We start from the raw sequence: 144,179 nt of genomic DNA, 5'->3' as shown, positions 1-144,179 counted from the left end.
CTTAGAGACACCAAATAGCCTTCTTGCCTCCATAAAGGTATCATGCCTGACTTTATTTAGGAATTCAGATATAGTTATACCCGAACCCTTCAGTTTAGTTTTACTGTACCATATGCTATCTCTCAAGTGAACATCCCGGAACTTCACCAATATAGGCCTAGGGGTACCTTTCTTAACCTGACCCAAACGATGGCAGCGACTAATTTTAACATCCTCAACAGTGACACCAAGGTGTTCGGTGATAACTTTGGAGAATGTAGCAGTAGTATCCTCCTTGTTATCCTCAGCAACCCCATGAACCAACAGCATCTTCCTGCGGCTTCGCATCTCTTCTTGGTCATGACACTTAGACAAAAGTTCGACCTGAGACTGGAGATTCTGTAGAGAAGACAACATAAAGCTACGAAAACTGTCAAACTCCACAACGAGTCGTGAAGTAGGGTTGGCCGAAGAGGAAAGAGCAGTAGCATCCTGCAGATCCTTACGGAATTCCGCCATACCGGATTTGAGGACGACCGCAAGATCTTCAATGGTCTTCTGAACTGCTTCCATGGTGTCAAATAAAAGTGAAAACTAGCACTTAAGGAAAAAAAAAAGAGCCAGAGGATATCAGGCACTCAAATGCACATCAGAAACTTCAAATAAACACTTAAATTAAAAAATAAATACAGAGCAATATAAATACGTGCTACTGGAATGACAACTACCCGCAAAAAAAAAGCTGAAAAGGTTAATAGTTTTTTAAATTCCATTTGTATACGAAGGACATTTTATGCTTATCACCATGTTTAAATAAGGTATAGGTATTAAAACAAGCATATAAAAGCTATGTAAGAATATTCTGAACCCTTCTATAACAATTAAACGGAAAACCAGTTGTCGAAGTTAATCTCAACATTTACATATTTCAATCTCAATTCGCTCGGGGCAGGCTGACAGGCACTCCTGTTACCAACTTTTATGAACCTGTAAACACTTTACGCAAAAAATAGTTCTGTTGTATGTTTTGGTTTGTAAATAATAATAAAAAATTAATTTGATACAAAATGATTACTTTACTGTAGGCGTAACCTCTTCAAATGTCTCTTCATTATCTTTAGTGAGGTGGAAATATCAACATCCTCATAATTGTCATAGTTAGATAAAATCCGAAACATTGCAGTTAAATCTAAATTATGCAGGTAGACATAAAGGTTGTAAACATAAATTCAAATTCATTCATGTAGGTAACATAATGTACACTTATGAACGTCAAAAACTAATTTTTTTTGACGTTCATACAAAAGGCAACGAATCGTTCAGATATATACTATTAATTTTGATTAAACTTGGTACATAATGTAATTATATGAGCACTAGCATCTAAACTAGGTCTAGCCTGTATCTTAAACGCTTGTTTCTTCCAGTGTCCTTGTATAAAATAACGACAGAAGCTAATAGCACTCAATTTGAGGCTTCAACGTGTTTAATCAAAAGATTACAAGTTTAAATTACTAAGACAGGCATTACAGTTTATAATAATAACCTTAAAAAGCATTATATATAATGTATAATGGGAGCCGGCGCGTCTTGGGCCTAAAAACCGACCTTGTATGACAAGCACCCTGGATCACATCTTTCACATCTTGCCCAAAGTAAAATAAGACTATAAACGCCACTGGTTTTTAATATTAAATATGCAATTGTCCCTATTTATTCAAATAATAACATAAATTAATATAACAATAAAATAAAAACAATAACTTACCTTAAAATATATTATTAAAAGGAGTCCCTTTAGGCAAGCTTCCAAGATACTGGCAGAGTTTCTTCTTTGAATAGCTAGACTAATTCTTTGTCCGAGGTAGCTGCCAGATCTTCGGTCTCCTGTGACTAACCTTTTTGCTATTTCCTTAAACCTTATAGCACTAGGACCCAACGTGCCATGGGCCTATTTAAATTAAGACATACAAAACTCGGTCAGACATTTTGTAATAGTTAAACTTTGGCTTTATAAATAATTAAATCATGAAAAATACATATTAAAATTTCAATAAAGCTATCAGTCAAATGGAAATGAATTAAACATGGCGAATATAATGAAAAGTAAAACTGATCTAAACGCCGTTTCCGTCTGGACGCGCTCTGAATCATATTTCATTATGTAATGAAATGCGCTCTTACAATACATTGTTAACGCACTGTGCGTAAAACTGCGACGTTTTTCGTTCAAAACTGTAGTGTAAGTTTTACCTAACATTTATAAATTAAAATTGACTATAATAAAGCTGATAGCTGCAGTGTAGGCTGAGCGGGTTCAGCGTGAGACCTTCATCCCTCAGGTCATAGGTTCGATCACAGGCACTAATAGACTTTCTTTCTGTATACGCATTTAATATTCGCTGTACAAACCGATTGCCAATTTTGCAGACCCAAAAAGTAATTAATGATAGTGAAGAATAATTTAAATACAATCTGAAAGATTTTTTTTAGAACAGGGCTAAACTGGCTTACCTGATGTTAAGTGATACTTTCTTAGAATACAACTGGTACGCTCTTTTCTTGAATGACCGTAAGTTGAATTGGTTCGGAAATATTTCAGTGGGCAGCTGGTTCCACAAGATGGAGGTGCTCGGCAGCAACTCCTTAAAAAAAACACTCACTTACGGACGAAGAAGAACACGAAGGACGACGAGGTGATGCGGGTGGAATTTCGTATTTTGCCTCGACTTCCGATGATGATATTCAACTGCATTTTGCAACTGCAACTCCCCATAGTCAAACTAGACCATCAGACATATGTCCAGTTCATGGCGTTTATTTACAAGTGCGTAAAACGGTGCCATTAGCGGACGATAGTCAAACCGCATCAATCATAGCCCAGCCAATTCATTACCACCACTCGGCGCAGATTGCACCCCAGAAACTCCTGACGTCACAATATCACTCTATTGATTGTCAAGAGCCTCACACTATTGTCACAAAGATCAATAATAATAATAACGTATTTCTACTTTGACTTACAACGTGATTCTAAATTCAAAATTCTTGTGATATTAACTTATAATATATTATACTTTCTCATGTACGACAAAATTATGCTTGTAGTCTTGTTATGGGTACATAACTGCGTCTATTTTATTGATAAATCTTAAAGTGCTCAGCTTTGTTGGCGGACGAATAAAAAAATCTTTGTTTATTTATATATTAAAAAGACCGCTCTCGCTCCATCCACTTTCATGAAATTCACTATGCATGCTTCTCGGTTATGTGTACTTAAAACTATCTCTCCTCAGGATTTGGTCCAGGTATCTATGACAAGGCCTATCCAACCCGACAACTCCATGGTTGTCTACCTTACCTACTTTTTAAGTATCTATTTATTAAATAGGCACACAACAAAAACTAATTTAAAAAAGTAAAACAGACATATGTACTTTTTTCTAATAGATGTTTAGATGTTTGAATTGAATTGTAAAATATATTGTTTTAAACCATATAATACCCAACTAAAGCAAATACACAGTTTCTTTACTGTAAATAGTAAGATGTAAGCATCATTGACTCGATCTTAATAACCAATCAGGCCCATCCTTGATTCAAGGGGTAAATAAAGAATTACTATAAGGTCAATAAGAGAGGTTATAACTAAATACTTTGCCTCACTTAACAATAAACGATTGTTGGCGTAATTAAATAAGTTATATTGGTAAATTCTAAACAATTTCAAATGCATCTGAACTAGCGTTTTATCAAAAGCACAGTAAAAATCAAAGTAATGTAAAATATAGCGATCGGCCGTGTTATATCGTGTTTTCCAATATGTATTAAATAAGTAAGTTATTCACTATAATATGTATAGGTAAATATTTCTCGTTGAAATATATATCGATTTCCTTTCAGGACATCTTTACTTAGAACTTGTATAATAAGAAGGTTTCTTGGCAAAGTCATGCTGTCCTAATATTTTCTGGATGTCACCCGTCCGGTCTGTCAGCATATGTGACAGCTCGACTATGGCAATCTAACAAATTGTTACATTGCATTACGAAACTTGTTTAAAACTAATTATTTCTATTTTTATTAAGTAAAATAAGTCTCGTAAGTAATCTAGTTTCATTAGAATTGTTTGTGCTTTGAGCTCTTGGAAAAATGATTTCCATTTTTAATTAACACTGGGGAAATCATATATAATAGACCTACAGTTATATTGTTACAGTATATATAATAGACCTACAGTTATACACAAAATGAAACTAAAGTGTCAATAACTTGGCAAATATTTTCCATTTACTATTAAATAACTCGTTGAGTATACCATATATGTGTATTTATATATTATATTTATATTATTATATTATTAGTATTTATATATATGAGCTACCTTTTAACTAGACACTAAGGGAATATGCTTATCAAACATTAAACAAAGAAGCACTGTTAAAAAATATATATTTTCCCTCCTCCATACTTTAGTACATTGTAATCGAACCGGACAGCTCAATAGAGAAATTTAATCATATTAACTCTCAGCATTTTTAATATCAAACATTATTTTTACCCTAAATTACGTTTGTCACGCTTCTTACGCTAAATCGAATTCAGTAAATTATCGTAAAGTAAGAAATATTTTGTATATTTAAAACAATATGTTCTTGATAATTTGTAACGCATTTTCTTTATTTATTTAAACTCAATGCGATGAGATAATGAAATTAGTGCAATATAAAGAGAGAGAACATTTAATCACTAAAGTGATATTATATCAGCGCGCCCTCTGTTGCACAATAAGATGTAAATCACAATCAAAATGCTCGGAACGGCCGGACGCAGCAACGGCCTTATTCTAGACAATATTTTATAAGTATTATCTGTCCCTTGCCTCCTTTGTGAAGATGACTTGGGTATGGTATAGCGTGAATTCCAAGAGGCTTATATAACAGCATATGGTAGACCACAGCGGCGTTCTTTGCTGTGTTAACATTTTATACCATATTCTTGCAATACCTAAATATATAAATTATTATTATTATAAAGACTTTGTTCTTAGAGAGTAAATATCAAATGCTCGCAATAATAAAATATTAAAATTATACCATGGACTCACATTGGTTAAACATCATTAATGAATATAAACATAAATATATCAAATGTATAGTAACCTAACATAACACCGCATACGGATTCGACTGCTTCCATATGCCGACAACGAATTACATATATATTTCGGCCATACGGCAATGAGAACTTCGAGAAATGTATCGTGGTTGGTAACACAAAAGGCAAAAGATAACGTAGCCGGTCACCAACTAGATGGACCAATCAAGTGAAAGACTCATCGTCCTTAAACTATAAACTGTCATAAGAGAGGTTGGATAGGTTGGTTTTTATATTAGTGAAACCAATACAAAAGTGGACATACAATGTGTTTATTTTGTTATATTTTTAACTTTATTTTTATTATAAAGATGTATCTGTTTTGTTTCCGTTTCAGAGATATCTATTATCAACTTTGTTGTTACTGATATAAAAACATTATATTCATCAAAAACCGTTACATTATCTATTTGTCACATAGATTGTGTTAATTTCATGAAAATATGTTTGATACACAAAACCAACACGTAATATACACGCAGACAACAGTAATAAACTGTATAATAATAAGAAATAAACAAATTACACAAAATAAATCTGACACTAGAATGTTTTTTTTTAACAATTGAATCTACGCCTGATATTTAGATTGTGTCACAGATCGTGCAAATATAATACATAAATGTCTGTATTAAATAGGATCAGAATAACACCGTGGCCGACTGTGGACGGGTAGTATGAAATATGTGAACTGTTGCTAACAGAGTTTACATGACAGGACACTTTAAAATATTATCCAGTTTCGCTGTTAATGTGGATAATATATATTTTGTAATATCCCGTATATTATATAACTCACTAATGTGGTAGTAGTTTGCGGAAACCTTCATGAATTAAATTGTATAAATATTGTCTTTCCAGCGATTTAACTTAACAAATTTCGGCTAGAGTTCCAAGGCATAGTAAAATCACTCATCATTCCGGACCCCGGATAAAATAGAATGATAAAACCTATGTCAGAAGATATTTAACAATAATGTTGATTGCCTCAGCCTTATAACTAAATTTAAATTTCGTGCTCCCTTTAGATACATCCCATAGTCACTCCTTTTAGAAGGACGCGTTTTGGCTAAAACTCACCGCTGCCCACACACACAAATCAAATTTCCTTTACTCTTATAATTTTGTTTAATCTCGTGAATTTTTGTGTGCCGAGCGTTTGCAAGTTTTTATAAATAAATAAATTACATTTAAGTTTAGTATATTAAGTTCACTAAAAGGAGGAAGTAATTTTAATTCAATAAATTAATACGTATAATGGCCCATTATACCTATTTCTATCCATGTGCGCATTACTTCAATTCAATACCCATACGCTTAGTGATGAATATGTTAAAGTTGTCCAATAAATATTGCCTTAAGTGATTACACTCAACAATATTTGTGAGAGCATATTCTTGTATTGTCATTCAGACGGACGAAAACACTTTGATAATAGACAATATATGCAAATTCATATAAAATTATCTAGCAGACCTATTAGGTATTATTTAAAACATTTATAGGTGGGAGGCAAAACGTCTATCAGTCTATTTTTTCTTAAAATTTTAAGTTATTAATATACATCATTGTTGAACGACTAGTATTTGTTTACACAGGTGTAATTAGAAATTCAAAGAGACAATTATTGTTGATATGTTTGATGAATTTAGCGCGTTGTATAAAAATAAAATAAATACTTCAGTTATTAAAAAATGAACAACCAAACCAGTGGCACTACAACTTTTTAAGGTCTAGGTCTCACATTTCTCTATCTGTTTCGTAATAATTTGTCAAGGCAAGTAGGAATGTTAAATGTGCACATAGATAGAAAGTCCAATGCACTGATAGGCACAGCCGGGGATCGAACTTACGACCTCAGGAATTAGAGTTACACGCTGACTGGGACAACACAGCTCTACTAAAGTAATTATAGCTTTGAAAATACTTTATTCTTATGTTTAATATCTTTATCGAGAGTTGTTTTTAGAACCAAATATGCTATTACCATATTCCCGAACGAAATGAGATGTTGGAATAACGGTGTCCCGCCTACCTATTACCTAGACGCTCCGGGCTAGCTAAAAACAAAATTACACTGATATTATAGATTATAGAAGAGGCCTCTTATAAACATTTCTATGTAAAAATGTATTGTTATAATTTGCAAATATAAATTATTTCTAACACATGAATACATAGTATTTACAATATTCTTAACATGCAAGAATTCTTAATACAGCATTCCCTTGTTATATTTATTGGTGGAGCACTTCAACCTCCACAATTTTCCCAAATTAAATTATTATGACATATTTTGATATTGAAAGCCAGTTTATATAGCTATGATTTCGGCAGCAATATATGAATAGATACCATGCACCCGTAAGTATGACGTTGCAGGTCTCCTGTCACTCAACTGGAAGAAATTTGTTCCCCTGTTCTAAAAAAATTAATAACTCGACAAACGGTCTCGATTCAAGTTGGTACCATTACTCTTACCGAGGTGGCGATGATTCTACTAAAGAATTAGGTAACCATTGTCTAATTTACTAATGTCTAGCCGAATATCTTTCTTATCAAAAGGATATGTATGATATGTGCCATGCTTATAAAAAATAAGTCGAATTCTAAAACACCTGAAATTTTATGTTAGCTTCCAGTATTTAAATATGAAAACACTGTCCTATTCAGTAAATAATAATCTATGTATACACAGGAGATGTAAATGGAAGGCCGTGAATGAAATATGTAATATCCATATTGGCTTGAAGGTGCTTCTTTTGGCATATTGAAGGGCGCTCCACTTTCCCGACCGAGATTGAAAATGTATAAAGGACAAATATTATATATGTAAAAATTATAGAAGGACTATTACTTATTATGTAAAGTATTAAGAATATAAGGAAAATTGAATACTTCTTGCCTGGCCTACAAAAAATATTTAAAAAATTAAAGTAAAAATAACATTTGTGTGGACACGTTAGAGACAAAGCAAAAAAGCAGGAAAATAATAAACCGCTCAAATCTAAGAGTTTTCCTCCACTTTGAGGGAAAGGAAAGATAGGGATTTTCCAAGGGAAATTTTGTTCCCTTGGGAGTAGAGACTCTTGTTACATGGGGTTCAAGTGTACAGGCGCTAATTAAAGATTGAAGTTCACGCCCGGTAGACGGTGCCGGTGGCCGGTGACCCAAGAGCTGGTGATAAGAGATCACCAGGTCTGGGGTCAGGGGTGGCACCGGCAGGTGATCAACCTCCTGTGCCTGACATACGGCGTCGACTTTTAGGGTCTAACATAAGTTGGATTTCTTATGAATGTTAAATGCGCGCGCAGTAAGTCCATTGGTGCACAGCCGGGTATCGAACCTACGACTTCTAGTATGAGAGCACGCTGATGCCAGTATGCCAACACTGATCTTTAGCTTATACAAAAACATGCCTCAAATATAATGAACATCATATCTCCAATTCATAAAAGTAAACTTACATTTCTCTCCTATAACTTTACCTGCACAAAGGTTACATAGGTCTGTCTGTATGTACATATATACTGCATGTACATACAGACAAACAGTTGTTGTACCGAGAGCTCTTATGTTCAAACGACTGGATATAATATAGGTACATAGCGTATGCAGTTTTTGGATGTGGTATTAATAAGTTAACAGTTAAGTTTTTACAATATATATTAAAAAAAAATTGACTTTCATCACAAAATAATAAAAATATACAAAAAATGGCGGTTACAGTAGTTTTTGCGCTAAACTAAATTTTTATTCAAAAACTATGAAAAATATTATCAATGGTAAACCTTTTTATGTCTGGATCTCAGATTTCTATATCTGTTTCATGATCATTTGTGAAGCTAATAGGCAACTAGGTGATCAGCCTCCTGTGCTCGACACGTGCCGTCGGCTTTTACCTAAAAACCTTGCTAAACCTTTAAGCAAGCCGCTTTCGTTGTTTACCCTAAGAACTCACGGATGACAGTTGTATGGTGATATAATGATATATAACACAACATAACCAATCATTAAAAAAGGTGCTCTGACTAATTCACAACAAAATCTTTTTCTTTTTTTTTATAGAACAGTGGCCAAACGGGCCGGAGGCTCACCTGATGTTAAGTGATACCGCCGATGTTTAATCACAATGGTTTAAATCTTACGCAATTTCTCTTGTGTTGTACTTTGTACTATATATTTGTATATATTCATGATAACTATTAAAACGTGATTGGTTTTATCTTTATTTCTTTCTGTCGATTATATATGTAAAATAAAATTATGCTACTTAAGAGTACCACATCCAAGAGTTAATACATCAACATCCGGTATCTTCCAAAAAGGTAGCGCGGTGCGGGAGTTATGCAGATTCCCCGTATTTATTGGCAAACTTCAGCAGATAGGAGGCGACGTTACGAATCTGATTCCGTTTGCGATATCACCACGATTTATAGATATAACTTGTGACGTCACGCTCCGTGTACCACTGTTTTACATACGCGTTACATATAAGTTTTCTGTAACGAAATTCACAGACTTTTGAAGATATTTCATCATATTTAAGTCTCTGTTTATAATGACAACTGACATATTATAAGCAATTAGACTTAGAGTCCTTCAAGAAAAGAGCGTAAAAGACACGCATTGCACTCGCGAGCCCTCTGGCATTGAGAGTGTCCATGGGCGGCGGTATCACTTAACATCAGGTGAGCCTCCTGCCCGTTTGTCCCCTGTTCTATAAAAAAAAATAACATCGGATGAGTCACTTGCCTGGTTGCTTCCTATTACATAAATAATGAATTCAATATAGTCGATATACATATTATGTTTTAATCAGGCTCTTAGAAACTCAATTTTCAAATAACCAATATTAATATGGACATGGATTAGAATGGCGAATGCGAATGAATGAAGGCGATTTTAAAACAGTCAAAATATAAAGACAAGCGGTTTCTTGTTATCTTAGAGTCGTTAAATTAAAGAGTTTATCAGTACTCTTGTATTCAGAAGGTGTTCTCAGTCGTTACTCGACAACATAGATGTTTCATACTTTGTACTTTAAGAGATTCGCTAGGGTTGAGGCCCTAATTAACTTGGATATGCAATATTTTTGGCTGCATTTGACACAGAACGAGAAATAACATTATTGCATATACGTTCACAAATGTTTATGTACTTTTCTTGTTTATCATCGTATAATAATAGTTTTTCGAAAAACGCTGCTTCCGTTTCCATAGAGAGGTTCTTTAATCGTTTGAAATAAGATTTGTTGGGCTTTGAGTAATAAAGACAAATATAAAAATGGACTGCTCACACTCATATTGCGGTCTCAAAGATGCGCTGAAGGTTTTGTGTTATTTGTGGCCTGCTGCATTCATAAGGGATCACAAGTGTCAATGGGCGTTGCACTGGGATCTATACTCGGGCCTTTCTTTTTTCTGTATTACATGAGTGACCTCCCGTTTCTTGTTAATAAGATGTTGTTTGCTAATTGGTGATTGGCTTATTCCCTTTAATTGAAGTTGTTAGTGTATCATTGTGTTACAATTTTATTTTTGTGAAATTTTTGTGTGGCAGCCCTAACGCGATATCTCTATCACGTAACGTCGCTAGCGCTCGCGACTTGCATATTCCGCGGAACCTTATCGTTTTGTATTAATTAATTATCATTAAAACCGCTCTCTTATTACCATTCTAAGATTAGGTTGCACATTGTCTTAGTTATAATTATTTTAACCCTAATTTTCCAGTAACTTTAAATAGCTCAAATTTGTATCTTTGTGTCTTTTTGTGTCTAAAAAAGTACTGTCAAACTTCTTTTTGTAAGTATGTTTCTATATATTATTTGTTTTGCATTACTAAAGAAATGATAAGCTAAAAGTTTTTATAATATTTTTGAGGGTGGTATCGAGAGCGATCTCGTTTATAGTTAGCAGTCCCCCTCCCCCCTCCGTGACCCCGGGGATGTTATAAGTAGCCAATGATTATTTTGCTATGGGACCCTATTCTCATTACTAGACGAATTTTTACAACGTTTGACAGTGGTGATTTTTTATTATAATTTTTTGCACAAATCTAATACTAAACAATTAATAATGGTGTTATCCTGAGCTATACATAAAATAATAATAATAATAATAGCCTTTATTCAGATACACATAAAATAATAATTGAAAATTAATCAATGAAATAAGCGCTAATAATTAGCTTTAGTTCCAGCGCTTAATAATTAGCTTTAGTTCCAGCGGCAGTGTACCTTTATTGCTGGCAACATTTTCTCGCTATATAGCGTTATACTTATTCGTTGAGAAAAGTAAGCACGAGGTCATGGGAAATGTCTCCCACGCACCACTCGAGGTAACTATTTTAATTAATTTATTTAAAACGCAAAAAATTTTATTTTGTTTGATAAATTTATATTAATATTATCTTTCTGTTTCATATAATATCTTTCTTTCTTTCCTTATTAGTTAGACCAAAAAAAGCATGAACCTTCAAGAGTAACGATTATTAAGCGATAAAATTCCGCACGCTATGAGAATAGCGCGCCGCCCCGCCCTAAATTCGCCCCTCTTAAGATGCCCATAAACATGTTTTTCTCGCAATAAAAATGATAAATCACCATTTTTTATTTGGTCAATCATGAGATACGATGTTTTTTCATTGACGGATAGAATCTAAAGTCTATATCGCTATTGGGAGTCATAAGTATGATTATATTTTGATTGATCACCGGACTTTAGATCGTATCAGTTTTATTGGGAGCTAATAATGTAATATACCCTTTTATTCAGAAAAATCTAGTATCCAGTAATATTTTGTCTCTTTCCGTCAAATTAAAAACGCTGTGACTTTTTTATTTTTATTGGACCACAAAATTAGGACAAACACATGTCAACATCAACTTAATACGAAAATATAAAAAGCGGTGTCGTCCCTAAAACATGTGGACACGACCAGCGAAACCAGGTAATTTATAGTTTCTATGAAAATTTTGCGTATTTAGAAACTACATACCTATGCAATTTTTCTGAAGTTTTATCCACCGTAACGCAAAAATTAACGTCAAAATTAACGTAAAAATTAACGTGAAAATCGACGGCGTGTGACAGAGAAGACTGACATTACGTAAAGAAATAAAAACTTAATCGATTTATACTTATATATTGCCTACATGACGCTTAACATACAATATAATCGTAGCCCAAGTTATTATTATTATTTATTTCAGAAATACACACATTATCTTTATATAGTTGATAATTACTATTATAAATAAAATAAATATAAAACGTTTTGTCTATAACCACAACTTTTAAAAAATATCCATTAAGTTCAATCTCAATTTAAATTAATGAAAAAGTCTCAATAGTATAATTTATAAATTAAATCAAAAAATGATATTTACAATGGCTGCAACATATTTATGTTACTACAACAAGCTTAATTAACTGTTGGATTGGAAAAACTAGGCTATTAAGCCTAGTTTTTTTATCTAAACAGCGCCATTTAACTAGCATCCTGAAACATATTCCACTAGTTGATCAAATCAGGCAAATGACTTGGATCGATGATTTTTCAATACTTGCCTAGCCCGATGACTGTATACTGACTATACGATGCAATATAAATATAAAAGTAATAAAAATACTCTAGAAATAAGGTGAACAGTGTTACGAATGATATAATATATAATATTCATACCAACGCCATAACTCACGGATTGTTTGCCTAGCATATTTAATAGCGCGGAACTTGTGCTTTGTAAGCGATATTCTGTGGCCTTATTTTCCGAATTTCCCTTTTATATGATTAAGATCTTTTTCTTTATTATTGAAACTCAAAAATAAGTATAATAACGACTATAAGTGAAGTTCGGTATGATTTAGTAAAATAAACTGCAATAAAGTGATATTTTTATATAAAACAAGTAACATTGAATGTGAACTAAAGTATTCCTGTCTCTTTTCATCACGAATCAGAGATAGAGGAAACAGGTTAACTTTAGAAATAGATTTCATTTATATAACTAGAGAAAAGATAAGCAAAACAAATACAAATTTAGTAAGAAACTGCCTTCTTTCCGCATCATAATTTTTAACTAGAAAACTTGAAGGGATAAAAAATATAAGTCTTAATTTCAAAGAAAACTTGTTAATAAAACGATACAATAAGTCACATATAAACGATCCACCATAAACAAATATTAACAATGAAAACACAAGTACGATCAGCAAATACAACATTGATTGAATACTTAATCTAATTATTTTTCGAGTGCGATAAAATAAATAAGTGGCATCAGATTTCTGTATCTGTAGCATTTGTCTAACTTATAGGTAAGTACTTCTGTGACTGACGAATTGTAATTGTTATTGTTTATGAACGGACATGAAAACCCGCAACACCAGCAAGGTTTCAAGTGCGTTGCCGGCCTTAATTCAATACCCCTAAATTCTACCTAGCTAGATCCATTTTGCGTCGCGCATAAAGCGTCTTGAAAAGCGCTTTGTCGTGGAACATCTGACGTCAAGATGGAACGGGTGGAATTTCGGATTCAGTCTTAACGTACAAGATGAAATAACCCGTATTACTAATTTGAAGAGTTCTTCGGAACAGCTCCATAATATATGCGAAAATAACACAAATACTATGAAACAAGGGTAACGATGGTGTGTAAGTTTTGCTGATGGTACAACACTGTTTATTTTGCGAAATAATTTAAAGTTTTCCTCAGTCAGATTGCGGGTACAATGAAAAAGTGTCAGGCGACGCCAAGTTTTGATGATTATTACTTTATTAACCAATATTGAGCGAGATTATAGCCAGTTTCACTCACACTTTATAACCTCTGATTAAATATGTATTGATTAATTTTCCATTCCATTAAAACTACCTAAAAAGTAAGCAATACTTCCAAATATAATTCACATAAGTACGTACAGAGTGTTGTATATTTGTTAATTTATTTTGTAACCCTAAAGTTAATAAAATATATAAAAAAACAATAACTAAAGATATAGCCAAATATTAACATAGAAAGATATTGACATAATGTTTACAAAAAATGTTGAAACATTTATAAAAGGAAAAATCTATTAAAAAATGTGTGTGTACTCGTGTACATACGTAAGAAGTGTTCTTTACGACCATGTTTTTCAAAACTGATCTACTATTTGCAACTTTACAGAAATTGGTTAAATAAAGTTACATTAAACAAAGTATAACTTTTATTATCATAGACATGAATAGAAATAATACAATCATTAATTGTAATTGGATTATTAGTATCATTGTAAGAACTTTAAATTTCTTCGAATCAACCGTGGTAAGGGACAAGAAAAAGATGCCGCGTAACGTAACAATGTGACACGTAACCGAAAAATGAGACGGTAATTTTTTTCCAACGCCGATAAATAAGCTCCACTTCAATTATTCAATTATGTAATATATAATTTAGTTGTGTTGTCTGATAGCGTAAACAGTAAAAGCAAGGGTTTGTACTTGAGAAGTCGTTTGACGGCTGAGGGCTTCAAAACTGAGTTGTTTTATAGTTCGAGAGAGAAGTGACAATGGGAGAAAGCAGAAAAAGTGCTTGTAATGAAATACAATCAAAAACATGGTCGTAGCGGAACTGGTGCATTATGTTCAAGGTTTATTAACGGCGATTACTAGACCTTCAAAGAAACTTAATATATTGCCAGGTACTGCCAGATCGGCAAAACTTTTAATGGTGCATTTTAGGGGATATTTATGTAAACTGATAAATAAAAACAGTGTTCAATAATACAAAAGTTTACTTGAATAATTGACACAAAACATAATAAATTGCCGCATCAGCAGCGTACCTACACAATCAACGGTGATTAAAATCGAAGTTGAACACGGTTTAAATGTACAGAGCACTTGGCCCCAGCAACTCCCGCGGGAGCCACAGTTAGCCGCCGCGACGCCGCTTGATTGGGATGCTCGTAAACCAATCCTCACCGACTGTTATCAATAGTGATGTGCATTTTAACACACTATGATAATAATAATACATTTTATTCGAGTCTTCGCGTGTATGTGTCGTATTCATTACATACTGCAGGTGTTGATCTTCGTGAGAGACTGGTGCCTATAATAGCATAAAAGAAAGTCCTGTGGTTACACGCCTCACAGGCAGAAAATATACAAAAACTTGCTTACATACTATGTCTTAACTAAAATAATTAACAATATAATAAAAAACTAGCGTAAAATTTATCAACTGCAACTGTATTTCATTTTATCGATAACCTTGAACTTCACTAAATTAATTGCTTTATTTTTACAAGACGACGATTTTAATTAAACTAGAAATGAACAGTTGTCCTGTCTTTATGTGATAAGTTAAACATTTCTGTATTTCTGTTAGGTGATCGTAACTTGAACCATGCAAAGTGAAATATACATTATGCAAGGATGGTTCACCTCAAAAGAACAAAAAACGTATTGAAAACATATCTATATATTGTAAGTCATGTTTAATCGTTTTTATAAATCAGAAAATCAACATATATATTTATATATCTGTTCAGATGGCTGGCAGAGCATTTAAAAATTAGAAGAAAAATTTACTGGACTAAAATTAAACCCAAAAAAGTAATAGAAAATATAGATTTGCTTGTACTAAAACAACACCTCCATTTACATAAAACTGTCGGTTAAGATTTTGGTTTATCTCATTTAACTAGGACATACACTATGTTTCAGCGTGTTTTTATAATAATAATCCCAGAGTAAAATTGTGCGAGTTGAAAATTGTCGTTAAATATTAAAAGCTCCAAACAAAAGTGTTGTACCATAAAATGTGTTTTGTTTGACAACTAGCTGGCGTTCAATGTTGCCAGTATTTAATGTTTATGTGTGTTTTCCAACATTTTCTTATTCAAAAAGTTTCTCGTTTAGATTGTAAAAATCTTTTCACATCTGAATATTTTTATAATATTATAAAATAATTGCGTCTCTATTGGTGGCATTGTAATAAATATATTATTAATATAACCTACGTACTGTTGTAGTGTTATTTTATGTGATTTTGTCCTTATTCATTACCTCAATACCAGTAGACTAAATAATTTTTTATTTAAAAAATGTCCTTAACCTGCCTGATTTTCGTAATTATGTATTTGTTTTTTCGTACGTTGTTATATATATTATGCGAGAATTTGTGTTAATTTGAGATAATTTATTTAGGTTTAGATAATTTTATAAATTACACTCAAACAGCGTAGGTTTTTTTATGGTATATGGGGCAACGTAGTCTCGACTGATACTATGGCATACCGCCTATGAACACTCTCAATTCAAGAGGAATCGCGAGTGCAATATCGGCCTTTAAGAATTGGTGCGGTCTTTTTTTTAAAGACCTTAAGTCTTTACTTCAGTGGGCAGCTGTTTCCACATAGTAGTGCGCACCAAAAACTACCTTAAAAACGCTCAATCGCCTATTTAAATTTGTAACTGATCAGCCTTCTCTGACAGCTACTTATAATGGTGAAAATAGTCCGTTTGATTTTAATATTTGGACAATCATGATAAAAAAAAGTTAATGAATGACACTTAGGACACAAGTTTAGATGTAATCGTACAAAAATTTTCGTATATTTTTTAAGAATCGTTTTCACACTTCAGAGAAGATTGGGGTTGAGTGTACTTGCGATTAATAAACTACCGACGTTAACAAAGGTTAATGATTTATAATAAAATTTCTTTGATCAAACAATAATAGCAAGCTATAACACTACATATCGAGATAAAGCTGGATTAGAGGGTAAATTTTACGAAACTCAGGCATCACCAAAATCTTAATTTGGTAGCATAAAAATACAGTAAATGTGTGCAGTTCAAACTCAATTCATCCATGAACGTCTCAAATTATAAACAAAAAATTCGAGACACAATTTTTAAATATCATGGTATGTCTGACACATACTGCGCCATCTAGTATAAGAATCGTAAAATTAGTCAGTTGTCACTTGTTGACCTTTACCGCTGTGGCGTACAAACAGGTTCTAAAAGTTGTTATATTGTCTACGTAGATGGCGTTGTACTTCAGAATAATTTACTCCTGTTTTACCTACCGGTTCAATCCATCTATGTTTAGCGCCATCTACTTCTATATTACGGAAAATTCTTTCTTGTAATGTTTAAAGATTTCGACGCAGCAAAAAATTGCAAGAAGTTTTATTGTATAACCGCTAGTTAGCGTGATTATAAATATTGAAAATATGATATTGAGTTACTTAATGGCATTAGTTTAATCGGTAACATAATTTCTTTTAAAAAATGTAACATTATGTCTTCTAAATTTGAAATTAGTTTAATTTAGGGAAATTTCAAACTAAATCAAGAAGAACAACTGTGAGTTCTCGATTTCCTCCATTCTTGCCTCTTTATATAACTGTTAATTATACATCTAATATTATAACCTTTACCTAATAATCGTCAAAACAAAGGGGATCCTCGGGGTCACTTACAAATTACATCTGGCTTCGAGCTGTGAAGTCCTGTTACGCATTTACCAATAAACACATCTGTGTTGTTTATGTAATAAAATATGCTCTTATACGGTATTCAGCATTAAGTGGTTTTAATATCAAATTTTAAGCCTTGGAATTGGCAAGTATGATGCCGAATATTTATATTAGCTATATTTTTGTTAAAAATGTAATGTGTATTTTTTATATTTATGTAAGAGAATTTGGGGAAAAAAATATTTTCGTATATTTTAAATTAATATACTGAATTTATAAAAGTACGTTAAATTTTAAAGGTACAAGGTATTCTACATAGTCCGTTAAAGGAATTTGAACGTCGTCAGGCCTCATCATGGTTTCTTGCCTATTAACTGGTTGAAAAATTCTGATTTTCTTTTTCTTCTGTGGCTATTTGCTATTAGCCGTAGAGCTGTGAGCGTTTATGTGGTGCTGTCATGTGGAGAGGCTTTACATTGGAAGCATCTCGTCATCTGCTACATACTGACGGTCTTCTAGCTCTAGAATATGGTAGTGTTTTAGTCGTTTCACAAACAGTTAGTTTGGGTGACAGATTGATCGCTCTCTGTATTTCGCTGCCAGTCTCCCTCCTCTTTAATACTTCTCATTTCAAGGTGTGTTCCTGTATATTGTGTATATTGTGTCTTGGGATATTGTTGTTGTTGCTGAAACTGATCTTGAGTATGTAAGTAGATATGTTACTTTATTTGCTATTTTTAAACGCAAATAGATATTTTGTGTACGAAAACAATGATTAATCCCGTGGGTTTCTAAATAACTCCCAATTAAACCAGACATTAATTAAGTCAATATTTCACACAGTGTGGCCATGCCCCAACAGTGTAGAATCGATAAAGCTCGCGCAACACTTCCGTATTAGCCTATATCGTCTTTTGATCGCTAAAATTAGCTCACGTGTCCTACATTTTAGAACTAGACGCAGCTTAGGTGTTACAAGAATTAGTAGAATTTATCTATTCCACTTAATTTGAATAATTGACCGCTTTTTCCTGACTGAATGTTAAGGTATTATTTTATTTCTAGAAAGATTGTCCTTCAGAGTCACTGCCCTTATCTTTTTTTCATTAATTAGCACTAACTCACAGGTAAGTGTCAAAATTCAAAAATAATAAAAAAGTTTTATTTTTGGAAATATAACAAAATAATAATAAAATAACTATTGATAGTTACAAAACTAGATTATACAGCATACTTTGTTGTGTAAATTTTTTTGTTGTCCCGTCCAAACTTCCTTTAATACCGTCGATCGGATCCCCTTCACGGGTAAAAGCCTCATCAAGATTTTTACCAAAATCTATTCTTCTCTATCTTCTATCTATCTTTTTGTAGGGCTTCCCCTTCTCCTTCATCTTGCTCCATTCCATATATAAATCAAATTCCAAGTTTATTATTTAATTAACTAAAGAAGTAATAAAAAAAATATCACCGTACGAGCGATTTAAATGCGCACATAGAAAGTCGATTGATGCACAGGCGTCCAAACTACGACCTGAATTTGAGACGAAATGCCGATTCTTAAATATCCATTTAAAATTGTAAGTTTTATAATTATAAATATTTAATACCGAGTTCTAAGTAAATTTCTTTTTGGATTTTATTACGTATAGTATAAAACTGTCAAGAAAGCGATGACACACAGTTTCCCGCGTGTTTATCGCGGTATCGGCGACCTATATTCTTCACTACAATTACTATGGAGTGGGCGCGGGCCGAAATAGACTGTAGCCAATGTCTGAATGAACGTTCTGAGTCACTAAACATAAGTTTTCGAAGAATATGACATTTCTGAGGTGAGAATATTCTAATAATCCCTTTTACATTTCTAAATGGGGTTTGTTGATACTTTTCTAAATGGGTTATCATCCTACTGTTGTTCAGTCAACGTTAAATTTGTTATTCGTGAAGGCTTAATTATAAATGAGTGACCAAATGGATTGTGGGGCATATAGACGCGATGTTTAGAGAACAGGGGTAATGGGGCAGGAGTCTCACTGGATGTTTAGTGATACCACCGCCCATGGACACTCGCAATGCCAGAGGGCGCGCGGGTGCGTTGCTGGCATTTTAAAAATTAGTACGCTCTTGCCTTGATCCGAAGTCAAATTGGTTTCGAAATACTCCAGGAGGCAGCTGGTTCCAAATGTCGGTGGTCTACGGCATTGCAAACGCAGTGGTGGGGTAAACCTTTATTATAGTGTAGTTATATATTTTCTTAGAATAGTTTGAACCAAAGCCTAAATCCAAAATAAAATTTAAACAATTTCTCATAAATGAGAAATATATGACCGCGTACGTCTATCTAAACGTCATTGATGATACAAACTTCTTTAAATCTTTGAAGAGTAATTTTAACGTTTGATTGACGTTGTAATGAAAATGTTTATTATTCGGATGTCGAGATTAGATAAAACATATCAATTTTGTATTTTTCCTCATTATTGGTTCCATACGAAATTAAAACGTCAGGTGTATTAAAAGAATGAGGAGAAATCAGCCTCGGTACCTCAGTTTTAATCAAAATAATTAAGTACTTGATTTATTACCTATACAAGAGTGACGGGACTCGAATGCCACACGCAAAGTGTCCGACAGACACTGGTTTTTAAAGGACCACCCTGACTCAGACAGGGTTAGGTCTTAAATCTCTACTCATAGTTTAGCGCTTACAGATTATTTCTTAACGTGAGCATATATTAATAGGCTATTTGGTATTAATAATAATAATAAGCCTTTATTCTTCCACATCTTATTTATTCTTTTTTCAAATCAAATTCAAATTTCAATTCAAAAATCATTTATTCATGTAGGTACCTAACATAATGTACACTTATGAATATACATTAAATTAATGAAATATACATTAAATGCTTCTAATTTTACATATACTGCCAGTTCTCAAATCAAGGGCGTAGAACGGAAGAGAAGATCCAGAAATAAACTCTCCGCCACTCTTTTTAATCGCCAAGTTTTTTCTTTTACACAACTAGACGACAAAATGAAATGAGATGCGACCCCTGTCCGGGAGATGTCCTCTCCCAACTTTGGTCCACCCTAATTTATTTTGTGCCATCGTCTTCCAATTTCTTCCAACTACACTCTCAATTCCGTCGGCCCATCGCTCTATTGGTCTTCCTTTGTTTCTTATTCCTCTTGGACCAGTCCATTCGGTTACTCCTTTAGACCAGCTGTCATCTGTATAACCATTTCATCGCACGCTGGCAAAAACGTATTCTGGCTTTTGTTTTATTTTTGAAAATCCAACTTTGTGCCCCGTATGTAAGGCAAGACAGCTAACAGGAATCCACAAACTTCTTCTTTAGCTTAAGTAGGAGCTTACCTTTATTTTGTATTATTGGAGTCAATTTTTACGGATGAAACGTCACGAAGATGTGCAGCGTTTCTGTCGAAGTGAAGGGAGAGAGCGATTGAGAGAGAGTGAGAAAGCGAGATCGATGGTTGATGTTTTTGATTCGTTTAGTAGTTTTGATGTCAATTCTGTCGCATAACGTCTTAACGCGTTTTTTAAATTTATATCATCATTAGCACGTATACAGTGTGAATATAATACAAATACATGGAATGATCATAATATTATACTGGTACATAATCATCGATTGGAACTTTTTCTTTAGTAATAGTTAATTTACAAAGTAGTTTCATTTCTGACTTCTGTACTTGTACGCACACACTTCTTTTTAAGATTAAGATAATTCTATAATTTGCAGTGGTACTTGTGATTTTTAGTATTTTTCCTTCCTATTGCTATCTGGAAGATTTCGATGTTAGCGTTGCATCCCTAATAGTTATTGTTATTTGTTTGTCTAATAATGTAACGAAGTTTACATCAATAAATATATAATTCATTTCAGTAATTTAGTTTAAATCATAAAGATGCTTTTTGTAAAGCATAATAGCGAGATAGTTTACTATAGTTATATTATATATGTAATTTAAAATAATAGTTGAGAAGATGACACACTTTCCAGAATAGTTATTATGTTTTATACATTTATTTATCAAATAATTTATTTATTCTTAGCTTACATAGTAATTAAAAAAAGTATAAATAGCAAATTAAAACCAGTGTAAAATGTTCATTTGTTGCAATGAAAAAATCACACCTCAATATTTTGCTTTGTTTTATTGACATTAATCATTGATGCGACAATTAGCATATGTATATTTAAACCTTACAAATGTCACGTCACAACACATCATACCCCTTTACACAAGTCGGATAATAAATAAACAAACATCAGTTAGCGGTTACTGGACCGCCGCCGGCGCATTACAAAAAGTCACCGAAATCCGTACAACTCAATTTTGGCACAACAACGCGGGAAATAAGGCGGAAAAAAATACATGAGAGCCTTTGTTCCTGTGTTACAACGGTATAATTTTACTAAAATTAATTATCATATCGCGAATATTAAATTCATCAGTTATAAAGGCAATTAATAATTAGGCTAATTCGATCTAGTGCCGTATTCACCGTTAAGCCCGTGGAGATAGTATTATAACCATGTTCATGTTGCACAAAAGTTCTGCGAACATTTCGCACACACAGAATACTCTAGTGTTTGAAGTTTTCAGTTCTACCTACGAAAGCAGACAAGTTTTTAACACAAGGAATGATCAAGGCGAGAGGATACGAGGAAATATTAACAGTATAAAAACTATCCAAATAATAACGCGAATTGTAGATTTATCCCTAGCTTAAAAGTTAACAGACCTAGATACGGTCCCATTGTGCTATTTTAAGTGCTCTAAACTGTTGTACAATTACTGAATGAATTTCCTAATAGGTACAAGTGTGTCAAAAAAAAGTTTAATCTCAACCACCTACATGCACAGTAATAAAGTTCCCTCATCGAATCGCGCGCCCCCAGATTACAGAGCACCGCCGCGGCCATGCGCCCGCGCAGCGGTGGTCCTCCCCCCTCCCACCACCCGGGAGATACCCCCCTAACGACTGCTTCATTTGCACATGCTTTAGGACCTAATTTTTTCTTTAGCCATACAGTCTTTATCAAGTAAATACATAAATTAATCAATACGTGATCAAATTATTTAAGAAACTAAAATTTTAGAACTAATCTTAACAGTGCGGGAACGTTCTTGGTTTTATATACTGTATGTATTACAATATCTTCTATCCTCTACTACCTACCTAACCTAACATTTTTAAGTCTGGGCCTCAGATTTCTCTTTCATGAGCATTTGCTTGGCATTGACGCCGTCGATTTTTTTGGGTGTAACACACGTCGGTGTCTTCACGGTGTATCTCTTCACCGTTCGAGCGAATGTTATATGCGCTTATAGAAAGAATGTCCATTGTTTCGCAGCCGGGAATCAAACGTATGAACTCAGGATTGGTTGCACGCTGCAGCCACTAGGCCAACACTGCTCATTGATTTCAATTAAAGACTATTTAAATGTAGGAAAATAGTTTGAATTGACACTCACATACCTATTTCATTTAAGTATATTGTCTTTTGGGAAATAATTTTTGGTACAAGTGATTTATTCCCGGAAATTGAATCTCGTTCCACCAGCCGGATAGACAAACCTATATTGTTTCGTAAACTTCCCAAACATTGTTGTACAAACCTGTCAAAATTGCCGTCGACTAGCCGATTCCCACAGCGCATTCGTGACTCCCGACAAACGGTTGAGCGGCCAAAAAACATCAAAGAGACTACGTGTCGTTTACGGGATTAAACACCTTTTGTCGTTAAAGTGATACCAAGTAAGCCGGTACATGGGTGTAGAGACACGGACGAATTTATTGGGGAAAATATTTACTTGGAATGGACTTATACAGTCACCAGTGTAAAAGGTACATCTGTCTGTCTGTACGGCTGTGGAGCTTCGATGAATACGCGGCTCTTAAAGCATTTGAGATGTGATGCTAACATCATAAGATACATTCAGTTCTCCAACGAGGACTTAATTGAGTTGGAATGTTAAAAATGCAGAACATTAAACAACGGAATATTGCGTACCTGGGCCACGTGTTGTGCCATGACCGCTACCATCTACCAATGAAAGAAAGGGTAAAATCCAGGATAATAAATCGCGCTTGGACGATTATTACGACTGCAGAAGAGTTGAGTATTTAGAACAGGACAAGAGGATTCACCAGACTCACGGCCAACCCTCTGTACTGGAGAAGGACTTATAGAAGTAGAAAAGGTATCTTTTGTCTGCATAATAAATAATGCAACAAGTAGTAGTGCTACAATAGTTTTTAAATTTCGCTTCCTTAAACAGTAAGAAAACTGACTACCAAATCGAGCTACTGCATATGACTCATTAAGCAGAGCAAATATTGTATGTAAGAATCGTATAAGACTATACATGACTATATGTACAAAATAGCGTGTGCCCCAGTCCTAGCTTCGTCTAACTTCCATTCGATGCAAATTCTCACATCGAAGCCTTTGACGCGTGGTCTTGGTTACGGGAATTGGCGATTGAAAAGAGTGGTAAAGAGTTTATTACTAGTTTTTCTCTTTTGTTCTACGCCCTTGATTTGAGAACTGGCAGTAAATGTAAAATTAGAAGCATTTCATGTATATTTATTTTTTGACTTTCATAAGTGTACATTTGGTTACCATTTGGTTACCAAGAAGGGATGAAATGGTTTTCTACCTATTCATACTTTGTAAAATACCTTTAGGAATCAAATTAACTGTTTTTATTTTTATTTTGCTTATATTTGCTCTTATATTACAAGCAGGACAATAACATACTTATGAATATTATAGAAAGGATATACATGTGTGAAAATGACATAAGAACGTCAATAAAAGACATGCAACTTTCTTAACAGTGCTCCTTGTATTGAAAGTGTCGCATGGGTTGTCATGCATTCGCGAATATACACGATAGCTATTATGTAAGAATAAAAAAGGCAAATAATTAACACATCAAGGTTTCTAAAACGACTGGACAAAAGTTCCTTATGGAGTTGCCGAGTTTAATTGTACATCCGACACAACCTGTAAACATAACTTACAAACGATGAGAACAATTTTTTTACGCATATTAAGTCTTGACATAATGCCTTAATGACACATTGTATAGCAACACGTGAATTTTGAGTCTCACCAAATTCAATAATTAATGAAAAAATCAATCAAACAAATATATGATAAAAGCGCAATGTATGTACCCGCTGCCTTTTTGTGGATTAGACCATTGTCTGTGTTATGTGTGGAATGTAATATTCACCTCTATAGCGTAATAAATAGCTTAGAATGGGTATTAAAAGATAGATGCAAGCCATAATGATTAGTTTAATGTGCATGTTTGAACAAACAATTCATTGATTTTCGATGTCTATAGATTTGCTATTTATCATTAGACGCACTTAGAATGACTCAGTGTTGGTGTCAATCAGATGCTAGTTTTAAATATAATTTGTAGAAATTGCCTAGGTATAGATTGAAATAAATATGGTTAAGTAAATATGGTATATTCACATTTAACTTGTGCGCCAAATATACATTTGTTAAGTCCATGGAGTTTTAAAGCAACAACAAACTTAACTAAATTACATATTAGAAAGACTGTACTTTGCTCTGTGAAAATCAACGAAAAGATTTCGGATATGGTAAAGTCCTTTCGGCAGTTGCTGAAGAAATTAAAATAAATAATTATTTATTACACAAATTATTACTGAGACAGACTATGAGATATATGAGCCAAGGTTATACACTTTGCTCAAGGCTTTCTTAGTTTTAAGTGTGGCGATTTCCTAAATCGTCGGAATTACGTCCTGAGAGTATAACCAGTTGTAACTTTGCTTTAATTCGTTTTATAGCAATTAACATTTCATCTTTCACTTATATTCTAGTGTATTTACACGAGTGGTAAATATAATGAAAAAATAAAATCCTTTATTATTGATAGCATGATGAGCGTACAAACATAATACTTAAAACAAATGCTAGAAAATGGTGACAATTCTTTTTTTTTCAATGTCTTTATAATTTAAATAATATTGATAAAAATATTTATAAATATAGAAAAGATTAAGTGTATAATTAAATAATAAATGAAAGTGTCGATATTCTTACGACATCAATTAAGTATGTATGTCAAAATTGTTTATTTGATATAACAACACACATTTATATAAAATTTCTTTAAAGGGAATTAATTACTTGACCGCGATCGCTCAAAAGCACCGGAAACGGAAAAAATGTGATAAACAAAATATTCGCTTTAAAAAGGTATATGTATATATAGGTGTCATGTTTGTTTATTTGCAAGTGGCTTATTAGGGTTTTAAATTGGATTAAATAATATTACGATTTTATTTTTATATTATTAAGTTAATGTCCAATGCTAGTAAAAGGCTCTAGTCATTTCAAGCACACTGTAAAATCACCAGCGATGCACTTACAACATTTTCGATTTGTGAATATAATGCCGAGAGAGGAATTTAATGCAAATTACCTTTGGGTCGAGTTCAGACTTGTATTTGAACTAAATTAACGCCATCCCAGATTAGATAAGATAACTTGATTGCATTTTTTCAATTCCGAATATGTTAAGGAATTTTAATGATTCACAATTGAAAAAATGTTTGTGGAATTGGGCGTGAAGGTTTTCTTGAATTATAATAGTATTCTTAACTTAATTCGTATTAATAATTCGTCTTTATGATTCACGCCAATTATGCAAATAAGGAAATAATATTATCGCACTCGCGAGCCCGGTGGCATTGAGAGTGTCCATGGGCGGCGGTATCACTTAACATCAGGTGAGACTCCTGTCCGTTTGCCCCCTGTTCTTTAAAAAACCATAAAATAACAGCGCCTATGGATGCTCTCAAAGCCAGAGGGCTTGCGGATGCGTTGCCGGCCTCTTAAGGTCAGCTGCTCTTCACACATCATCCTTCCCGTGCTTCATATACATTTCTATATAAATGGTTTTCGTAATATACAAGTAGGTGATCTGCCTTCTGTGCCTGTTGTTATTTCTGAGCCAAAGGCTCACGATATTTTCATCACTGTAAGCGAAATTTAAAAAAGAAAATTCCATTGATGCGGTCATGATTCGACACGACCACAGAGTTGAGAGTCGCACACCGAAGCCACTAGGCCAACACTACAACTAAAGTATTGTTGAACTTTTTAAACAACTTAAAATATAGTATATTATAACGACGTGAATTTGAAAGAATATTGTACCTCAGATGTTAGACAGTGTTTAAAAATATATTTTAATTTGATTTCGAAACATCCTTAATTGTTACGAAGGTTTGACGAGCGTCTCCTTGAAAAGTCGAAATTCAGCCTGATTTAGTTTTAATGCATTATGTTATCAATCCGTAACACAGTTTATCCTCGACACTGCACTTTAATTTCACATGCCCGCATACAAAACGTCGCCTGCATTAATATATTTTTAAATGATAATTTAAATGTTAATTCGTGAAATGTTCCATGTGTCGCACAACAGTCGTGACCATTTGTTAATATTCAATGGAATCAGTGGCATTAACACTTAGGGTAAACGATATTTCACACAGCCGTCAATAAAAAAAACAATTTGTTTTACGATGTATAGGAAAAATACGTCACACCAAACCTCACCGATTCAAGTACGCTTTCTTTTAATCACAGTGTAAACACAGTTTGACAGAGATCAAAAACCTTCGTCTAAAACAGAGTAAATCAATGAATACTATTATTAATGTATGTGCCAACAGCCCGTGGAACCCGCAACGTCGGCTTATATGTGTTAACTACCTTTAAGAAGATGGCCCTCAGTAAAGTCTACGTCACAAAAATAACCCTCGAATTTGAGATCAGGTTTTACCGTAATATGCTGGATCAGCTTGGTTCAAGTTGGCAATTCGGCAAGGGTTGGCAAGCCAGCAATTCAAGTCGGTAATCCAACTTTTAGTAATAAAGTGGCACCTGAAGAAGAAATAATAAGTAGGAAATGGTAGGCTCGTAAAAATTAAACCTATTGTATTTGATTTACAATTTACATGTTTTTTTAAGAGCACGAGTCTTACGCGTTTACGCGCTCTTGGAGCATGTTGTCAAATACAAAGATGAGAAAAAACATTATTTGCCTTTTGCTGTGATCGTGTCATACCAGTGATCCGAGGTTCGATTCTCAGCAAAATAAAAACATATTGATGCTAAGGCTAGATGGCTTATCTCTGCTTAGCTAACCAATCAAACAGTGTAAATGTGTTCCAGGTTTCGTTAGAGATACGGAACTTCAAACGAACCTAAGCCATAAAATAATAATACGTAGTATACAATCAAAGCAAGTAAGTACATCAGTATTATTTTTATGGTTTAAGAAATCTACCAAAGACTTTAATGTAAAATAATATATGTAGAGATGTAAAATAAAGACTACCAATATAGACAGTTTTTCCAATTTATAAAACATATACAACATCGTAGAAAAATGTCGTTAGCATTCCAAAAGAATTCAAAGTCTGTGAATAACTGCTCTAGGCCACCTATATTACATAATCCTAGTTAGTAAATTGGAAAACATGATCCTTTACTGTCGACAAAAGCAAGAAACATCGTCGAGAACATTTGACAGAGTCGGTGTCATACAAGTACAAGTTCTACTCTACATTACAGGTATTGCGAGTAACAAAGCGCTCTGGCGACATAAATAAACATAAAATAAACTATGCAAAACGGGAGAAGCGTCCTCCGATGGATTAAGCTTGCGGAATCTGAGTTCCCACGCCGAGCTGTTAGTGGACACCGTTTAAGTTATAAGTTTACGCGAGTAAGTTAACGTATTAAAAAACATTACACTCTTGACCAATTATTCTTCTTCAGTCGCACTCTTCATCTTCAAGGTGGTTTATTGGCGCCCACAACTTCCTCCACTGCAACTGCTGCAAGCGCCTTGGTGATGGTAAGACCTATAAAGGCCTTAATTTAATCGGTCCAGCGAAAAGGTATTGGCTCCGAGGTCTGGTGCCTTGGAAGGCCAGTCACAATGACTGTTTCAGAAAGTGTATTTCTGGATCTCTCTATATTATTTGTTAAAAAAAAAGAATGTCAGGATGCGTTGGTTACGAAGTATTGAAAGACTGTTGAAAGATTTTTTAACTCTAACCTTCTTTATATAGACACGGTTGTTACAGGCCTCCTACATATTTCCAGAGAATCTATTTTTCTCCTTCAAGATGACTGTTTTGTCAGCGCTATAGAGGAAAATCGAATACCTCTGTGTAAATAATTTTTCTCTTCGATTTTAAAATTGATATTCCGATTCGTCCGAAACATTTCTGTTTAGTCAATTATAAAACAGTATTTTCTTGGGTAGAGCTAATCCCTAACGTGAGTTCGAATCTCGGAACAAATTTAGAGAACTATTGTCAAGATCAAACAAACAAGTGTTAATATACATATGTTCCATGTATTTACATTTTGTAAATTAAACATAAATCGATCACGTGATACATTAGACAACTGGTTCAACTCATGCTTTACACCATTAAATCGCTGTCAGCGAGGCCACACTGGCTGCGTACGCACACAAGTGTAAATTGTCCGGGCGAGCGACACCGCACAATAGCGCTGGGTGGTCGCGCTGATTCCAAGTTTGCCCAATTTGACGACTTTACGAGCATTCGCTTATCGTGGGAAACGCAATAACGTATCGGATACTAGTACTCACTGTAAACCTTAACAGTACATAAGCCTGGTTCACACTGCACTATAAACCTACTGTTGAAACAAAATAAATAAATCATTAGCACTACAACTTTTCTCCTGTCTGGGCCTCGGATATCTTTATCTCTTTTATCATATGTCTATCTAATAGGCAAGTAGGTGATCAGCTTCCCGTGCCTGACACACGCCAAGTTTTTGAGTATAGGTAAGGCAAGCCGGTGTCCATTCGATGTTTTCCTTCACCGTTCGAGAGAATGTACGTACGAATATACGTACATGAAAGAAAGTGCACGGGGATCGAACTTTTGACCTCAGGGATGTAAATCGAACGCTGAATCCTTTAAGCCAATACAGCTTTTCATTTTATTCACCAATTTTATTTCAGTTTAAATAAATACATACATACTTTAAAATCGAGTAAGCATTTTAAGAGAAGGGTTTGCCACCACTGTAAGGAACCAGTTGCCACTAAATTTTTGAACCAATTTTACTTAAGAACCTTCAAAAAAAGAACGTACCAATTCTTTAAAGGTTGGCAAAACACTTGCGAGCTCTCTGGCAATAAGAGTCTCTATTGTCGGTGGTATCACAAACATCAGATGCCCATGTACTCTCTGTTCTATATAAATACACCTTATACTGTTAGTATTTTTAGTTTCGTGACGGTGAATAAAATTTATTCTTTTAATAGCAAAGTTTTGTAAGTATTATTCAGCATATTACAATTGTCTTGAAAATGAATTAATTTAAAACTAATGTTATCAATGAATTAAAAAATTTAAAAATAACGCCAACCACTGAATGACTACCGAAAATCAATTTAAGAATCTCAGACAGTTCTTCCCCACGTTTTGTATCACTATAAAATGTTGCTTAGTAAAGACGTACTTATTGGTTTGCAGAATTTGTGCTATATAGACAATGGATGAGGACATCTTTAAGGTGATTTCTGAATTAAACATAACCTATCTACTGCTTTTGTATACACGTTGTATATGATTATTACAATAATGTTATGTTTTATACATTACAGTCATTATAGTACAGACAATAACTTTTCTTAATGTTTTGAAGTTGTATACTGCTCTTTCTTACTAATTTCTCATAGAAATAAAAAAAAATCAGTGGCGCTACAACCTTTTTAGGTCTGGGCCTCAGATTTCTGAATCTGTTTCATGATCATTTTTAAATCTAGTAAGCAAGTAGGTGATCAGCCTGCAGTGAGTGACACACGTCGTCGACTTTTTGCGTCTAAGACATGTCGGTTTCCTCACGATGTTTTCCTTCACCGTTCGAGCAAATGTTAAATGTGCACACAGAAAGAAAGTCCATTGGTGCACAGCCGGGGATCGAACCTACGACCTCAGGTATAAAAGTCGCACGCTGCAGCCACTAGGCCAACACTCGAAGTCGAAATCGAAGAACGGAAAGTTAAAAATCTGTATTTTCTTTGAAACTGTCTCATCCAGAACCATAGCAACCTTGAGAAGTCCAGACGGCGCCGAAGGAACGGCGTCCGCTCGGCTACCGCTCACCGCCGAGAGGCGAGGGGCATATTGTTAATAGTACTTTAGCAGTACAGATTTTTATGAGCACTTATACTTTACGCGTACTATCTAATACAAATAAAAGTACTATTAGCGTTACACACAATTTTGTATAGTCTGTAAGACTGCAGCAATACAATACAGAGCTTACTCAATAACGTAGGTATATATAATTTACTAGTTTGAAAGTAGTATTTTAAATATATGAGATTCATTAAGTTTCTGAATGTTTATTTTAATATTATAATAATTAACTAATTTATATTTATATCAATTAAGTTACTATACTTAAAATACAGGGTAAAAGTTAATGCAGTCAATATACTGGTATGCATATCATAGTGATTATTATACTTTCAAACATTTAAGCCATACTGTAATAAAACAAAAAGGTGTGTATTGAATTTGAAATTTTAAAACTATCGTTAATTATAAGTGCAGTTTATTATTCATAGTTATTTTTGACATCTGATTGATAACTTTCTATAATGAAGTTGAGAGGAAGTCGAGGTCTCAATAAATATCCCAAACAATGGTTCCCATAATCAAAGGGCGAGTGAAAGCGGTCTACCCTCTATTTTGTTATCGGTTTTGCCATCTACCCTCAGCAACGGAGCGTATCGTGCAAAATACTGCAACATTCAAATTAAATTTTAATTATGAGCTAAAATGCAACTTAGCATACTGCATATTCAAGTTTTATCTGGTTGATATAAGCTTAAAATATTTCATAACAAATATAAAGATTGGTACCTTTTTAGTTCTTTTCAACTATATTGTATGTATCAACAACATATCTCGGTAGAATATGTATATTGAAAATCGACTACGCCACTTCCCTATTTACCTAAAATATTAAATTCAGATTACACAACATCACTCTTAAAAGTGTGTCTATGGGAGGCGGTATCACTTAACTTCAGATAAGCCTTTGCCCCCCCTGATCTATATAAAAAAGGTTGTTAGTTTAATACGAATTTACCCCTTTATTTATGAAGACTAAACAGTCCAATCGCACTCTTTTAACTGAAGTATAATCTTGTCTCATTCCGTGGAATTGCATGTACTCTGTGATAAAAAGAGACGGATAAATATTTTAGTTACAACAGTGCAATTAGGCTCATTTACTTTTTAACTGTGCTTTTAACTGTGAGTGTATTTGTCTATCCTTTTTAATGATTAGTTATGTATTTATGTAAAATTTTAAATGTAAGAGAATAAAATGTCAAAATATCTTCAAATAACCCACTTAATATATCTGTACATAACTACATGATATCTAAAATTTCGTATTTATATTTTAATCGAGTTAAAATACATCAAATTGCTACAGACTATACGTGACTCATTATAGGCTGTGACAAAAGACACAATTCAAAAGCGCTCGTCCTTTGAAGAGGCATAATTTGTATAATTTCCTACACACGGAGTGAAACATTTTACTTTCGCGGTATCAAGATGCCGGTTCCGCCCAATGCCTTTGGTTCTACGAGAACTCTATTGTAATTAGTCCGTCTGCGGGCGAACTCCCCGATGCGTAACGAGAGGTCGCTTTAGGCTATTCAAATGCCTTAGTATTTTTTATACAACATTTAGTTATTGTTCATGATTGATATAACATGAATGAAATAGACCAAACTTACTAAATAATGGTTTTATATAAGACAATTTGCCCTATTAAATTCAGAAATAAGTGTCAATAATAAAAATAATATACGTCTCAAATACAATCGTCTTTTCTCGATGAGACTCTTGTAGGGTTCATGTACACACCTATTAAAGATTAGGGTTGGCGGCTGGTAGATAGTACCCCATAGCTGGTGCTTTCCTCCCTCATCGAATAAGTATCGCAAGGAAATTCTGCCAGCATTAAAGGAATACCATACCACAGGGATCGAACTTTTTAAATTTGTTTTCGTTTTCGTTTTCTATTTATATTTTTTTTAATTATGATCACTATGTATGTTAAGATTACTTACGCCACTAAATTTTTGAATTTATTATTAAATACAGATATTTTTTTAATTAAAACTAATAGTTATATATCCGTCAAACGATGTACGAAATTTGTAGTCTGTGATTTAAGTCCCAAAAACATGTAGATAAATCAACCAACCAACCAACCAAAAAACCAACATAAATCAGATTTCTGTTCTGTTTCGTATACTTACTATTATTATTGATTTGCCTTGTGACTTGTGTCGAACCATTATTTGAAGTCATCTATAGTTAAAATAATTTGTTTTAACATGTGTAAATTCAAATACAATAAATAAAAACGTTTTAAGGAAGTGTGTAAATAAATATTAATTTTAGCATAATCTTAACAATTATTTGCATATAAAACACGTAGTTTTTGATTAAAGTGCTAACTTTAAGTAGTTTTTCATGAGTGTTCATGTGTCTTAATATGCGTGGGAACGAATTATATAATATAATTTATTAAATGTCAGATATATATGTTAAAGGTTACTTTTAATTTACCTAAAAATCCAATTAGTGTAATATTGACTCACAATTATTATTAAACAGTGGCTCAGCTTGCGACTCTAATACTTGTGGTCGTAGGTTCGAGCCTCGACTGTGAACCAATGGACTTTATGCCTATATGCATTTAACACCAGCTCGTACAGTGGAGCAAAATGTCGTGAGGCATGCCTTGGACCCCAAAAGTCGAAGGCGTGTGACAGACAGAAGCACACTTACGTTTTTAATTTACCTGACTCTTAGCAACATAGTTATCTCTCAAGATTCAGTGATAATACTTGCCTTATGATCAGTCGGTGAAGCGTTGGATGGTCTTCTAGGTGGTCAATGGGCATGGTGAAGGAGGGAAGGCATTGTATGCAGTGTGCGGGGAACCAGTCGTACTCTGTACAGACGACCGGAACGAGTGGTTACTAATTTAGAGGAGATATTTTAATTTATTAATAAACGCTCGGCTAGCTGATACATTGGTAAAAGAACCACAATACACTATTTATAATGTGTATAAAAAAACATACAGGCAAATATGACATACACGAAGAGATAGCACAAATGTTAAACAAGATTTATATAGTATTACAAAAACTAAATTAAAATCGATTTTATAGTGTGAAGGGAGCTCGCTTCACACTATAAAATCATTATCTATAAAATCTTATCAGAATACTCAATTTACTGACCCTATGTCCAGTAGTGGACGTCAACAGGCTTAAAATAACGAACCAACGAACCTATTCATTTTGTTTTATTATCCACACATATATATATAAAATTTACATTTCTCATCAACGATTTTCCATATAGATTAAATCCCACACGAATGCACTCGTCAGATTGTAAAAATCTCTATCAATAAAGTAATTGCGAGCATTTAATTCGACCTAAGCGTTCATTGAAGAAATATTTACATGTAATCAAATTTATTGGTATGCAAACCTGCATGTGCAGATCTGGCGTTAAGGTGAACATAATGTTATACAAACGTAAACTAATATAACAAAGCTATAGTCTGATTTAAAAATGCTTCAATCTGCTTCGGATTTTATGTATGTAGAATTAGTACCTGAAAAGTAAAAAAAAACAAGAAAGGAATAACTGTCTACGTTGGCTTTTGGATCTTAGACGTTACCACGAACTATTGTTCGTGATACAGGCTCCCTGTCCCTACTATGATTCCAACAGCGAGTTTCATTAATTTTAAATTGCGTATATACAAAAAACATTGTTGCATAAAGAGTAAATAACATCACAGTGTCAAGAGTCACTTTCACCGACTGCTAAATATATATATATAACTAACTGTCCCCGCGAACTTTGCCTCTCCTTAATGCATACATACATTACATACCATGTTGGTATGTACAAAAAAGATAGGCAAAGGTTTTTATGCATCGTAAAAAAGAGTGTGTGTACTTATGTACACGCGTTAGAAGTTATACTTCTTTTGGCGCGATGGAGAACTTTAATTAAAACAAAAAATATTGTAAAAAAAATAAAATTTAGGGGTGGACACCCCATGTCACTAAGGAGTTTGAAAGATACATAGAAGTATCACACTTACTAAATATGTACAACGAATTTCATTATAATCGGTCGAGACTTTTCGTAGGAGTATGGGAACCAACATTGTGACACGAGAATAATATTAGAATAGATTTTTTCATTAACCAAATATTGATTTTAGAACAAATTTAACCAATAAGTCCGTAAATAAAGGATTCGTAATTCCTAATATAGACTATTTAAAAAGAAACAGAAAGTTGAGAGAGTAACATTAATATATTATAAATAAACTTATTGTATATTCTAGGGAAAAAGCGAATAATGTTGGTGGGAATATCGGACTGTGAAACATAGTCTGTAGAATCTAGGTGCATTTTTTTTTACTTTTCTGGATTTTATTTTAAAAGTATTAGCCAAGAAGTTTTGAATGATGATAGAATAATGTTCTGTTGAAGTGATCAAAAGTATTGCAACGCATTACATCAGTGTCATGTGATGAGGTGAGGGCACTTGCCGACTATCAAGGATTCAGTACTATTGATTCTCGATTCGATTAATTACTCGTTTTGTAAAGCAGCTGCTGAATAAGAAAGTTCAAAATTATTATTTTTACAGAATTGCATTTAAACACCACGACTTAAAGCGTGTTCTATTTTTTGCGAGTGAACTGCGAGTATCCACGTCTCTAACCCCTCACTCGCAGTGTGCCTGTCAAACAAGAATTGGACTCTACTTGCACTACCTACTTTTCAATTACTAATCACTTGTACTCGCACTAATCAAAGTGAATACAGGCCTACTAACATAGCACTTTATCCTGAATTGTTAAAAATCAACATATTAATCTTTGGTCACGACATATGATTAATATATCACTAGGACTGTGATCGTATAGTGAGTGGTGATGATCTATTGAATCTTCATCAGAGCATTTTTAGTTAGAAATTTTAAAGTGTAGAGGCTGTTAAAAAATGCTTTAACAATGTCTTTTAATAACATAAGTTTTACACATTTAATGAAACCACTTTTTCAGAGGATTGATAGCTTCAATTCTCTGTATTATTAAAAAATGTATAATTATTTTACATAATTTTAAAATTTTCCGACCTTTCGCGTGCTTTACAGCGTGCGTGGTCACGGTGACTGAAGACAAAGGGTGTTGAATGTCAAAAAAAGTGTCACAGCTGCAGAAAAAGTTATTATCTTTTATTTCATTTAAAATGTATGTACCCTACATATGATGTCGTTAAAATTCTTATACATGAACATGTCTTTTACCAATTACTAAAAGCATCTCACATAAATATTTCGAGTTAGAAACACCAATAGTAAGGCCACTGTCGAGTTATATTTACTAACAGGTGTGAAGGAAATAAGCCAGTCGACTCGAGCTGCGTCTAGCGGCGCGCGACCCCGCCTCACGCACTCATTGCGTATTTTATGATTTTAGGAGAATTTCTGTCTGCGCACCGCTTTCTAGTCTCATATGTTACACCTTCAATCTCATTCCATACAGTTCCAGAAGATTGCTTTACAGAGATGAGTTTCAAGACAATATTGATCGTATTCAATGGGTAGATCCAGATGGATCTTAAAAATATTGCTATTTAATCACATTTTCATTTATTTATATATCAAAAAACTCCTTTACATTGTATGTATTTCATCTTTGGCTATAATTATGTTATATTATTAGGTATATTATGTTATATGTATTATGTTAGTTGTATGATTACAAAATAAATAAATAACGTTAATTTCAATTTAATCTTTGACATAGAATAAAAAATAATAAAACAAAACTTCACAGAATTCACTTTTAAAGAAACTCTTACTCAAAATAACTTCATTCATTTAGGTAACCAATTACACCAATGAACGTCAACAGAAATGATGTTAAATTTATATGAAATTTACATTTACTACCAGTTCGCAAGTCAAGGGCGTAGATCGGGCTAGAACTGGTAAGAAACACTCGGCCACTCTTTTTATTGCCCTCGTTTGAGTAATACAAATTGTTTGTAAGGTAGAGCATATTATAATAGAAGATAGAAGCACTTCATTCAGGCATTCACAAACTTTTAGGCACACACATGACAGCGGTAACTGTCAACTAAGACATGCGTTTAATGTTCAGGTTATTTGTAAACTAGTGGCCCGTCCCGTATCCGCACGGGTGGACATTTAATTGTTTTTTTAAATTTAGTAGTATTATTATTGATGTCATGTTCTTTAATATTGTGGAACATTATTTTGTTCTATTGTTCTGTTAAATATATTTTATACATTTGCATTCTTTACACCTTGGGGACATAAGTGAAGTTTTAGTAGGATCCTTATTTTTTCTTGCAATGATTAAAGTAATCTTTAAATTATACATACATACTTTAAAGTATAAGCAATTTTTAGTTTAATAGTCTATATTTATCAGTAATAATTTAGCATCAATTACTGATATTTTTTTAAAAATCGGTTCAGTACTTTACGAACAATTCGTTATAAACATACAAATCTTACTTGTTTATAATATTAGTAAAGATATAGATTTGTGATTCAATGTTGCATTTTATTAATAAAACGTAATATGTTCTTAATAAACAGTTGTAAAATACACATGATAATCTTTAGTCAAAACTCAAATGATTCTTTAAAAGAAAGAAGAGAAGCAGAAGAGAGCAGTGATAATAAATTATAGTTATTCCGTTTTTTAACAACGGTATTGCCACGCGTTAACGACTTTTGTGGCACAAACAAACCCTAATAACATTATATCTTAATCCTTAACACCTGTGCAAAAGTCTTAAAAATGACCGTTTATTACACCGACAATTGTATCAAAACAAAGGATTCTGGATCGAAGGCGTAACATCTGTTCTCACACCAGCTAATTGCTTCCACGTGTTTGCCAACAAAGATTACCTTTACACAAACTATAATACTATTGTTAATAAATTGCCAATGCGCAGGTAAAAGTTATAATATGTACTTACAAATCATATAGTCGTTACGATACCTGCGCAAAGCTCGACAGTTTTATTAAATGAATTTCGCCCGACATTTTTTAAATAAAAGCAAAATAAAGTAAATATTTCTGCTAAATGCCGTAATATTGTACTGTAATAGTGAGACTGATACAGTTAAACTCATTTTTATAATACCGTATATACAAAATACTCAGATCCAAACAAAAGATCCAAAAAATATATGAATAATTTTAAGATTGTATAATAGTTTCAATTAATACACCTATACACACAAGAGTGTCAAGATTTCTTCTAAATTTGTTTGGGTTTTTTTGCCTGCCTTTCTTCACAAAGGCTTTCGCCGTTCATTGATGGTTCACTATGAATGGTTTACCTGAGCTGAGTAACGTATTTGTAATAAGGTTCTATTTCCGCTTAGGGTTTTTGTAAGTCCGGATGTACGACAAATTGGTTTGGACCGTTAGGTACGGTTTAAAGTATGGGAATTCTTGGTTTAAAAGAAATGTGAGTAGATTGCTTAAGAGTCTTTACTAAACAGTGTTTTAGATCTATTTTGTTAACATTACTAACACCCTTACTTGTTCAAAGAAATACACTTATTTAATTTTATTAAATTATATAATAAAAGTTTGGTTTTACTTTAATTTATTTAATCTCACAAAATGGGCTTTATTTATATACTAACTAATCTGTATAATTATTATTATTAATCTGTTATTGCGGACACTAAGTGTAATATATATAAACTTTTGTTTCAGTTACAAAACCTAACATAAACTAATAAAAAAAAACGATCAGATGTGCCAGTTTTGAAGATCAGCGTGTCCTGTGATACCTTTCATGATGATGCCTTTACCATCTACTTCCATTCTTATAATGTTAGCTCTTTCTTGTCCTTGGCTTACTGTGCCTTCAATTCATATCGCTTTATTATCATATATTATATTTATATCGTCTGCCGATTACCCTTCAATGTACAAGTACAAATTACAAGGTTTTAACTAAACCTGTATTCTGTCCGATTTAATTACGATTATGACTATTTACGTATGGATATTTCAAAAATAATTAACTTGAAACAAATTGTTATTTTGTGTATGATTTGGGAACTCTTTTAAGTGAAAAAGAAACTGTCAGGGCTACCAACACTTTCATAACAGGCTTAATAACATTCCTGTTTTTTTTTTGTTTTTTTTTATGTTTAGAACACGCATGTGTGCATAAATAAATAAATAAAGAGAGTGTGAGTGAATGAGTGAGTGTAATGTTACTACATATTAGGTCTCAGTACAGTACTTTGCGTAAGGTGTCAATAAGCCACCTTTCCTTTAACCGTTTCTTTAGATTGTGGACGGTGAGCGGGTAGATATTAAGCAAAACATATTATAATTTGAACTGTAGTAAGATTTAATTAGTTTTTAATTCATATTTCGCAATCGCTGCATGTTGCTGTCAATTAATGTTTATAATATTACGACTAAGTTCAGTAAACACTTCAATATTATAATCTGGCTTCATGGCCATTCGGTGGTACAAGGTGTTTAGCAAAATTAATAAATACATATTTATTAATTTTGCTAATATATAATTTATTTTTATTTTTATTCCTTTACTCACAGTGGTTGCCTGGAAGCAATCGCTCCAAAGCGATAAGGCCGCCAGTTGCTTTTCATCAAATTATGTTTATTATTTTTTTTTTTCCTTTAATGTAATGCAACGAAGTGTTAATAAATAAATAAATATTTGACTTTTATGACTTGATCATTCATTCTTTGTATATAATGAAACTACTTAACAATAAATATATTGCATTCTCCTATTACAAGGCCAATTAAATAATACTGGACATACATATTTTAAGCGAAATTTTAACAAGTTTTTGCTTAATACTTGAGTACTCTTCCGATTCCAAACTACTTGGAACTAGAGGCTTGCTTCCGGACTTGGACCTCCAGCAAACTTTTAACATAATCCATATTTTTTTGTGGTCAGTCGGTTCGGAAGCCGTGGGAAGGTATTCTCACCAACAAAGATCTATAAGTTAACAATTACTTAAATATTTGTACAACAATAGAATCTACCTGTTTTGTTTGTTTATTGCAACAATACGTCTGTATGAATGACATTCTTTCTTCAATAATTATTATATAGAGAGTATTTACTTAATTTTAATAAATTTACATATGTATAGGGTCTTGGACAGAATATTAATATTTTTGAAATTAAAAAAATAAAAAAGTAGAACTGTATTTATTCAGTCAAGATACTGTATTTATATAACATAATTCATCAAATATATTAAAATAGTATCGCAATACAGCGAAAAAATTCTGCCAGCGTTAAAGGTGCCACAGGGTTTCAATTTTTTATTACATAATTAAATTATTATTATTATGTAGGTTAAAATATTGTAAACATTGCATATTTGAGTGTTGGTTTTAGTTAAATGGACACAATTATTAAGTAGTATAAGCATAAACACTAATTGCTCAGTAGGGGTAGAATGATGTTTACCTATTTATTACAGTGTTTATGTAATATATAATATATTATAAATAGAGCGAAGGATTGTAGAGTAGTAATGTAACTCTAGATTTATGAACCTATGACTTATAACTAACTCCGAACTTCGTCTAGTCTTTTACATTCATAAATTAAAAAAGGGGACTATTTTTCAATTGAAATATTTTAATTTCTTATAAATAATCGTTTACATTTTAATACCCGCTAAAAAAATGTTAATAAAAGACAATAGGTAGGTACTAATGTATACATACTTATTATTTTTTTATTGTTGGCGTTGAGTTGATAGAGAAAGAGATTAGTTTTCCGATTGCCGATGCTAAATTGCTAGTTCTATTGCTAGCTATTTCACACTTTTATTAACCTAATATGTAGAATGTAGATACAGCAATAAATGCTTTTATTATTATTATACATAGATATTCTTATAAATGTACTCCAAAGTCTAGCCATCTTTTCAAATTTTCTTCTTAATAAAATATAATTATTTAAAATCTAAATAAAGGAATTCAATCAAGCGCTATGACATCTTCTACAAACGTAAACAATAATCTAATATTGAACCGGATGTTAGCTAGAATATTGTAGAAAGCTGTCGTAGCAGCTACGCGCGTAGCAACCTACGAAATCATTTCCATGAAAACCTTTGCTACGAGGTATAACAATTACTTAAAGCCTGGTAAAGTTGTTATTGTCACTCTAGAAACAATGAATATAGAAAACATGTTTAAGTTTAAGTATACATAATTATTAGTTCACGTTCTCAATCGTAACAGTACTTAATAACAATAAATTAAAGAAGAATAAAGTATTAAATATATTTGATAATGTTTACATATTTTGTACATAAATAATAATAATATTTTTTGTTAAACATCTTCGTCTACATGACAGTAGCTGGAAAAAAGGTTTTCATTAACACCAATCAGTAGTTTAAATCGATGCAATATAATATATTAGGCCTATAGATTAGTACATATGTACTTACAAACTTATCATTTATTTATCATAACAATAAGTGCTATACATATATCATTAATCAAAAGCCTGTGTATTTAGTTAAATTTATATCTTTAAAAAATATAAAATATTAACTTAATATTTAAATAATTATAGTATTATAATTAATAATACACATTTATGTTGTTCTTTTTATTTTTATGCGATTACCAAAAATTAAAACTTTTTTCATTGCAATAAGCTAGTTTTAAATACCTACGGGTACTTTAAACAACAATAGCTACACAAAAGCCAAACAAAAATCTTCCCTAAGAAGGCAAAAGCTGGCCTACTGCCTGATCAAGTGAAAACCTCACCCCAATCAGGCGCTAACCCACCGCTAATTACAATCGAGTTTGCAAATTAATCACGGAGCGAGATAAATCGGCGCGTGCCCAGTATCGAGACTATTTCGGTGAGCGCGGGGCGTGAATCAGTGGAGGGAACAGTCGTGCGCCGGCTGCGGCAGTGCGGGGTCGCCACGTGAGAGCGACGCGGATAGTGCGCTGCGATGGCGCGATGAAGACGTGCGGCCGCGCGGCGTTTTGCTGGGCCCTGCTGTGCCTCGCTGGCAGCCTGGCGGCGCCGCGCCGCCCTTACTGCGAGAGGGCGGACGTAGCGTGGCGCGCCTACCGGGCCCCAGCAGCCTTCGAGGCCCGCGTCCAGTCGCTCGCCAAAGACGCCGCCACGGTCCAAGTGCGCCGCGTCCTACGCCGCCAGGGTCGCTGGCCCAGGGAAGATGCCATCATCCGGCTCAAACTGCCACAGGATTCACTCGAGTGCTCCGGACGTTTCGAAGTGCCTTTACAGAATCGAAAGAACTATATAATTTTCGCGGAGAGAAGGGGCCACGCCGCCGTGGCCCTGGGTCCGCCGTTAAGACGGACTGGCAAGTTGATGAGGAGGATCCGAGCGGTCTACAAGCCTGGTTACAGTGAGTGTCTTGTGCTTTTTGTGCATGGAAGTTGACGGCGTCGAAGCTTTGCGAGGTATTCTGCGTTTGAATTACAATCGTTCTAATTCGAGCTTTCAACTTCTGTGCTGCATGCTAGATTCTGTTTATATTTTTTGAGTGATACCTATAAATGTCAACCTACCGATAAATGTCAAGTATGTTAGCCTCTAGCCACAGAGTTGGCTAAAACTAACAATATAATTTCCGATTACGGAATTGAATAATATTCTGTAATTATTCCAGAAAACGTAACTGTCGTTAAATTTAGATAAGAAGTTAATCACCTGCTTCTGCATTGACAGGTGTCAACAAAGCTACATGACCACGTTAATTTATATTTAAGAGGTTGCAAAAGGAGTGATAGTTTTATCATTCTAGATAATATGTGTGAGCTTCTAAAACTGTTAGAAGCCTTTGCATGTGTGTAGTTTTTGTAATCGTATTATCAAAGTAATAAATGTTATTGCCAACAAATAAGCAGAGGCAGGTGTATCGTACAAACGAGTCGCCATTATGAATTCATTTTAGGTGCAGTGTAAATAGTCAAACGTGGTCAGTGTAGCAAAACGTACGTAGAAATACTAAATGTACTTAGCTTGTCGTTATTATGCACCCTTCACAAACGGTTATGAGGAAAAGAAGTTTAATTCCGACTTAATTGCAGTTAAACTTTTTAAATGCATCTTTTAATATAGATTAAAAGTTTGATACCGTTGGGAATTTGAATGAAATTTTACGTTGAATAATTCTTATGGTTACATTTACCCATGTCATGGCATTCAACACTAATGTAGATAAAGAATCCGAAATAACATTTAAATCACAAAAGCTTACAGTAGACAGCAGACATTACTTTGAACTGAAGAAATCTTTTCAATATGTTTTTAGGAGCAGTCGTATTATATACTCAAATTCTCATTGATTTTAAATTACGTCGAGTACTTTGGGAGGTGGTCGAAGTGCGTTTGTTACGCTTACATACCTGTCTAAAAAAAATTGAATTTGAATTCTGGACTTGACAAGAAATTACTAGGAAATTTTTAACGAAGTAATGAAAAAATGTTTTAGTAGTTTTTAAAGAACATTAGGTAAATTTTCAAAATACATATATAATAAAAAGCAGACAATTAAAAAAAATCTAATAGCCCCCTTTGACAATCAAATGGCCCCAATCTGGGGTGTGGGCCCATGTTGGAAAACACTGGTCTATAGCTGTTAATCTTTGGAGTGTATTTACAGTCTCCAAATTAGCAATCCTAGTAAGCTTAAAATTAAAAATTATTTCTTAATTACTCTCCCAAGTAATTAATTGTTCGATTATTCACTCAAAATCTTGAACTCAATAAATTATTATTTATTGCATACTCTTATCAATAAGTAATATTTTTATTATCGGTTTTATTTTACGTAGATATATATTTAAAGCATCTGATATTTACTATTTATAGTAGAGAATAGAATAAACAAAAACAACGTAGGAGTAAAATTTGTGGAATTTGTCTTAAATTTTAATTAAAAAGGTTCAAATATTCCGGAAAGAGGGGCAAGTGTCAAAATATAAGAGTTCAGAGAGCGCCGCAGCAACGCTACATTTGTCAGGACAAGTCGCAACTGGAGCGTATACTGACGTCATTGTTACCTTTGATTGATCCGATCTATCAAATCTGCAATGATCATTACGTTTAGAATTTAAATAAGCAGTTCCACGAACAATCCAAACATATGTTTTATACAGCAAAGATTTGTATGTAACAAATAACAAATCAATTAATAACTGGATTGATTAAAAAAAATACCATTACCGTTAAAAAGCATTTATTTTTTATATATCTTAATGTCCAGTGGAAAGACAGAATACTTAATAATACTATATTTTGTGTTATATAATAGGTTTGACACATACGTGAGGAAGTACCAAAAATCATATTAGCCACGATAAACAGCCGAATTGGTTTATAATAGTAAGTATTTATTACTATACAGTCTCAAGAAATACTACAATGAACGTAGATATAGCGTATACTGGTTAATTAATTATCTATAGATTTATTTAAGTTCATTTAAGAATTTACTTCTACTGCACTTGTGAAAAATATATTAAAATGTATCATCTCTCACATGACTCAATTGTGATTGCGACTAATACTTGTTATAAAAAAAAATTAACACCTTCAAGTGCATGCAGAGACAAGTCGAGACTTGAATTGTGTATCCAAATATTACAACCTTCAAAAACCTATCAATATACAACTCATTTATATAAATACAGATATATGTGTTTATACAATATACAACTCAGATATTTTTTTACCTAGCAATATGTGCAGTTAATTGAGTCTCTACATTTAGAGACAACAAAGTAACATTAGAGTAAATTTAAATATTTTTTACACTGTCCCATTATCTAAATAATGACATCATATCATTTTATAAGTGCGACATTAAACAAACTTTTAATTAGTTAACAATGTTTAAAAATTATTCACATAACACAATATACGGTTTTTATTAAGATTGTGTGGGAACAATTATTTTTCTATGATTATACGCGACATAAAATGTTAACATAAAATGCGAAATATAGTTTTAATAATATAATATTTAATAGCTTGAGGTATTAATAAATAATCAGAATACTTAAACAAGTTCGATGTGTAATACACACAGGGTAACCCAATTTAAAAATACATAATAATTTGATATCAATAAAATATGGACTATTTTGATATTCCACTCCATGATGATTCTCACTTCTAAACAAGCCTAACATAAATTAACGTAGTAATTGAATATATTTGAACAGTTTACGTCAATTTTAACATTTATAGGATCACCCTTGCCAAGTTATAAATTACAGTAATAATTTTGTGATTTCCAACAATTCGATATTGTTTGTTGTGTATCAAGCACATGACACTGATAAGGAACGATGTGAATGTAATTATAATTTTAATTAAATTGAGAAGCGTTTTCCTTGTTTTAAAAAGTATTTATAAATTTTCTATGCAAATTTAGCATAGTAATACATTTTTGGAATAAAATTCATATGAATAAGAAATTTTATCAGACGAGATTAGAATAGGATTAAATTGTGTCAAAATGTGTTTCTGAGTTTTATGTAAAAATGCGTTTTAGTTTGTTTCATATAATGTTCTGTATATAATAATAGTACTTACTAGTAATAGGAAAGTCGCTGCCATCAACCAGTATAATCTAAAATAATTGATAGAGTCGACTATTGGATCATTGCCAAATTCTTTAAGAGAAATCCGATAAAAATCTGAAAAAGAAATCTAATCTATAAACACAAAAATCTGTGGATTTTTCAAATATCAAAGTCTGGCACACATCTATGAGCAACATAAAATCTGCCACAATTTTTGACAAAACGTCCGTGTATTTGACTATAGCCATTTAAAAATGAGACTCGTTCACCTCAGAATAAATTAAAAACGATGGATAGCAACCAGATAGATAAACAAATTGCTAAGAAACAAGAACGAAACGTAAACATTGTAAGCGCCACTCACAGATAGCCCACTTTTGATCTCTCAAGATAACTAATAAGAGACCTGAATAGGTATTTTTCTGACATAACTCATTAAGCTTATTGTCAAAGCTTCTAGGACGCTTATTTTCAAAATATATGTGGTATACTATATAAATTTAGGCTTGTATGATCGTTTATGCAGACCCAAGTATTAAAAACAATTTTATAATAGCCGTTACGGCTTAGCGATTCTTGATTATCCGCGATTCGCTCCGTCGGTCTTACTGTCCTAACTATATTCTTGTATATAAAGGCATTTTGTAAATAGCTTGTGACTCCGATTATTTGTAATAAATTTACCTTCGCCCCTAGTTTCGTGTTTGCGGTGTGGTATTTCAGCTATTTTTATGAAGCTTTAATGCACATAAACCTAATCAGAAATCACCCCGTACGAAATTCGGTAGGTTCAAGCAAATCGTGCCATTTGCGGCAATTTTACATTTTATAAGGTATATAAATTCAGTTTCGCATTTGTTCAAGTTCAGAAATTACGTTGTATTTATAAACTGCATCTGTCAATTTAATGACTAAACTGATCCAGACTTTAACCCATAAAAGAACTTTAAGGCTAATGTTTTCAGTAATTGACCTTTACTTAGCCCTGAAGTACAAGAGTTAAGCTAGCATTTCGTCTTTGACCAATAAATTAAAATCTACTCAGTATTCGATATGTCCTTACTTATTTACTACATCTTAGCTAACCCTTGAACTTTTGACCAGCGAGTCTCATGGGAAGTCGCCAACCGACACTGATGGCTGAGTCTGCACAATGGCTTTGATATACCTATATCGATATGTCCTTGTCATTAACGCGTACTTCCGATACAGATACAATGCCCTCTAACGTATGCATTGTCAGCTATAAATAATACTAGATACATAACATGTCGGCGCATTCGTTGTGTCCGCTTGAAATAAGCTACAAGTGCAAGGGACGCAGAGGGTTATGGCTATTACACATGTATTGAACTAGATTTAAAGGTTAAAATAAAATTATTATAGGTATCAATTTGTGACGTTAATGACTCGTGTTATATTTCCTTTGCACAAATTGCCTTCACTATATTATGACATTTTTAATGGTTATATTTCGGTTGTATAAACTTAAACAGAGAAAGTAATCGAATAAAGATAGTTGTCTATGTCAGAGTTATAATATTATGTGCAATGAATTCTTCATGTGTCCAAAATTGACAATTTTTTATAAAAAAATATTTATATTTTTTATATTCTTTGTTTAAAGAACCTACTTCGTGTCTATCAGACAGTTTTGTTACTGAGAAGCTAGGCAGCAGAAGAGTGTCAAAATCTCCTCTTTCCTAAAAACGGATGGCGGCTCCTAATATTTATGGGGTTGACCACCCGGGTTACCACTCGTAACTTGTGATATATGTGACAATATTATAGCAGATTTTTTTCAGCTTAAGCCCGAGCCATAGATATCAGAAGTAATACAAAGCTAAGTCTTGACTCTGAAACCATAAGACATGGGCAGCTTTTCCAAATATACATACCAAATATTTATTTAAACGCCTCAATCGTGATTTGTTTGCAATTCATAAAAAAATTCATTGAAAACCTGAGATACAAATAAATCAATGACACGTGAAAATTACACATGTTCGGTGTCATAATGGTCCGTGAACAGTATAATCGTAATATCGTTAAATTTGATGTTCCCAAGCTTATTTTTATCACGAAATGTAGGGCAGCATTTCTTTTAAATAATATGAAGTAGAGGGAATTGACTTTTTAATTCTGATGTAAATATTAACAACATCTGAATTTCAATTAATCGGGAACTTCTTTCGTTCCTTACATATGTTACTTGCCAATAGCGATCCAAAATAACAATAATAATGCTACGGTTATTGAGAGTACTATATTAAAGTAGCTTACAAAAACGTCGCAATCTGCTGTCGTTATTGCCTCTAACAGTAACAAAGCTTTTAATTTATGAGACTGTAAGACATACCATATCTTCCTGTATGGAGCAGAAATTTGTAATTTGTAGCGCAAATTTCAGCTTAAGATTGTTGCAAAGGATTGATGCTGGCGATGTTAAGAATTCCGTCGACCAAAAAATCTCATTTCTTATAGTAGTTTTATAATTATTCTTATTTTTTTATTCCTTATTTACTCAATACTTTTATGGGCAAATCTTTTAACACTATTACTTACCCTGTTAATTTTATCCGATTATAATTACATTCTTTATCATTTTTGTATCTGAGGCGCAAACTAACTGTGGTGGTCTTTGGCAGGATGACCAGCGTATAATGCTGAGCGACGGCCAGTTAGTACCATAACATACAGATTACACAGTTAAAATTCATGTACATTTTAAGAGTTTAATGTGTGTATTCCTTGTTTTTCTTTCCATAAGTTTTTGTTGTCTTTCTTTTATGATTATTATTATTATTTTGTATATTTCTATATGTCTGTTTCAATAGTAATAAATTTTATGTCCACCAATACATCTCCATCTCCATCAGCTCTATATTAAAACCCGTTTATCAACTGTATGTCGACAACGTACAATAACGTACTTTGGTCATGCATAAGAGTGACGAGAACCTAAGGAAGCTCTTCGTGATTGGCAACACCGAAGGCAAACGTGGACGTTCGCCAACGAGATGAACTGATCAATTCAAAGAATCATCGTCCTCAAATAGTATTATTCACTATTACGTTATAAAAGAAGCGCAGGACCGAATCTGGTAGTGGAAAATTATTGGCCCCAGATCTTACTTTACACATGACATCAGTTGTCAATAATGAGTTGCCAACCCAGAGAGAGTAAGACAGAAGAGAAGCAGATTTATTTTTGTCAGTAGCCCTGCTTGGCATTGCTAACCCAAGTTCTCTTGTGCAATTACCTTATACCTTGCTTGCTTCCAAGATTACCGCCGCGTTTAATTCATTGCGATAAGCCAATCAAGAGAAAACACAAATAAATTCCTGTTATTTTAAGCGATTACATTTCTTATTGCTAATTAATCAGCACTTTGTTAACGCGCTTGAGCCATGATTCATGTTAAATTATTTATAGCGAAGCCAGACGAATTTAAATTATGAGATATCTCTGTGTTTTTATAGTTAACGTTTTTTGGCTAGACATCACTAGAAAATATAGTTGCAGTATTTATAAAACTAATTTTATTTGTAACCTGCGACTGCGTGAATAATAGTGTTTTATGTGTAAGTTTAAAACAATTATTATAAATTTATTAGATACTATATTCTTATAAACTAAATATAATTTTCTCTGCTACCTTAGTGTCAATAAAAATTAGATATATTATAATATCTTTACGTAGACAGAGCGAATTTATCTAGACGTTTTCTCCATGGATAAGCCGCCAGCTAGAGACTACATAATATTAATTTTTAAACAAATATAAAATCAGACGAGATTGTCCTTGATCATTACAAATGCATGTATTTGCCCCATGGGATGGTGATTTCCAACAATACTATACAAAAGACTAATTAAATTGTTATATTGTCAGTAAAAAATACATGTACTGCCAGTTCTTAAATTAAAAGTCTAGCACGGAGGAGACAGAACTGGCAATGTTCAATAAACATTTTAACTAAGAACCTAGTAAAGTAAAAGTAAAGTATCTATAATAATGGATACATATTAATCATATTATATAATTTCTCTAAAAATCTCCAGCTTTTGTGCGATTTTTATTTTCGTGTTTGTTTGTAAAAGTGATAGAAGTTACTGTGACAAATTCCGATAAAAATAGCACCTTTAAAATTAAGAACCTAATTTCAACTAAGTTTCATTCATGTGCAGGACAAATTGGGGTCATTAACCAGTATTAATATTTATAAAAATCCGTGTAAATTGATAAAACCTTTTAAAATAACCATTTTCTCGTGTTAAATTTTCAACAACGTGCCATAATTTAAAATGTTATTGTGTACGAATTTTTCAATTAAGTGATAAGAATAACACTTAAAATGAAATGATACAGCTTTTAAATAATTAGGTCGATTTTTACGGCTTTATTTAAGTAAATGTTAAAGGTGAGTTCATATAAACGTATTTCACACCACGCTATTTCATTCATACAAAACACAATTTTAAATTAAATACTCCTATATGATAGCAGTGCGTAATTAAAACCAGTGCCATATGATGCTAAAGTACAAAATAAAATTTGGTCAATGAAGACTCTAAAATGGAGCAACGCAGTTATGTATGTGTGTTTTCATTAATATTTTTATATACTAGTAGGTAAGTCTACTTGTATACCTACAAGTAGATTCTGTGTCTGTCACGAGTTATCTTTCATACGATTTTCTGACGTTTATTGGCGCTACCTTTTTAGGTCTGGGCCTCAAATTGATCAATTATCAATAAAATACCAAGTAAAGCAAGTAGGTGATCAGCCTCCTGTGTCTGACACACGACACACACCTTTTTGTGTCTAAGGCAAGCCGGTTTCCTCATGATTCTTTCCTTCGCCGTTGGACCTAATGCAAAATGCGCACAGAGGAAGAAAGTCCATTGGTCTTATAACCTACGAAAGAGGAATGTGAGTCGCAAAAGCACTAGGCTAACAGCTCTATTCATTAATGATTCAACAAAGATAAGTGCACATAGAAAAACTCAGTACTTAACGCATAGGCCAATGCAGATGTATGGAAATTTATAAATATTGCTCATTTGTACTCGCCTTTACGAAATATCTTAAGTCAATGCAATAATTATTCAAATAATGATAAGGACCCGTACTCTGTTTGCTTGTCAATGCGTTACCTTAATACGGTTCGACAAATCTTTCGCTTAAAATGTCAATTATATCCACGGCATTACAATAATAAACGGTTTCAATAAGAATTTTGCATAATTATTTGTTTCACACCAATTATTACGATACGAAGCGAAATGTTTGTTCTTCGTTCTCCTGGTGGCTGCTTGTAGGTGTCTCTTGTAATTCCGGGGAAGTCTAGGCCTAATAGGTGCTATATAGGTCATCCATTCATCACCTGACGCGTTCACAATTTTTATTTTCCTGTTTACTTATTGTAGTAAATTTGTATTTGCTTACTCTTAACGTGCCTATTAAAATATTGACCTTTGCCTATTAATATTGAATAAAAATCATATTAAATAATATATGGATGTGAAAGTTATTCACTTAAGACCGTAGTTGATATTATTATTATATTAAATACAGACAGCGAAAGCCTGTTGAAAGCTTTACGGTGCAATTAATTCATATAAAAACTCCTTTTGAATTAAGAACTGTTTAAAAAAAGTTTAAAAGCTCCAAGCAGACGGAAGTGGGGTCTAATTGTACATATGACATGAAAATCGACTTATACTTTATAAAGATAAAAAGTTAGTAGGAAAAAAATATCATTGAAAATTTTGCACAAAAATATAGGATTTGAGATAATTGAGGTTTATAAGTAATATTTAGATTGGTGTTTTGTTAAATATCTATGCATTGCCAATAAACCTACAATGATAGAGGAATGATCGGAGTTGTTACGCGCGGTAGGCCTGGGGTGACCATAATATGGGATTCTACAGACAAAATTACAATAAATAAGTATATATGAAATAATACTAAGATGTCTTTGGTTGTCATTGTTATTAACATTTGACAACTGACAGTCATAGTAAATCACGCAAAATAACCAATTTATAAATTCAATTTGAAAATGCAGTAATGAACAAAATATGATTTTATATTAGCAGATATAGAACCAACACATATTATATTTCTAATTCTGTTAAAATATACAAATATATTATTTTTCGTATATATTATAAAACATCGTTTTTGACCCCAATCCGTACTCGCCTGTCTACTATGTGCCGACGGCCAATTATATCTTATTTCGGCCATAGATAATCTTATAGAAACCGATTGTGGTTTGTAACACAGAAGGTAAAAGATCACGTGGCCGTTCACCATCAAGATAATAACCGATCCCATCGTCCTCTAAACTCTACATTGTCATAAGACAGGCACTGGATAGAAACCGGCGGAAACATATAGTCCGCTCCAGATGCTATGCTGAACCATGACAGTCAGACATGAAATGCCGATTAAAGAGATAGAGACTATTTTTCGATCAACAAACACCAACAAAATTAAAACCCCAAAAAAGTATTAGTATTAGACAGACGAAGACATTTTATTTTGCATTTTATATTATCGTTGCTACTAATCTGACCGTGTATATGAAGTATTTGGAATGTATAATGTTGAATAGATTAGCACCTAATGCCTTAAAATTTAATTATAAAAATTAAAAAAAAATTTAATTAAATAAAAAAATAACTTAAAAAGCTTGCTTATTAGTTCAGAGTTTAGTTCAACAAAGACTCGAACTTTTAATGTAAATCATACAAGAAATCCATAATATGTGAATATTTAACGTTTAGTGTACTTCACTCTCAAGGGCTCGCGAGTGCGCTGCCGGCTTTTTGAGAATCAGACCGCTCAAGTTTTTTAACCAAGTCCCTAAATTTTGTGAAAGTGTGGAGTGGCGGTAGGGTGCGGTAGCGGACATTAGCGGCCACCCGCGTTCGTAATGAGGGATCCGTTAACTCACACGGCAGGGAAACGAACCTCTCATTATTTTCCATATGATTTGTGTATACAGGGTGGGTTTAAATTTAATACAGCTATAATGTCACCAGCACGTCGAATAGACAAACTATACCAGAACAAAATTATGGTAATATGTAGTTATGTAATTTTTTTTAAGTCCTTCCATTTTTGTAGCATTTTGATGCTGTAAAATGGTAACATAAATTTGTATTTTGCTTTACCTTAGCTGTGCTTGCATAAGTTAAATTTTAAACCGTAATAAAAGTCGAAACATTGGTTAAATTATGTATAAAATCGATCAGCGACTCGCGCTTAAAGTAACGAGATTTTTCATCGGCCACTTAAAATTGATTAACTGTTTGACATTACCCGTCAAAGGCAACCTTTACCTTTGGAAATGTCAATTACAAAAATCGACCAGTGTAGTTCACCCTTTCAATTATGTAACCTGTATCTCGGTGAACATTTTTGATAACATCTTTAAGTTGTTGCAAATTTTCATGCATAATAAAATTAACTTATTATATTTTTAAACAATTTTGTAATATATGTTGATGACTTAATTTCTTATGTCTTCGTTAAGGTTTTACAAACAACAAACTGTTGGGCGTATCTTTACTAATTGTATCAACATATATTATAACATTACCGGTTAAAATTAGCAATATTGGCAAACTTGACAAATTCAAAAAGGCATTTAAGATGCCTATTATACTGAACATTGTAGACTTAATTTGGGACGGCTAATGGCGACGTGTATCTCGCTCGTACATATATACATTTTAAATTTCTCATGTTAATTAAATACATTTTTGTAGTGAGAGATATCCTTTTAACATTTTTTTTATATTATACCAATCTTTGTCACATGGTGGTCTTAACACGGTACAAAAGTATTATAATCCAAGCTTAGTAATTGACATGATATTGATTAGATAAAGGTTATTGTTGAAATCAAAAACATATACCAGGATTTGGCGAAGAACTGTACGGTATCTTTTCTATTTAGATACGATAGTTAAATTCTCGTATGGTGAAAGAAAACATAAGAAAATGCGGCATGTCTCAGACCAAAAAACGGAGCTATAAAAACACTACTTTCCTATAAAAATAATTGCCGTAGCAGATGTTGTAGTACAGTTTAGTTAAATGCTCGGCCAAGTGCCACCCAAAGTTGGATGAATTATAGGTCCACAATCGCAATCTCATGCGACTGTGTCATCATCAACCAATGCCGATTGAAGTAAAAACAAACCATGGTTACCCAATAATTGCCGCAAATTATTCAACCAAACGAAACTCAGCCATCGGCTCAACATCAATGATTTATTATTACTGCGTTAATATCATCTGTAATGCAGTTTGATAGTATGAAATTCATTTAAATGATGACAATTCATTTTCCGTAATTTTAATGAACACAAATGATCACCTGTACATTGTGCAACTGCACGTTGCTTCGAGCAAAATTCGGCAAAAATTTAAATGTTGCGCTATGGTGCAAGAGTAAAGCATAGCTGGTAGCGTAGCTTAATCTGTATTTAATTAAATTTAGAATTGCACTGTCGCTGTAAAATACAGTGTTTCACTTTCATAGTATTACTTGGATTTAAAAAAAAATTGACAATATAGTTAACACTTACAAACACTTATTTTTTATACACATGTATATAGGGGTGAGGTTTTATTTGATGCTCAAAGTATGTCTCTCATGTATCATACAATAGCAGATTAGTGTTATTCATACTTATCATTTACTGGCATTCATATCTTACCTTTATGCTACCCAAAGTTTGAGTCACGATTAAAAATTTTATACATTCACTAACAATCTTAAACAACATCTTCTCAACCAGTCCTATGCCTAAACGGAACATATCATTGTCAAATATCGTTAACTTTGTCAAAAGGAAGGGAATAGCTGCTCACCACTCAGGGAATCTTACTGTGGGAGCTAGTGCACTTTCTTCTTACCTCAATATCCCTTTCCCAATACCTTTTGTTAATAAAGCTTTTTCTTTCTTTCATGTCCACGGTTTCATATATTTGTAGAATTTCTTGAATTTGAATTTATAATGATTTGTTTAGAATATCGCATGCATTAACGGGTTATGATTAGACCGCTATTTCTTTAGAAACTCTTTGACTATAGTAGTAGTTGAAAAAAAAATGTCTTCACTACATATGGGTTTTATTTAAAAATGCCACACTAAGCAAACCGCGACCTCGTACACCTTGCGGTACACCAGAAACCTCAATTCATATGACATTTAGAATTAATTGATGGGCGCGGTCGTGTAAGTGAAAACTACGGGATTTAATATTAAAGTACCGCTCCCCGGGATAAATTAACTTTTCTGTCAATTTCAAAGTTCATAAAAAACTTGACTTTAAAATTAAATGCTGCATGAGCCTTTAACTTAAGGATAGAAATATGCATGTATATACAGCTGATTTGTGTATTTTATATTAAAATTAGCTGATCCGAAGTACGTACCACAGTGAATGTCGAATTACATATTAGATGAAATTAATATTATGAATCCAAATGAAATATTAAGTTTATTTTTTGAAAAATTAACACAATTAAACTAAACGCTCTGTGTCTAAACGCACGCATCTAGATATTTGACAACCAGTAGATAGTTAAGTGAATTCGTTGTTTCATTGAGATTTTTTTATAATCTCAAATACGCCAATATCCGAAGATTTTTGATTGTATTGTCGATTCGAACATTTATTAAATTACGTTCTGAACATTACATGTTTGATAGTGGAAACCAACGCACTTTTTAAAGTATTGTTTTTTTTTTCTAATTTTTCAATGTTTTAAAAGTTATTCTGCTCTTCAAGAGCAAATAAAAACAAACAAAAATCCTTCATTTTTTTATTAGTATAGGCTTAAATGACCTCTTAATTGCTATACAAGAGTCACCACAAATATATTGGTTGCGTATATGAAGTCGACATCACAGACAGATCGCAACGGTCATGATGATGAAGATGGCGCCATGCCCTAATAGGAATTGGTTTTTCTATGAATCTAAATTAAGCTTAAAAATTACTTACAATTCATAAGAACTCAATAGCAAAAATTAAGAAATCGAAATATTTTGATAAAATTATTTCCGCTCAATCGTATGAGCAGTTATTTTGCCAGCCTTGAAAGAACCTGATCACCTGAAAGTGACATCGAGGAGCTTTTATGGTACCAAGCTTTTAATGGTAGTGTGAATGCGAAGCACCAAATAGCATGTGCACGTTAAGCTCACCTCCTGTGTAATTATAACTTTGGTTACGCAACCGACCCGAAACTGTAATATTATTTTCAGTCTACCCTCACAACAGACGAATTTCGACCTTGCACTCATAAGATTAAGGTTAATTTTGTTGTAATATTGCAAGTGGCGCTTAGGGCGTTGTATGCGTAAGCGCCATGTGTCACGTATCAGTCGACGAGATGGTTTCATTTGGACAGTATGGATACGTAATACTGAATGGCTCTTAATTCTTAGTATCATTCACCTTTGGTTGGGACTGTTGACTGCCCAATACAAGGAAGGAATGTTTTGATTATGTAGAACAAAGTTATAATAACTTTTTATTCAGTACATGATCGAGAATCATATTATACTGTTACCATGAATTGCTAGTCATAGTATCTAAGTTCTGGGTTCTATAATAGTTTTAAAAGGTATGGAAATTGCCTGTGCAACATGACCCAGTATGCATGCAACATCACTGGAAGCTATAATAAGGAGCGTAACAATTCTTAAAAGGCTGGCACTAGTGAACATTCTGGTGTTGTGTGACCATGAGCGATCACCCAAAATCAGGCTTTACACGTCATTGCCCTCTGTTCTAAAAAATAACAATTATACTAAAATTGTAAAATTACCAGAAATATACAGCGAGTAATTTTAAAGGACGGTAAGCTTTTTGTCCTAATTCCGTGTACAGTCACAGGCACCAGCTAGTTCTCTATATTATTTTCTCACACTAACCTAGGGTACGATTAGCTATAAATGTAGTATACTGCTGATTTTTGAAATATAAACTTTATGTCGTTGGAATAAAGTCCAAAAGACGCTGCACGCACGCGTAACGGTTCTAGACTCGCAAAAAGATGTCCTAGCCATTACTAGATGGTTTTATTATGAGGCTTAAGGCCCATCGCAAGGTCAGCTCTTAAGGAAAACGATCTATTAATTAGTATTCAATTTTAGTTCTACGTTATCTGATACATAAAATCCTATTTGCTTTTCAAAGTGTTTTATGGCAAATAAAATTTAATTTTGTAAAAAAAAATTATTATACATTATACAATTTTTTTATTGAATTTACCAAATGTTGTAACTTTTGTTTATAAGAGAAACATAAGAAACACATCAGACCTTACTCACGCTCTGTCGTTGACGTTGTCTGACGTTGAGGACCTAGTTCTCTAAACACAGACTCTAAACAGAGACTTTATCGGCAGTAAACGACGCTTTGAAGACATTTGCAAACAAGGAATATATATATATATATTATTTATTTTCTCTTTTATAATTGTAATTTAGATATTGTGCTCAATTGATTGTCATTGTTCTCTGCTATTGTGTTTTTATTTCGTTAGCGTGTCTTTAAAAAAAAATAAGTATTTGATCTAATTAAAAATATACAGTTTTATGTATATAAAAATTTAACACGTCAAATAAAACACTACATGCGCTTTACTAAACTAAAGAGTAAAAGCATTAAAAAATACTGTAATTGACAACTTGCAGTTTATAAATCACAATCGTTTGACGAACATTTTACTACCCTGCACAGACTACGTATAACATATAGATAAAAATTCACTAAAACTGATTTTACAGTAAATAAATACTGAAATAACTCTTACGTTTTAGCTTTTAATTGCCAGACATAACATAAATAATACAATTACATGTGTCAATTGTCGTCAATGAGTAAATTGTTTTTATCTCCGCTGATAACTATACAATTGTCATTTGATAATTTACATTTCGTGTATGTGTTATAAAATATAGATATAAATAATAAAATATTATAAATTGTTTGGTAAGGTCTGCTTAAAAACAATAATATATAGTCTGTATGAGAGCCACTGGTCATTGTCTTAAACTGGAATATAATAATGATACAATATCTAATCACTCAACTATTGAACCACGGAGTAAGTTCTTATATAAAATTATAGAAAACAGAAATCCATATCCTAGTTTACGAGTGTTCAAACGCCATATTAAAAAAGACAGTTGGATGTTTTCTAATTATACCATCGCCCTTTGTTAATCGAAATAGAATGGTGACATAATCCACCCGTAATCCTGCCAGTTAGTCATAGACTGCAGACGTATGCACTTAGTGCATCCCTTAGTCAGGCAATATGCATTTTATATACTATATTGCTGTAAAAATCTAAATTTTATATAATGTTTTTATTTATTTAGAAACTCTTCGCCGTGCTTCGTGCGTTCGATACTCATACACAGGAGTTGAAGTATTGCGTATGTAAATTTACTGAAATTAAACCACACCCCCCTGTTCCTCTTGTCAGCAAATGTTAGCCTTAGCTTCCAAAAATAAAAGGACATAATCGTATTAATTTTCGTAAAAGTCCTCGAAAATTCATTTCGTTCGAGACAATGTGTGGGTAAAACGTAACACTTAAACAACACGATAAAATAAAAAAATAAAAATTATTTAATGTAACAAGCACATATAGAAAAACATAACATACACGAAGAGGTAAAAAACTTATAACCATAAATTTGTTAATATTTGTTTTATAGTTTTAATTTGGATACCTTAGGTCCCCCCTACAAACACAATATAAAACCATAAACTGTTTATTCATTGAAATTGCTATCGTATTGTACATACGTCAATAGTTATTCTGATAATTATTTATATTAATTAACTTAATAGGACCATAATATCTGACGCTTTTAATGTTTTCATGTCGCTTGAAACGTATCATAACCTCATTTAGTGATTATTTTAAAAGTAGCACGGATGTAATACATTTCTTTAATTCAAGACAATTATTCGGGTATATTTTTTCAGTTAAAGATAGCTCTCATAATACATTCATCTAAGCCTTAATTATAGACACCTGCGATCCTGTCATCGTAACGGAAGCCGCACTGACTTCTCAGTATGGACAATTTCATATCACTGTTTACGCTGACAGTGTTTAGTCTAGACACGGTCTAGACAGGAAGTGTACTCTAATATTTATGGTCAGCCTTCTACTGTATAGTGACTTAGGTTAACGTATCCCATAGGGATGGGATGATGATTAAGATATTTTTGATTCCAATACCAAATTCTAAAACAAGACTCTTCCATATACGATATTATACAATTGCTATAGAATCATGAGACAGATATATCTTTCAGATAAGTAAAACGTCAATTTTTAATATCGCATTAAATTACAATATTTTCTTATCTTCGAGCAAATTCTGGGTGCCTTATAGCATAATAAACGTAACACGTAAAATATTCTAATTTCTGTAACGTAAAAGGTGGACATCCACTATTATACCTTCATTTTGAGATTAAAAAAACGTATTCAAAAATATTTTTATGTATTAATCACTTAGTAAACATGTAATTGTATTTCATCGTAAATGGCATAATCAACATACCTTATATTGTCGTGTCTTTAAATTTTAATTGAGTCAAATCCTTATCTTTGGACCTCACAAATTGAACTATTTAAAATATCGTAATACGTATATATATATTTTTTAATTTGTAAGGTTTTCAAGCTTGCGCAACGTTTGTATTATTATATTATTTTTCAATTTGTATTATTTTCTGTAAAATAGCTGTGTTTTTTTAACCTGATGATTCTGTAGCAAATGTTAGATGTCTAATAGCCAGTTTTTGAGAATCTCTATTTTGGATTTGGAATTCGGATGAAAAATACAGTAATTTACAAGTATCTTATTAAAGCTAATTTAATAAATGCACTATTATTTAGTTTAATGTTAAGCATGGAAGTACAGTATTAAATTTTGAGATTTAAAAGCCTATGTAAAATTGTACTTCTATTGCTACTAATGTATTTTTTTTATTAACCACTTGGTAAACATGTTATTGTACTTCAACGTAAACGATATAATTCAGAAAGAGGTATATATTGTCGTAAGCCTTTTAATTTTAAATAAGGCAAAATCTTATCTTCAGACCTCACAGACGGAACTATTTAAAATATCGAAATATCTTTATTTTAAATTTGTACTCGTTAAAGTTGTCAATTATGTTTAACTTTGTGTTGTTATCTTAAATAGGTATGATATTTTATTTGGAATATTCACAAGCTACGTATTATATTTTCCCATGGAAATTGTTTTCCCTTATATAAAATCGGTGACACATTATTCAACATTTCTGCATATTGAAATCGTCAATAAAAGGTAAAGAGTTATAATGTTGTTATTATTCTTATATCATAGATTACGTCTATTGACAATATTTCTTTATGATACATACCTTTGGATTTTAATATGTCACTACAAATACGAGAAAAGCCTTACCTAGAGTTAATTAAATATAATGTGTCGTTTTTATCGACGATTATAAAATTGAAAAGTATTTTTTATTTAGAATATCACATTATGCTGCCATTTCATGTCATACCTTTTTTAATCATTAATTTAATCATATATATTATTATTCTAAGAAGAATTATTAGGTGACGATCTTCCGAAAACAATATCCTTGAAAACCCATCATATAACTCTTCATTCTTCTTCGATTCCTTAAAGGTCTCTGCATTAAGTTAAATGTATTAAAATATATATATTGTATCATATTTCTGTATGTGACGTAGTGTTAATAAATAAATGTATTCTAAAAAATTCTAAGCAACGTGCACTATATGGAACTGGTTAGGCGTACGTGCCCTAAGCCTACTTAGTACGCAATTATCCCATAGTAAGTCTAAAACGATCTTATCTCGAGTAAAGATGAACCCATTTATTAAGTTGCGGTTTTTATAAGTCAGACGAGCCGACTTGGCGAGGTCGGTACATATTTGGTATTGTATGTGATTGGCGATGTCTCAAGTGGTTCTAGTATTTATAGTAAATATCGTTTGTAGGCTTTGTTTACTTGTTTTTTTATTCATTGTCTAAAGACACTGATGTCAAGAACGGCTTGCACAACTTGGCTTGGTAGTTTGTGTAACTCAATTAATTATTTGATAAAAACTAAAACTAATACGTTTTAGATGAAGTATTGTTCCTGCTGCGAACACTATTTTATCATCAAAATCTTCCAGGGAGTGTCCCTAGCCATCTACTACAGACCTATATAACTCCATCGAAAAGTAATAGACCGGAGGACTGATTGCTATAAGAACGCTAGAAGAATCTAGAATATAGAATCTTAAGAAGATATATATACATATTAATATTAAGTTTCTCATGTAAATAAAATATTTCTGTTTTGTAATGAGAAATAAAGTTCTTTAAACATTAAGAAGTTCAGAAATACACACACATGGCGTTGTCACTTTGTGTAAATATAAATCGTAAATCGCGCCTTCGGGCAACAATTATGTGATTGAACGAATAAGCAATATGTATGTACATATATATCTATAAATAACGATGTACCATAGCTAAGCGATACATAGTTGACGTTTTTTATTAATTGACAAAAATAAATCCAATTATAAAGAACAATATGTATACGCCATCGAATCGGTTGTACTTTGATTAGTATTAAAATTTACGTTTAAAAATAAAGCCCGTAGCAAGTGTACGTAATTTGGTTACCTTGAGAAGTAATAATCTATTTCACGATATTCCTGGAATCCGCTCCACAATGCGTTGACCTGTATGTTTATCTTTATCATGTACTCACAAAATCGCACCTACGTACATTTTATTATGTCTAATCTAGATTAATGTGCCTTAGTGTTAATTGGGCTTGCAAATTATATATAGGTGAAAGTTCTTTGCTTTGTATTTATATATAAACTTTTTATGGAAAATTTGCGAATTCAAGGCTATTTAAAAATATTATCTAATGACCAGGAAGCATAATATAGCGCTTGGGAAATTCATTTAGGTTATAAATAATAATTCAACAATAATAAGTAATAATTAATTTATCGGAACATTCGTACATCTTTGCAAAAGATATATACTTTATACAAAAAGAATTATACTTTTTTTTCGAGCACCTATTATAGAGGCCACTGGCTCCATCTCTCTCCAATTTGAGCATTCTCTCAATCTTCTCCATGTTGTTAGTACTAAAAAACGCTTTTTCAAGTCTTTGTCATCTTTGCGACTCTCATCCCGTGCGAGGTCGTAGGTTCGAATCCCGGCTGTGCATCAATGAAGTTAATTTTCTTTTTTCCAAGTCCTATAGGCCTTGCCTTCCAACTTGCAGTTGTTTCCCAGAGAAATAGCAATATATAAAAACTTATCAAATACAGTACATTAATTGAATATACGCTATAAATTTTCAGGTATTCGCTATCTTAGCATTTTCCACAAATGTTTACCTCGCTACTCGGAATGTTGGCGCCGATTGCTTTCGGAGAAGCTTTCTATTTTCGACTATTATGATCTAAGACAAAGCGCTTTTAAGGTGCTGACAAATATCTATTAAACATCAAACGCTATTACTATTTTTACTGAGAAATAAAACTTCCTTTCCGAATGTATTTGACCTAATTTATTACACCTAGACTTTCCGTGCAATGCAGAGTAATAATTAATATGGTTGACTGCATGCTTAAATCATCATACTAAATTTTTGCATATTATTTTGTAAGTACTCGTAATGTAAAATAAAAATAAATCAATGGCTACAACCCTTTCAGGTCTGTGTATCGGTATTTTTTTCAAGATCATTTTTTAATTTAATATGCAAATAGCTTTCTATGCCTAACATAGGATATTTTCCTTCACAGTTTACCGTTAATGCACATATGCAATGAAAGCCCATTGCGCCTCAACTGGGGATCGAACCTCAAGAGAGAGTGGCACACTGACGCCACTAGACAAACTCTGTTCTGACCTTAGTTATTAAAACATTTCTTTTAAGTCTCTTATCACTTATCATTCTAAATCTCTAAACAATAGTTATGAAAGTAGATATCATTGAGTTTTGCCTATTAATTGGTATATATAATATAGAATTACTTATTATTAAATAAAATAAAATAAAATAAAAGAATTACACAGACCATTGTGTCTGTGTAATTCTGTAGTTGTACGCAGACAATACAAATCTAACACACGGCTTTGTGTTTAGTATATCGTAAGAATATATCAATATATTAACAGCCATCACAGTAAAGGTCTCGCTAACAACATAATAGTGTTATTTATGCATTATTATTTATTGATATCGGTTAAGGTTGCGCGACATTATTTTATTTATTTATTTCGTTTTATAGTTATAAACCTTCAATTAAGAATAAATTTGTCTCACAGATTTCTTTGTATATTAAGATTTTTTAATAAACGTACACCATTAATCTGCACCGTTTACATTGAAATGTAACGGAATTTGACACAAATTGACGAATATTTACTTTAGGTAAAGGAGTGCAATTACATTTATTTAGGTCTAACAACGTTGTATTTAACAAAATTAATTAAATAAATTTACGTAATAAAAATGCACATTTAATAATAAAACAATAACTTTATATAAACCTATTTAATAGGTTAGCACCATGTACAATTTAAAATACGTAAAGAAACAGTTAACATACAATCATTAACAAAATCTAGATTTTTGTATTTAATGGTTAAATAAACTAAAATATAGAGCAGCGAAATTATACAGGTTTGCGCTGTCAAAAACTCTCCTCCCACGTTATATATAAATAACAAAAGTACTTCCTATCTTCAATCGGTTGCTCATGCCTGAGCGACGTGGTAAGCAAGGAAGCATCTGTACTATCCGTTTCCACTGGTTTCTGTCCAGCGTCTCATTTTTGATAATATAGTTTGAGGACGATGAGTCTTTCATTTAATCGGTCCATCTCATTGGTGAACAGCATCATAATCTTTTGCCTACTGTGTTACAGTTCTCCAAGTTCTCATCTATGTATGGCCGTTATAACAATTACAACTACAAACAGAGTTACTAAATGTAGTATTGTGACATATGAAAATGACAATAGTTCCATAACAGGAACCTACCTCGAATAGATTCACGGCGTCACCCCTTGGTGATGAGATACAAACTATAAATATTGCTAATGAATGGACGTATGAGTAACGACACAAACTAATTTCAGCTATACGACGCTCTATTACCACTCGAATTGAAAGCGAAGAAAATACTGTTCTCGTGAATAATCTCGGGTCTCAGTGTTCGAAGTGAACCCCAATTCATATAGTATTACATTATTATAATACATAGTTACAATATTCTTAGCCTTCATAGTATAATAAAAAATATTTGGTACCAACGGTGGTTTGGTGGTATCGCTGCATTGCATGCATTAACGCTGGCTGCATTTCTTCGTATTTCGAATATTTCACCGGTTCTATCTACCAAGCGCCAATTTAAATCTACAATTACCGCTTGTGCTCATGAACCCCACGGCCCATGAGTCTCGACTGCAAAGGGAAAAAAACACTTGCAGAGAAGATTCTAATTTTTGAGCCGTCCATTATGTTCGTCTGCTCTGCGGCCGTGCCAGCTTTTGTGCCTGTCCCAAGGATGTAAGACTAGGCTAACGTGTCCGCACAAATTGCATTCCATACTAAAGCTAGTAAAACTAAGATAAGTTATTTATGATAAATATTATTACACGCAAAACAATTGTTAAAAAAATAATGAAGTTAAAAAAATCCGAATCTAAATGACTTGTGATTTCATTAAAGTATTGTTTTAATACAGAATGTTAAGACACATACAAGATAAGGGCATTTGTACCACACTCGCATAGCACCTGCCATCACTAATGTCAAGTTCGAGTAGGTTATCGTGATTACACCTTGGAACAAACTAATTAATTACACATTAAAACATTTTAATTAACTGTCGATAATGTAAGCAAATCGATATGTATGACTGTCCTGTTAGGACAATTAAGGCTTTATACGCGATATGACTGATATTAAATATACCTTTTTTAATTTAATATTCACACATACATTTACAATAAATCTGTGATGTAATGACTCGGTGGAAAATCATCTACTCCTATGGAGACATCGTCGAATCATTTCAGAAACCTAGCTGTGTTAATATTATTATTTTCTTTATTCCTAGATAACTATGTACGTATACCGTCATAAGTTCTAATGTTATGTTCACGTATATATCCTTTTTATAACATAACGTATTTGATTAACCTCCTTGTTTCACGTGTGATGTAAAATTTAATGTTAATTTATACATGTTTCGAGAGACTTTTAGCTTTAGTCAATTGCTGGATTTTATGAGTTCATATATTATTTATTCAAAATTATAGACATGCTCATATGTCGGTATTTTTATGTAATTTCCTTAATACATAATGTGAAATTAATTCTATTATCTAAGTATCGGATTAACCGGTGTCGTTACAATCGAAATCGATAGTTAATCCAGTGGACCGTGGTACAACACTTTTTTGCACAACTGTCTTGTAGCGATAGAAAAAATCAGATCATGTTTAACTCTTAATATAAGTTTCCTATTTATGTATTTTTTTACTAAATCTTCTTTGGATTCTGGTGCCACTTTCTAAGTTATGGATAACTACGTTATTTTCTTCTTGTCTCAGTTCCTCAGCGGATTCGATTCACTTAAAGTTACGTTGTTTTCTTTTAGAATAATCGATTAATAATTGGTACCCTTTATGGTTACGCACTTGCTAGCCGTCTGCTAGTGTTTGTGTCTATGGGCGGCGATGACACTTTACCTCAGATGAGCCTCCTGCCTGTAGCCCAGCTGTTCTATAAAAAAAACCCCGCGACACCAAAAAAAATGTTCAAACACTAATAATCTTAGGTGTTGAGTATTATGTTGAATCACGCGTTATTTATCACAACATTAAACCTATAGTACTTGGCGCTGTTCCATTCTAGATCAATGGTAATGACTGCGAGAGATTTTTTGGCCTTCTCGTGCACTTGCTAGCATTAAAATGTCACAGTATTAGTATAACATCATTAAACTTATAAGTTATTTGTTACTAAAGCAATTTTGGCGTTATTCAATTATTTAAATCTAATTTGATTAAAATATTTTTTTTTTGTTGATGCTATAAGACGTCAAAGTAGTGAGAGGTAGCGAAAGGAGTGAATAGAATATTATTTACAGAATAATTTTCACAATTTCATTTAATACTTTTAGAAAAGAATGGGGTTTTTTGTACTTGCCAAGAAAATCTAAGCCTAACGCTATGTAAACTATCAGTAGTAATGGTAAGGTAAAGTTATCCGAACGAATTCAGCTTAGAGTTCTTCAGGAAAAGGGTACACCCTTTTCGGTATATTTTTTCACACTTCGTTGCAAAGAAACACAAATAACACAATACATAAAAATTACAAGGGATGCAACGGGCGACCTTATCGCTAACAAGCGATCTCTTCCAGGCAAACCTGGTAAGAAAAGAAAGAAAATGTGCAAGTATTATCTATAAGAATGTATCTATTGTACAAATGCTGTTATAAAAATATATTATTACGGCACTCGATCATTGTTCAGGTTGATTTTCAAATAAGGTGCTTTTTATACTGCGTTAAGGTTGACGATCGGTAAGGACTGCCGTATATGAAAACTAGCACTGATGAATAAGTAAAAGAGATTTCGATTAAATGCCATAAAAGAAGTTTGATTTATTACTCACTTATTTTCCTTAAGTTTATTACAACTTCGGAAAGGTAAATCAAAGTAGGTTGTTTCCTAAAAATTACGAACTTTTTCTCTTTAAGTAGAAGCTGTCATTGGATTTTCCTAGGCCTGTTATTTAATTATTTCCCATATAATTATTAACAGTTACCACTAATAAGATAGAACTATACACTAATCCCTACATATTCGTAAATTATAATTACATTAAATATATACATATATACAATTATACACCCGTATCACCTCACGCATATATTTTTCCGCTCACTATGTGGAACCAGCTGCACACTGAAGTATTTCCGAACCAATCCCACTTAAGCTCTTTCAATATAAGAGCGTACCAATTTTTAAGTCCGACAACGTAACGCCCTCTGGTATAAAAAACCTAGATCTTATAACTATAAAAATGATTCAAAAAATAAGCAGGCCTTATGAAGTCAGGCAGTGATAGTAATCTTATTATATGTTGAGTTATACTAAATAAACAAGAACAGTAAGCAAAACATTAATAAAAAACAAAACAATAATTATATTTATGTTTGATTTAATATCAAATTTAGTAATTTTTCACAGAAATACAAATACACAAAAAAATACCTTTAGTAAAAAGTCCTAGATAATTAGAGGCGTCAAAAACATCAATGACTAGCGCCAGTCGTTAGTTACGAACGACTGCTTCCGTTTCCGGCCGATAAAAAATACTTAACACGCAACGTTATGCAGATTTTTAACGCCACGCAAGAATATAGGAATCCTAGACATTAAATTAATTATACCGAGAAACCTAAATCTCATATTTATAAATTTTCTATAATATACAAAGATTTTTATCTACAGTATAAATTTTGCCATTACACTGCTTTGGTACAGTGAAAAATTATTAAATTTGTGTGGTTTAAGTAATGTTTGTAGCCGTACTGACAATGTTCATATCAAAATATAACTGTTACATATAAAATATTCAAATAATAATTATATATTATAATTAGTTAACTAAACTTTCGAATTAAATTTTAATTTTATGGACACTATTCCATTGAAATACAAATTGTACGAGGTAAGGCTGCTCATTAAGCCTAATCATGCTTTCTCAGTTTTATAAGCATGGCGATTTCCTAAATGGTTGGATTGGCGTCCCGAGAGTACAGCCAGTATCTATATATATATATACCATACTTTCATTAATATTTTTCAGCATTTTAGCATTCATTTCATAGCAATATGCATGTTATTATTTTACTCGAAATTAATGAAAAGTAAAAATAAAGTTATCATTCATTTAAACCCCATGGCCCAAGAACCGTACACAAATATTTATTTTATATGCATATAAAATGTGTATAGAGTATTTCAAACATATTTTAACTAACTTAACAAATATACTTTGTAACATATTATCTTTATGTGTATGTTTGTTGTAGACACCTGTTGAATGTTTATCGATCGACCTTTAATTAAACATTGCAAGTAAAATGCTTACTTCGTTTTAATTAGCGCATATAAAAATTAAAAGTAAAACTGTTTTCATGCAAAAAGGTGATTGATTTGTCTTTTAATTATTTTCAATGCGTTTGATATTTTTGCCATCGTATTTGCTGCCAATGATAACAATATTTTAAATTCTTTTGAAGGTTTGAGGCGTTGGTTAAAGTGCATTTGCTTGTATATATTAAGCAGAATATTGCAGTATCAAATGATTGCTGCCTCATTTTATTTTCATTAACCTACAAGCAAATGTTAGTTGGCGCTTGGAAACTGAACAATATATCATAACAGTTTATACGTCCGCCGATCCACAAGTGAGGGTTTTTAAGACAATTTTTTTTTTAATTTCGACGTTGTCTTCAAGTCACAGTGACCTCGCATGCTGTTAGGAAAAAAATAAAATTATGTAAAATATTTATAATATATAGGCTTCAATCCGTTAAAAAAATGTTTACTTTCAATGTGTAAAAGTTATATTAATAAAAGACAATACTGTAAAAAAACATATCAAAATCGCTATAGAATAAATAAATAAATTGCTGACACGCAATAACCGCCCTTGATACTTGATACCGGCTATTTCATTAAAAGCTAAAAAATATAGAAATTTTCAAGGGCTGGCTACGCACTCACGAACCCTTTGGCACTGAGTCCATGAGAGGCGGTATGCCTCGTCATGACTTATGACTTAAGATGAGGCTCCTACGCCTTTTTATAAAAAAATAACTATATTTTTGCCAGCCCGTATTCGAACCTGATATCTCTCGAATCTGAAGGTCTCGTATCTTTTAGGAAACTGCACTTGTCTCGCTAGTATTTAGAGGAATTCGAGATTTCACGATAAGTGTTACACAATGATTCACTTCGTGTTAATCTAATTTCATAACACTTTCATGTTTCTCGCGGCTGAAGAGTTTTCTTGGAAGCAGTCCAAATTATCATCGAGTTTGTCGCGTTACCATCCAGTGGGACAAGGGCCCAACATCGCCTCTTAATAAGGTCATTTTTAGAATTGAAAAAAAAACCTAGAAACTCACCAGCGAGCTCAACGAGATCACATAACATCATCTGAACCTACAGTCGTCAAAATGCTTTTAGGTGCTAAACACTTGACTACTGAGCCAGGTAGTAATTCAAATTCAAATTCGAAAATCATTTATTCATTTAGGTAACATAATGTACACGTATGAACGTCAAAAAAATAAATATACATTAAATATTTCTAATTTTACATTTACTGCCAGTTCTCAAATCAAGGGCGTAGAATGGAAGAGAAGAACTGGAAATAAACTCTCCGCTACTCTTTTTAATCGCCAAGTTTTTCTTTTACACAACGTTTGTAAGTAGCTGCAACCATTACACCAGGTTCTTAGTAATACCGTAGTAATTCACAATTTTTAAGTTTACAATACACAGAAGGTTCAAGAAAGAAAGAACGGAAGAACCATGATTGCAGTTGCTTGTAAACCAAAAACGTAGAGATAGCGGATAGGTTTTTGGCAGTCTCGCCCCCACTACAGCTTGAATCTTGGAGGTACTTGATGTTTGGTTTTGAAATAAAAGTATAGGATCTTCTTCGTAGTCTTCATGCAGGTTATGCCTGTATTGAAAAGCTCTAAGGTTGCCTTGCTACCTTAATCCCGCTCTATACTCAACTTCTCAGGGCAAAAGGTTGACACATCTCCTTCCATCACTCCGACCCACCGTCACCAGTTTGTGATTCGTGGGTTCTCTTCTCTTCTTTTTCTTCGTCTCCATTACTGAAGACGAGGCTGCTAGCAAATATTTTATCATAAGCAGTAGATTAGCAGTTGAACTTTTTTCTGTTTCTGCTATAGTGATGTGTCTGTTTAATAAATAAATAGTACTTCAGTCGATGTCTATCATTGATTGCCACTTCAATTTATGAAGTATCGATGAGAGCACATCACTCGAGTCGGAATCGTAACAGATGTGTATAGTTAGCACCTGTCTTCCGGAACACTTAAAAAATTTACAAGTATAATTACTATGATTGTATTGTTGAAATATACTTATTAAGTATTTTTAATCGGAGTGAATTTTTAGCTTAAAACCCTGGCGGTTACATTTTGTTTACACGTTTCTTATATGTAGTATATTTCAACAGTGCAAATAGTGTTGCCCTAGTGGCTACCGCGTTCGAACCCCGTCTATGCACAAATGTTCATAAAACAGATACAGACTGAGGCCTAGACCTAAAAAGGTTGTATCTCCGCTGATTATGTTTTTTTTATAATTTATTACTAAAAGTCTATTAAAGTTCACTCAGCTTTATATAAAAGATTAACACTGTATTGTAAGTGACATGATAGTATAATAAAAAAAAAATTGTAAATGAAAGAATGCATTTTATTATTTTACAAATAGTCACGTAAAAGTATAACATCTAATCACAACACCTTTTTGTAAATATAAAGGTATTTTAAAATGTGTTTTATTTTGATTTTGATCCTTGAAATAGTACTTTATATAGAAAATACGTCTAGTAAGGTAAGAACTAACTTATATTATTTTATTTCAAGACATATAGCCAATTCAAATTCATAACAACTAAAAATATTAACTCATCAAACTTTAATACACCCTTTACAACATCAGCCATAGAGCAAAATACGCAGACGTGCCATTCATACAGATCATAAATCAACCTCCACTTACAATATCAAAATGACTTATTTAATACTGATCGATTGGGCCGTAAACATGTTACGTTCAAAGGAATTATTAAAACGTCTTTATATGATAACATCAAACCTTAACGAAATTTAATGCTTAAATAACTCTGACAATATTTAATATTGAAACCCCGTTATGAAAGATTATTTCATCAGAATTTATTATATTGCAGTGTCTTTGAAAAAATCGCGTTATGTAACTTCGCAGCAGTGTTGGCTTATTTCTTAGCGTGCGACTCTTCTCCCTGGGCTCGTAGGTTCGATCTCCATTTGTGCGCCAAAGGAATTTCCTTCTATTTGCGCATTTAACTTTCGTTAGAATGGTGACGGAAAACATCGTGAGGAAACATTGCTTTGGAGCCAAAAAGTCGACAACCAGGGTCAGGCACAGGAGTCGATCATCTACTTGCGTATTAGAGTGACAAAATATGATAATGAAACAATTACAGAAACCTCAGGGCTCTGTATTAACTTAACCAATTCCTGGTTCTTGATTACTGATAATATATTTTTTTAAAAGTATCAATGAAAATGATAAAATTATTACAGCGAATATTACTTTTAATTTTTATTACATAACTTTATCTTCCGTTTGCATATAATGTAAACAAATTTGATGTATTTTACTGTTTATATTTACATAAGATAACCCAGTGAACTTGAATTGTTTTGGTATATTATGAAATAACGCATTATACAATGCGGTCTAAAATTACTACAAAAAAGTTAAGATTTATCGTAATTAAAAATACTTTACTTCTAAAGTGTGAATCTAAAATTAATTCACTTAGCAAAATATATTGTGTCTAGAACGAAAATGTATCTATGTGAACAAAATTTCCCATAGATGAAATATTATGACTTTGATAATAGGTGTTAAAGTATAGATAATCAAGACGTAAACATAAATTATCGTCTAGGCAGATCCTAACTAAAAGTGGACACGAAAACGTTTATCCAACTGTAGGTTTCAACCGCGGAAACAAACTAACAACATCATCAAAGACTCGTAACTATAACAGGGCTCGTGTTACGCAAGTGAGGCAAAACAAACAGTAATATGGCTGTCCCGCTCAGCCGTTAAACGTTTAATCAGTCTCAGGGAGGCAGTTTTATGGGCGGCATTAAAGTCGTAGGTTACTGAACTTCTACTGAACCGAAATAATGGATCGCCTATTAATCTTTTCTGGATACGTCTGAAGCTGAAGTGGCAAGTTTGACGTTCACCTGTCTTATTGTCAATTCCCATGTAGAATAACTTTAATATGTTTTCTATTTATTCCTAAGGAAATGTATTGTTTAATTGTCTTTATTTAAATGATTACTCACTGTTGATGGTGAGTTAATTACAATAGATTCAATATTATTTCTCTAAGTAATTAATTTATATATAATCTTACAGATACACATATTATAAAACCAGATTATGTTTGAACACAGAATGTACAAAACAGAAAACATATGTACACTAATAGATAAAAATGAGATTATAAATTGAATAAACGACAACCTAATGTTTAAAAAAAAACTAAATCGCTTCTATTCCTAAATAAAATCAAAGTTTTCCCATTAATATATTGCTTCACATTCACGTAGGTTAGGAAGAAAATGTTATTTGTGTTATGTTAGCTAAACAAAACATTGGTGAATTACAAATAAAATATTATACAATTGGCACAGAGGCAACAGTAAAATATGATTCATGTAATATTAGCCCTAAAAACATATTTTAAAAAATGCAAAATATGAATGACATTGAGACATGTTATCTTAATTGGTTCCGGAGAGTGCGCGCGCGCCGAGCCGTCTGTCTTACATTACAATCGTAATTCGTTATACATTATACAACACGTATTTCATATCTAATGGCTTTATAGCGATTACACCTGTGTCAGGAATGATTTTATTATCTTATTTTTGTGATACACTTGAGATTTCATTTACCTATGCCAAATGTTAAAGTAACGTAATTCATGTAACAAATACATAAGACATTTTTAACGTTTGCGAATGGGTTTTTTATGAAGATATAAGGCGTAGAAACTAACTGATTTACGTTAAGTTACTTTTTTTACTTATCATTGAAAAAACTATTCAGTTGGAATATATACCTACGCTACGAATATATAAGTACGCTGAAAATATTTGCTGCTTTAGTTGATGACGTTGGCTGAAGAAGCTGTTGTTACAGTCTTATATTTTAATTTGATGGCTTAGCCTAATATTAATATATTGGCATTATGACACTCCCAATTCCTATTAACTCCAAAAGATTTATGCAATCCTGGTAAAAATTTACATTATTTTTCGCGTTATTTTGAAACTTGTAGTTGTTGGCAACAATATTTACGCCCTTGACCTATCTTCACTGGCTCAATATCGGCACTACTCAAATATTACTCACATTCAAAAGCTCCCAACGTGGTTAGATAGACAGAAGTGTATCAGTATATTATATATATTAACAATTTTAAGCTTAACTTATTATACCTTAGCTTTAAATCTCATATCCGTTTATGAGACGGTTATAAACAAAACATTCCATAGACTGTCAGACAGATTCTGTCAACTGTCAAACAGTTTTTTGTTATGTAGATGTGGTAGTCTCATACTGACAAAGCAATCGAAATGTCATATGTAGAAAGAAAAAAGGGTTATAAAGTGTACTTGTGTAAAAAACTAATATGTTTATATGTTCCTTAACATACATATTATGTAACTTCTCATCATAATTATGAAGTTATTAGATTATATGTTTTGACACATTGACATAGAATATAACAATTATCTCTGTTAGAGGAGCTTTCACACTCCTACCAATTAAAAAAAAAATCTCTATCTATTTCAAACATTATTTACGAAGAATTTTATGAAACATCTTTTCAACCTATCTTCTGCTGAAACAGAATTTTTTTTATGTGTGTTCAATTTATATAAAAAAAATGTATTGTCAAAAGACACAGGGAATCCTAATATCGGCGGGCTAATGCACTTTCTCTTTTACGTATACAGCCTTTTTTATTTAGTGTTTCTTTTCTTCTTCTATTTTCAAATAGTTTAATTGAAAATTTTAACTTGCATACTATTTGTATTGTGCGGTTTCTAGGCATAAAAATATTATTATTATTATTAAACCAAAAAGCAATTTCTAGTGTTATTAGAATTTTAAAAAATACAGCCTTGCGTTTGGCCGTTGTGATTTTAATAAAAAATATGATTAACATTAATATATTTAATGTTTTACGTACGTGGGAACCGTGGAGTGTGTACAATGGATAACAAAAAGCTCACACCGGTTGTTAGCACTAATTAACTTACTTAGGATCTGTTTACGCTACTGAGCGACGGGTTCTTACACTTTCCGATTGGCTTATACTTGTATCTTCGAGTTTCTTTAACCAAATACTTCTGATGAATATTGCTATCCCTGCGTCAACTTACAAGATATAATTATTGTGAACCCGCAGGATTTTATAAGACGCAAAAAGCACGTTTGTTTGCACGTGGACAGTAATTATTTTTGAATAAAAACCGTCATTAACAAGTTTTGATAATTTATTAAAAACATAGAAGTTCTTAACAAATAGTATTATAATTATAAAGCATAAACTGTTAAAGTTCTATGTAAAATTTCTTATTTATTATAATTTACATCGTAAATTAGATAAGACTCAGGTTTTAAAATATGTTGTGAAACTACTGAAATTATTTATTCCCTAACAATCTTTAACTGATGTTTTTTTGTACTTAGATTATAAGTTTTGATAAACTAACGTAGAATATAATTATTATGATATACGTTACCTGTTTTAATTATTTTTTGACATTTGCATGCTGTTTTGACATATCTAATTGGGCGGTTCGTGTTATTCATTAATCGTATATACGGATAGTTAATAGCTATGTGCGGTGGGTTTATTTACCAAGTATGAAATATATTCTAAAATACATGACAATTGCGGTTAACATAAATTTTACAAAAAACTACATTTCATATATAATTGTAAACCAGTAATATGAGTGATAGCGTTTTTATGTAATAATTCGCTTTCTTATGCGAGATGTCCATTGACTGTATGAAAAATTAACTGCACTATAAATATTATATTTCAATGCCGGTCGGACTATGATCTATCTGTTTTTACTTTTATATTGGTGTATCCAATATATTTATTAATAGTACCAGACCGGGGAGACACTTTTTTGCATCCGATTGATAAGCAAGATAGCTGTTTTTTTTAATGTTACCTATCATTAGTTTCTTTTGTGAACACAACATCTCTGCGTTAAAGCAACAGTACCATATTACTAGATTAACTGTAAAAATATAATGATTATAAAATAAAAAAAATATTTAAAAAGCCAGTGGCGCTACTGCAGTTTTGTTTATGATTCATGGTCATTTGTCAATCTAATCAAGTAGGTGATGCTATGCGCACGCAATCATCTTTTTAAGGGAAGCCGATTTTCTCATGATGTTTTCCAAAACGCGAAGGAACTTCCATTAGTGCACAGCCGGGGACCGAACCTACGACCTCAAGATTTAGAGTCGCCAGCTAAAGCCAACTCTGTTTCAACAAATATAAGAAATAACAATTTAATATTATTTAACCTCATTCAATAGCAATTACATAAATATAAAAAAAAAACATTAAGAAATGTTTAAGAAACGATTTATATCCTACTATTGTTTCTTCATGCAATACCTTTTCATAATACTTTTAGAATTAATTTCCCATTAAATATATGGAATTCTAACTAGAGTTAAAAGTCCACTAAGTTGACATTCAAATAATATCACATAATTAGTTTGACGTCAAGAAACCATACGTGGTGGTATTTCAACTATCTTAATTGTATAGTTTCATGAGAAAAGTCCCATCCGAATTAACTGTTTTAGTGCGTGGACAAAGGCACAATTATTTTTTATTTACTATTATAGAGACGCAAAGCCAATTAGTTAATTATTTAATGCTTTGCCAGGTGTCAAATGGTTAATGAGGTGGCTAACCTTAGTGGAAAGATAGCTTCGTAAGTAAGAAGTAAGTGAATTCATCAGAATCCCTTTAGTATGTCAAGCATAACGTATTAACACAAACCCACTGCCCCATTAATCACTAGTAGACATGGATTTTTTACAAAACTGTTTCACGTTTCGCTGGACTGTTATTGGTCTACTGGTGTACACGTGAATAGACCAGATTTGACCAAATACCTATCACTATGTGGAACCAGCTGCCCACTGAAGTATTTTCCAATAAATTCGACGTAGGATATAGTATATTCTAGAAAATAGCGTAGAAATTATTAAAAGGCCGGCAACGAACTTGCGAGGGTTCTGGCAATGTGAGTGTCCATGGGGGCGGTTTCACTTAACATCAGGTTCGCTTGCCTCCTATTTCATGAAAAAAATAAACAAATGAATGATGTTGTTGTATGTGTGTGTCATACACAAGAGTGATAAGGACAAACTATTCAAAAGCTATTTGTTGTTTAAACACTAACTTTTTAACGAATATAAAGCTGAAGAGATTGCTCAAACACTAAAATAATCTTCTAAAATAATGCAAATATTCCAAAGGATTATTATAAACACGATATCAGCTACTCCACAAGTAGGTATATAATTTTAAACGAAATTCGCCTAATTATTTATTCAATGAATGTCTTAGGTGTTTTTATAGTTTAAAAATAGCTCCGCAACAGAATAATAACACGCCTTTATTCCATGTATCTCAAATTAACGCGGGCGAAAGCACAGCCAGTACCTAATGAATGCAGAAATTGCAAAGCTATATCTTGGTACAGCGATTTAGGAACTAAAACAAAATTGATAATTAATATACAAAGCTGATAGGTGATAGTATATGTTTAACTTGTTAACGTAAATTGCTTATCAAGGGCACTCGTTAAAAAAAGGTTGATGCGTCGACTCGTGCGCCGACAGCTGTTCAGAGCATATGCCACTGCCGATTAAAGGTCGTGACGTCATGATACGGTACTTGAGACTAGCATTCCCCGTAGCTTCGTTTGCCCTTATAATTTCATAGAATTTTTATTCTGTATATGTCTTGAACACAGAAACTCGTAAAATGGATAATTTAGATTATAGACACCGTAACATAAGTGAAGCAACAATTTAGCGAGTAATATATTTGAAAATACGGTTTTTCTTTTAATAAATTCAGTGATTAACCTAAATTTTAAAAAAATATTTCATCGTACAAGTCAAACACTTTTTTAATGTTCATTTAACAGTATTTATTTCGTTATTCAACAATCCAAAATACAATTAAATCAAAGATGGAATACATAATACTATATATTATTCAAATATTATTAGTAGGAAAAAATCCACAAAATTATTTATTATCTAATTCTGGTGGTAGGAGGTGCTCATGATGCTGGTAATTTAGCACTAAGGATATTCTTAATACTCATTTTAAGCATATTCCGGCATTGCTTAAATAAGTCGAGGCGTAAATAGTGGTCTGCACGATACAAAACTGAGTCTTTTGCATAGGTGTTGATGTGAGGGACGTAAAACGAAACGTGCAATTTTTCTATACGTAACTTGCTAATTGTACTAAATGTGAGTGAGTAATTTCATTTGAATATAATATTAAAATCACTTTTCCAAACCAACATTAGTTCAAAATCTAACTATGCGAAAGATTTTCTTAGAAACTATTTCAAGAGACGAAAGATTATTATTATTTATGTTTCGTATAAGTCTAAGTGTATGTATAGTATAGATGTATCTGCTGTAATATAACTTATAAATAAATAAATAGTTATCCCTCAATTGTCTCCCCAACTTAGAATGGGAGTCCATGGGATGTATTTGTAATTATATTGAAAACAATTTCTGATTAATAGTCATATAGTCTATAATAAGTGATGTCTTTTTATGTGCCAAGCCTATTAAACTTTTTCCAATTTTTATGGCGGCTATTCGAACGATCAACCCATACATTCCCGTTAGTATTATGATATAATAAAAATATCATAAAGCTCAGTGGAAAGTGCTTAGTAAGGGCAATAGAAATATAAAGTGTTAGAATCCGGGTACAGTAGGCATGAGTCAATAAACTTGGCTGGGCGGGCGCCTGAAATAGACGAGACGGCGCGGGCGCAGGTAGCGTCCGCAACGAAAGCGAAAGCCGTTACGTCATTATGACGTTATTTTTCACTATCAGTCTGTGGATGGAAATAAATTTGTGACATATTAATATTAAATATAGATTTTTATTATTGTGTTTTACATATGGGGTGAACCTAAGATATACAAAAATAATATAAATTTCCCTTTGGCTGAGTATTATAAATGCAGCATTATTAATTATAATTTCCGATGTTCTTAATAGGAAAATTGGTTCATTAAATAACTATATTACAGTTTAAGATTATGTACGATTATAATTGAACTCGAAAACAAAACAGTTTAACCCGGGTAAAATGCATGGTGAACCCTGAACCATCTTAATGGCGTGTGGAGGGCTGAGGTGTTTTCAGTGGTCTCGCTAACCCTCTGAAGTGGACGGCCATGAGTGTAGACTTCCCCACAGTCACCATGTCAAGTTCGGCATCCATGACGCGGGCCTGCGGCGCATTATCATCTGAATAAAAAAGGCTTACTATTGAAAAAAGAAACATTATAATTATAATATAAATATATATTGTTCAACATTTTTTTACAGTTGCATAGAAATGTTCCATGACATTTCTATGCAACTGAAGTCTAAGAAGTAATTTAAGTCTATCAAAATTTACTAATAAGGATTTAATATAACTAAAACTCATTAAACAAACTTTGAATTTTAATTAATTGACCCTTATACCCTTATTTATGGTTATAAATACCTAAACGGATATATTTATCACGTTCTTCGCACGTCGTTATGACAAAATTATTTCAGTTCATTTCGTAATGTTACTCTGAAACTGTCTTTTGAAATTTTATCTTCATTAAGCTGCGCTTATGGAATTCAAATATCTAACATTATTTTATAATTACTTAACTAGATAATAGCCAGAAATCTTTAGAGATAGAAGGAGACAGCTTTTTTAAATTGGGATCTCGCCGTTGGCCTATCCTTCGTAATCCTAAGCTTCGTTCAGGACGTTGACACGCGTAGTTCGGCCAAAATGTGTTTTCCCGCGACTGGACCTTGGCAATCAACAGTGGACAGTGGTCAATCACAGGAAGCTCACTGAAGTGATTACTAATTACGAAGTAAAGGTACACGCCTTCCCCGATGACTTATCAAGCGTTTAATCACGTAGTTGTATACATGTATGAAAAATATCATGAATTTGCTGACGGTAGGTAACTTTTTCTTTTTCCCCTACGCATTTGAATTGAGACATTACATGCATTCGCGTACAAACTTAAGTGTCTGCTTGCATTTTTCATTTGTTTCACTATGACTATATACAAAACATATCCATATCATCAATTTAGTTTTCTCTCGAATAAAATAATCAAAAATCAAATTGGTGGCGTTACAACTTTTTACGTCTGGACCTCAGCTTTATGTATCTGTTTTATGAGCATTTCTGTATGAAAAAGCTAGTTGGAGATATCAGGAAGTGACAAAGATACGGCAACAAATTTTCTCGAATAAATAAAACAGATAAAATTTAAAGTAACAAAAAGATAAATTGTTTACAAAAGTAGTGTTTTTAATTGGCATATCAAAAATTTCGGAAGTTAGATATCAGATAAGTATATAGCAGTGCTTTTGGTAAATATATATTAAAAAAGCGAAAAATAAGCGTGAAGCTCAAATTACACTTTACACTCGCATAATTTATTTAAAATGTATTAAAATATTTGGGCTAAAATAAACTGAATTCTGTTGATTTTAAGGTAGCAAATCGTATCGCAATATGAACAAATTCTTGGAAAACCATTTCAGGTTAGTATTACGCCAAAATTACGTCATATTACGTTACTTTATAAATTATAAACACTTAAATTTTCATCTCACGCGCATGCCCCTATAAATAAAGTCAGCGACGAAAAATCGTCGCGAGATTTGATGTGTTTTCCGGAAATAATTATAATACATTTGTTTCATTTTGTTATTTATTAAAATCACGGATTTATTCATACTGGGAATCATTGGTACACCCAGCAATGGAATTTCTAATATGTATTATTTAATAAGTAAATGTGTGTGTCAGTATTAAACGCGATAACGATAAAACAGTCTTAAAATTTTAATTTATATTCAAAATTCACAAATTGGTACAGGCATAGTCCTTGATTTGAGGTTTAAGCTAAACTGTTATTTTACTTTTAATTTTAAGAACTGAATTAAAAATACTAATTATTATTTTTTGTAGCATATTTTATCATAATTGTCATGTATATTAGAAAACATAGCTTGTAAAATACTCTTTTACGTATACATACATTCTAAATATTAATAAGGATTAGTTTTAAGCGTGTGAAGTGATTCTTATACGAAAAAGTATTTAGAGATTTTCTGTAATCCATATATTTAATGCTCATCAATTTATCTGTATTTATCAACGAGAGTTTTTTGGCTCCACCACCGCTTTCATTAATAACGTCTATTTGTATAAATTTCACAATGTTAATGTGTACAAGAAACAAATGAAAATAAAATTATAATGTTAGCAATAAGCGGTGGTGTCGTCTACAAACACAGTACCTATTTTTATTATTACCTTTGTTCTACTTTTTAGATACTTGGCTTTAGTTACCGATATTGTATATTAAAAACTAATTCTAAAAATTCTAGTAGCTATTGAGTTTTGTCATCATTTACGGCAGTGCAAATATATATATATATATAGGACGTATCTATAATAACGTAAAAGTATGACTTGTGGTAAAAACATACAGTATATTTTTATATGTATATACACTTAACTTCAAAAAATATTACAAATGTTTTTTTTTTAATTGAAGGTTAATACCATTAAAACCTATAACTATTCCAATTGACAGAATTCAATTGTGGATTTTCTACAAGATACCACAGTTCGAGTGGGGATGGGAAACAAAACCCTTTACATGGACGAATACAAAGAATCGTTTGTGTTGTGTTCCTTCGAAATCCTTGAGTAAGGCAAACTAACGGTTCTTTACATAGTATGTTTTGTACAACACTTACATCATATATATACTTACATTATAATAGGAATTAAAAAAGATCAGATAAAATGTCGGCACTATAGCCTATTGTGATTTTTTACTCCACCTATGAGTCACGTTATTTACGTACAAAATAATGTGCTGCAGTTGCCAATGTAGGATGGTGCAATTGCCAATTTTTTGTGAAATTTACGACTTTTAAATAGGCCAACAAAACATTAAAAAATGAAAAATACAGGTCAAGTGCAGATTTCAAAATGTGAATAACATAATATAAATTAGTTATGTATGCAATATATAAAATAAAATAGAAATAGCCTTTATTCGAGTACTACACTACATCGTTATAAATGTACCATTCTTGCAAATAAATGATTTATTATTATTACACAAAGTCCATGTCATTTAAGTTTTACACTAGTACTCGACCTTCGACTCCTTCAATTTCTTCCACTTGTCCACTTCCACGCTACCCCTTTCATTCCATCTTCCACGTTTCCGGTGATCGTGTTCTATTTCTTCTCCCACTGGCCATTCCAAGTAGGGGTCTTCTTGATATATGTGGATAGAAGAAGTGAACTCAATTTGCTAAAATATTTAAAAAACGGTAAAGCTTGAATTTTTTTTTTACTGCTGGATATGGTTATAGTATCTTCTTCATCGTATCATCGGACGTCAAGGCAGAATACAAAACACAATCGTATCAACTGAGCATCTCGACGGCCGTCGTTCCTCAACTGAGCGTTACTTACTTCAGTTTTTATCGCACCACCACTATGTGGAACCAGCTGTCCACCGATGTATATCCAAACATATTCGACTTAGGGTCCTGTAAGAAAAACCACATACCAATTCTGAAATACCGATTAGGTGAGTATCCAGCCCGATTGCTTCCTGTGACATAAAATAAATAAAATGGCAACAAATTAATATAAATAAGATATTTATAAATACCTCAACGAATCTTAAAGTTAAACGTTTTTATATAAATATTTTTTTCCGCTGACCAATACTTATGTTATACATACTTTTAACTAGAATAACTAAGTATTCTTCTTATGGAGTATAAAGTTTAATTTATGTATTGCTTAAACAAGTAGCTTATAGAATTCTTTACTTAAACTCCTACACTTAACCTTAACAATATTCCAGTTAGCTTCACAGACAGGCAAACAAAAACAAAATATTTCGCCTCCTTCGATCGGCTAACTTCCAAACTAATCTTATTATATTTTTTCTTTTTTTTCTTTAGCGGCGCGTGTGCTGTGGCGCCGCGTTTTTGACAATCGGCTCTTTTGCCTGTCAGAATCTAATTACAATTTTTACGTGTTTTAAAACCTTATGAGGTTGAGTTACAGCGTATTTTGTGGTAGTATTTATTGGGTTCAAAGTTATGAGTTAGTCTCGACTCCTGGTTCTTTCCATTTTTAAATATATGTTGAAAAAAATTGCTATTTTAGGACTACTTATATTTTATTTTTCTACATCGATAAACGAAATACGTAATATCGAATAACGTAATTTGTAATTTTTCGTCCATGTTAAACAACTTGGGTATATTAATTAAAACATATTTTTATGGTAAAAACAGACATGTATACAAAATAATTGTTTTAACTTAAACCACTTTCAATATGGAAATTGTATAGGTTTTTACAACAAACTCCCAAGCGAAATTAGAGAACTATCATTGAATAAATGAAACTCTCCTTAAACGTAAATCTATCAATAAAGTTTTATAAAATACGTTCTTGCAAAGTTTACACATAACCACTGATTATACATAGTAAAGACTTAGTGTGTGTTAGATGGATTTATCGAGGAAGGCGGTAAGAAAAATAAACGCGGGTAAAACCAGGGCACAGGCAGAAAAAGGGAAAGTTTTAATTTGTTACGGTAACTGACGGACATTGCAAATTTCTCAGCATATAAGACAATGGGTGTTAAGACACCACCGAGGTAAAATTGACGAACGCGGCTCAGATGTTATCGATTTCGGACCAACATCCAATTAGGCCTGCCTTTGACGGCGAAATTTACATTATAATAATATTTCTAATATATAACTGAAGAAGTTTTTTAATCTTTCAGGTTTGCTTCTTTGTTTAGGTGACTCTAAATAGAGACTTAGCTCCTAAATTTCTGGCATACGACTAAATTATACCCAGAAACATAAAATCAAGTTTTCATTAAGAATCAATAAATAGAAAATTTAAAATATTTGATGCCTGTGGCAAAGTGTCTTTCATTTTCTCGCTGTTATTCATATTGTTGTTATTCATATAAAAAAAATCATAATCAAAACAGCATATCAGGTTCAAAAAAGGCACCCTTTTCTCAAAAACCGATCAGCCCACTACCGAATATATCCAGCTCTGGATAAGCTGTGTTCAATCCGTTAAAATCGCGAAGAATTCGAACGAGAGGTGCATGAACTCCTAGATTGGTTTTGGAAGACGGAATTAGGAAAAATTTGCTGATATTAGACCGCGTTAACAAAGACATACTGGAGAATTCCAATCATCTAAAGTGATTATATAAAAATATATAATACTGTTGTATTCAAGGACTGGAGTTCCGAAAATCTTTCTTCTTGTCATTACTGTTGGTCACACCAAGTTCGGCGTCGGCGCCTCAGTGTATTATGTAAATAGGCTACCGAAAATAAATTCGATTTAAAAAATGTTGCCAGTTAAATTTTTCACGTTGTGACACTTCGAGTCGAGACTCTTACGACCTTATTTTTTCGATATGGGTATGGTATCCGTGGAATGTGCTTCAGCAAAAAGTTTAACTGCAGTGATTTCGTTGTTACAAAGTCTTTAGCCGTAAATACTGAGTTTTCTCCGTTTAAATTGTACTTGCACCTGAGTTTGTAAATTTCAACTAATTTACTTTAAATATTTTATGTAAATTTTCTATGGGAAGGAAAACATCGTGAGTTTTGCCTTAATACCAAAAAGTCGACGGTGGGTGTCAGGCACAAGAGACTACTTGAGGCCTCGACTAAAAAGGTTGTAGCACCGATGATTTATTATCATTTTTTCATAATATTGTCTAATTTGCGAGGCAACTAGAACTCAGACACCGCGTCAAGCCGAGAAACATAAATAATCCATAGAGAATTTTCTAAAAAAAAAATATGTTTAGGGTATGTTTTTAAATTGTTTAAACATTGGAACACAGATAGACCAGTGTTTCCCAATTTGATTCATTACATACGATTTTATAATTAAAATTAAATTATTTGCAAATTTTAATTGTAGTTTTTCGTTGTTTTTAACTAACTTACTGTCTGGTGAGTTCTTCGTAAAATCTATCAGTTTCGCAAGTGAATAGTTGATTTTTTTAAATATTAAAAATAATGTTATATTCCAGGGATATAAGAATTTTAGAAAGGCTATTTTGGAGAATAGACAAAAAATGTTTTTGAATAACTGCTGTACACAGATTAATAACGAGTAACAGATTGTTCTAAATAATATAGAAATGTTTGCTTATTTAATATTTATCCATGTTTTATCATTTCGTCACGTCCAAACCCCTTTGAATATCGGAATACGTTAAGTTATTCTAAAACACGTCTTTATCGGTGCGCACCTAAATCAAAGATAGTGATCTTTTGGGAGCAGACGCAAAACGAACAAAAATCGAAACGATGGACGGTAAAATTATGATTCAGTTAGCGAATAAAGGTAGAGGTGGCGAGGCGCCCTGCCTTATTTAGATTTATTACTGACAGTCCATCAAAGGTAGCCGATTTTGACGGAAGTCTACGATAAAATTAATCGGTTAATGTGTCGAACATTACGACTCCACCTTACAACTCCAAATTACGACTTGTGTACCTAATACTCAGGAGGTGTATGGCATTGTACCCTATAAAAAAACTGATTATATTCTATGATAATAAGATGATAAATGATGAATGATAAATTATATTGTCTCAATACCCAGTGAATTAACATTAGGGTAGATATTTTTTTTTATTCTGAGCATGTAGGCTAAGTTAGGTTAAATTAAACACAAAAATTTGTACCATTTAATTTCAAAAATGATTTTTTTTTATGAATTTCTATGGAGTTCAAGAGTTTGCGCCACCACATTGCAGGCTGCACCATTGCCGTGTGATGAAATATTAAAAAAAATTACCAATTAATTTTTAACTCATTATCAAACAGTAATTTTATATAATTACAATCTGGTCTGTACTATAATTATCGCTAATGGGTAATACTATGCATAACTAATTTTGTACAATATCGTTTATAAACTAAATGTTAATTAATATTATAAGTGTATCGTAATATTTATGGTATCCCTGTCATACTACACTTCTAGTATGTAAAAATAACTGTTAACTCATTTATGTGCCTTCAAGATTTTAATACATACATTATTAGGCATATCCTAAAGTATACATTAAATTATTAATATAAAAAAATATAGGTTTGTTCATCAGATATGTATCTGTGTTATGATCATTTGTCAATCTAATAGGCTAGTAGTTGATCACCTGTGCCGTGGACTAATTGGGCCTAAGCTTGTTTCCTCACGATACGCACACAGAAAGTTTGTTGGTGCACAGCCGATCTGAAACTACGACCTCTAGGATGAAAGCGCTCTCTGAAGCCACTAGGCCAACTCTGTACTGTATATATACAACAATAAACGAAAGAGTTATTAAGCTTGAACAAAAAAACACACAAATACTTTCTCTCGAAGACTCAAATATACGCCATATGCCATATGACTACTATAAGACTTACAAAGTCATGCAAAACATTCATTTAAACATCAAACATTTAAATGTCCGTCCGTTAAAGGTAAGGTGTAATTAGAGTTTTGTCAAAAGAGGTCGTTTTTGCGTAGCCTTTAATCGTCCTTAATCGAGGTAATTAAACAGACCTATCGTATTGGTACAGTAATAGATTCCGACGACTTGTGAGGTCATCGTGTAATACAATTTAATGTGAATTGTTCTTGTACACTTTAATCCCCCCTTACAGTACCCATTATTTTATTTTATTTTAAACGGTTTTATGAGTATTCTCGTACTTGTTCTTTCTATAACGCAGTCTAGGTCGCGTTACATGGGGTTATAACTTTACTAAAAAAACATTAAAAATACACTTAGGATTTGCCCCTCTGACATAATTTCCAGATTCTCTAGTAAATCGAAAAACAGATAAAAATATTCTCAAATATGTTTTACAATTTAATTATCTATAGAAATCAAAAAATTCAATAGCGTTATAATACTTACGTTTGTAAATATCCTATGCATTTTTGAGATGGGTTTAAATTTTTCGATTTTGTATAGAACTAGTACAATAAACTTGAAATTATGCCAAAAACAAATACATACAAAGAGACCGAAGCATTTCCAATCCAAACATGACTTCATACAGAGCGAATCAATTGTATAATCAATATTGGAATTATGGTGTATGCGAGAAACACTTGAACGCACAGCGGTTTTGATGAAAGTGTGGACGGAATACAAATGAATGTGACAATGCTTTAGAATGTTGCAAGTAGGTTAAAAGGTGAGCTGCAATTAGGAGTGCATAGCGATGCAAATGTGCTGGCGATTCTTAGGCTGTCACATAGTTCTTTCTGTAATGGGAAGGAATACTATAGGATTAGGTATATCTAGTTCAAACAAATGAAGTACATTTGAGTTAGACAAACTTACTATTTTTGCTTTTTTAGTAAAAAAGATTTCCATTTTTGTATTTTTTATTCCATTAGTTGTTTCTACCACGTATTTGTATATGTATGTAATGTTTGTTCCTATGAGTAAGTTCATGCTCCTATTTCACCATGCCTCGTGCTGATGTAGGACAGATCTTTGTGCTTAACGCTCCTACTCTACGCTCTTTAGAACTGGCAGTAAATATAAAATTAGAAGCATTTAATGTATATTTCTTTTTTTGACGTTCATAAGTTCGTACATTATGTTACCTAATGAATTGTTTTTGATTTTGTTTAATGTTATGATACAATCAATCCGACTTTTTGATAGAGACAAGACGTCTAAAGAGTTAATAAACCAAGAACTAAACGTTTTAAGTTAATAAACCAAGTGTAGTGAATATAAGTGTCACAGTATCACAGACACACGAACAATGTCAAAACATAGAACACAAAGACTGTTAATATTACCTTAGTTTAAGATATTCACTAGTATTGTAGAAAATTAAGTCAACAAAATATTATATATTATTAGCCATAATTGTATATGTACGCACGATTGTAATTTATATCGTCGCACTCACTTTTGTGGTAAACTTTAGGAAAAATATTAAAATTATATATGTGTAAAAAATGTGAAATCATATTTTCTTGCATCATTGTGTTCTGTGACGTATAATAAATAATTAAAAAGGTGCCAATTGGTGGCAATAGATGACGCTAATATGGAAGACAATTAAGCAAAATACATATACGTAATCTGTAAACTTGATATGGTAGTTACAACTGAAACAGCAACAATGTAAAACTTTCAAAGAAACTTAGTAAGATTAAAATGATTTAGCTATATCTACACACACACATATATATATGCTTTTTAGATGGGCCACAGATTTCTGTATCTGATTATTTGTCAATCTAATAGGCAAATAGGTGATCAGCCTCTTGTGAAAGCAAGCCGGTATCCTCACGATGTTTTCCTTCACCGTGGTAATGGATTTAAATCGATTGCCTTATAAATCGCAAGAGAACACAAGTATAGCTATCGTAATATTATGAACATTTCATATTCTAGTTTATTTTTAATTCGTATCCTTGAATGACGCATTGTTTTCTCTACGCTTTCAGCTAGAATTCTATACATACACTTCGTCGAAGTAATTCAGCGGCTTTATCACAAATACTGTGAATAATGATGGCTCCATATAAATTGATTCATTCGCTTGGCCAAGCGCCTGTACTGATTCATTCCGTAAACAATTGCGATCGTTAATAGAAAGGCTAATTTTACTTTATCCTCAAAAATTGTCGTTGGTTTTCATGAAACATTTTGCGGGTTACATTGACGTCACGATTGTTATATGTGTGCGTTTATTGTCCTATTATTAAAATAAATCAGTGGCGCTACAACCTCCTTAGGTCTTGGCCTCAAATTTCTGAATCTGTTTCATGATCATTTTTTTTTTAATCTAATAGGCAAGTAAGTGATCTGCCTCCAGTGCCTGACACACGTCGTCGACATTTTTGGGTCTAAGATATGTCGGTTTCCTCACGATGTTTTCCTTCACCGTTCGAGCTAATGTCAATGCGCAATAATTGTTCTATTATTGCGTACCTTTATTAGTAGTAAGAACATAAGCAGTCATATATTGTAGATTGTATTATGAGATATAATTATTAACCTTTTATGAATAAAACGCGATAACAGTGTGACGTGCTTTATAAGCAGAGTTTAATAAAGTACATATTAAAGCATGTAGACATCAAACCTCCACGCTGTAGTACGAGTTCGTGAACGCAGTTAGCAACAGCTGGTAGCGCCTTCAAAATCACATTCATCCTGTCTAAGTCGACCTCTAGTCGTTCCATCGAGTCATCGAACCTCAGAATTTCCTAAATCGGTTAACGTCCTCACGCGATCAATTAAAGTAAAAAATTGTTCGAAAATTGTGGTTATCGGGAGTTGCATGTGTGCAATATTTGCGTGGTTATTCATCTAATGTGATGTGGTTAGGGTTGCCACTGGATTTATTGGTAGATCTTAGTAATGCCTAATAAAAAGTCAACTTAAAGTACTTTTTTGCTTACTGTCGAATTGTATTAGCGCTACGATGAAAAGAGACAAAGATTGATTGATTTTTTAATGAATCCAGATAGTGCAGGTTTATTTATTAAAGTTTACCACATCATATTTAATCTGCAATATAGGTTACAAGCTTTCTTATTAACTTAAGATTTTACTATTAGTGTTTTGATTGTTGTAACGAAAATAGCGGATTTATATAATCTCTCATAATATACTCGTGAGATAGTAGAGTCTGATAAATTATTGTTTTAATATGTAATTTTGCAACAATTCTAGACAACTTAAATAATTATTCTAAACTATTTTCTAAACCGTTTACTTTGTGTAAAATTATTTACTCTAATTTCTAAAAGTAACCTTCATAAATATATCATAACATAGTCTAATCACTTTTGGGTATAAATAAGTTATCTGTGACAGAAATAAACAACACTTAAAACGCATTTTTGAAACATTTTTATTTCATTGCAACATTATTAATTTTAAAATTTACAAAATAACAAAATTACATAAAAGTTTTAATTTCGTTTAATTCAAATCTCCTTAACATTATTTCGTACATAAAAAGGTACTAGGAATCTATAAATTATAAAGAAATGCAGCCCCAGAGATTTAAATGAGCTAAATATGATGAGCCATAATTGACAGTCGGGGCATGCTTCACCATACATGCGAACTGAAATATTTAAATTATAATATCACAATTAATGTGTTTTATTGAAGTAATGATACTTTGGTATGATAATATGTAATTAACCGAGAATATGTCATGGTTGTGAAAATGTAATTGATTTTGACGTATTTTTGTGTCATAAATCAGTGTGTATTTAAGGCTTATTGCATTAATTCCTATGCTTCAATAGATCACTTATATACCCGGGTATACATGCTTGTATATCGGAGAAGGAAACATTTTATTACTAAAATTAATGGAAAGTAAAAAAAAAAATATTACACTACTTTAACGAGATACCCTTTTAATAACTTTATTCGTAGGAAAGTAGTAGTTTATAATAAATAAATAAACAATATTTTTTACATGGAAATCATTCCAAATTTATAAGTATAGCCTACCCCAGCTACAGAAAAAACTCAGTATTGCGTAGAAACTGAATTTAGACATAAGAGAAAGGAGAAAAAACATAAATGCACTGTCTTTAGACGGAATGGGATATGTGCTTATCGTAAGTCCGCGCCATTTGAGGATGAACAAAAGATCGTATTGATTTTGCCGACTACACCCCGACCGATCGATTTTGGTGCGCCGGAGTCTTTCCATAATACAATTATTTATAGTAAATGACACAAATTTCATCTGAAACTTTTCGTTGGTAAAAGCTTCGGTATTCATTTTAATATACAGTTTTATATGATATATGAAAATTAGGTGTTTTATTTTCATTGTTAATATGTCACGTCATTTAAAGGCTGGCAACTCACTCGTAAGCAGTCTGGGATTAAGAGTGTTCATGGGAGAGCTTTCTGCGCCCTGTTCTATAAAATAACGTCAATTTAAAACACATGTATGCTAAATGCGATATATAATAATTTAAAAAAATTAATATGAGGAATATTACAGTTTTCTTTGTATAATGGCATTATATGATATGTTTAAAAGACTACACTTCCTCCGTAATAATTAACAAAAAGATTATTATCAATAATTCAAAGGACATTAAAGATATTATAGGACGGCTGTCTTATGGCGTTAGTATATATTAAGTTAATTCATGTGAAAATAATGTTGTAAAAGTTCTTTAGACAAAGTCGCGAGTCAAACTATTGTATGATATGGGAGCTACACCAATAATTAACTTTTGTTTAGCTTTAGCAAACAAATACTGTCACATTCCAAATGCCCGTACACTTCGGTATGCTCTATCAAACATTCCTTCAACTGAACGTTTTCTTTGAGATGTAAATTCCCGGTATTCAAATAACCCATTAGGTTAAATTTCTAACCAACCCAAAAAGTTCGACATAATTAAATTCAGACTATCCATCTCATTACCTGTCAAACTTTAAAGTATTTGAAAAGAAGTAAAGGCGCACTAAAATTCGCGGCATGCGCTATAGGAGGCCGCGACGCACACATCCACGCTACGTCATTTAAAAACAATTCAGTGGGGTTGCCTCGAGAGTGTAACTGTTTATGGAGTTGCCAGCACCAAACTGGGCGCTAACGAAAAAAGTAAGCGAGGCAAAAGGAAACCCGAATGCGATAAAAAAACGGACTCATCAGACGTTGTAGTAGAATTCCACGTACCCCACCGCCCGCGCACCTTACTACAGTGCGTAAACAAACGCAGCGAAACGCGGCGTACGGTTTTTAATAATCGTTTTTTACAATTTTGAATGTCTAATTTCGCGTTCCGATAATTTTGTTGATTAGACTTTTTAGCGTTATCGGGATTAGGGCTTGCTATAATTATTCTTTTGACGTTTGGATCTTTTTGTTTGACGAATGCACGTGATTGAAAAATTAAACACTTTTGAATATTAATTTGTTTTTACCAATCCAAAGATGGGGCAACAGAGGATTTTTTTTATTTTTACAATGTATCCTTTAATAGAAACGAATAATTTGGGTACATAATATTATGTATATTGGAAACATTTTCAATACAAGCTTTTTCTATACATTTGGACTACCTACAATATTTTTTAGGTTTTAGCCTCAGTTTTCTGAATCTGCTTCATGATCATTTACTGACATATAGACAAGTCCTTGACACACGTCGTCGGCTTTTTCGGTCTAAGGCTAGCCGGTTTCGTCTCTTATGTTTTCCTTCACCGTAAGAGCTTGTTAAATTCGCATAATATAGACAGAAACTCCATTGGTGCCCAACCGGGTATCGAACCTACGACCTCAAGGATGAGAGTCGACCCTGAAGCCTTTAATAATAATCTTTAGGTCAATAGCATAATAAATAAATAAATCATTGGCCTTTTTAGGTCTAGGACTCAGATGTCTGAGTCTGTTTCATGATAATTTGTCAATGTAATAGGCAAGTAGGTGAGTCTTCTGTGCCTGACGCAAGACGTTGAGTTTTTGGCTGGTTTCCTCATGATTTTTTCCCTTCACCGTTCAAGCGAGCAAATAGATAGTCCATTGGTGCACAGCCGGGGATCGAACTTGCGCTAATTTTCCGTTTCAACTTAATAATTAAATTAAATTTTCATTTAAAAGAAACCCTATGCAGTTTCTAAAATCATTCACCTCCAATTATCGATGCCAAGAAGAAAATGCAATTATTTAATTTGGCACATTTATCTGTATTCCACATTTACCTACTTGAGTCACTGCTCGCTTTTTATTTTGTGCAATAACTCAATCTATGTCGTCTGAAATTGTTACCGTCTCAGCTTCATGAATCATCCTTTACTATTAATATTTGCCAACTAGGCATTTAATGAAAGACAGATTTCATACAATTTATTTCTGACAAGTTGTGTTCACGCTGTGATCAATGATAAAAATACACAAATCTTCATAAAACATCAACTTTTTATGTAATCTATACTTATATGAAAAATTCCACTTGGGTTTTTGTATGTATGTTTTAAATGTTTTTACACGAAAAATACTGGACCGACTTCTAAAACTATTTGGCTATTGGAAAGCTGCATCTTTACTGACATATTAAAAAAAACAGGGATCCCTAACAAAAATGCAATAACATAACATACATTTTTTAAATTCGATTTATGATTATATGTTTATAATTGTTGCAAAATAAAATCTGTATATTGATTAGATTATGAGTGTCCGTGTTTATATATATTATCTAAAACTATTAAAGGATGTAAATAAAAACTAAGAAATCTATGTAAAAAAAAATGTTTTATGGTAGCAAAAATATATCTATAGTCCGATTCGATTTTTCACTATCACGTGATCGATATCTACGCGAGTGAAACTGCGGGGCATTGCTAATATAAATATAGTGACATGACCATAGATACAGTAGAATGTGGCAATGACAATCCAAACAGGATTTTTTCGTTTCTCTTATTTCCATTGGAACGTCATGGTAACATTTAACTACCAATACTTTAATATCGGTGTTTTTATAAAGGCTTAATAAAAACAGCAAAAGCAATAAACCATAGTTTAATGACGAAACAGTTACCTTTGATTGTAATAATTATTCCAGTATTATGATTGCAGTGAATAAAATAACTATAAACTGTGGTTACATGGGTATGAAGACGTTAAAATTATTATAGTGTTTAATAGTTGAAGGCATATTCTAAGAACTCACACGATGTTTGCCATAACACCTGCTTCAATAGGACGTAATTTAATATAGACATTTAAATCTAAGAATACGTTTTAATAAGTGCGTGTATAATGTTTATGCCTTTTTAAAGACTACTTCGTAATTGCGTGCGTCAAACATCCCTAAGGTCGTAGGTTTGCTCCCTGGCCGTGCACCAAAGGACTTTCTTTCTATGAGCGCATTTCATTTAGATTCAGTACATACGATGAATCTGAAATGAAAGGCTCATCGCCTACACTACTTGCCTAGTACAAATAAATGTAACTACGAAACTGATAGGTACCTGTCAAAAATGATGTAGTGCCACGGATTTTTAGATTATAAAAAAATAAAATATTTACAAAAGGGAAAAAACAAACAAAAATTATACAATACATTTAACTAAGTGTTTTTATTTATTTAAATAAACCTTATTTGGCTGTGTTGTGTGTTGGTGTAAAAGTGAGTGGTTTTAATACTGTTTTCCTGATAATGATCGTTGTTTAAACGATAACGCCACCGGTTGTTGTATAAAAATTAATAAAATAATATTAATATAATAATGACAAATTTATTATTTATTAATAAAACAATTTCACTTCACTTGGGCGTGGTTCAATTGGGCAGAAATAATACTTTAGGTAATACTGAATTTGATAAATCTATAATACAATTTAAGTTTGTTCCTAAAAAGACTCAAATTTTATGAAATTGGTTATCAAAATGTATCTACTTAAGATAGATATGTCCAAATAATTACGAACACACGGTACTAGGAACATATCAAGTTGCATTTGCCTGGCCCTGAAAATAATAGTTATATTCTCCTCGGTGAAGAAGAGTAGGCTCAAAAGATGTTGGCTGTAGTCCAACACACCTGAACATTTCCTCAGGATGTGGTGAACTATTTATAATGACGACTTGGAGATAATTGGCGTCTAGTCTGGCGACGGGAACGTATAAAAATCGTTATGCAATGTTGAAATTTTGTTTTCGGCCTTAACAATTGGCACCCTATTTTCTTGAAGGACCTTAAGTCGAATTGGTTCGGAATTTCTTCTTTAAGTATATGCCAATGACACTTAACAACTTAGTTTTTTGTCATTCAGTTTAATATATATGTATATTGTATACCTACTGTATGTAATGGTTAATATTTAGAAAAAGCTACACAGTTGCCTCCTATTCTATAAAAAAACTTACTTTCTTTTAAGAGCAAATGTAAAAAATAATTTATATTAAGTGTTTCTATCCTATGATTTACCATATATACCATTATGGTTTCATGTAAATTGACTGATATAAAGGCGACTGATATAAATATACATATAAAAGCTAATGTATGGCCAGACTTCAATTAAAAATATTATAAAACACAATTAAGTTATTTTTATTCATTAATTTTCATTTTTCTTGGTACGTTTTTAATATATAGTAAGCTATACAGGTCGATCTCCGTGTATTTGACAGTTAAATTTGTTGTATAATTGTCAAATTATAATGCCAACTGTGGTGATAATGAAAAATCAATAATTTATTTATTTATTTACACTTCGTTGCTAAAGAAATACAAACAACACAATATATATAAATTACAAGGGATGCAACGGGCGGCCTTATCGCTAACAAGCGATCTCTTCCAGGCAACCCTAGTAAGAAAAGAAATAAATAAAAAATGATGGGTGCAAGAAGTGCAGAAGTTATATAAAAAACAAAATAAATTTATATTAATATATAGAACCTTAATCTATTAATAACTATATATATATTATAAAAACTAACTAAAACTAAAAAGCTAATCCTACAAATAGAGAATTACAAAACGAACAGGAGATACAAGAATGACACAGGTCACGATTGATCAGGATATGATAAGGTTAGGAAATATTTATATAGAAGAGTTTTAAAAGACGATAGGGAGGAAGCTAATCGTATAGACTCAGGCAGCTTATTCCACAGCCTAATGGCGGAAATCCTAAATGAATTGCCTATTAATAATATATATAATAAAATAAAATAATCAATCAATGTTCAGTCTCTTTCAACATACATTGACGTAAAACGATTACTATGGACATATCCAAATTCCATCGTAGGCAGATCTATTGGCAGTATCTCGGAATACCTCGTGCTCCTCAATGGAAGTACTATGTAGGAGGAATGTGACGTCATACGTTGACAGATTCGACACTTATCAACCTCATGACACTCAAGTACGTCATCACCACAATTGGATTCCTATTCACAGATAGTCTATTGTTTTTCGATTAAAACCAGTAGCCGTACACCTTTTTTGGACTAAGCCTCAGATTTCTGGATCTGTTTTATGATCATTTAGTAATAGGGCAACACTGCTCTCAACGTTGTATTTCGATTATACATGATTTATCATTATTAAATATATTAAATACCCCAAAATAAAATACTTACATTAGTCAATAGTGTTAAATAACACTAACACAACAATTGACAGTTTTCAATGGGACTTAGGAGTCCACTTAGCACAAGTACCCAACAAAGTTGTTTGGACCCAGAGCAATGTTAAATTTCTGCGTAGTGTTATAACATTATAGAAACAATGTTTTGTCCTGAATCGAACCGAGAACCTCAAGTTATACAAATTGTAACGAAACATTTAAAAGCAAAATGTTATAAATACCCCAAAGAATTAACATAGTAAATTACACTTCTTAGCAATATCATCAATAAGAGATGCTGAAACAAAGCCAAAACTCTCATACCTATTATAATGTGAGAATAATTTAAGAAATTGTATTATTTGGTAAATAAATTATTTTGTACGACGTATTTATATATTAATGTTCAGTTATTTATTTGCAATCTTACAATTATTGATACATTCATATTATTAAATATGACACGAATATATAAAACAGAAATCAACGAATACATGTAATAAGCCCACAGATAATCTAACCAAAAATATAATATGTCTAATGTTTTATGTCAATGTGACATTTGATTAAAGCTAGCTTCAACTATCTTTTAGGTTTTTATAAAATATCATATTGTGTTTTAATCAATATTTTCATAATGAAAAACTAGACAACAGAATGTCTTATTTGTAAATATTCTGTAGAATATTGAATACAAACTTCACGGCAACAGTTGGTGTTAAAATGGGAACATTTCAATAGACATAAGATCAAATAGTTGCCTGTCAATTTGATGTTGTCTCTGGCAGACCACGATTATGTTTGCTGTAAATCAGACGATATTAAACGCACATTGTAATAATTTTAAAATGTAACGTTTAAATACGTTCAAAAATTATTCATTTAAATAGATAGTCTATTTCTGATGTCACATATGTAACTCGTCACAAGAAATAATAGGGCCATTGGCCGAATGACAGGACTTTATTTTTAGTGGGGAACTTTTAAAGACTTTTCGAATACATAATATTACGATCTCACAAGTACTTGGCACGTTTGTAGCTGTAATGTTTTCACCTCTTTAGGGTTATTTACCCATTTTATTGTTTTACTGAATTGGCTAAAGAAAAGCATAGAAAATATTTTTACGGAAATACAAATATACACACTGTATGTGTATACATGTTTAATCTTAGGTACTTATTTATTAACATTTTGGATGTGGCTGGATATATATATGAATAAAGATATTTTGATTGCTTGATTGAATGATATATTTTTTATATTTTAATTTTGGAATTCGTTCCTCATTGTCAAATTTTACTCAAATGATCCTAACACTAAATATGGGTCTGATTAAATCTTTCAAATCTAACTCTAAACCTAAACGAAAAATCACGTCGATATTGCACAAAATATATACTTTATAATAATACCTATCCCTGTACCCAGGTAGTCCCGCACGGATAGAACCGATGCAGTCGGTGCGAGCCACCCGGGGCAGCCGGGTGAAGCTGGAGTGCCAAGCGAGCGCCCGGCCCCCGCCACGGATATCGTGGTACAAGGACGGCCGGCCCGTCGCTGATATTGCTTTAAGAAGATTCCGGGTGCAGAGTTTCAGGTAATATTTTTATTTTACAGCAAGCGCATCGAAATCCCTTTATACCTAAGTTCATATTCGTATAAGATTAGACAGTTATCTTTATTTATTTATTAACACTTCGTTGCTAACATAACAACATTGAACATTAAATGAAAATTATATTTATATATCAGACGTCAAATCAATATATACAAACTATTGTAAAAACCATTTCAAAAGAGTAAGTATCGAGTTTCTTTACTGGTGGTTCTTTACTGTTTACTGGTAATTTTGACTTTCAAAGGTACCTTTATAATAAATGATCTGAGCTTTGATTATAACTAATGTCTAACTCTTAGCAATAACACTAAAACTAAATGAATAAGAGTAAATAAGAGAGGTATTATTTTGCAATTCCGGTGTATGGATATAGGTTTGGGTTAGTCATGTTACGTCACGTTACGTTACGGTAACGTTCTTTATTAGGGAGTGTCAATGACAACTGCCAATATCGCCCCTCAGCTGAATTAATAATTCAATAATTAGATTATAAATGGCTGGGCATTGGCGCTTGACAAATTACGTCATCTAACAATGAAACAATGTACCTAACTAGTTCTATGAAAAAACGCTAATGTCGTATGTCATGAAACTTACAAGGGATGCATCGGGCGGCCTTATCGCTAATAAGCGATCTCTTTATTTACCACGCAGGCAACCCTTTATTTACTAGTTCTAATAATTTAGGTTTTTTTTAATATTAAGTATTAATTGACGCTTGTTAAAGGTTATATTTCAGTTTTATTTTTCTTTGCTATTAATGTCCTTATGTTTTCTGTTTTATATTTAAATAAAATATCAAAAATATATTAACAATATTTATTTAAATATATCTTTGTTATACACACAAATATAATATGTATATTCAGAAATTTCTCAAATAATTTTCAACATGATAACCTCCTATTTTGAAGTCGTATAATTGTAGTGTTTGTAATTCTAATTGTACATGTGATGTCCTAATTAATAGATCAATGCACAGATTATACATTAGGTACAATGCACATGGTGCTTGCATCAGCAATGGCCAATTGCATTAATTACTTAAACAAACCTCTGTCATTGACCTAAAACCGAGATCACAGTGGAATTTTCTTGCTATTTATTTCTTAGGTATCGCCAATAGGCGTGGATTCTTTTAATTATTATATTGCACACAATAGGGCTGTGTCTTATGTGTGGATCAAAGACGAAAATTATAAATTCGTGTATATATATATACATATAATATATATTGATCGTCCAAACTCTAAAGGCCAATTACGAGAGCAATTATGAAGTGCTGTGAATTGCAATTTCACGGGTCGTTTGCCGACATTTTGTTTGTCATAGGGACTTCATTCATTTGTTAATGGCTATATATTAAAACTACTAGGCGTTGCTTTAAAATTGAGTACTATTTATCTGTTCTAAGAGAACCGTATAATGGCAACTTATATTCCTTATTTGTCTAGTAATAAGCATGTTCGAATACAGATCATGGCTTTATGTTCAAAGCCCTGGGTCTTGAGACAAATTCGCTTCTCGACAAGCGTGAAACACTAACGCCAAAGGAATTTGTATGAAACTGGTCAAGTATGTATGTATGTCTTTCGTGGTGCTTTACGTTTGCCGAGAAGTGATTTTGTCTCGAGCCTAGCGTGCTTTATGACCGAAACTTCTGATTTCCCAATCTGTCCGTCAACTATGTCAGCATTGAATACTTATACTTCTCACATCTAAAGAGCCATGTCTTTATAAATGTGTACTGAATTTCAGAAGGCGCTCGGTGTTAGTGATAAGGCATGCGCGTCGCGAAGATTCAGCGACGTACGAGTGTAGGGCGCAGGGCGCTGTGGGGCCTCCTGCTATAGCATCCGCCAACGTCAGTGTGCTGCCACCCGCCCCAAACGCACCAGACACATGTAAGTATCAAAAAGATTCTCGAAAGATGCAACCGCAATGCGTACTAAACGTAATGTTATCTCTTTCTATCACAATGTGTTTATATATGTTAAATAATGACACTATACTTTGAATATAATTAGACCTCCAGAGACAAAATTATGTCATTAAAGTGTATCAATTAACAGCTAATCGACAAGGTATCACACTATTGTTTACCGGTTCAGTTTTCACAATATATGGGAAAATATCGCTTCGACGAATGCGACAATACAGCGATCAGTTAGCCGTCATATGTATGGAAATCATTGTTTATGCAAACGGTAATTATTTACTAACACACGCTAGCTTTGTTTATGAAGAAAATTTTTAGAAACATAGAATCACAATGGATTTAATAATGAACTTTAAATCAAAATACATTTACGTTGATCAAGCATAAGAATACACAAAAATATTGGGATAAACACAGAAAACAAAATTGATAGTTTTTTTGACAGATCTTGAAACGATGTTGGTATTTGTTTTAGTATATTTAGATTTACAATTGCAGAACAAAGCTATACAGATTATTAAATAAATAATAAGTACTCCATTGAAATATTTACGTATGCAAGCAATTACGAGTGGTATTCTGAATAAAGCATCAGGATGTCAAATAAATTCTACAACACAGAAGATAATAGAAATATATATAATTTTTCAGCGATGCTTGGTGCACCATGTCCGATGCCAGACCCTTCTTCCTATTGCCTCAATGGAGGAACTTGTTTATTCTTTGAGCTAGTTCAAGAACAAGCTTGCAAGTAAGTTACGCATTAGAGTTAAATTTAATGTTAGACACAATGCCTCTATATTTGTCTAAAGAAGTTATAAAATCATAATAATGCTCCACATGCTCCAATTTTTACTTGGTTACACTCTAAAGTCATTGAATTGACTAATATATTTATTTATTATTTTTATTTTAGTTTAGAGTAGAGTAAAAATTTATTTAAAAAAAATATATATATATCTTAATTTAATATTAACAACTTAATTTGCTTCAAAGACAGTATTTATTGATGGGGTGAACCAGCGGATATAGCAATTAATTAAAACGTAAATAATACTTGAAAACATTGTGTTTACTTCTTTACAGGAAAATATAATTCATAATGACACCGCCCATCAAAAGTAAAACAAAGCATAATTCCAAATTCAAATTCAGTGAATCATAGACAATTATACGTGGACAGCTTCACGACCTACCAACATATATAACCGGTTTTAATATTATTTCAGATGCCCAGAAGGCTTCAATGGACAACGCTGTGAGAACAAGGACGTGTCGAACAGGAGCAGTATGTATCATTCCTACACATGCAAACTGGGCCTCTCCACGTCTTACTACTGTTAGCGAGACCGCTACAACCCCCTGCCCACCTTTGTATTTATTGTTCAACAAATATCCGATCGCAAATAATAGTTTCCTGTTATTAAAAGTTTATAAGTTTACATTATGTGTATCCGATTACGGAACCGTTTATCGCCAAAATATGACACTTCAATCATTGCCATAGCCAAAAATATATTATTATATATCATTTAAGACTGGAATAGACTAAAACCATTTGTTATTCACGAAGATCGCGATATTTTTAGGATACTTTTTTCGATTCCTAATAATCAGGGTCAGCTTGAATGGCCTTTAACAGAAACTCTGTTTCTCGTAATTGACACGAGACAACATGATGGTTCTTTATAATCTGTAGCAAAAACTATTAGCAAAGCTTTAAGTTATTTTGTAGTAAAATAGCTGGCCCAGTGAGATTATATTTATAAGGATGATTGCAGAATTTTGTTGATAGTCCATGTTGGGAATTTTACAGCGTTGTTGCAGTCCATGGGCGCATTTTGAAAACTCTCCCATGTAGCTAGGTAAATTTAAATATGGCTTATAAGAAAATTATCGTCCGATTTTCGAAGTTGTAAATATTTTACTGTATTTTGCGAAATATTGTATTGTTATTAACGCGTAAGGTTTGACATTATCTTAGTATATTTTTCTGATGAAGAGACTTTGAGTTGTGTACATATCTATTAGGGTAAGGCTTTTAGGATCATTTCCCGACGATGCAAAACTGAGACAAGTTTTTTTATTATAAAATCCGTTGACAATAATTATTATTACAACAATTTCAGAATTCAAACAAGCACTTATTTTTTGTAAAGGCTGTCGTTCAAACTCCTAGTCAGAATGCAGTTCATAGTAATAGACTAGATAAATTATATTTATAGGTAGAGTAAAGAAGTGAATGACTAATGTCGATGACAGATCCTATATCAATTTTCCTACTCGCAGTGACTGAATGAATTGAAATCTATGTGGTGTTTGCGGCGAACGTGTTTTAATTAATTTCATTTTGTATAAAGTTTTTAAGTCCATTATTTATATTTAATGAACTAGATTTGTCTATTTATTATAACATTGTCAAGAAAGGGCTTATGGTGAAGTGACGTCATACGCTTTTCTACTTTTATAACAAAATAACCCATATACTTGAACTCATCAGATGGCGTCACTACTTTTCTTTAGTCTCACAACAAATACTAAGCAACACATCTAGTTAGTTATGTAACAAAGATACCAAACTTCAATAAAAGAATGAGTGTTGGAATTAATGAGGCGATAACTTTTGTTTTTTATTCTCGAACTATCCCAAACCCCTTCAAAAATCTATGGAATTAAAATGGAAAATGGTACGTATTTCTGGTCAAAATTATTTCTTTACGTGCACTTAACTTCTTATCCGCACTCATGTCGTATAATGAAAGAATGTAACGCGTTTTCACTGTTTCATGTTAAAACTAGTTACATTTTTTCATTTGTTAATGTAAAATGGCAGTTCTAATGCTTTCTCTACTAATTGTCTATGGGAGCATGCATCATGCATGTCTGTGGGGTAAAATGTGTACTTAATATTTGTTGTGAGATAATTATAACAAAATAACAGTGCATGGTAGTTTGCCAATTGCTAAAATATTTTAGGAATAAAACAAAATTCCACCTTTTGTATGTACAATATGTATAAATAATTGTATTGTAGCAACTATATTTTCCTAAAATATTTTTACACTTTAGTAAACACTATAAAAATGATATTAATTTCTTATATTTCCACAGGTCTCGGTGAACGACTTTGGTGAACGAACGAATGAGACTCCGGTCTACGAATGAAAGTTGCACGGACCATTCCTAACAATAGTTTATAGAGGAACTTAAACTGCCGTATAGTTTAATAATTGTAACGAAATGTAGACATGCTTCGTTTGTTGAAAAACGAAATTGCTATTACATTTGTAATTTGGAAATCTTACAGTTTTTTCAAATGTCTTAAGCCGGTTCTATCCGAATATTAAAAATAAATAAATAAAATAAAAATAAAATAAAATAGCCTTTATTGCTGAACTTATTTTTACAGTAATTTTTCTTACAAATACGTTTATAACTTTTAACAGTTTCTTTTCTTTTCATAAATCAGGTATCGGTAAACGGTCGTTTCTACATTTCAGCTTGTCTTTCGACATAGGCCTCCTCTAAAGATTTCCACTCTGTTCTATTTTTCGCTATGCGCGTCCATATTGGGCCCGCCACTTTTTTGATGTCGTCCTCCCATCTTCTAGTCTGTCTGCCTCTGTTTCTTTTACTATCTCGTGGTTGCCATTCAGTTATTATTCTCGTCCATTTCTCCTTCTTCTCTCTTATCATATGCCCAGCCCACCTCCACTTTAAGCACCTGTATGTTGTGTATGCATTCTTAAATTTTGTTTTGTTTTTGATACATTTTAGTTTAACTCGGTCTTTTCTTTTAATTCCTATTGTGCTTCTCTCCATTCCATTCTGACAAACTTTTATTTTCCTTGCTTGTTCTTCTGTCAATGCCCATGTTTGGCACCCATATAGTAAGCATGGTAAGATACACATATTGTATATTCTCCTCTTGTTCCTCATAGACATATCCTGGTTCTTCATGACTTCACTGAGTGACCAATATCTCTTCCAAGTATTAGTTATTCTTCTTTCTATTTCTTTTTGCATACATTCCTCAGTAGATATTAACTGTCCCAAATACACATACTCCTTTACATACTCTATTTCTTCATCATTTACTGTTATGGACTCTGTTTGTGAGGAGTTAGACATTACTTTTGTTTTCGTTAAGTTCATTGACAGGCCTGCCTTCTCACTTTCTTCCGCTAACTGTTGCAACATTTCCTTTAGGGTTTTCGGGTTTTCCGAAAATAAGATTAGGTCGTCTGCAAAGCGTAGGTGACTCAGATTTTCGCCATTTATATTTAGTCCTTTATTCGTCCAATCCAGATTTCTGAATATCATTTCCAGAACTGCTGCAAATATTTTTGGTGAAATTGGGTCTCCCTGGCGTACACCTCTCTCAACCGGAAATTCTTCGCCTATAGATTCTAATTTTACTTGTGTGGTGCTTTTTGTGTATACGTTTTTCAGTATCCGTATGTATTTTGCATGTACGCCTTGATCTTTTAGTGCGTCCCAGATAAATCTATGTTCAAGTGTGTCGAATGCTTTGTTGAAATCCACGAACCCTATGTAGTAAATTTTGTTATATTCTTTAAATTTCTGGAGTATTTGTCTAAGGGCGTGTATGTGGTCTATTGTTGAAAAATGTCTACGGAATCCAGCTTGTTCTTTGGGTTGATTTTCTTCAAGTGTGTTTGTGATTCTAGATAATATTATTTTTGAAAACACTTTGTAAATATTGGACATTAAACTGATTGGTCTGTAATTTGCTATATCTCCTTTGTCACCTTTTTTATGTAGTAGTATAATTGTAGATTTTGTCCAATCCTCTGGAATGTTTTCCGTATTGATAATTTCATTAAATATATCTGTAAGTCTTGGAGCGATTACTGGTAACGTTGCTTTTAGAAGTTCGTTTGTAACAAGATCAGATCCAGGGGCTTTATCGAGTTTTTGTGTATTTATTGCTTTTATGGTTTCTTCCTTCATTATTTCCGGTATATATTCTTCATTAGTTATTTCGTCGTTTTCTTTTATAGTGTCTTTCTCTTTTTGACTTCGGTATAAGTTTCGGTAGAATTCTGTAGCGATTTTTAATATTTCGAGTCTTTTACCTGTACTATTACCATCTTTCTTTCTCATACTTGGTATCCAGTCCTTTTTGTAGTTTAACTCCTTCAATGCCTTTTTTATTCCTCCTGTCTTTTCTATGTAACTTTTCATTGTATTAGATCTTTTAGTTTTTCTTTCTTTCCTAAGTTGTTCACTGATCTTTTTGCTTACTTCTGTTACTTTTTGGCGGTTTCCTTTAATTTCCTTTTGTCGTAAAAGTTCTTTTCGTTCTTGTAATAATTGTTTGATTGTAAGTGAGACTTCTTTCTTGATACTTTTGTTTGTTTTTCTGGTTACTGTTTTTAGTTGATTTAGTAATAGGTTGTACTTTTCTTGTATCGATGGATATTCTTTCTTCTCTAATTCCGCGGCATCTAGAGATGTTTGAAGATTATTAAGTAATAGTTTAGGGTCACCTGAGTATTGTACCGCTAATTGTTTATTTTGAAATCGTCTTGTTTTCTTGAACATTCCTGACATCGCAACTCGAACCATCCTATGGTCTGTGTGGAAGTTTAAATTGTTTATGATCGAAATGTTCTTGAAGGCTTTTCTATTATTAGACATAATAAAATCGATTTCATTCTTATATTGTCCATTGGGTGATATCCATGTCCATTTTTTTGATGGTTTCCTTTTATAAAAACTGTTTAGAATACTTAATCTGTTTTCCAGTGCAAAGTTTACTAGTCTTGTTCCGTTTTTGCTTCTATTTCCATACCCATAGTTTCCTATGGTATTTTCTTCCCCACTATTTTGAATCCCAATTTGTCCATTAAAGTCTCCCATCACGATGACGTTTTTGTGTGCGTTATCAATAGCGTTTTGGAGATTTTCATAGAATTCCTCAATTGTTTTTACGTCCTCTTTTTTATCAGATTCAGTTGGTGAATATGCCTGTATAATAGACCATCTCTCTTCTTTATCTCCGTTCACGGGCAGTTTTATATTAAGGATTGCAATACGTTCCGAGAATCCACTAAGTTCTTCTATGTTGTTGACTAGATTTACTTTCACCATGAATCCAACTCCATACAGCCCGGGCGTCTCCCCTTTATAATGTAGTACGTATTTGCCATGGTTTTCTATACCTTCTCCAAATCTGCGCATTTCGCTAATACCTATAATATCCCACTTTAACTCTTCTATTGCCAGCTCTAGTTCTTGGAGTTTTTCAGGTGTTCTAAGAGATCGACAGTTAATAGTTGCTATGTGGATGTCATTTACTTTGTTTTTCATGTTAGTGTTATTTTTTTCCTTTAGAGGGTCGTGGTCATTTTTCCCCACGATGACCAGTCGGCTTGGGGAAGTATTTTGTTTTGTTATTTTATGTTGGTTCATGTTGAGCTGTTTATTTTTCCGTTTACCGACAGTTAATTGTTATTCTTTGTTAGTTGTTGTCTTAGCGGGAAGAGACGAGAGAGAATTAGCTCTAATCCTCATTACGTCGAAAGCATTTGGTCTATTGTTAATCGGCGGCATTAGAGTTTGTTGTTTCCTTGGTTGAGCATTGTTTTGTGGGGATGATGATGTTTCTCTTTTGCGCTTTTCCTTATTTATGTTAGTATTTTTTCCTTTTACTACTAGTTTGTCAAATTTCAGGTACGCGATATTTCCCTTTTCTCTCTCCTCTTTTAGCTGCGCCTGCAACGTTTTCCTTTTCTCTATTACTTCCTTTGTGTAGTCTTCTGTAACATATACATTTTTGAAGTTTTTCTTCTTTCCCATAACTTCATTCTTCTTCCATTCGCTCGTAAAGGAAATCAGAATTGGTCTTGGTTTTCCAGAAGACTTTCCCTTTCCTAGACGATATATTTTGTTTATCTCATGTTCTTGTAATTGTATGTCAAGGTCAGTTTTGAAAATATGTATTGTATTTTGTATTAATTCTTGTGTAGACCTTTCGCCTTCATTTACTCCAAACATTATCAAATTGTTTTGCTTCTTTCCTCTTTTTAAACTTTCTACTTCCTTTTCGAGATTTTCTACTTTTATTTTTAAGTTTCTATTTTCTGTTATAATAGGTTGAAGTTTTTCGTCTAATCTCTCCATTATATTATTTGTTATCGAATCTTTCAATTCTATTGTTTGGTTCAAGATTTCATTCTTCATTTTATCAAACAATAGTTGAAACTGATCCTCCATTCTTGTAAACTAAATCTGCGTGTTATGGAACGTAATTAGTGGTAGTTTTTATTTACTTGCTCTGGCAACACTAGTTAGCTGTTACTGTGACAAGTGTCAATGTCATTGATCTTTTGTCTATGCTCAATATGATTGGTGGATTTCTAACCTCTAATTATCACTTTTTGGAGATACTTTTGTTGAAATTCAAGAACTTACGTGATATTGTGTGAAATCGGTAGTTCCACTACACGGACGACACTTCAATTTGTGTTTTGTGACGTCGCAGTCTCAAGAACAGTGTACGAAATTATTTTTTAGCACTCAATAATACGGAGCTACACAATTACGATGCTTACAGTATGACAGCCCAGAGTGGTTTTTTTCGAATCCGAATATTAGCTGTATGTTAATTATCCGCCTCAGATATACTCATAGATAATGGCCACGAGAAAGTACTTAATTAACTTTAAATAATAAAAGGCGCTTAGAAAACGTCTTAGTATTTTAATCATAAAAAGAAACGAATATGACATTAGAATACATCCACCATGTAGCAGCCATCAATAAATTCTTAGAAGAGTGACTGAACTTAAACAGCGCAATCTGTTACGGAATTATATAACTATTTTTATCCTTATTTTGTAGAAGATATTTTTACATAGGCCGAATATAAATAAACGAAAATTAGTTAAACAATTGTTAATTTTGCGATGTATGATATTTTGTTATAATTTGTACAGTTAAAAGTAAGTTTAGTTTTAATTAAATTATTTTTGCAATAAAAATCCTTTCGAATGTATGCGATGAAATGATAAGAAAACAAACTAATAAGTGGGTATTAATATTATTTTCGTGCCAGAATATGTCAAGATGCAGCTGTCGAACTGTTACTTGATATCGGTAATGCAACACTGAAATATTTATTTTTTTAATAACTAACCAATAGGGTGCTTTACAATAACGGCAAACGCTTGGACTAATTGTGATTTTTATGTTGAGCAACTCGACATTAGGTACACATTGTATCTTCTGGAACAGTCAAACTTAAATTCAAACCCGTTACATGGTTTATTTGATTTGACTTTCATGTTATTATTTTATAATGACAGTGGCAGCTGGTACCAGGGTCATTGCTGCAACATATTTTATATTCCTATATTCAAGGCCAATTCAATTTAAATATGTATGTTAAAAAATCAGTATACTCAAAAAGCTATGGCCAGTATATTTTTTTACTTAATATATGTATATTGAAGATAGACAATTCATACTAAACATGCTCGTAAGACTAGACCTCTTTTTACAAATATAAAATTAAAATTATAGTAGGGGAGCCCAAGAGGGGATTTCGGGATTTACTCAAGCGCGGCAGATTAATATACAGGGCGATACCTTGTACCCGGTTAAGTACCTCCACCAAATATGAGGCCCATATATAAGGCCGCCCGTGAAGGATACAGGATCAGATTAGTAAAAAAAAATTGATCATCAGACATTCTCGAGCGCGTCAGATTAAGGTAGTGTGAGTTAATCACATCCTAAAAAGTGTATATTCCACTAATCTGACAATTTGAGAGTGACGTAAAGAGAGGGGAGGGCAGCAAAGTTGTAAAAAAAAAACGTCATCTTGACATTCTCGAGCGTAGCTAATTTTTTTTTTTTTTGAATGAAATAATTCAAGAATATTGAAAAATATATAATCTGACGCGACGATTTCCGCAAGCCGAAATAACAAAATTTCGTCGATAAAGTTCGTGCGATAAACGCGTGCAGCTGCGTGATGCCTACATTTCCTTCTCCGCGTTTCCCTCAAAATTAGATTTCATGTGAATTTGAACCGATGGGGACCGATAGATTTTGAGAAATTTTGAAAAATCTAAAAAAATAACAATTTGTTTTTTTGAAAGTGTTTTTTTGCAATAACTTTTAAACGGCTTTATCCATCAACTTCAAAAAACTAATCCATCTTTAAGCTTGAAAAACGACGTCGATCGCCACCAAACTGGTCAAAATCGGTTGATTCGTTCGAGAGATATCGTGAACGAAAGAAAACCGAAAAAAGTGTTTCTATCACATAACTTCGACATTTCATATCGGATTATCGTTTTTGATGAAATTAAATAATTAGAGCTTAAAAAAATGCGTCGATCGCCGTCAACCGCGGGAAAATTGCTTGATCCATTCAAAAGTTATTGGGGTTTGAAAATTTCAAAAATAGTGTTCTATGAAACTTCTATCAGACTTTCGAGCTGGGAGAACTCAAACGCATAGAAATATTATTTCTTTGAACTCAGCGAGCTCATAAGTACAATTTTAGGCGCCCAAGAATGGAATTGCAGGCATAGCCTTTAGGGTGAACCGTTTTTCTAATATTTTTTTGTCAGATCAGGCAAATCCCTCTAGATAATCGTCAGATTATGAGACAGTACGTTTAGAATATAAATCTGAACCATATATATCTTAATCTGACGCGCTCGAGTATTTCAAAATGGCGATTTTTTTTTGCACATTATAATAATGGCTGCGAGTTTGCGTCAGATCGAATCGTCAGATTATTGAATGAGAGCTTTTTTTTTGGTGCACTTAACACCCCCTTAGAAAACCTGACGCGCTCGATTAAATTTTTTTTTTTTTCATTTTTAACCCTTACGTACAACCACCCCCATCATGCAAATGATCAGATTAACATACGTACATTATTAAAAATACGTAGGACATTGATGCTATCAATATCTGACGCGCTCGAGTATGTCCATGCAACAGTTTTTTTTTACATATTTAAACATCTATAGCCGCTCTCCCCACCGATGAAAAGGTATATATCATACATCATACATCAACATCAACATTTTTTTCTTCTTATCATCTAAGCTTTGCAACCCAATAGGTCTCCACGACGCTCGAGTAAATCCCCATTTAGCATCGTGGGCTCCCCTACCATAACAGGTAGGTTGAATAATCTTATTCCAAAGAGACCTAAATAAGCTCTTATCATAATTTTTAACTTTCCGGGAGAGATTAATAAAACAAATAAGTGTCGGAAATCTTTATCGATCAATATTTTATTCGGCTACAAAAATTTGTGAGCGACAAATTACTTCAACAAAAAAATCTCAGTGCCTTTGGAATAAGGCAGATCAATTTAAGTATTAACTTAACATATTAATCTATTTATAGAATGTTCTATAAAGCTGCCGAAACCACCTCACGTAATCTCATAGTATTAAGTTGTAATAATTGTACAGTATTATTTGCTGGATAACGTTATTTATTCTAGCTGTATTGCTATTTTGTAGTGCTTGTTAAATAAACTATAAAACCTGCTTGAAGAAATATTATTTCTAACATAATTTATTCTTAGGAAAGCAATTTAATATCTAAACCGAATATTAAGACGACGGTTAAGATGATATTACTCAATAGAAGATTTTCTCTCATCTCTCAAATAATAAAAATAGACATTAACCTGTGACATCCCTTCCAGATAACAAAGCCATGAAGGAGGTCTTTGGTTATCGGATGATCAGAAATCAGAAAGTCGAAGCTAATCAAACACTACAAGCCGCTCGCGCGACAAATTTAACTCTAAGTTGAACTAAAGATATAAAGAAAAAAAAATTAGGCCGTTAGTTTAACGGCTAGGCTTTTAAATTAACAGATAACCAAGCAAGGTGGCTGCGACAAATATAAAGGGTCAGAATAGGAAACATATACAATACTTACAATTTTTTTTTGCATTTATTTTTGTGGTCTCTGCTACTACCAAGTAAATTTTCTTAGTGATATTGCAGAGAAATAAAAATCTAAATAATTTTTGCTTTCTTTAATGTTAAATTTAAAAAAAAGACACTCAGATCATGCATTTATGTATTACTATAAAGTTATATTACAGACTATATTCAAACAATTGCATGCCTATACAGGGCAAATATTTGGTATGATCACTTATTAATTAATTGTTGATTTCAAAACGCAACGATTTGTATTTGACCTGGCCATAAAATTATTTGAAAAAAAGCAACAATTTGTATTTATTGAACCTAGGTCAAAGCTAAATTAAGTTATACTTAACCTTGTAAGATCATAGCTGCAAGAAAATTAATGTGCTACTACTTTTAAATGCCAAGTTACCTGGGCACCATTCAGCCTCCATCAATAAGATTGATCTGTGCTTATATCATGAATGCCTGCTTAACCAAATTACTTATCCATCCATATTCCATATTTTACAAGACAAGATACAACGCATTTGAGCGTCAAATTTGGGAAATATCGTAGATAACATAACAACTACATTTTTTATATAAAATACTGCAGGTTTTCTAATTCATGTTCCCTATTCATACATAATTACTGAACACCATACACTATTCATTACATTCCTATAATAAACACTTGTTTCAACAGAAACTTGTAATGTAATTGTACGATATTAAAATTAAAAACACACAAGTAATTTGTCCTATCACTTACTCAACTCTTAATAAAAAAATATCTATAATTAAGTGTAACAAGGCTACGGAAACAGAATATGTTTTAATAGGACGAGGCAACATTAAAGATGCCTTTTTTAAATTGTACAAAAAGATAAGCATTAAGTAACAATGTTTTTATCAATGAATACTATTTTAGATTCCAACAACATCCAAAGTGAACCAAATTAAAGTTTCTACTTTTTATTAGAAACAACAAAGGTCTTAATCAATAAGCTTATAACTAACAATAGTTTCCATTTTGTTTAAGCTAGTAGAGAATGTTTTTAATTGTACATTTTGAGCATTAGTGATTTCCACTGGCTTGGCTTCCGCCCACTTCTCAGGAATATCACAGTCAGGTTTCGCATGCACTAAGACATCAAATGAGCATCTACAGTCAAGGAATGGTAAGTAAGATATAGTTGCGGCAATTTGCAGCATAACATCGCGAATTTCTTGTTTTATCTTCTTTAAGTCTTTGCTACCGACTGTCTCGTTTTTTTCTTTAGATAAGGCAACATCACCATCTTCATACTGAACATTGAAATCCCAACACTCTAAAACCTCTTTGGTGGCAACATTTAATATTATTAAGGACAATTTGTCTACTTTCTTGTTGACAATCCATTCTGAAAATTATAAGAGGCGTTTTAATGCATGTGCTTAGACATAGGTTTTATCTATCTTATTATTTTAAATGAATATTTTTCCTATCAAGCTTTTATGAAATTATTCAAGTGTTTCTAGGTAATTTATAAATGAAAGTATGCTTTAAGTTTTAATTGAACTTGTTATGCTTATTCAAAATCAAAATTCACTATAAAATAAAAATATAATTTTATTCTTATACCCCTTTAAGATTTCTGTAAATGTCAGATAATTTAACATGAGGATAACTCATACCGTACCAACAGAACCAAGCTGAGATTACATAAACATATCTGCTAAGTAACTAAGGGTAGGTAGGTGGGCTCAATTTTCGCAACTAGATTCAAATTTTGGTGCATTTTGGATAAAGTAACTAAGGGTAACACAAATTACTTTGCAGAGGTAAATTATATCTGTAGGTAGAGAAATCATCTATACCTTCACTTTGTGTCAGCAAATTTGTTAAAAAATCCTTTATAAGAGGGTCTTCTGAAAGAAGAAGAGTTATTCCATACTGTTGTTCGGCTTTGAAAGTTTCAGGTGGATACAAGCCTCTTTGGAATAATACTGAGTTTATGGCAAATTCTGAAAACAACAACTTCATGAAACATATAAAATTAATAACTTTATCATAGTAATTATAATAACTACATAGATATACAAAATAATGCGCAAGTTATGACATGTTTGAAATGTGCGTACTAGTATCCCAATAATAAAAGAATAAAAACATTAAGAAAATTAAACATTAAATATCTGCAGTGTTTCTTCAATAAAGTACATATTCAAGTAAATAAACAGACACTTACTTAAATATTCACAAAGTATCTGCGCTGAGCCTCGCAATGTGATACAGTTTTTTGTTTGCTGTTGAGACATTGTTTTAGATACAGATTCTGTTTAATTCAACTTTCGGACCAAATTTTTTTAGAATCAAAATGTCGTATCAATAAATAAACTAAATTATTTCGGTTAAACATTAATGAATAACATAATAAAAAGTTTTTGTATTGTTGACGGTTACCGGTTATTTTTAAAAAGTTTTTGATGCTGTTGAGTCTAATGACTTATGTCAAAGGACGGATTAAAACTGTATCTGTGATTTATTATTTTCGAATATTGCTTTTAAATAAGAAAAACATTTTTAAAGCAAATTAAGATGTGGTTACTCAGATTATGCACTTTATACTATATCTATGAAATAACTAATTAGTTAATAAAAAATTGAGTTATGTAATAAATTATTTAAAATTGTTAGTAGTGACATCTATTGAGAAAAGATAAATCACATGTGAAAATTGACATTTAATAAAAGCAGCTACTCAATATTAGATGGCGCTGCTACAAATATTTTATCTATACTTTCTATTCAATACTAGATGTCACTAAAAGTCATAAAATACAATAATAAATAAACATAATACACACGTTAATTACAATGTCCATATTAAGAATTATGTTTATATGCCACTCAAATATAAAAGCCATTCAGAAGTTATGACCACTTACTTAGTTTTCGGTAAATTAATAATGATTTTATATTTATTATTGTCTTGTTTATCATCAACATCACATCAAAACGCGTACCTATGAGACAAGTGCCTGTATATGGTGTTGTCTTGAGATTTATATATTTATCTTTTTGTCATTAGAAGTCGCCGTCTGATAACTTCATACATTAAAAAAAAACCCGTTGGGATATTAGTTATCCTAAATTTATACTCTATTGTACATTTGCATGCGATTTTACGAAAAATGCTGAATGATAAGATGGTTTTTAATCAGTGGTTTTATATATGATATCTATAGCTTCAATGTAATCAAATAATTTTTTTATTTTATTAAGTATATAACGTTTGAGCGGACAATAAAGGTAACTTTATGGAGAGGCCTTACGGGAAGTCAATATTAAAACAAAGCTGAACAAAATTGGAGGCAAATATATTGCGACAAATCTTTGGGCCTTGTCGAACAAAAGCAAGATTAGAACTAACAAATACATAATAATAAAGTTTTAAAATCTAAGCAAAGAATAAATGGTTTTTTATAAATAATTTATGTTTGTGTACATTGCTATGACACAACTATTCAGTGAGTGTTTTTGTAAAACGCGGTATAACCTTGTAATTGTTTTTTTTTAATTTCCGTGTACAATTAAAAACTATATACATAATACTAGATGTTATTTCAGTTTTACAAATTTCTGTCCAAAACAAATTCTTTCAATTATTTTAATCTGATTATTTCGAACGAATAACGCAACGGAATCATCTAATTATTTTTATTTATCAGTTTACATTGGATTGAGTATAATAGTAGTAATGTAGGAGAGAAGTATGGCAACATAAAGTACTGAGCAAGTGTTCCTTCAACCAAAAGGGATGGTCTTCTGCCTGTACAATTGAGCCACTTGCCGGTCTGAATGCCTCTGTATTCAATCTGTATAATTTGTCAGTTTGCGAGTGCAGTTCAGGGAAATAGTAATTGTCACTACACACTGATTTTATACAGCACTGAATAAAATTTCGAGATAATATACACTTTAAAGTATGTCAAAAACGGTCTCCTTTATCAAAGAGAATCTAACGGTGGCAACATTTGCTAATTAGGCCCCATCCCTCGGCCACCCACGAGCACACTAGATATTTTTTATCCCCTAATTAAGCTAATTTATCGAGACAATAAGAGAAATTATCGCTCTTAAGCGGTTTATGAGAGGTATTAAATTGTTAGAGGCTACTGGACTACACTCTTTGAGACGCCCGCGCCGATTTTAGATCCACTGAGATAAAGGGGCCAGGGTTTTTGAGCTTTTGGGATGAAAGCTTCGTTACGATTAATTATGAAACAAATGTCGGGATCGTTTTAAAAATCCTTACGATAAAATGAATTTTGTCTATGACAAATAAACTAAATTATTTTTCTAATAAGCAAATAGGCAACCTTTTGTGCCCGACACATACTCTTGACTTTGGGATTAAGCCTACCGGTTTCCTCACGCTGATTTTCTCTAGTACAAGCGAGTGTTATTTGCGCACATAGAATAAAGTCTACAGCCGAAATACAATTATAAGAAGTCTTATATAAACCTAGTTATAAAGTATGCCCTAGGCTAAGTAAGGGTCAGACACATTCGATCTACATACATTTGCATAACATTGAGGTCAAATGATATACATACAAATACATAATTAAATCTGATAAGTGAAGAACCAAACGCTTTTAACACTTATATTTTGTGTTAGGTATTTTTGGGACGCTTATTTATAAAAACTTGATATGGATATACAATCTATATGCTCCAACGTAGTAAACTATTTCGTCTGTTACTGTGAAATGTTGTATACCCAATGATGAAATGAGACAGACGAGTAAGTACTTCAATATGAACGACGACCTGATTCAACGGTTTTAATTTTTTATAAGCGGCTTAAGTTAGGTCTTGCTAAAAAACAACTGTGTGTGTTTAATAAGAATCAAGAACACTAAAAATATCCCAAAACCCACATTCAGATGGTCACCTAACCATCAGATAAGAACTAGGAGAGGTAATGATACCGGTCCCCACAAAGGCACACTTCCCTAGAATGTGTTCCGATAGCTGAGGTGCCGACGGCCGCCGTGATTAAACTAACATTTTATGGCCACTGTTACCGATAACGTTCGGAATAGGATCGGCTATTGTCGATGCCACTAAGGGTTGCCATGTTTAAAATAATAAAATATTACATTGAATGGGTAATTTTACTATAATAAAAGAAACACATGAAAATATAATGTAGTATAATTGTGTGCGTTATGGCCATATCTTTAGACCGGGATAGAACAAAGTGTGGGGAAGTAGGGAGGGCTACTTCAGAAGATAACCTGACCATGAAAGTGATTGTTAAAGAAAAAGTAAATAAAGTGTTTTACCAATTATTCGTAATTAACAGGCTTTATCTGTTTTTAGTGTGGTTTTTTTATTATGAAGCGAATTAGATATTTTTAATATGTATATCGTCTTAACGTATAATATCTTAATCGAAAGATATATGTACTATTAAACAACAAAAGTACATTTAAATTTGGGCAACAGCAAAAATACATTGATTTATAATTATATTGGGGTCTAATGCTATGTCGAGACATATATACTTTGTATGGAAATTCAAACGAACAAGTCAAGTAATTTCGACGTTTACACAAAAATATAAACTACTTACATAGATTACACTATATTTCAGCTATATAAATAGAAGAATCTGTAAAAATATTCTTTATTTTGTTCGGTACATATAATTTCAGTGCTATGTTTTAAAGCATCGAGGAACATCTAGTAAATAGATTGGTCTATTGGCAACCCTATTCGGTTACAAGAATTCTTACTTAAAAATAACCGCATTTTATTTTAAGGTAAAGCTACCGTTTTATCTAAATATTGTGTCGTTATTTGTCACTTTCCAATTCATTGTTTCAAAATTTATTCTGTATTATTTAAAATGAAATCTTCCGTATATCTATTGTATGAACTTTTTTCACAAATAGAGTAGGTCCGGAAGGTTTAAATATTTAATATTTATATATTAAGAATATGTCAGATGTCGCAAAAAAATTGCTAACCTTGATGATTTGAATGATTTCATTCCTATCCTCGTGATGATTTCTATATTACTTGAGTTCGTCTATTCGTTGTGCATCAATGGGCTTAACAATCAAATTTGAAAACATTTTTTTTAATAGCACAAGAGGTAAACTGGCAGGAGGCTTACTTTATTTTAAGTGATACCCCTGCCCATAACGTCCGACTATGAAACTAAGTTGGAGGCAATTAAAATGACTACCATAAAGCAATAATTGTTTCGCTCGATATCAAACCCAAGACCCAAGTCATACGTCATGTGCGTTAATCACTAATGAAGGTATGTTAACCCGTAACTCGGTCAAAATATGCACAAACCATAAATCAAAGGCCTCTTATCAGTACCGATAAAGTGATTTGTGATCTAATTGAGTTATGGCGCTGACAGTTTTATTTGCTATTTAACCACCTTAGATAACTGAGGAATGATAATTATGTAGATAGCAAAGGTATTTTCTGTAAATAGCATTTCACACTTATTTGAATGTGTATTTGCCTCTGTATGTAATATGTATATCTATAAGCTTATTTGGGGTGGGAAGTTGGGGATGGTGTTGGTGGGAATCGCTGATGAAGTGAGGTCAGCATTGCCTAGAAAAAGCCAAATAAGACCATCTGCTGTGTTATGTAGTGGAACACTTATGTAAGCAGAACCCCGGCCAGTCTGGGTCATTCACGTCCTAGTCGTCCACCCTGGGAACTGCTGCAGCCACGCTTTCGCGTGCCCACTACCTAGAGCTGCAGTTGAGCTGAGGATGCAGGGCAAAAGGCGAGCATTCTGCGTCTTAAAACAGAATCTACACACTAACGCATAAAATCGAGCTTGTCTGGAAGGTTTAAAGTGGCAGCCCCACTATCAGGCTAAGGTACAGTGGGCTAATCTCCTGCTTGCCTGAAAAACAAAGATTCAAGATACCGAAACAGTGAGAAACCGGACCGATCTTTTATCGATACGAGGCTCAAGACCGAAAGCGATGGAGACTCACTGTGGAGCCCTCTGCCCCACCTAGGGGTTATAGGGCAAGGTTAACTCAATTATATACGAGTAGAATACCAGTCAATTGAAGAGTACCAAGCATCCGAATGGAAAAGAACTAGATGGCGTCCTGCCAAAATGGCATCAATATAGTCGCACTGTTACACACAAACATAAGAGGCTCGTGACAGAAACCGGTGGAACCATAATGTCTCCTGGTTTTCTTGTTGACCACGTCAATCAATGACCTACCGACGCTTAAATTATTATATTAATCTAGGTAAATCTAAAAGTGGGTTTAATAAGTTTCAGTTTTTAATTTTAATTTAAGATTTGTTATTATTGTTATACATTGCTTTATAAAAAACGAGAAATGCCAGTATTAAAGGTACACTGCCGAAGGGACCAATTTTAAATTTATTAAAGTACTTTGTTGATATATTTGTTCCAATAACATAAGTTTAACTTATATTTACGAACTCATTATTAAACCAGCTTAAAAGTGTTTATTATATATTTAGGTTAAATATTTAATTATTTATAAGATTGAAGATTTAAGATAAGAACTGAGTTTCGTCTCCTCTTTGGAACGGTTACCACCTCACAATGAAAATCTGCCCATTCAAGAACCAATTTATTGTCTTTAAGAATGACCAGGGACGGCAGGATCACGTAACCTCAGGATCTGCCAATATCCCTCTTTTCTAAAAAATAACATCAAACGTAGGTATCTACTTACAAACACTATTTCCTGACTTTAAAAGCCCGATATCAATATTTAAAAGAATATAGTTTACGAGCTTATAAAAAGGCGTAAAAGTTTCGGAATCGCTAAAAGATGAATGATGGTTAAGCAATGAGCCTTTGACACATTCTCAAGTACAACCATGTTACTTAAGCCAGATCATGTGCAGTAATTCTGAAGCCATATAAAGTAATAAAGCCATTGTAGGGGGCGTGTCGCGGTCAGATCAAACAAACTCCACCCATGCGCGCGCGCACAACACCGGGGCCTTCTTGACAGCTGAGTACATTCTTGAAAAAACACTGACCTTAGCATGATGCCATACACATCTGTTTATCAAGTCATAATAGCTCACACAAGTGTAGTAAAGTATTATACTGCTATTAAAAATATGGAATGGGTACTGTAACGCTACAAATAACATCGCTTGTACGGTGAAGGATGACATCGTGAGAATATGGCATGTCATAGTAATGTTGACGGCGTGTGTAGGCACGGGAGGCTGAATACAAAAGCGTGCATAGAACATTATACGAAAAGAAAGGCTTTTTTATACACTTACAAGTGAACATAATAGGATTACTTGGATAATAATAAACACTACGATTAGTTTCAATTGTTCTTGTTATAAACGACGGGGATTGGACACACGATTTCAGGATTGATATCGTCCCTTAAACACTGAACCATCACTGATGTATGTCGTGATGCAGGTCGTGAACTCACAGTGCCAGCGGGGGCTCTATCCGAACAGGCCAATGTCCGCCCTAGAAGCCGGATAAACACGGCCGGGTATCGAACCTACGACCAATGCGATGAGAAATGCACGTTGAAGGCTGCTCAAAAAATTGGAATTTGTAAAGTTCTATGCCTTTGAATGACCGTAATTCCGTTCTTAAGATCCGTTTGAATACGACATAACTTCTCTCCCACGTTAAATGAAAAATGTATTTGCGAATAAAAAGTCACACATGAACCATCGCGTGTAAGGGAAACCAGGGAAACGTAATTATTCTTTCGCAGAACACAATTGAGAAGTACATAACCACTTCCTCAATTACGCCAGTCTATGAGTTCAAGTGTTTACACCTTGTACTTGGCATTTAAAGAAATTAACCATTAAAAATTTAACTATTATATTGTGGCTCAAGTTACCTGTGTTGTCTGTAAATTGTATCGCCACTTGAACAGCGTCTTTGCGTATAAGATTTTTATGCATTCCTTATTTTTCAGAATATTCAAGCAACATAGATGTATTTGTGTTATCTATCTAAGTACAAAAACGTAGTAATAATACTTTTTATTTATTAATTAAATGCATAATATTTATTTAAGTAATTCTTTTAACTAGCAAAACGGAATAAATCATTTATCCAATTTTGATTTTGTTTTAACTAAATTTCTAGTGTACAGGCGCTAATTAAATTAAAGATAAATTGGCACCTGGTAGATAGGCTGCCACAGAGGTCACACTTTTTAAATTTTATTTTCATTCATTTTAAATAATTATTATTATATAGGTTAAGAAACGACTAGTTAAGAAAGTACTGTATATTTATGATGATACTGACAACATCGGACGGTGGTTGTAGACCTTTGCAACGTTCTAACTAACGTAATTAAAGCTATAGAAACGCGTAGATTATAACCACATGTATTTTCTAATCCCATCATTTTCCCACACGATTTGCGAGAGTTTCCTTAAGTTTTGACTTTCTAATTAAGCAAACATCCCAAACAAAGTCTTTCACTCAACTTGCAACAATCTAAATTACATTTAAAACATGTTTAAATACGACACTTATAATCTTACTTGTCGTTGACTTAGCATTAATTGTGACTCCGATTCGCCCATAAATATTTTTTTTAATATACGTGTAGATATCTTTTGTGTATTAATATAAATATTAATATAAATTGCGTATAAAGACAATAAAGTTACTTTAACCATCAGTGCCAGTATTAGTTATAGTACCCTGAAGTGAGCTAATTACAACTTCTAGAGTTCAGCCTTCAGGTCAGTCATTGGTTACACAATCCTCCATTAAAAAAGAGGAGGAGAAGCTTTCTTCCTCCACAGTTCATAATATATCCTCCATTAACGCAAGAAAGGCAGTTCGTGTGACAAGAAATGGCTGTTAAGAGGATTACTCCAAAGTGTCGTGTTGGAGAAAACAAAAACCCCACAAATTGCTATATAACTATTCTTCTCAATCAAGTATTACTTTTGAAAAGTATAACCGTGACTAACCATTTAACTATGTGAAGGTTAACGTTTAAATACTTTAAATTATCTCAAAATATCCAATTAAAATAAATATCTTGTAGGTATCTTAAATTGCCAGATATAATTGCTAATTAAAATTAAAATTACTGTTTAATTCATTTACTTGTCGAAAATATACGAAAACATTCGAATTAACATAGTTTCAATTAATTATTAACACTGAATTTAATTATTTTAAATACTTTTAAGAACTTAAAAATATATTTATGTAGTAATTATTTTTATATTGTCTGTGGTAATTAAAAGAAAAAAATCAAATTGTGTATTGTCTATTATATATTCGGAAGTCATGGGTCGGAGGTTGTTCGAAACAATAAAATTCGGTTGTCTGTAAAGTCGGTTTACTGACGATAGTTGAACGTGACAACGTCGTTAGAAAATACTGATGGATGGTCGCATTTTTCAAAAGAAAATTTTAATTTGATGTGTTAGATAGATATTTTGTATGGATATAGAGAAGGAGGTTAATGGGAATCACAATTGAAATGACCAAGTTACATTTATTTGTAATCATAAATACAATTATGTCAACTTTTAACGAACGAAAGCTGCCGAACGCGAAGGCGATTGTGCCTCTTTGTCGCTCGTTTCGCGCTCTCGCTTGCACTTCAAGCCATAAATGGAACGCCTCAGAGGTAACGCCGTGCCGCGAGGTAATGTTTTTTTGTGCGTGCAGCCGGCTCCATCGAGTTATGAGACGTTGTCACGTAGACAAGTCTAAGAGACCTAAGTCTGATAAATTACTTACCTGACATTACCTATAAATCAAACGGACATATTATATCCTTAAAACTAAATTAACATTTAAGTAATTATGTATATTTCACTCATGAATTTTCCTTTCTAAAGTAAGTGCCTACTCACGTGAAATGATGAAAAACTCCCTCCGTAATTATCATGCGAGGAAGTTCGCGTAAACTTGATCCTGCTCTTCATTATGTGTGGATTAATAGCTCCTTACAACTTCTTAACCTACAAGTCTATCTATATATGATACAGCTATAGAGTTTGTTAATTGCTTTTTACTGAGAAACATTTCACAACTCACAAGTATTCTTACACAATCTTCGAGTAACGTTTACAGTTAACATCAGTAAAAGTTAGGTAATTCACATGTATATTTAGAAGTCAGTCATAACAGGTAAAACATACCTTACAATGTATATTTATCTCGCTCACTTTCATGATTTAAAATTACCCCCAATGAAAAAGCTTCATTTTGGTCTTCGGAACATTAAATAACGGAAATTTCTGTAGCTGAGCAGGTGTTGCACCACGATAGCTACCACTTTCTTCAACTAATATGTTAAATTCTGGGTAAACGGCGTGTTGGTAGAAGAAAGAAGGCGTCGTAGCGTTAAGGAGTGGACGGGTATGGCGACTGCGGAAGAGTTTCTGGATGACCAAGACAGGGCACGTTTCATGAGACTGACGGATTACCGGTGGTTGGCTCCCGTAATGGAAACGCAATAAAAGAAGAAGAATTTTGTTCTGGGAATGTAATTTCAATTCGCTAAGCTTCGGACGCACTTACACTTGGGATAGTAATCCCAAGTGTAAGTGTTATAGTAAATTTTTAATCTATTAAAGAATATTTTTGGATTACATTTTAACATTTCCTGTGTCTTTTACTGTATTTACGATAGTTTCATTATGTGTTTAAATTTTTAACAGTTTTATATCGCTCGTTGTTTAACAGTTTAACTTAGTTTCAAATATGTATGCTATGCTATTCGATTTTGAGAAGGTATGATGCGTAGTTTTATATAACAGGGGGCAATCGAGCAGGATGCTTACCAGATGTTAAGAGATAACGAGCCTTGCCTTTTAAGAATTGGTACGCTCTTTTCATGATGGACTCTTATCGAATTGGTTCTGAAATACTACAGGGTAGGTACAGTTGGTTCCAAACAGTAGCGGTGCGTGGCCAAAACTGCCAAACTAACGCTCAGCTGTGGAACGAGGGTATGTGTTTAATTAGCTCCAAAATTACAGTTGTAAACCCATTTGGTTTATAAATCAAGAACCAGCAACGTATTGTTGACCGGAAATAATTACCTGTAGGTACACGATCAATCACAGTTTATTGCCAACATTAAAATATTATGAGGCTTAAGACATTTCTATTATGTTCGGAATTTTAACAATAACTTTAATAGTGTACTAGAAACATTTCCCATTGGTCACGAACTCACTTAATCAATATTAAATAATAATAATATGCCTCGTTGGTTAAGCATTTATAAGCATGATAACTACGGACGAGGGCTAACGTTCGATTGGTTTTCAAAACCTAACATTAAATACGGTAGCATAATTCGACAAACAAAATTGTAATTTAGTTAGAAAACGAAGTTTAACGACGTAGAATTTATTTTTCTGCTCTGGTGGTTTCCAGAAATAAGCAAAAAAAAGCTATTCAAGTAAGAATACTTCAAATTGATTCATACATATAAACATAGAATTCTAATATCAAAATGTTATTATGGATTCTTAAACGCCAATTACCCCGAACATATTGTTATCATTGATTGTATAAATACATACAATTGTACGGACAGCCGGACGCTTGAATTATTCACGAAGTGGACACGCGTCCGGGCACAAAAACACGGACAAAACCGGAAGACGCATTTCGACAGACGTTTGATGCTTTGAAAGACATGGCGATGTCATTGTTAAATAAACACTCGGGACTTCTGTATCTTAGAATTACATTGAATATAACAGATGTATAACATACTTTGGAACAATATTTATATCGGGGTAGGAAGAAAATCACCTTAATCAATTAAAAATACCTACCTAATCGACTTATTTGTGTAGTTTTTTCTTTAGAACTGGACAGAGATTTGGCCACAATGCACCTGATGTTAAGTGGCACGCCTGTTTGACCACCGCTTGAAAGAAGCCATATTGTCTAGGAAAGATGGAAGGGACAAAGAAGAAGGCAAGAAGGGGTGGCTCTCAAGCGTGCTTATAGATGAGCATTTGAAAGAGATTGATGGATTTGCAGTTCACACACAGGTTGTGTAGTTCCATGGATCATTTTCCGGAGTGTAATCTATAGGAAATACTGGTAACAGAACGGTGATCAAGATTCAAGAGTTGAGATTTAACAAATGAATCTTGGAACATTCAGTATTTTTTGCAGCTGCATGCAAGAAAAGGCGGCATCTATTTAAGGTGAATATATTAACTTGGAAAATAATAAAAACTGAAAATATAATTGAAAGATATCATGATCGCTGGCGCAACTAATAGTTAACCAGTAACGGGCAACTGTATTGTGGATTACTCGAGTAATTAGTGAAACTCAGTGCTGCTCAATTAGTTAGCGGCCTTTATCGACCGCCAGCTTTCATCTCGCCGACGTAGAGATGGGAATTTGTCGATGTGTAACGATAAAATGTTTACTAAATTTACAAGCGCGAACGGAAAAATGTTCTCTTTGGTTCAAATTGTGTTCACATTTAAATATGCCTTTAGAACTTGTCTCTCTCTGAATACGAGTAAATGCCAAATTCAAGTTATTTAGGGAAAGAATTAAAAAAATAAGTCTTATAAGTCAAAGTTATGTAATTTATGATTTAGGTACATGGTCTTCATACATAATTATCAAATCAATGTATACAGTACTTTTTATTTTGTACAGTAATATTGTCTAAGCCTTGTGTTATTAAATAATTTCGCCTCCAATGCTACGAACACTGGTTGAAGTCCTACATTTAATTCTCAGCTGTCTAATGTCTAATTCTCCTTGGTCTACATCCCTAAGTATAAAATACTATTAATCATTGCAAGTAGTTATAACATTCTACGGCTACTATCACTGCAATTAAATAATACCCTGAAACACGCTAGCCAAGTCATTCCGGACGAAAAGGTTATATACTTCTTACCGGCCCTAGCCACTAGGGTCGAGAAACAAAGTTCGATGGAACAGTTCACCATCCTTCCTACACAATAATCTCAAAAAGCTACTAACTATTTATACTAGGTGTATAAAGCCTGTCTATCTGGTTCTTGTCTTACTACAACAGCAAGTCAATAAGTATTCTCGCCTTGAAAGACTAAACAGACTAAGACTAAATGCTTGCAAAGTTTTTGAATTAGTTCAAAAATATTTTTACGCATATTGACTGCAGCCAACCATTGTTAATGGAGTACAAATTTTTATTTGATGGCGACTGCTGGTCCACTCACATGACCAACCCTCAAACAATCCACATGGCGTAGATCGATGTACTGAGGCTAGCCGCGCAGCCGCGGTTTCCGCCAATGGCTACGGAGTACCAGACAGATCAATTATAGGAACCAACCCACTATCACCCCACGGTAACTTAATATAACTTAATATTTTAAATGTATGTGTGTATTTCTGACACACAAATATGCAGCATTTACAATATTCTTAACCTACATAATAATAATAATTAATAAATAGAAAATTAGAATAAAATTTGTTGATTTTGGACTCTATGGCTATGTAACTTTAAAGCTGATAGCATTTCCTCGATGTGCAATAATTATTTCTTGAGCCAGGGAAGCACCTGGCTTCCTTCTTTAATTGGCGCCTCTACACATGAAGCCCACGGCTCAAGAGTATAATGGCCTACTCCAAAAGGAACAAAATCAAATTATATTTTAATATATTTATGTGAACATATGACATTCAACATATTTAGTTACCTGATTTTATCATTTGTTTACAAACATAATATACATTTATATTTATTTACTTGCTTAATCAGGAACTGTAAAAACGTTAATTTTATTGCGACTTTTAGGAAAAACATTTCTTTACCTCTCTTTATTAAATAGTTACACAAGACAATGTTTTATAATATTTGTTGTAATTTTGGGACATAAATCTATTGCTGAATTCTGCTTCCGACAGTATATGAATGTTCGCAGAGTTCACAGTTGCGATATTGAGTATATCACTGTATTTATACTATATATTTTGTACATGACCGTATTGGCTTACTACTGTTAGGATAGTGTATTTATAGAAAAGAAATTTCCTCTGAAAATACTGCGGTAAATATTCTGTTTATAAAGGTAAGGTACAATATTGCAAACTCAATTTGCGTTCAATAACGAAGGCAGAACAACGCTAAACAAGAGCCTTTGCCTCATGGCTTCATAACGCTGTGTGCACTCAAATCAGAAGTACGGAGTGAATTTTTCAATTGACATTAACAATAAAGATTTTTAAGCGGCGTTTGACTGGGTAAATCTGGATAAATGTACTCTTACTGGCTGTTTTCTGATATTAGAATATTAAATAATGAAGGGTATATGTTGGAGGAATGCAAGACTTTTGAGGTCATAATATTTAAAGCTATTAACTAAAATCATTCAATTAATAATTTATCCAATCGCAGGTTTTTACGTGTTTTCTCATACAATATTTAATATTCTTTTAATCACTGATATCTAACATCGTAATGGTTTATATAAATTCTATTTAGTTAACAACGTAATCAGGGACTTCTCTAAAACATCTGCAATGAAAAACATATAAAATGTTCGAGACTTTTTTAATTTATCCGCGATACCCAGAAAAGCGCCATCTCTGGGTTACTAGTGTCATTCTCAAAACTCAAATGAAACAAAAAATTAAAAATTTAATTATTTACCATTTTTTGTAACGTTTTAATTTTTTATAGTAAATATCGCAATAAATTAAAACAAGGTCTACTTCTTTTAACCGAAATAAATGAATGGACAATTTGAGAATGTTCCTAATTGACATAAGAACGCGAGTATCATTTATGTAAATGAGATACGGCGTTTAGTGGTAATGAGGCCCGATAAGTTGCTCCTTCATACACCAGATATGGACAAGATATGTCCTCGCCCTGACTACGTCTAGGGATACCAGCTGCATCACACTGACACGGAATTTCTTCAAGCATCATAGATACGCGGGAACACTACTTACTATTTATAAGTATATTATACATAATCATATGTATATTTGTGTAAAACGATGATTTGTTATTTCCCATGAAACTAAAAATTGTTTTTAAAAAACGTACTTAGTAAAAAAATATTTATTTACAATGGTAAATTATGGCCTCAATAAAATATGTTTTGCCCAAACTTAGCTCCAACCAATGCAAAACGATCTGGTAAACCATTTTATTCTGATAAATAGAAACTAAGAAATTATATGTTTGCCTAAAATAAAGCATAACACCCTTAACTGGTCACCCAAAGGACTATAGCAGCACACATATTCATCTAGGTATCCTTCCCGCTGACAGAAGCAATTATCTTTTTTTCCGTCGAGAGTCTGTGGAATTCATCAGACAATGAGACGGGAAGGATTCTAGCTCAGAATTAGCGGGAAAATGACAGTCCTAATACAGACGCAAAAAATATCACACTTTGTTCTTCGAATGAACTAACGAAAAACTTATGCGTTTCAAAACGGTTAGTTACTTTTAACTTATTATTGATCGCGAAGACTTATTGCAAATGTTGGATGTTAGTTCGGATAGATACACGTTTGCAAAACTTGACGTGACATATATTTACGATTATAGATACGATAGCAATTACAGTATAAAATATATAACAGCAAATATGTTTCGATAATTTTTTTTTTGTAAATTTATGTACCCCACGATAATATTTAGTTGATATATTGATAATAACTTAATAAAGCATGTCCACACACATGGTGTAGTAGTAGAAAATATAGGAATTGTCACCGAAGGAATTCTTACACGTACTCCATTTGCAAAAAAATTCCCACCTGTTTTTCCACTATATTACTGTATATGGATTCACACTTACTCTTTATTCAAAGGTTATTTGCGTTCAGATATCTATTTATTTATCTCACACAGAGTCGTGAATTAAATTAGGCTGTTGTAATCAATTGTGCTTACTTCTTCTCGAGGAGAAAACGGATGATAAGTTTTTAGGATTTCTTTTTCAATTCTTTTGATTCTCACTAATCAGGCTAGAGTAAAAAAACCACCTTCACCAAAAAAGGCGTGGTACCTTAGTTAGCACTTCACTCACCCGCTCTTTACAACTCTTCTCTGTATCAGTTTTGTCAATCTAATAGTCAAGTAGGTCAACAACCTCCTATGCTAACACACGCCGTCGACTTCTTGGACGCTGAATTCCTAGCGATTTTCCTGCGAAAGTTAAATGCGCACATAGATGCCGTGGATCGAACCTACAACCTTAGTATGAGAGTCGCACGCTGAAGCCACTATTGCTGTCATTACTAAAATACGCAAGGTTATATAATGAATTGCACATGCATTGTTGGTATCTATAAGCTGATTCAATAATGATGATAATAATTTGCTTTGGTAAAATTTTGCAACTAATAAAATTATTATTATTATAATACGAACAGAAGATGTCAAGAAGCGGAAAAGCTAGTTGAGTGCACGCCAAGTGATCGGGCGATTAGAAGCCATCGGTGTGATGCGAGGCGCGCATTCTCCGCGTGCCAACATATTTATAGACGAATACAATCGCTATTTACAAACGGATTTAATCTAATAAGACTTATTTCTTGACCTTGATCAATTAATTGCATATTTACTTAGTAATTATCTTATAGTTAGGTCAGCGACTGATAAGCTTACTGGCAGTTCGAAACTGTTTAAGAAACTCATTTCAGAAATATGTAAAAATATTTATTTATTTAATAATATCGTGAAGCGCTCTGCGAACATTATGTCGATGGTATCGGAGCCAGCATTCAGTAGCAAAGTCTTTGTTAACGGGGACCTGATGTTATATGATACCGTCGCCCATGGACACTCACATTGCCAGAAGGCTCGTAAGTGCGTTGCCAGCCTTTCAAGAATTGGTGCTATGGCCTTCGCCGTCGCATATATCTCCTATAAAGTAACCGAGTTCTTTAATATGATATTATTTTAATACTTTTATATTTCCTGTACAAATTTTCTTTTCCTATACGTTTCTCACAAACACTTATCTTTTATATCTAGGAATGGAGGATATATATGTATTATATTTAAATCCCCCGACGCCTCAATAAACTTTATCACAATCAAGAATTTAAGACCGCAAATATAACATAAAATATCATGTTAAATAATGCATATGTTTATTAATATGTCCGGAAAAAGTATTATTTTATTAAAAACATAATAGTTGTAATGATTGCTTAAGCCTAACAGAAAATACCTGGTAGTCATTGAAATAAAAAGTTAAGAGATGTGAGCAACTGGTTCGCGGTATCGTGCGCAAAGCGATTTGCTACAATGTAGCAATCTGGTTCCGATGTAAGGCACAGATTAGATATTATGTTTATTGGTGTAATACCTTATTACGGTCATATTACGACACATACATAAATGGACAAATATACTTAAATTGTCTGAGCGATTATTTTCACAGCCTATACGGGTTTTTTTATCTTTCTCTGTGGATCTCAAAATATGCTTAAAATAATTAATAAGTGGCACTACAACGATTTTTAGGCCTATTTTCTGTATCTGTTTTATGATCATTTGTCAATCTACCAGGTATGTGATCATCCTCCTGTGCCACGCCGTCGAATATATGGATCTAAGGCAAGCCGGTTTCGTTATGATGTTTTTACCGTTCGTTAAAAATGCATTTCACAGACAGGGATCGAACCTATGACCGGGAGTGAGAGTCGTACGCTGAAGCCACTAGACACTGCACACTGCTCTATATATCTAAAGATAGTTGGACTTTAACGGGGAACATAATAAAATATCAAAACCGTATATCAGAAGTATCGGAAATATGTTTTGAAATTACCTTCAGTTTCGACTTTGTACACATTTATACACACAAATACACAAGAGTATACCATCTTACCGAATTACCCGTGCGTCGATTAAAAAATAACCATAACGCAGAAAGTCTGCCTCGTTGTCTGGGCCTACAACGGCGGGTTAATTTATTTATATAATTCAGAAATAACTGACATAACCCAGATCGTCACACGATATGGGTTTCATGTATCTTTATGTGCACCGTTTAAAACTCAATCACTTCTCGAAATAATGCTCACTTCATGTTTAATGCATTGAAGTTATTATTGGGTCATTAAGGGGAAAGAAATGGCGATTTAAATTCTATTGCATGACATTTTGTTAAGCATAAAATAATATTGGCTTATGCATTAAAATATTTAGAGGTTGTATGTATGGCAAAAAGTCTGTATTTATTGAAGAGTGGTTATAATGGTGAGCAGATTTCTAAAAGGATGTCAGGTACTTATTTTGTTTAAATTAGAGATAATGTAAGCATACGAAAAACAGATCTAGCCATCCAAATATCATCGATAAAACAAAGCTAGAGCTAATTTAACGATTTCGTTCTTATCTTATTTTTTTTTTGTTATCATTTCATGTTTTTCTTGTCTACAGATTTATGTGTAAATGGAAATAATATCTGAAGATTTGCCGTTTTATAAGTGCCATTAGTAAATGTAATCGTTACATGAAAAGAAAGACCCGGCAAGACAAGATTTCTTGTTCGACATTTGTGTATATATATACTATATTTTTCGTGTGTAAAAGTTCAAGTCGATTGCTATATGAAATATGATATTTTACATATTTACTCAAGTTCTAATCAATGATTGATGAGGCCCGACTGATAAATAAATTTTGATAAAAAAATAAAAGACCGTTTATTTGCAATCATTGCAAATGTACCTATAGTTTTTAGAATATAATATATATATATAACCTAAACCTATGTTTTTGTTTCGAGTCTGTTGTGTCTACCTGCATTTTTGTTACTGTATTTGTTTTTGAATTTTTGTATAGGTACCTTCTGTGCGTTCTAGTAATAATTATTTAGTCTCTTGTAATGTTTTTTTTTTATTTATTTATTTTATTTATTTACACTTCGTTGCTAAAGAAATACAAATAACACAGTATATATAAATTACAAGGGATGCAACGGGCGGCCTTATCGCTAACAAGCGATCACTTCCAGGCAACCCTAGTAAGAATAGAAATAAATAAAGAAAAATGATGGGTGCAAGAAGTGCAGAAGTTATATAAAAAACAAAATAAATTTATATTAAAATATAGATCCTTAATCTATTAGTAACTATATATATTATAATAACTAACTAAAACTAATCTTACAAATTCAAGAAAATAGAGAATTTACAAAACGAACAGGAGATTCAAGAATTACACAGGTCACGATTGATCAGGATAGGATAAGGTTAGGAAATATTTGTATAGAAGGGTTTTAAAAGACGATAGGGAGGAAGCCAATCGTATAGACTCAGGCAGCTTATTCCACAGCCTAATGGCGGAAATCCAAAATGAATTGCCTAAGAAGGAAGAGCTGTGGGATGGAATTTCCAATAGACATCTATTAGAAGAGCGTAGCGTATAGTTAGAAGGACCTAAGAATTTGAAATTATTTTTGAGATAAGAAGGGGTTTTGGGATTGAAAAGAATTGAATATAGAAGCTGAAGAATATGAGCGTCACGTCTGAGTCGAATAGGTAGCCACCCCAGCTGCCTGCGAAACTTAGACACATGGTCATATTTCCTAAGACCAAATATGAAACGTATGCACAAGTTCTGCAGGCGTTCGAGCTTGTTGAGTAGCTCTTCATTCATATCAGAGGTGCAGGAGTCCGCATAGTCGAGAATAGGAAGCAGAAGAGATTGCGCTAACATAGTTTTAGTGCGGATAGGAAGGAAATTAGAAAGACGTCTCAGAGAATTAGACGCGGCGTATAGTTTACGGCTGATTACCTTTACGTGATGACCCCAGGATAGCGTTTGGTCGAAGAAGACCCCAAGGTTTTTTACATTTTTATTAAGAGCCAAAGCCACACCGTCAAGGTAAACGCCAGGGATCTGAGCCCATTTCACTCTTTTTTTCTCAGTAAGCGAATTTTTTTTTAATTCCTATGAGAAATAAAGTTATTCTAACCGTATATATATATCTTCTATCCACCCCTCCCCTGCTTTGTCCCCAAGGTTCTTTCCACAGTTGTCTTTAAAGTCCACCTTTCATGTGTGCATCTTCCTATAATTAAAGACCGGCATCGCACTCGCGAGCCCTCTAGCATTTAGAGTGTCCTTGGGCAGCGGTATCATTAACATCGTCACCATAAAAAAATTATGCTCTGCCGATGGCCAGTTCTTTTCTAGGGCATAATGTAAAGTAATGACGACCTGTTAATTTCAAGTTTCTAATACATTGTCTACATAATTTTATTATTTATTTTGTATTAAATTTAATCTGTTTTATTGCGTATATACATTTTACGAGGGTGGTTTAAAAACAGTTTCTTATACCAAAGCGTTTCTACATAATCACATCACAGTATACCGAGAAAAACCTATAAACTCCAATTAGTAGTATTTAGTAGAAGTCCATGAATATTGATGAGAGTCAAACTGGTTCTGTCGTTGGCCATTTGACTCACTAATGCGCCCATGTGCGCTGGTAGTGTGATAATTGTTCGTTGTAAGAAGTATAATTCAATGTTGCGATTTCATTAGTGATTATATACATTAATGTAGGGTTTATAAAAATGTTTCAGAGATTTCGAAATCCTGAATTTCTGACGTTTGACATAATTCATTACAAATATTACTAGTGTTTTCTATCTATTATACTCTGTGCAGTTTTCTGTATAATATTATTATTATTATTTTATATACTTATTAAATATTAAAAGTTCGTAACTAACATTAAAAAAATGTTGAAAGAATTTGTTTCGATTACTGAACTAGTTGCCTTTGAGAGCAATATAACGTTTATAGCGGTCATACAATACTTCTTTTAGTAGAATTTGTGTGTAGCCTTAAAATAGGCTTCAGTATGGCTCTTCATCAGCGCACTATGTCTGTTCAGCATTCTCGTGAGGTCATATGAAAAAACGTCTAAACTAAATTAGCTGCTGTGGTTTCTGGCAGAATGACCAGCGTAGTGCAACATTCTGCTCCTGAGCATAATGCTGATCCAGGGCCAATTACAGCCACAGCATACACGCATTAAATATTTGAAACGAGCATGAGAAAAGAAATATTAATATTATTTTTTTCTTTTTATTGTCTTTGATATCTTATTTTAATGATAATTTTTGTTTCTTTGATTATTGTTATTTTGTGTGGTAATGTGTGTGTATGTTGTTTGTAATAAATGTTATGTCTGTCTGTCTGTCTGTCATATTTCATCAACAATACTGGGACATATTACTGCAAACCTTTCAGCATCAGTACGTATTTGGTAAATTATAATTGAGATCCAAACCACTGCAAAGCGTCACATCTTTCAGCAATCATTCGGAAAAAGCGAGCATCAAATATAACCTTTTAACAATTAATAGCGATCACAAATCGTTTATTAAATAATATCACAATCGGTATCAAGAAAAAAAAAAACTTCGCCATCTACAACATTGTTCACGGCTTGACATAACCAGCGTATATTTATATCGTTATAGTGACGTTAGAAAATTCAGCTTAGTATGACGCTGGATAGCAAAATCCGATGGAAGCTCCACGTTAAAAAGCGCGAACAATTGGATCTCTTACATTAAATTGTACTGATTGCTAGGAAGCATTCAACGTTATCAGTACACAATAAATTATTGATCTACAAGCACCTGAATGCACTTATGGCTGTGGGACTGTACCAGTAATAGCCACATACAACTACCTATGAAGTCATGGATGAGAGTGGCACACTAAAACCTGTACACCAACTCTGTATGTTACATAATATATTTAGTTTAATACATAATTATTTGAAAGGAATATGAACACAGATATTATTTTGTTTGTCTATTTTAGTACTACATATCCGAAATATCTAAATATGAATGTGTGCTTGTCAACGACGTTTTCAGTACAAGTGATTGATAAAACGACAATAATCGTTCATTCGCTATAAATCAGTCACCGGTAGGCAACGGACAGCGTGCTAAGATTACCACGAGAGCTCAATGGACTTGGCGAACTTCAAATATTACTTGGAGATAGGCCGGTTACATACTACGCTGTTTCATTGAGTTTCTTTGGACATAAATTACTGCTACAAAGAATTTCGCTTTTTATGTGCGTTAATAGTGAAGGAAACAAATAAGAAACGACTGAGGAACATTAATGAATAAGAATGAAGATGTGGGGCTGAGTTCTGTATGTCAACAATCGAACTAAGCACTCAATTTCGACTATGAATCTTACCATGCAAAAATTAAGTGACATAGGTTTTCACTATGGTGGTATAGTGGTGCCGACATGATCCCTAAAGAGCTCTTGAGCAATTTGTATGTGCATATCTTTTTTGATATAAAATCGAAAGTAACTCGACTTTAGCAACTAACCGTAACAGTTTCAGTAGTAGTAGTCAGATTTTCGAAATCTATTAATAGTAAGTTAGTTAATAAGTTAATCAGAATTGCCTTTTAAAATTGCATAATAGACATTTTTACAAGTATAGGTCCCACAAACGTTCGTCTGATTATAGCCTTATTATGAATCGTTGAACCGTGATTGATGTGCGAGTAATAATTGCGCTTAATTGTCATTGATTGAGACTAGGAAGACATTTAAATGTCATAGATGTAATAAAGGAGGATCAGTTTAATGTATTAAGGGACGCGTGAGGGTTGGCTCGGCCTATATTCAATAGCATACTGCTGACGGCCGGAGATATTTCTTTAAAATGTATTTTGGATATAAAAATGCAAAAAAACATATTGCCTCCTTACGTAAATCTAATATACTGTAATATGTTACTTTTTACTGTCGTTATACTTTATCATGGAGTCTAAGTAAATGTACTGTCTCTTTTTATTAGAGCGTAAACACGCTTGGTCAGAAAGAGATAAAATACCTTGAATGATACTATACTATTATATTTTTAGTATACTATATCTGCTACTCATTCATAACAAAGAGTAATTTTGTAATAGGTAAGTTGCTTGACATGTGTGATGTGATATGGGAGGAATAAGAGAATGCGTATAATAGTCTCAACCCTCAGGTAGGTTTTAAATTCCACATCAGTAATTCAATAACTAATTAACTATGAGAAAGTAGAAACCAGAATACTACCCGTAAGTCGGAAATTTTTAGCTATACATTTAGTACCCAGAAGATTCTATGACAGCTCATAATTATTATAAGGGTCAATTCGTATTTCTACGATGAACCCCGTACAAAAACTTCAGTAATCTCTTAACATCAGATGATTAGAGCCTCTAGCTCGTTTGCCAAGGATGATTTGGTTTCACAAAGTATTTATACGATATGCTTAGGATAACGATAGCGTGTGCTATTGAACATGCAGCGCCATCTATTGGGGAAACTAGTACTAGTATGTATTGTAGCGGTAATGGTACGATTTAGGTTAGCATTTTCGTGGCTTATAAAATATTAAAATATATCTTAATTTTAAAAATAATATGTGAAGAAACATTTATTATTTTAGTTTTGATTGATTGATTTTTTTAAAGTTAATCAAATGACAATTTACGAAAGTAAGGTTCATTATTAATCAATGTTATTAAGGTAAATTAGAAACCTTGCTACTTATATATACCAATAATATAATCGTTAACGAATTATTAATAGGCCGGTATCGCACTCTGGAGGCATCTGGCATTGTTAGTGTCCATGGGCGGCAGTATCACTTTACATCAGGTGAGCCTTCTGCTCGTTTGCTCCCTGTTCTATAAAATGAACATTTTGATAAATTCTGATTTACTCAAGAGTTTTATTAAGGTGAAATAAATCTTTGATTGAATACTATTAGCTCTTCTGAATGTGGTATATCTCGTAACTATATCTCTGGACCTTTTAAGCTATTTATTTAAAATCTATTTTTAATACATTTTGTGTGAAATTCCAATAGTTATCAAAACCAAAATTTTTCTCAAATGTAGACGCTATGATTTGTATAGATATACTTTAATTTTGTTCCATTTGGAGGAGAGACTCACGGGCCGTGGGGTTCAAGTCACAGCTAATTAAATGTTTAAGTGGTGCTTCCTCGCTCAACGAATAAATATAGCAATACATCGAGGAAATGCTGCCAGCCACAAGGACTAAACATTTTAAATTAAATTTATTTTAATATTTATTAATATTTTATTTTAAATAAAAATATTATTATTTCTATGTCGGTTAATAATGTAAATAATTGTGTATTGAAAATAAATACATTAATAGCTTGATCTTAATAAATTTGACAAGCTGTCCTAGAATTTTCCTAATACACAGAAGAATTTATCGCAAAGTTAATGCAGCGAATTCACAATTTCTTACATCTATATCTGTATGTTTGTCTGATTATATAACATCGCTATGCACCGCGTCGTTGACACATTGATGCATTGCGCATGATCATGTCTCACGTCAAATTGTCACTCACGCGCACCATATTCTCTGTTGATCTGGTATATATAACTCGCTTATACATTGTTTAACTGACTTTGTTTTATTGTTATATATCTTTGTCTTATATTTAGATATGAAATAAATAAAGCAGTTGCAGTACAACCTTTTTCTTCTATTTCATAATCATTTGTCAATCTAATAGGCGAGTAGGTGATCAACCTCTTGTGCCTGACACACGTTTGCAAGTATATAAGAAATATTCCAAGAATATTTTGACCTCATCTTATTTTCTGTATTATTAAACGCATTAGGATTTGAGAAGTGGACACACCTAGACTCCAAAAGAGAGCGCAACTCATTATTTCATAGGAATAAACAGTGTCAGACAGACAGATATTACGATCGTGTTCTTAGAAAATATATTCAAAAATTTGGCGAATCGATATGTAGATATTTATTGATATTTGCATAATCAGTCATTTCTTAGAAAGATATAATATTTGGACAGGAATCAGTAAGGCTATAAAGGACTTGCTGTTATTAGGTCCTTACATACTCAAATGGTTTTGGTTAGGAATTCCAAATTCAATATTCATTTCATTCATTTCGAAAATCATGATTCATTTCATTTTCCCCTTTTTTTTCACTCTATTTATAAAATAAAAAAAACTTGGAATATCGCATTATTTACGTGAACAAGTTCTACCATAGCACCAGTGAAGAAACGACCCGAAGGATTAATGATGTGTGTATAGGCCCAAAGAAAACAGGGAAGGCCGATGACCAAAGTTGATAATGAAAAATTGAAGGCTTTTTATAAACATGTATTCAAAAGTAAAAATCTCGCTTTTTATATAACACCTGATATATGGCGATATGTTTTAATAGCGTAAATACTATGTTGCACGTAGAACATTATCAGTTCTTCTTCACCAGATTTTAAATTACACTTGCTTCAAGTTTTACAATATAAACAGTGCTATGAATTTCTTAGGCTTTTTGTAATCGACATACTTAAAAATATTTCCACGAATTGTTAAATTATTTGTGAATAATGCAATTGTTAAAGACAATCATAAATAACTCGAATTATTGTGGCTTTATTTATATGACTGTTTGTGTTATTTTATGATTAATCAATGTAAATGAAATGTTCATTATGTTATATAATATCGATTATACAATGTAGAAAGTTACACTGTGGAAGTAAAACACTTTGAATAAAATAAGATTTAATTAGAATACTAGTTACAATACAAACATTAGGATTACATCAGTCCTTAATGATTAAGACGATGTGCTATCGTTACAGCTGACATTGTAGGGAGGTCATAGTACAAAGCATCACACCAACCACTAGTTCAGTCCTTATAAACGTCAAAAAATCCAAACAATGAATAAGAATCGTCTAATTACAGTAGCGGCGTCATAAGATGAATAGCGACAGTCCGACAATGGTGTTCTGGCATAACGCCACGAGATATACTATATGTAAACATGACAAGACTACCCATTTATATTACATTAATTACTTTGCTCTTTAATTGCGCTTTGACTTTGATCAATTGGGGAAAGATTGTGAGATAATAAACTAATTGTTATATTTGTTAACACCAAGAACTAGTGATAAATAGGTTTAATGAGTAATAAATGTAAAGTAAACTAATCCTTCGAGAAAAGAGCGTACTCCAATAAGATTACAATAATTTTGTTCATTTCAAATAAACTCAAATCCTATCGGACCGCGTTCAAAAATACTGTCACCATTCTTACACTATCTCTGAGTAACATAGACAATCATAATTTTCTGAATATAAAAAAATGTGTAGTTTGAAGCCTTATCAGTCCATTTATATGCCGCCAAATTTTACTGATACGTACGATGATAAAATTTATATCATCTTTAAAGTCATGATATCATTATTATAAGCCTAAATCATGCTACTTTATCAATTATTCATAGTTCTGAATGACCTCTCTTTAATTTAAATAAAATAAACATGGATATATTTTACAAATATGAATAGAATATTTAAAAAAAGAGTGTGTGTATTATTATTGTAAAATAACTAAAATTCAGTAGTGATTAACGATAAATAATAAAAATTAATCAAAAAATATTTTATTAAAGTGAATAAATTATTAGTAAATATGTACTATCACCGTCGTATATGAAATTGATTTAAAAACAACAAAATATTATTTTTTATTCACACTGTTTAATTGTACTGTTACGAAACACGTGTTTTAAATATAAAACTTGAACAAAGTTATAGATTTCCATGCCACCTAGACCTAACTTTATGATGTCGAATTTAGGAGTTGGTGTGCGCGCGCATCGTAAAAATTCACTCTCATCGTTTTTCTCCATCGCGCCAAAAGAAGTATAACTTCAAAAATATTTTCCCTTAACGTAAGAGAAAGAATCAATTGGCAAGAAATACACAAGACAAACAGACAGTTCAAACAGCTTTCAGTGTTAAAAGTTAATAAAATACAAATATTAAACGAAATCTCCGTACTCTTGTTGTAAGTGTATTTAAATGTGATTTAATTATTTTTGATGTAGGTGATCTGTCACCATAATTTATTCGGTTGCGCCAATTATTCGCTAATTCCGTATTAAATCCTCCGAAGTAATTGTTGGCATACGTTCTGTGCCGCAACGCATTCCTCGCGTTTTAAAATCACGAAGCGATTAAAAGATACGCGCTAATCGAGTCTAGACTAATCTTATTCACCAGAATACATTTAGAATTTCTATTTTTTTTTAATAGGCCACAGAAAGTTGCGTGTTCATATCACGTCGGGGTCACCAATTTAGTGCATGTATGCAGCCACCTAGGTAAGGAGTGTAGTGGTAGCAAATTAAACATTGATCAGTACCTAATATTTATTGCGCGCGGGAAGAACTATCGGCCGCGGCGCTACCAATTGCACGTTACACACTGACGCTAAAACGTGTGGTTTACTTAAGCCCCTATAAAGGAAATAAAAGGAAAGTAAAGTAATTAATATATTTATTTATTTATTTATAAGTTCATATAGATTTAAAAGAATTTTAGAGAAGCTGAAATGATCATCTGTAAATCTCAATTAAATACCACACAAGGAAGCTGGTCATGCTTAATGCTTACTTTTTGAAAAACAATGGCATTTTTTTTGGATACTGAACCACTTCGGATCATTACTTCGAGTGCACATCCATCAATTAGGAGTGCCCAAATGTAGTGATCCCATAATATATATATATATATATACCTCAGTAACTCTGTGACTTTGACGTATGTAGCCTGGAGCACTATGGTCTCCATTGGCAAAAGAAAAAGTTTTTCATACGCTCTCTTGCCTCCGTAAAGCTTTCAGCCACTTTGGAGTCAACTGGCGTCGCCAGGGACAATGTCAAGCGGTCGGTATGTCCTGGAGGGTGGGATGAGCTTTGGTATGGGATGCCTGGCCCTCGGACAAACACAAATTTTGAGTTTATTCCTTACGGTGTACAGACTTGTGGGGTTCAAGATTTAAATTGGCGCCTGGTAGATAGCTGGTGCTTTCCTCAACGAATAAGGATCAGCGAGGAAATGCTGCCAGCATTAAAGGTACACTGCCACTGTAGCCTAACTCTGTTTTGTTAAGTTTACTATTATTCATTATTATTATTGAGATTTTTTTTTTATGATTTAAATAAACTAATTTTTCTCTTATGACAGATGATGTACATATAGAAAAATGTTTTTTGAGAACTCTTTAGTATTACTTGTACAATAGATTATCTTTGTACACATCCTGACAGAAACAAATTGTATTTCCATCACATCGCACAGCACATGCGTGAACCGTTTCCAAATGCAACCCCACTCGACATTTTATTAGTTTTTCGCGGCGACAACCCTCCTGCCACATATTTGCTTTGATGACGTGGGGGTGCCAACAATATGCCTATTGTCGTGTGATCTCGAATTGTTTGAGTTTTAATTTCACATCCTAACAGTAAATAGGCCGCTACAGCCCTTTTTGGGTCATTTCTTTATTTAGTGTGCATACGAGCAAGTGTAGACGGGTAACCACGGTTGATGTATTTATATTTCTTGACTTATTGTCCTATAACTCCTAGATGGGGCAGAGTGAGTTTCTACTTTCTATCGCGTTTGCTCTTGAGCCTCGTAGTTCACCTCGTCTCAAGTCTTTTCAGCTCTGTTTGCGTCATCTGTCACAACTGTACGCTCAAGGTTTTCCTGGGACGCCCACTCTTCCGCTTTCCTTGCGCGTTCCAATCAAGCGCCTGCTTAGTGCTTTGGAATATGATTGGGATCCCTTCAGAGTGAATGGCCTATCCAATTCCATATGTGTCTTGATCTGCTGGCCAAACGGTTTCGGAAAAAATATATTCAAACCACCATAACTTTCATTCCAAAATATTTCTTTTAAAACGAAACAAAAATGCTGTAAGCAGACTTCGAATTAAGTTCGGTGTGAGCGCAGAAGATAACTGTGCAACCAGTTCGTATCCTGACTTCCGAATGTCTTGCAAGTACAATGGAGGACTTGAGCAAGCCGAGAAGAGTAGTATCATCATCATGAGTATCATTTGTATCAGACACAGAAATTTCATCATCTACTTGACTTTATAAAAAAACAATCAGATGTATACGTCATGCCTAAAGACTTTTATAAATTTGGGGGAAATTTAAGCCAAATAGTCAATTTAAACAAAATGTTATCTATTCTATAAAGTTATCCTTAACGTTCTCTCTGTTCACCAAGAATTCTAGTTCACAAAACCATTTTAATATCAAAAATGATCTGATAAATGCTTGGAAATCCTCGGAGCGGGGAGATGGGGCTGCGACGAGTCAGTCAATAAGCGCATTCCATTGAGTGGAATTAAAAATCAAATAATGTTGTGTGGAGCGAATTAGAAGGGGTGCTTGTTTTATTTATTACCTCTTTAATAACGCACGTTTAATGTTCAAGTACGTGTCTGTTTCGAAGGGATTAACATTAGAAGTAATTGAATTTTGCTATGATTGTTTGGATTAATGTTATATTAATTCCGTGAGGATTAATATAAAAATATTTAAGATTTATAACCTAAAATTGTATAGACAGAGAAAGTTTTGGGACACGGTCATGCACGAGGAAATACAAGAAAATATGTTTCTTAAACAACATAGAAATAACAACCAGTTCTATCTAAGTACTAAGCGCCAACTAAAATCTCTACATCAAATGGAACATGAATTCAATAATATCACAGTCAATAAAACAATGAAACATCGTTGCCCTTGTCCAATTTGATGCCTCATTTTATTAAATCATAAGAAACGATAATCAATTTAAGCGGATAGAATATGTTTGATGTCATTATGCTGGTGCAATGCAGGTGGCCCTTTGTGATGCTCCCTAATAGCGGAACAAGTGGCGAGGGTCAGAGTTCGAGTCCGCTGATGAAAAGTTTAATAACGCTCGCACGTGTGTCCGTTCGGGCCGGTCGTCCCCTTCGTGTACAATTTATTGAGAGCAATTTCGCATGTCATAAAACCAAATTAATATTGCCCTGAGACGTCGCGTGCCGCCCTTCATACTATCTTCAGTTATCTTCCACTTGGCTCCGTAACCGTGTATACGAGGTGTATCAAAAATATTACAACGCTCTCAGAGCCTTGAAGCAATCATTTATCTGCGTTTTTGTACAGTCATGTACGAAAAATGTAAATGTAAATTTAAAAAGATAGTTCATAGTAAATACTTGCTACCTTAATTACTAATTTAATTGATTAATGTATATGTATATATACATGTGTGTGTGTGTATGTATATATATATTTTTTCTTTTATTATTTTTTTTTGTCATTCGGTTTGATATGTGTATGTTGTTTAGTTGATATTTAGTGTAAATGCTGTGTACAGATATAACTGGAAGTCAGATTTATAAATGTTGTTTAGTATTTAATAATTTTATGTATGTAATCAATCTGTTTTCTGTGTTTGTACCTAAATGTGAAAATAAAATAAAATATTTCTTACAGCTATATTATTTTTATTTGCTTCCTACACTATCTTAACTTTATATACTAAATCCATAACGGAATACACATTAATATATAATAATAATTATTATTATACAATTAAAAACAAAAACACAAAATTATATATGAATATATCTTTTTATATAATAAATTGTCAGTGTCATTGATCATTATAAATTTTCCATTAAATTAAAAATTACATTTTAATGATTGTCGTTATACACTTTCTCTTACGAACTAGCAAACTGTGAAATAGATTCCTATCGTCCCGTCGTTTGCTACAAAAAAAAGAAGGTAATATTTATTATAGTTTGGAACATTTAAAGACGTGCAACCTTACTTACGTTTAATGGGGATTCCGACAGAATTTTATATTAAGTTTAAGAGCTACCTACGTACGTAATTCCAGCGACAAAAGTGATAACGCTATTAAAAGGACTACAAAAACTATGGGTTTAAATGAATCAATGTTTATTAATCAGCTCTATTTGGAACAAAGCAATGAACCGTTGCGGACTATTTGTCAAATTGTGAAGATGTGTTCATCTTCCAGAACATTTGGCGGGAGGGGAGGAGGGGGTTGACACGTGGGATGTAATAATAGCTCGTACTTGACATTAATTGGTAGTTCATTAATAGCTTTCTACATGTTATGAAATAAATAGAAACATAATTTACTATCAGAATGTCCCCGTCATCTTCTGTTCTGTATGGTATTAAAAAACTATGTCTTACTAAAAATAATATAGTATAAACTAGCTACTGTGGCCTCTGGCAGAATGACCAATGCTGTGGTGGTCTGCTCCTCAGCATAAGGCTAAGCCAGCTTCAATAACAACCACAGCACACATGTATTACAACCTAAAAATTTTCCTTGTTCTTTAAAAAGAAAAAAATAGTTATCTCTCATTCTATTTTATTTTTTGATTGTAGTTTTTTTGTGTGGTTCTGTGTAGATGTGTGAATATTTTGTCTGTCTATGTATTCTTGAATAATAATCTATTGAAGCAACAACTCTCTATATTCATGGCCACAAATTGGATATATTTCTTTGGTTTACCTGAGCCAGCCTCGGGGTAGGAAACCAGGTCTTCCTATGTAACGTTGAATCGAAAGGGTGCAGGAAGACCTTCTGCAGCTGAAAGTAATTTAGGATGTAGCACAGGATGCGCTTCGCGTTCTACATAGTGGTGGTACGTGGCAAAAACTACCTTCGGGTGTCGTGTGATATAGATAATTACACTAAGATGCAGGTATCTGAACCACTCCTCTAAACACTCTTCTTCGTAAAGGCTGTAGGAGATGCAGTGTGATCCCTTCATCTAGATAAATGCAGAGAAGCCGTTAATATGCTATATACCTACGGCGTTATAGCTTTCAATAGAGCGAAACAAGGGGCGGGTGACGTCTTCCGTCTTGAGACGCTTTTGATTACGTCAATAGGAGCATTTCACGCGTCACCGAGCGTCTCATTACACTTTATTTAATGTCAATATCGCGGGGAAGGCAACGGAATTGTCGTAATTGAGTACTTGGAGGAAATGACGAAGAAATACAATGTTTAAGATATCTTATTATTTTTTTGTTTGTACTTTTTTTAGTCAAGGGCAAAAGGCTCATCTGTTGTTAAGTGATACAGCCACCCATAGACACTCACATCGCCAGAGGTCTCGTGAGTCGCCGGCCTTTTAAGAATCGGTACGCTCTTTTCTTGAAGGACCCTAAGTTATATCGTTAAGTTTTATCGTTTTTCAATGATTAAAGTTTGATGTAAATCTAAGGTAGTCGACAAAAAAATTGTCTATCCACACATGCCATAAAGTTATATAATGAAAGGAACCAACTCATTTATATATACCGCTAAGTATTTATACCTACAACTATACTAAGTACTAAGACTAAGATCCAAGTTGCGACTCGTCGAGCATCCACTAAGATTAGTTTGAAACTGTTAACCATCCTTCAATAACATATCGCTGTAAATTGTCATGATAACCATTGTTGTACTTAGTTTTCAAAACTATATATTTACATATTTAGTCTCTATCCACGAGTTCTATTCTCTTGACATTTCAATGTTTTGTTGGAAACTTTTCCAGCTTGTATTTTCGAAGGGAAACAAAAGTCGGTAAAATATTTTCATTATCAATTTAACCCTCCGCCCTCGGCTCGGGTTTGATTACATGACGTAATGTCATGAAGAGGGTTAAGGGGCTAACAAATGGGCGTGGTAATCTCAAACTTATGTATGTACTTATAAAAGAACGATCTCCTAAAAGACATAATCTTGTTAACAATTATTTTCCTTGACAGAAACATATGCAAAAACCTCGAAGTGGGGGCATAAGATAAAGATACAAATAATAAACTTTTAATCAAGTCCTAAGTTGATATTTTAAAGAAATTAACACAATTTGTACCTCTATCTATCTCTATAGATCTTACATATTATGGCAAGACTCTGAGGTTCCACAGACTTTTCCTAAAACTAGCTCGCTTGTATTAACTCTCAGTCACACTTAAACACAGAATGTATTATTAATTTGTATCATAGTATACACACTAATTTTCATTTAATTAAAAATACGCTAATGCTAATAAAGTTTATCAAGACTTTATTTATTTATTAAAAGGAATTGCAACACCCTTTTAGGCAAACACAGCATATATTAAATGTATTGTTACAGTTAAACAACAATTTTAAAACAAGTATTTTTTTCATATTTCAGTAATCTTAATACACGCTTGTCCTTTGGCCCAACAGAAAAGTAAGGGTAAAGGGTCTTCCGTAATCGACGTGCAAACATCCCCGCCCTTTGTTCATCACTTTACAGTTTGGAAACACCCTTTAAGAGAGCTTTTTATATAAGCTTTAAGTTTGTATTACATGTAAAGGCCTGGAACAGATAAATTTATAATTCTATTCTCTCTCTTCAGTTAGTAGTTCATCAGCAAGGAAACATCTGAAGCGGACTATCTGGTTTCTTTTTAGCGTCTCTCTTATAATAGTGTACAGTTTTGACAAGTCAAGTGACTCGAGCAAGTGCTCGATCTATCTAATCTTCCTTCCTTCTGAGTTTACTAACAATCAGTTTCTACAAGTTCTCATCGCCTCTGCACAATGTATAGCTGAAACATGATACACATATTTCTATACTC

The 144,179-nt window shown here is 32.7% G+C and overlaps 3 protein-coding genes across 4 annotated transcripts; 1 reads left to right on the top strand and 2 right to left on the bottom strand.

Annotated features, from left to right (window-relative positions):
• Nucleotides 1-41,819: 41,819 nt before the first annotated feature.
• On the top strand, nt 41,820-101,987 carry LOC110997898 (protein vein). Of its 2 annotated transcripts, XM_022266264.2 has the most exons (6): nt 41,820-42,315; nt 96,519-96,687; nt 98,467-98,612; nt 99,299-99,398; nt 99,877-99,935; nt 101,759-101,987. In XM_022266264.2, exons 1-6 carry the CDS (start codon nt 41,901-41,903, stop codon nt 101,779-101,781), a joined length of 912 nt encoding a protein of 303 aa, XP_022121956.1. In that variant the 5' UTR covers nt 41,820-41,900; the 3' UTR covers nt 101,782-101,987. The 2 variants fall into 2 exon arrangements, with proteins under 2 accessions (XP_022121956.1, XP_022121954.1); XM_022266262.2 differs by lacking the exon at nt 101,759-101,987 and having other exon boundaries at nt 41,821-42,315; nt 99,877-101,267.
• A 3,137-nt stretch (nt 101,988-105,124) lies between these two features.
• Nucleotides 105,125-106,240, bottom strand: LOC123690025. The gene has a single exon (XM_045632471.1). It carries the CDS (start codon nt 105,887-105,889, stop codon nt 105,125-105,127), a length of 765 nt encoding a protein of 254 aa, XP_045488427.1. The 5' UTR covers nt 105,890-106,240.
• Nucleotides 106,241-109,679: 3,439 nt separating this feature from the next.
• On the bottom strand, nt 109,680-112,020 carry LOC110997904 (mitotic spindle assembly checkpoint protein MAD2A). The gene is made up of 3 exons (XM_022266274.2): nt 111,804-112,020; nt 111,433-111,579; nt 109,680-110,975 (listed from the first exon to the last, which is right to left on the bottom strand). The coding sequence occupies exons 1-3, from the start codon at nt 111,871-111,873 to the stop codon at nt 110,569-110,571; spliced, it is 624 nt and encodes a 207-aa protein (XP_022121966.1). The 5' UTR covers nt 111,874-112,020; the 3' UTR covers nt 109,680-110,568.
• Nucleotides 112,021-144,179: the final 32,159 nt, after the last annotated feature.

Source organism: Pieris rapae, chromosome 19 (assembly GCF_905147795.1).
Source record: "Pieris rapae chromosome 19, ilPieRapa1.1, whole genome shotgun sequence".
Lineage (NCBI taxonomy): Eukaryota > Metazoa > Arthropoda > Insecta > Lepidoptera > Pieridae > Pieris > Pieris rapae.
Note: the sequence above shows the minus strand (reverse complement) of the source record. Positions and strands in the feature narration are given on the sequence as shown.

Bases quoted from the DNA above. Each gene is read 5' to 3' on its own strand.
- LOC110997898 (XM_022266262.2), top strand. From the start codon at position 41,901: ATGAAGACGTGCGGCCGCGCGGCGTTTTGCTGGGCCCTGCTGTGCCTC. The intron at 42,316-96,518 runs GTGAGTGTCTTG...CCCTGTACCCAG, and splicing joins GGTCTACAAGCCTGGTTACA to GTAGTCCCGCACGGATAGAA. The intron at 98,613-99,298 runs GTAAGTATCAAA...ATAATTTTTCAG, and splicing joins CCCAAACGCACCAGACACAT to CGATGCTTGGTGCACCATGT.
- LOC123690025 (XM_045632471.1), bottom strand. From the start codon at position 105,889: ATGGAGGATCAGTTTCAACTATTGTTTGATAAAATGAAGAATGAAATC.
- LOC110997904 (XM_022266274.2), bottom strand. From the start codon at position 111,873: ATGTCTCAACAGCAAACAAAAAACTGTATCACATTGCGAGGCTCAGCG. The intron at 111,580-111,803 runs GTAAGTGTCTGT...TGTTGTTTTCAG, and splicing joins GATACTTTGTGAATATTTAA to AATTTGCCATAAACTCAGTA. The intron at 110,976-111,432 runs GTATAGATGATT...TATAATTTTCAG, and splicing joins TTTGCTGACACAAAGTGAAG to AATGGATTGTCAACAAGAAA.